Genomic DNA, 144,179 nt, shown 5'->3' with positions numbered 1-144,179 from the left:
AACTCAGTAGGAAGAAGGTTATTGGGAATTGGGCATGGCACATTCTAGACCCCTTGAAAGAGATGTTTCACATTCGCCAGGGCCCACAATTCATATGGCAACAGGATCCAGGTAGAGGTTAGAAGGAATGAGTAGTCAGGCAGGCAACAATAGGCAGTGCTTGGAATGGTGAAGCCCTGGAGTGTTCATATCCTGTTGAGAAGAGCCACTGAACCTGACTCCCTGGGTGTTGCCTTAAAGAAATGCAGACCATGCTTACCAGATATTCCCATATTTCACAGGGAAGATAGGAATCTAGACTTTTAGGTTGAAAAATCCCAACTTTTATAACTTGGCAACTAATTAAAAACATCACAATGGCACAGTGCAGAACAATCCAAATAGGCTGAGTGCCAGCATGCTAGCATTAGCACTCTGGTCCTAGTTGGCCAACTGAACCTTTGGTTTATGTCCTTGTTGCAATGACCACCCCCACCCCACCCCACCACACACAGTGACTGTTGAGATTCCAGGGACAGTCTATAGCTAGACACTCAAATAGGTAGGCACCTCTACCGTGAAATAAAATGTGACCAGTATTCACACAAAAATCAGTCAAGGGAAGTTTGTAAAATACTCTAAAACATTGCTACATGCAAAATATTTCTGGAGAAGTTCCCCAAAACACAGGCAACTGAAGGAAAATAGACAAATGCTACTGTAAAAAGACTTCTACACAGGAAAGGAAATAATCAAAGGAAATAATTAAGGTGAAGAGACAATCAATGGGATGAAAGAAAATATTTGCAAACCAGGTATCTGACAAAAGAATTAGTGTGCAGAATATACAAGGAACTCAAACAACTGAACATCAGAAAAACCGACAATCTGATTAATAAATAAGACAATGGCCTGGTGTGGTGGTGTGCTCTTGTAATCCCAATGACTTAGAAGGCAGAGACAGGAGGATAGATAGTTTGAAGCCAGCTTCAGCAACTTAGCTAGACTCTGTCTCAAAAATAAAGAAAAAAGAGGAGGAGGGGTGTCGTAGCTTAGTGGTAAAGCATCCTGAGTTCAATCCCCAGTACAAAACATAAACACACAGACTTACACGCACACAAAAAAACCCCCACATACAAATAGGCTAGTGGTCTAAATGACATATGGAAATTGCAGAATAGTCTATGAAAAAAATCTCAACTTCACTATTCTTCTGGAAAATGCAAAGCAAAATCATAATTACATACCATCGCACACCAGTTCAAATGGCTATCATCAAAAGACAAAAATTATCAGATGCTTGTGAGAATCTGGTGAAAAGGGAACTCTTGCCCACTACTGGTGGAAATCCAAGTTAGTGCAGTCACTATGGAGAATAATATGGTGGTTTCTCAAAAAATGAAAAATAAAACTTCCCTCTGATCAAGAAATCCCACCTCTGGGTATAAATTCAAGGCAAAGGGAATCAGCATGTCACAATGACATCTTTAGTCCCACCTTCATTGCAAGATTATTCACAAGGACCATAAAATGGAAACTCCTCAAGTGTCCATCACCTAATGATTGTATAAAGGTGTGGTGCATATGCACAGTGGAATACTAGTTAGCCATAAAATGCAATGAAATTCTGTCATTTGCAACAACATGGATGGAACTGGATGTTGTTATGTTATGTGGAGTATACCAGGCATAGAAAGATAAATATGTTCATGATCTCACTCCTGAGTGTTATCTAAAAAAGTTGATTTCACAGAAGGAAAGAGTAGGACAGAGTCCCCAGAGGCTGGGGAGAGTGGGATAGAGAGAGGTTGGATCACAGTTACCTAAATGTAGACAGGAGGAACATGTTCGATAGCACAGCAGGATGATCATAGTTAACCAAAATTTACCATATGTTTCAAAGTAGCTGGCAGAGAAGATTTTGAATGTTCCCCACAGAAAGTAGTGATAAAGTGCTTGAGGTTCTGGGAATGCCAATTACCCCGACTGATCATTACACTTTTTATACATGTCTGGAAAAATCTCACTGTACCCTTTAATACATGCAATTATTATGTCAATTAAAAACATAATAAAAAAACTCCAACAAACCCATTGAACTGTACAATGAATGCCTCTACAGGCCAAGGTTAGGGCCCAGTCTGCAGAGGGTTCAGAGCAGGCTGAGAAAACTTTGCTCTTGTGGAGGGCCTTTGTCAGTTGGCAGATTCAGTAGACACCCCAGTTTCCCAGCCTGAGGCAGTGAGGGGGCCAAGTCTCTGCAGCTTCTTGATAAGGAGTCTCTGCCTAACATCTCTCTATAAAATCTCAGGAAGAGAAAGGAACATGTCTGTAGGACAGATTGTGAGTAAATGACAGTAGAGGAGCAGAAACAGATACACAGAGATCTAGATTGTCTGCAAAGAGGTTTATTGCACAGCTCATAGGGTGCTTCAGCTCAGCAAAGCTTGAAAGGGGCTGGGGACTGGCTGCATGAGGACAGGAGCTGATATCCAGGGTGGACAGAGGGCTTGGGAGCTGGTAGATGAGCCATGCCACAAAGTGATGATCCAGGGGCTAATATATCCCATCCAAGTGAACCGGAACAAGTAGATACGGGGTACTGTCCTGTGGAGATTTCATTTCACAAGCAACTACATAGAACTTGGTTGCTGCTACATTTCGATATGTGCAGTTGTTATAATTCTTTGTTCTTTTGATGATATCACAGTTAACTAAAGGCACCTGAACTGAACTGTTATGACAATTTGTTCTGGTGACATTACGACAGGTTATATTTGGGGTTCCACAAACTTGAGCAACATCGGCAAAACTTGTATGTAGAAATGTATTTTTGGCTTTGCATCGTCCTGTGTATCCATTAACTACCCGCATTGCATCATCACATCGGGGGTGGGCCATAATTAAGTGCTGGATTTCAAACCACTGAGCCCAGGTTAAATGACCTGGTGGGGCCTGAGATGAGATAATTATTCCCATGAACCCCAGCAGCAGCAGGAGCCAAAGTCGGGAGCCCAGCAGCTTTGGAACCATGATCCTGTGAGCAAAGAAGAGAGATAACTAGTCCTGCATCCTGGCTCAGTTACCATATGCTTTTCCTGTTTCAACCAGCAGTCCCCTCTGCTATCACTATGGGGTCATATTTCCATTTGCTTTCTATCCCTAAAGTGTGCCAAGTCTCTTGGGCACTAACTTTCATTCGGCCCTCCCTCAGGTACTGTCCCACCACAGCCCCTTCTATCCCAGGTCTGGGGCTTAATGCCTTACCTAATCTCTGTGCTGTGGCTTCCGTGAGAACAGACCCAGCTGATTATCCCAGGATTCAGGAGTTGTGGGTGCCCCTATTTGGGTTTGTAGATATATATATATAGCAGCCCCTGTGGGTGGGGCTGCTAGAGTCAGGTGGGTCCTGATATCTTGACCATGCAGAAACCCACCGATTGGAACATGGCCCCCTTGTGCAAACAGCCTTCCTGTTTCATTACTTGGTAATGAAAGTAATGGGTACTCAACTGCTATTGTAGCTCTAATTGCTACTATTCCAACAGATCTAAGGTATCCGGTGCCAACCAGAGCTTTCCCTGTTGACATGGAAGAATATATCTGTTGAAGAATATATCATGGCTGCAGAATGACCGGAGATTTGATAACTCTGCTTAAAGGCAGGCCAAGAACTGAAACACAGAAGCCAGGAAAGGCTGTTTGCACAGTAAGGGCCCACGTTCCCCTTTCGTCTTTACCCTTCTTGGCAGTTTGTCGCACACATGTTCTCCATCCCTTCATCTTCCTCTGCAGTAAATTGGTTTTAAAAAAATTTATTTCTATTCAAAATTCTGTAAGGTAATTGAAATAATTTGTTACATATTTAGTATAATTTATAATACTATATATTATAATTATAGCATATAAATGTGTTACACATAAACTTATTAAAATTATTTGTTATATATATTCAAGTTCCTTCCCTGTATTCCTCTTTTGTGGAATTCATCTGTTCTGGTGTTAACTCTTGCCCTGAATATTATTTTCACTTTTTGAAAAGTTGCATCACCTTAAAGTAGAAGAAAGCCATTCTGTTCAATTTGCCCCAGAGTGAACACTGGGGGTGATAAAGGATTCCAATGTAGCACTTGGTATTCCTGCATTCTTTTCAGTCTGTGAAGTTTTCCACAAAATGTTGAGCCTTCGATTGTCGGTTACCTATTTCATTTTGTGATATTAGAAAGAAAATTCTTCATTTGTTAAAAAACAAAACAAAAAAAGCAAACCACAAACAAAACAAGCAAACCACAGACAGGGTCCTGTGTTCCTGAAAGGATAGATGTCATGGTACATAATTTTATATGTGAAACACAGTTTTTCTCGGTCCTCTGAGAAGCACTGGCGAATAAATTTATTGCAATGTGATAGAGGTGACAACCCTGGTCTGAGCATGGTTTTTGGGCACTGGGGATGAGGTCATCCCCTCATGAACAAGGAAAGGTGCCAGCAGAAAGTGCCACCCTTGAAGTACTGTAAAGGGTGGGTCGGGGTTTGCAGGGACTGTTGGGACTTTAGGAAGAAAGATGAGTGTTCTGGGGAGAGGAGGTGGTGTGGGAAATTGCTCAGGGGGCAGGGAGACCTGGGTGCTAAGAGAGTTAAATCTCTGCTCCAGCTTCCAGGTTAGAAAACTGGACTTAGACCCTTACATGGAATCAAACACTGTTCTAGCCAGATTAGTCCACCTAATGCTTTAGTGCCTTTCTACCTTCCTGTCATCTGGAAATGCAATCATTTTATTATTGATGTCCTTATGTAAATTGGGACACAATGGTGACCTGATAGGAGCTGTTACAGCCAAATTAAAATACACACCAGGCCTGAAAAATCCTTGAGCAGACAAAATGTATTTTCAAAGAGGCCTTAAAAATAGTCTTAGGGTTGTGGCTCAGCTGGGGTTGTGGCTCAGCTGGGGTTGTGGCTCAGCTGGGGTTGTGGCTCAGTGGTAGAGCAGTCACCTAGCACATGCGAGGCGCTGGATTTGATCCTCAGCACCACATATAAGTAAATAAAAATTTAAAAAGTTATTAAAAATAACCTTATCCTTGCTAAAACTGACAGCATAAATCTAACTCAACTTGGATCAATTCTGGTAAATATTGACTTTAGAAGTTAAGCAAAATTTGCCAATCCTAAGCACTCAGCTCTCATATTACTATGTGACAATGGACTTTTTAAATAAAAAATCTGTTTTTGTAACCAATCAAATAATTTATTTCACTTGCACATTTTCCCGTGTAATGTTTGTTTCTGAGGCTTTGTCATCAGAGCACTAACCTTTTTTGTTTGGTGTTTCCCAGTGTATAAATTACTTATTACTCAAATAGGCTGTTTAAAATTCTCTGGTGCCTCAGTTTACTTTTTAGCAATTTGGTGTCAAAAAAGTGGAATGTGGGTAGGTGTGGTGGGTGTGGGTCAGGAATCCCAGTTATTTAGGAAATTGAGGCAGAAGACAGAAAATTCAAGCTCAGCCTGGGTGGCTTTGTGAAATTCTGTCCCAAAATAAAAAAATCAAAGGGACTGGGGATATAGCTCTGTGTAGAGTGCCCCTGAATTCAATTCCCAGTGCTACCAAAAAAGAAAAAAAGAGTAGGTTCTAAAGGGGAACTCATGAGACCCCTGAAGCAACAAGTAACCAAGTATAGTCTGGGCAGTATGCTCACTGTTTTCTTGCTTTGTTTGACAGTCTCTCTGCAAGGTCCAGCTCTACAGCTTGAGTCCTGAACTGAGTTTATTTGATTAATTTTAGGATCTTTGAACTCTCTCTCCCTGTATTTCCCTGTTTCTCTTTTTCTGCTGAGCTCTCTCCCTGGTGTGTCCCTGACCAGCTGCTTCCCGTTCCATGTAGATTTCCTTCCCTGGGTTGGGTCTTTCCTGTTCATGTTCTGTGCTGTCATTTCCACAACACATTCAGAACCTCTACATTGTGCTGCTCTGCGTAATTTTCCTCCCAACACTTAACTCAACACTGTGTGTTTATTCTTGCTACAGTACCATGCAGTCTGTTTATTTTGCTCTGTCGCCCCCTAGAACTGGGTCAGGAGCATAGCATCTGATCAACAGATGTTTGTGGGATGATGGAATGTACTGATGAATGAATAAAAGATGAGGATGTTTCTTTTTTGGGCCTGTAGATATACAACAGCACCCATGGGTGGGCCTGCTAGAGCCAGGAGGGTTCTGATGTCTTGGTCGTGCAGAAACACACACATTGGTACATGGTTCACCTGTGCACCAGCCTTTTTGTTTGATGATTTCGTTTACTAATGGATAATCCAGGACAACATTGCTGCTGCTTCTGTTATGAGGAAACTAATTCTAAGTTGTTCTGTGAAGAACAGAGTTTGAAGGCAGGATATAGTCTCTGTGTTTGAAAACTACACTGCTTGTTGAATAACCACAGATTTTTGTCACTGTGTTTTAGTAGGGTACCAAAAGACCAAGTTCCATCAAGGCAGGGCTAGTACTCAACAAGTAGAGCTGGGAGGGCCCATTTCACAGGAGGAATTTGCATTCCTGTCTCATCTTAAAAACTCCCATAATGTTGGCTGGTGCAGGGAGTCTCCTCTACTGCAATGGGTCAGCTAGAGCTGGGCAGCAGCTGCCTGTGTTGAAAAGGGCACTAGGCTCAGGGGTCTTCCTGAGTCCACCTCTCCTTCCTGACTCTCCTTTTCTCTGTTCAGCCAATGATGTCACTTTCTGGTTCCTGGAGACATTTATGTTTTTGACAATGAGAATCGTTGTTACAGTTTTCTGAAAAATGACTCAGAGTATGCCTTCCCAGTTCACACCCACATTCTTTTAAATTTTATTCACAGCATATCTCATAAGATTTATTGGATTATTCCTTAGATAAATTTGCTCTGTACATTTTCAACTACCCTCATTTGCCTCCAGAACAATACAAATGATCTAGTTTCATATTGAAGACCTTCAGAAGAGAATCTCTGTATATAAGGCCTGAATAATTATAAGTGTATGTTAATCAAAACATACTGTAACTTCAATGTGTGCATGCATGTGCCCGCTTGGAATTGAAATCAGGGTCTTCTGAATGCTAGGCAAACACTCTACTATGGAGCTACATCCAATGTACACCAGACTCTATTCAATGTACACCATACTCTATTCAATGTACACCAGACTCTATTCTTTTTGGCTCTAAAAAAATAGAATCTGGTGTACAACCAGAGATATGAAAAATTGTGCTCTATATGTGTAACATGAATTGTAATGCATCTTGTTGTCATATATATAACAAATTAAAATTTAAAAAAAGAATAGAGTATCTTTTAATGGTCTCTTTGTTATTTTGTTAGCATAACCTCCATCACAGCCCAATTCAATTGGCACATTTTTCAGACAAGTTCATGCATCCATTGAGAAAAATAGCCAGAATTATACCTTACTAAGTTACTTTTTAAAAATTGACAAACATCATAGGATATTTTCTCAGAAAAAGACTTCTGTATTTTTAATAAGTATTTATAAAAAAACCTAACATCAGCTTACTATAGTGATACAGGAACATCAATGTTTATAGCAGCGCAATTCACAATAACCAAGTAAGGGAACCAGCCCAGGTGCCCATCAGAAGATGAATGGGTGAAGAAAATGTGGTACATATACACAATGGGGTTTCACTCAGCCATAAAGAAGAATGGAGATTATGACATTTAGTGGTAAATATACAGAACTAGAGCACATCAGAAAAGTGAAATAAACCAAACTAAGAGAGTCAAGGATTGAATGTTTTCTCTGATATGGGGAAGTTAGAGCATGATGAGGAAAAAAGGGTGTGTGTGTGTAGAGGGAACCTCATGAAAATCGAAGAGAGATCAGTGGAGTAGAGGAACAGTATTGAGGCAGAGGGAGGAAGGACAGGAAAAGAGAGGAATTGTGGAATAAAATTGATCAAATTATGCTATGTACATATATGAATGTACCACAGTGAATTCCACCTTTATGTATATCTATATAGCACCAGTTGAAAAGCAATAAATAAATACAAGGAAGAACAGTAGAGTAGAGGAAGGAGAACAGGGAGGAAGAATGGGAGGAAAAGAGGAAATACTGAGGATTGAAACGGAACAAATTATATTTCATGTATGATCATGTCAAAACCAACCCCATTATTATATATAACTATAATGCACTAATAAAAAAACATTTAAAAAACAATGTACTATTAAGTACATTGGTGTCAAAAGGTTGATCGATATTTCTTGTATAGATTCTTTGTTTGTATAGAATAGATGTTCAAACTTGCAATTTCTTTAGGCTCAAGATTGTCCTGCAATGTCTGCTCTTAACCTGTGATTGGGGAATGCCACCCATCAGTTCTTTCTTGTACGCAGCTTTCCTCAGCGCAGTAGCTGTCTATGGGAATGACAACAAACACTGTGTGCAGGATTGTTATTACAACCTGGTTGTTATAGTTTGGATCTTAGATGTCTCTCAAAGGCACATGAAATAGAAGCTTGGTCACCGGCTTGTGGTGCTATTTAGAAAACAGAGTTTAGTGGCAGGAAACTAGGTAATCGGAGGCATGCTCTTGAAGGGAATATTGGGACCTGGCCTTTTCCTTTCTTTCTTTGTTACCCTTCTGCTAAGAAGAGAGCAGCTTTTCTCTACCATGCATTCTTCTCCATGACCTTCTGTTTTGCCACAAGCCCCCAAACACTGGAATCATTGTGGGCTGAAATCTCTGAAACCAGGAGACAATTTACATTCTTCCCCCTTTTAAGTTGTTTGTCTCAGGTATGTGGTCACAGTGATGGAAATCTGACTCACACAATGATGCAGATTCATCAGTTACAGCAAGCAGAATGAGATCTAATTTCAAAAGTTCAAAAGATATTTGGTGCAATGGGCTCTCTCTGGTCTCTTGAACTCAACAAGGAGCCCTAGGCCTGTCTTTTTTTTTTTTTTAATGATTCCTCCTTTTAAAGGCATTGAACAAAAGCAGATTTCGAACCTTGTGATCAAATTTCTGGAATGATATAGCAAAGGACTGAATCCTTTTTTACTCAACTATAACAAATTCTTCCCCTCTCTTAAGAGGGGGAAAGTAGATTTCAGATGTAATTATGAGAAGGTGTGTCTTTGGAGGGATGAAATAGAGTGTTTCCCCCAATAAACTGAAAAAGAGGATTCATGTGTAATGGACCCATTTTATATTGAGCACGTAGAGGCATTTGCCGAGGTCCCAGGGCTCAAAGGAAATGCATTATTAATACATAGGATGGCACCTATGTAAATGAAATTATTGTATACATTTTGTGTCACAGTGATGTAGAATGTAGCTTTGATAGAGTCTTGCCCAGGTATTGGTCCTCATGCTAAATGAGACTCTTACTGTAAGAATTGGTCAGCTGTTCATCCTTTCTATGCCTCTGTTTCCTGATCTGTACAATAGTGACAACAGCAACACATACACAATAGGTTTTCAGGTGAAATGGTGTGAGTGTGTGTGAAACATGTAGCATAAAGCATTGCACAAGGCAAATATTGCTTTACTAAGGAGCGTCAGCCTTGTTCATCCAGGTGTTAGGCCAGTACTGCTCTGCCCCCTGTGATGTTTTACCAGGATCCAGAACATGCTTCTTTGTTTTCCTTATGCTAAAGGTGAAGGTATTAGATCTAGAACTCAGGGCTGCATCTCTCTCTGACCAAGACTTGTTTAGGTAGACCTCAATCCATTCTGATAGGTTGTCTATTTCTCAGGAACTTTTACCCAAACTGAGATAGAAGAAATCAACTTTAAGTATCTTACATTTACTCATGATATCAGAACAGAGAAATAGATGATCATAAGAATTATGATCAAGTTGATAGTAAATTTGAGGAATTTTCTTAGGAAATGACTAGAGAACACTTTCATAATGTTGAGACTACAATATACGCAGAGTGTAGTCTCTGTTTTATATAAAATTAAATGAATTTGGCCAAAATATTGACCTTGAATTTCATTTATTCTCTACCATCCGTGGTTATTCTGTTTTTCTTTGAAAGTATTTTTAAAGGTAGACTTTTTTAGGTTATAGCTCTAGACAAAGCTGAATACAATAATTATGAAATATGTACAACATATGGGAAATGAGATAATTGAGGTTAAAAAGTATACAGATATTTTAAAATATTAATTATGCATTTATTTAAATATGAGAGAATAATGAACACAACAGTCCATAATTTCATGTGTATTGTGCCTACGACCAAGATGTGCAAAAGCATGAATTGATAAAACTGATAATATTAATTAATAGAGAACAGGAGATTAGGGTCTGACGTCTGGGACCCTGACATAGAGTTGGGTTTGCTTAAGTTTAGATTCTACTTGCCTGAATTTGCAATTTGTGCTGGTCTATTTTTTTTTCTTAACAATAGTCATTACCATGGACATTTTAAAAATAAATAGTACCATTCTTCAAAGAGATTCCTGGCCTCTTACACTATCAAGGTACATTCTTTCTCCACAGTCAGGATAGTTTCCTGCATGGTGCACCATTTCTTACTCCATCAATTTCAGTCTCCTACTTGCCTCACATCCTTCCCTTAATAAGGACAAGCTTAGGCTGGGACATGGCTGTGTTAGAGAGCTTGCCTCACATGCATCAATCAGGCCTTGGGTTCAATCCAGCATCTGCCAAAATAGAAAAAAAAATGAAGGATGAATTTTGTTGTCTGTCTAAACCGCATGGACTTTTAAAAATGACAGATTGGAGTTTGACTTACATCTCTAATATCCACCCACTGTGCTTTTCTTTTCTCCTTTCTATCAGGAAAACATTAAAATTACTTATGCATACCCAGCAAAACATGTCTGATGGTGGATCACCTTGGATCATGACCACAGGTGAAGATCTGGAGTTGTGGAGGAGAGAGTCACCTACAGGACAGTGTTGTGAGGTTGGATGCCTATGTGGGGTTGGGTGCCTTCCAAAGCTCAAAAGAAAATGATAATGCTGAGATATTTCAGGCTATATAACTCCTGTCAAAAAAAGCTTCCCTTTGGGTGTAATGACTTTTGGCCAGATGTAGGTGAAGGGAAGGAATTTCATTAGAGATAACCATGGATAGGAACTACCATGCTATTATTTGTTGACTGAGAGGTATCTCCCAGGGTATTAACCAGTCCTATAATCCAGATGGTCTCCCTTGGAATTACCTCAAAGTCTTTTGTGCTGATCTTCTCTCTTGCTCAATTGAATTATAGCTCTGAACAACAGACCTTTGCATCTTCTCTCTAATAAAATGAATTAAAACATCTTTTGTATAGTCTTAAAATAATGATGCAATCTGTGTATAAGAATAATTTTATTTCATGTTTTTCTGATTAAATTTATAATGATTTAGGAAAATCAGCTTTACACAGACAATGCATAAATGTCAGCAAGTTTCCTATATATCTTTTCCGACACGTACACATATTGGTAAAGGTAGCGTAATTTATCAAACTCATTAAGGATGTTAATGATAGAATTGGGTATTGAAAAAAACATCTTCTTGACCAATAAAAAAGAAATCTTGCTCTGAGGATTCTATTATTGTTGTATGGCAATTTAAAAAGATGGATCTGGGGAGCTAATGTACAGCAATATATACAACACATTTACTAAGAGGGTAGATTTGAAATATCCCCAACAAACACTAAAAAAAAAAAAAAAAAAAAAAATGGAGGAGAAGGAAGAAGATGAAGGAGAAGGAGAAAAGATGCTGGGGATATAGCTCAGTAGTAGTGTGTGTAAGGCCCCATGTTCAATATCTAGCATTTAGAAACACACACATACTCAGTGTGAAAGAGATTCACATCACTTAAGGGCCAAGTCAGTGAAAATGGCTAAGGCATTAAGAAATGTGCTTCTCCATTCTCTTTTCTGTTTGCCAGCCAAATGAAACCAACTAGAGAACAGCAGACGCACCAGGTGGAAGCAGTCTGTGTCCTCAAATAACCACATGGAGCAAGGCTGCCTGCCAATGAGCAGACATTGGACTTTTATGTGAACAGATACTGTTTTGTATTTTATGTATACTCTGGTAGATAAAACTCTCTCACTTTTTTTTTTTTTTCTGAGAGTGTCTTGGCTATTCTTGTATTTTTGTATATCCTTTAGCATCAGCAGATTCCTTAAAGACAAAAAAATGGTTGGGATTTTATTTTTTCCCCCTTCAAGTCCCGCCCCTCTCCCCCTTTTTTCCCCTCAAGTTTTAAGACTCTTTCTCTCCTTTAAACTATGAACTCTACCTCATGGCAAGAATTTTAAAGACAAATTTATGTACAGAATTATTTTTAGCAGAAAGTAAGAAGCTGCGACTCATTGCAACATCGTGTTAAGACAAGCATGGAGACATCCTAGCTCCTCTTCTGGAACAGGAAAGTTGATCAGGAAAGGGAAGCAGCAGTGTAGAGAGGAGGTGTGAGTGCTCAGGACTGGTCTTCCCATTTCCTCACATTGTTCTAGTGGGAACACAGACACATGCCAGTTGTAGAAGTCAGGAGCTCTAGAAGTTGCTATGGTGTATCTGGGGGGGTGGGTCTTGAACAAATCTTGTACTGCTCAATCCCACACAAGGCACTTGACATTAGAAGTCTTGAGAGATGTACCAGAGTCTTGGGAAATGTTTGTGTAGGCAGCCTGAGCATAGCTCGCTCTCTTTTGCCTGATACATTCTTCCTTCATTGATCACAGCTTCAAGAATCAAGACAGCAATGGTTCCCACATGGGAAGGTGGGCTGAGGAAGTAGCTCCCATCTCAGTTTCAGGGGCTCAGGCAACCCCTCATGCTGCACATGGTGCACATATCTGTTTCTCCCCAGAAGACACTGCAACTACTGCTCATTTCTGGAAGGTTCCAGTCCCTGAAGGTCTGTTCTCCACAAACTCCATGCCCTGAATCTGATACCCCTCATTCCACTGCCAAGTCAATATGAGCTCCACAGGGTAGGAACTCAGGGCTCACCTCACCATCAGAAATGGGGCGATGGTCATTTTTACTTCCTTTATACTGAGATATAAAAAGAAAATTGATTTTATTTGGTTTTATATCAGCAAATGTTAATTTAAATAATTTATTTGCATACCCTTTAGGGTTTTAAAAACATGATTATTAAATCAAACCAAATTTGACCCAAAGGGATCCCTATACACAAGTCCTTAACTGGTGAATTACAACCCAACTTACTGTGTGAACTGACTGATAGAACACTAAAAATTGGGAGTATATGTTCAACAAATAAGTTCCAGCCAATCACAGTAGCCAAGCCTCAAACACAGGTGGTCAACTGTTTAAATTCCTCAAATAAGAGAAACATGAGAGTAACCAATTCAGTTTTCCTGTTCCTCACTTGTATTTTCTGTACATAAATGTTTTCAGATGGCATGGCAAGAGTGGAGTTCTTTGAACTTGCTCTTGTTCAGAGGGCTGCCCGATTCTAGAATCACAGATAAAAGTAAATTAAGATCCACAAAATTAGACTTGTTGTAGATTTGTTGTTTAACACAGTTACACTCACAAATGGTGACAATTTGTTCTTTTACAATTTCATACTTTTTATGTTATCAGAGAAGGATCTAATATTATTTTTTTTCCAAAAATGGATCACCAAATTCCTCAACTAATGAGTAATTCATCATTTCCTTCTCAGTTAGAACTGTCAGCATTATTAGATTTACTAAACTTCGAGTACACACTTAAAATTCTGGAGAGTCTTCTATTTTAATTATATTTTGTCTTCTGTGCTGTTAATACACTGTGATAATGGTGAGAATAAACTAGTTATCAAACTGCTTTGTAAGGGTCACAAATTAAAGAGAAGCAGGTGGTCTTGAGGGCTCTTTCATCAATGCCCTAGGAAAGCTGTGACCAGAAAGCCAAAGCCTGTCAAATACAAGGTCTCTCTCCTTTGAATTGTGTAGGACAAGAACTTTCAAATTGCTCTCTGAGCTTTACCTCTACCTTCATGATGACTCTCTGTCTTTCTGTAAATGTTCTTTCATGTTCAATCTATTAGAAAACTTTTTCAAGTAAGCAAGATGTTCATCTTAAACTAAATATCCTCATGTAAATATTTGTTGACTATGCTATATATTCTCCAGTAACTGCCAATAATCACAATTACTTATTATTTTTGGTTGTCTTTGATTAGTCTCTCACACTATAAAGGCAACTTTATCCTCAAAATGAAGACAAATTTCTTTTTCTGTAGAATACATTTCTAAATCTTTCTTTGTCCTGCTGTTTGCTACATATCTTCTTCAAAAAGTTAAGGTAACTTTTTGCTAATAAAGAGTTTATTTTGCTAATAAACCTTTTGCTAGTAAAGAGAGGTCTCCTGCCTCTCTTTCTCTTCTAAAGCAATCATAGAAACCAGAATTCCTCTTAGAAATGGGTCATAAAAACTAGAACTTTTCTTCCCAAAGCAAGCCAGAAAATGGAGATTTTTCTACAGCATCTCTTGAGTCGTTGGATCTTCATTTCTGAAGTTTCCTGTGTCATATGAAACTCTGATTACATGATTTGCTAGCTTCTTTTGTTAACCTGTCTTCTGTTATAAGAGTATCATCAGGAAAGGCATTATCTCCTGCCCCACCATAAGGCTGTGGACACATCAAACTGAGAAATCCGAAGGAGTGGTCATGATAAGACATACTTATCAGAATTGTTGCATAAATTAAACAGAAATTACAGCAAAGTAAAATTTTAAAAAGAAGTAGTTCTCTTTTTTCTTGGTTTCTTGGCCAATTACAAAGCAGATAGAAATTAAAGGATATTAAGATATAGGTATTAGGGCTGGGGCTGTAGCTTGATGGTAAAGTGCTTGCCTTGCATATATGAGGCACTGGGTTCAATCCTCGGCACCACCTAAAAATAAGTGAAGATATGGCGTGTCTATCTACAACTAAAAAAATATTTTAAAAAGAGATATAAGTATTAGATCTCAACCAAGTTTCTTGCCACGGATTTGTCAGCTTTTGCCCTCTGTCTAATTAGACAAAAAGCTTTTGAGGTCCATCTGCCCAGGCGACCTATCAAGATAAAAGCTATGATATTTACCATATTATACCTTTTTTGAGTGATTACTTATGTAATTCCTGCCATCTTCATTAGCAGTCTTCTTAACTTAGCTGGTTTTAGAATTCTGAGAAAATATATTTACAAATTTCTTTTTAAAAATTTTTTTCAGATGTTGATTAGCCTTTATTTTATTTATTTATATGAAGTGCCGAGAATCAAACCTAGTGCCTCACACATACCAGGGAAGCACTCTACCACTGAGCTACAATCCCAGCTATTTAGAAATTTCTTCCCTTTCCTTACTGAAATACAGACCCGAGGCCCAGGTAGCTTCTTTCATAAGGAAAGCATTTAAATTTTTTTGTTTGTTTTTAAAATTTGTTTTAATTAGTTATACATGACAGTAAAATGCACTTTGATACATCATATATAATGGAGTATAGTTTTTCATTCTTCTGGTTATACATGATGTAGACTTATATGGGTAGTATAGTTATAAATGTACATAAGGTAATAATGTCTGACTTATTTCACTCTTCTTTCTCCCCCCATACCCCTTCTCATCCCTTCACTCCCCTCTACTTAATCTAAAGTAACTGTATTCTTCCCCAGCTCCCCCACCCCATTATGAATTAGCTTCCACATATCAGAGAAAACATTCAGCTTTTGTTTTTTTGGGGTTGGCTTATTTTGCCTAGCATGATATTATCCAGCTCCATTCATTTACCGGCAAATGCCATAATTTCATTCTTCTTTAAGACTGAGTAATATTCTTTCATTATATATATGCCCAATGCAGATATATATATATATATATATATATTTCACATTTTTAAAATCCATTCATCTGTCGAAGGGCACCTAGGTTCTTTCCATAGTTTACAGTTATCTCATACTAGACAAAGACACCAAAAACATTCACTGGAGAAAAGATAGCCTATTCAATAAATAGTACTGGGAAAATTGACAATCCACATGTAACAAAATGAAATTAAACCCTTATATCTTACCCTGCACAAAACTCAACTCAAAGTGGATCAAAGACATAGGCACTAGACCAGAGACCCTACACCTAATAAAAGAAAAAGCAGCACTGAATCTTCACCATGTCAGCTTAGGATCTGACTCCTTAACAAGGCTCCTAGAGCACAAAAAGTAAAACCAATAATCAACATATGCAGCTGGGGTGGTGGCTCAGTGGTAGACTGCTTGCCTAGCATGGATGAGGCACTGGGTTCAATACTCAGCACCACATAAAAATAAACAAATAAAATAAAGATATTGTGTCCATCTACAACTAAAAAAAATCCATTAAAGAAACAAAAAGAATCAACATATATTTTTGACAACTTTGTCAAGGATCAGATAACTGTATCTTTGTGGTTCTGGCTCTGTGTCTTTTTTCCCATTGATTTTCATGCTTGTTTTTATCCAAATATCAAACTGCTTTTGTTACTTTATTTCTGCAATATAATTTGAGATCATGTATTTTGATGGCTCCAGCACCACTCTTTTGTGTGTGTGTGGGGGGGGTAGGGTGCAGGGGATTGAACTCAGGGGCACTCAACCACTGAGGCAATCCCCCGCCCTATTTTGTATTTTATTCGGAGACAGGGTCTCACTGAGTTGCTTAGCCCCTTGCTTTTGCTGAGGCTGACTTGAACTCATGATCTTCCTGCCTCAGCCTCCTGAGCTGCTGGGAACACTTAAATTTTGGATGGTGAAGGAAAAAAAATGTAATCTTTATATAAAAGTAATTATTATTTTTTTTTACCTAAATTCACTAACAATTGCTCTTAAAAAAAAAAAATCCAGACTTGATTGGATTAACAAATATCAAATGAAAGCCTCATTAGCGAACCAAATATTTCTTTCTATCTAAACATGTATGCACTAATTGCCACACACAAAATTGCATATGGGCTCAAACACACAGGTAAAGCATAAATAGGGGCTGCAAGACAGAGAATGACAGATATGAAAGATTGTTAGTCTATCCCCACACTTTAGAGATGAGGAGAAGAAGGATGAAATGATACGTCCAGCTCTGAAAGCAAACTTTTGAAAAACAGGCACTAAACCAGAGGTTTTTGCATGTTTGAATGATGTCATAGGCACTCTGTGTGATGCTGGTAAACATTTTGGGTGTGAAATAGTAAGCAAGAAATCAGACCTACTTGGCAATCTGTTTCAGATCAATGGCCTTTACCCAGAAGTCTGGGAAGAAAATATCCACAATGTCACTTCTACAGGATTAGAAGAAGGAGAGAGGCAATGATGTTTCCACTCTTTCCTAGGAATATCCACCTCTGAGAAGAACATATCATTTTCTGTGGATGTCACCTGTTCTGCAGAAAAGCCTTCCCTGGGACTCCCAGGTATTCAAAAAAGGAGACAGAATATTAGATCCAGAGACAGAAGGCTCACACACCCCATCACCCAGAAACCCTGAGTCCCAGAAATTGGGAAGTTTCCTGATGATGGATCCTATATAGGGAAGATTTGGGAGTCTTTATTCTGAGGCAGAAAAATATGTGGGGAAAATATAAACTCAACTCCCCTTAGAATTCAAATGCTTACATTTTAAAAACCAGTGTTTAAAACAGGCATATGTATTTAAGGACGCGGAAATAGTTCCCAAGATGCAGACATATGCTGTCAGTTTCCTTCTGGGTTAGGTCATTGCAGAAAGAGGTTGGCAATGATGCCTGCCTCACCGCATGGGGCTGTGTTGAGCAGCAGATGGGCTGCTAGATGCAAACACTTGAGAGATGAAAGTTTTTAGGTTAACGGTCTTCTTAGGTAAGGAGCAAGAGTTGCTTTAGGATTTGGAAATAACCTTGTATGGCAGGGACTCCTTTATGACGAATCACTCCACTTCTCACCTCTTACCCAGGGAAATGTAAGAGTATGAGATAGAAGTAGGATGTGGGAATATTTGTGGTGAGTGCATAGAAGGAAAGTGAAGATAGAAGCAGAAGAGGAAAATTGCCAACCTCAAATGTCTGGATCAAGATAGGCCAAAAGTTCTTAGAAACAGGAATTTTGGGGAAAGGAAAGTGGCTTGCTGCCTGACCCTGCTCTTTCTGTGACCTGCTTTCCCAGAAAACATGAATCTGAGGTGGATCCTCCTCCCTCTCCTCCTTCTCCTGGACCTAACTGTCTTCACTCCAGCCCTGTCCTTCTCAAAACGACACATAGACAATCCCAAGTCGTTGGTCCCAGGAGGAAACCGCCGATACTGTGATGTGATGATGAGGCGCCTCTGGATGATCCATAAGGGTAAATGCAAGCAGATCAACACTTTCATTCATGAGAATCTGGCCATTATCGAAGATTTCTGCAAAACTCCACCAGTGTCCTGTATGAACATCCCTTCCATGCACAACTGTCATGACAGTACTCATGATGTCAGGGTCACTGACTGCTTTGCCACCCCAGGAACCCGACCCCCTCATTGCCACTACCGCAAGATGGACTCCACCAGGCCCATCCGTGTGGGCTGTGAACAGGGGGTACCTGTTCACCTGGATGGCTAGGCTCCTCCCAAATCTGACGTGGGAACCAAGAGACTTGCTGCTTACACCTTTAAATCTTTGAGGCCCTGTCAGTCTTTCCTGTAAAGGCTTCTTCCCTTTGCACGTTGGATCCCTCAGTGCTCCCGCGCTCATGCGCGATTCTGCATTTCTCTCACAGTTGCTACTCCCCACCCCAGGTCCCCCATCCCTGACATTGTTAGGTTTTTGATGCAGGGTAAGATATGCATGAATGGAGGGTTGCGGGGACGCAGTCGGTATAACGGAGACCTACTCTGAGAAAGCTTTGCTCGCACCGAGCTGCTAAGCAATCCCGGGCTTGTGGTGGGCTATGTCCTTGAGCTGCTCTAATAAAGGCTCCAGATGGCTCCGCCCCTCCCGCTCCCCAGTCCCCCTCCCCCCTCCCCCCTCCCCACGCCCCCGGGGAGCTCAGAGGATCTATTGCTTCTCCCATGGGCTCCTGCGAAGAGGATTAGGGACGAGTCCTGGGAGGGAGACCAGTTTCCTCTATGGAAACAAACCCCAGTAGGAGCTACTCAGTAGAGAAGAGGGGTGACTAGAGTCCGCTAGGCGCGGTCGTCAGCTCCGGCGAGCTCGGGAGGCCCTCAACTGGCCGGCAGAGGGCGCCACGCCACCTGAATCCCGCTGCCTGCGTCTAGAACTTAGGATGGTGTGTGACAGGCTAGAAGTTATTGAGCTGGAGGATAGTAGGAGAATGAACAACAACATCAACAAAACAAAACAAAACAAAACAAAATCATCCAGCGTAAATGCAATCTAATTTTCAAAAAACAAATTTCTGAGTCTATCATAATATTCATGCACTTAGGCTCTTTAGTACTGAACTTGCCACCTTCAGATTTACACTAGAGCACAGAGGCATAAAGGAAAGAAAGTAGGATATGTACAGTGCATCTTACTTGTGTCATGAGCTTTACCGTTTGACTGCACTGAAAAGGAGCTTATTTCTTCCTCAGAATCCACTGTGGATAGAATCCATTCTGAAGGATGTTCTTGTATCCACAAGAGGGAGCAGTCATAGGTGACCATGTTTTCTATCCTGTGACTCCCCCCAAAACTGTGACAGGGCTTTGACTCACAAGTACCTCCTCACTCTAGGGCGACCATCCATGAACTGACTGGCCAGGCACCCACAGAGTAATCAGGTGTGAGAGTTTTCCCTCCTGGAATAATGGTAACAAAACCTAAAAATTTCATTTAACATCTCTCGCATCAAGAGCTGTTAACTTCAGTCATTGCTTTTGACATTCAGCAGTTAACCTACTGCTTGTTATAAAAGCGCCTTCCATAAATCTTTAATAAAACATCGTGGTAGGTCTAGTTGTTGTTAGATGCTCATTTCTAGATTAGGAGAATTCCTTCCTTCTACTTCTGGTTTCTTTTCTTGCAGGGATTGGGAATTTATTTATTTATTTTTTGATGGGATCAGGAATTTTATTGAATGATTTTTTTTTACATCTAATGATATGATCAAATAGTATCTATCTTTTAATCAGTTAAAGAGGTGAATAAGGTGAATAAGATTAATTGCGTTTGGAATATTTAAGCAATCTTGGTTTCCTTGGATAAACTCATTTTGTTTGTGCCTTTTATCTTTTTTTTACATAAGTGATTTTAGTTTTTTAATATTTTGTGAGTATTATTATTGCACGATTTTGGTATCCTGGTTATATGTTAGCTATCAGAAATGAGTGAGGGAGTATTCCTCCTTTTTGTATTTTCTGTGATTGAAATTATGTTATTTTCATTTTTTTAAGAGAGAGAGAGGAGAGAGAGAATTTTTTAATATTTATTTTTTAGTTTTCGGTGGACACAACGTCTTTATTTTATTTTTGTGTGGTGCTGAGGATCGAACCCAGCACCCCACACATGCCAGGCAAGCGTGTTACCACTTGAGCCACATCCCCAGCCCTTATTTTCATATTTGATAGAACTCACTTGTAAGACTCTCGGCCCTGACATTTTCTTTAAGACTATTTTTAACTTGCATTTCAGTTTTCTTAATGGTTACAGAGATGCTGACTTTTCCATTCCTTCATGAAAAAGCTTTAACAGATTGTGTTTATTCCTAAGAATTCATACATTTCACCAAAAGTTTAAAAAAATATTAGCACAGTTGGGCACGGTGCTGCACGCCTGTAATTCCAGGGACTCAGGAGGCTGAGATAGGAGAATTGCAAGTTCAAGGCCAGCCTCAGCAACTTAGCAAGACCCTGCCTCAAAATAAAAAATAAAAAGGACTGGTGATGTGGCTCAGTGGTTAAGTGCCCCTGGGTTCAATACATGGTATAAAAAAAAAAAATTAGCACAAAGTCATTCATAATCTGTTTAATATTTATAGTACCTGCTTTTTGTCCTTTCCCCCCCCCTTTTCTTTCTTTTTGTTTATTTTTATTTTGAGGATTTGGGAATCAGGCCTAAGGCCTTATGCATGCTAGGCATGTGCTCTTCACTGATCTACATCCATAGCCCTTTCTTTAATTTTTTTTTTTTTTTTTTTTTTTTTTGTGTGTGTGGCATTGGAAATTGAGCCCATAGGCACTCTACCACTGAGTTACTCTCCCAACCCTTTTCATTTTATTTTTGAGACAGAGTTTCACTTAGTTTTTCAGGCTGACCTTGAATTTGGGACTCTGTCTCAGCCTCTAAGTAGCTGGGATTACAGGCATGTACTACAATGCTTGGCTTTATATCTTATTTTTATTTTGACATTTTATTCGTATTATTTTGTTGATAAAACTTAAGAGGTATGTCTCTCTTTTTAGATTTACTAGACAAAGACTTTCTCAGTGTATAAAGTAACCACTTGTACAATCATGTAGAAACTTTGTTAGAACTGTGCCACAATCTGCGGCACCTCCTGAGCCACACAGATCTACTCCTGGAGCTTAAAAAAACAAAAACAAAAACAAAAGCCCCTAAACAACATCATCAACAACAACAACAACAACAATCCTTCAACCTTCTATGCACTGGTGTTCCCAAACAGAAACTTAGAAGAGGTAGAATAGTGGGTCAAACAAACTACAGCTGCTGATCTCCACACTGCAGCTGGCATCCATCCACTCCCCTTTTCTTATGAATTCCATTTGCCTTCGCCCTAATTTCTGAAAGGCTTATCTTGTGCGTGATCCAAACCTTCAATGAAAGGGGCCCAAACCTGTATCTTTCTTGGACTGAAGTGACTGCACATGAACATTCACAGCTACAACAGAGAATGGAAGTACCAGGAAGCACCCATATACATCATCTGGGCTCTACATGAATTCTTCTCTTCCTGCATTGCATAAAAGCAACCGTATCTCTTCCTGCTAATCAGGGTTATTTAGCTGTGACAACTTGGTGACTCCTCGTCTCATCTGCTGATCCTTAGACACCAGAAGTCCAAAGTGTTCTGATAGCAGATGTAGCTTGCAGTTCAGTGGGACCTTTGCCATATCACTTGGCAAGGGTACATCCTCTTTGGGGATCTCGACCTTTAACCCTGCTGAGCCCAGAGGTACAGAAATAAAAGCACAGTATTTCTCAGTGGGTCAATTGAGGTGATGGTAAGTGAAACCTCTCCTACTTCTACCCTTTGTTTGCTGGATCCATGTATCTTTCTAGAGTATAGTATCATTTAGAAGTCTCTTAATAAACACATTACATCTTGAAGTATGACACCCTGTACCTTCAGAGTGCTTCCTTTGAGCTGCTACTTCATTGTGCTTTTGAAAGCCATTTTCTCCCTTCCCTTCTCCTTCTCTCCCTCCTCTCTCTCTCTCTCTCTCTCTCTCTCTCTCTCTCTCTCAGCTGGAATGGTTTGTAATTCCTTTTTGTTCCAATATAAATGCATGAATGGACTCTTCCTAATGAGTTCTCTAGGTTTTTTTCTACAAATAGGTGATTAGTAAAAAAAAAATAACTTCAACAGAAATTAGGGAACTCTGAACTGTGATTAAATGAGATGTGATAGTTTTAGTAGTTCACCTAACTTTCCTTGGTTGTCATCTCATGATCTTGATTTTACTTATTAAGTTAGCAGAATAATTTGGTGATGTCCTGAATCACACTTTTATCTTATATTCACCTTTTGTCTTTTCCAGATTTAATGAAAGATTTGTCCTGATATAATCCATTGATGGAGTCCATATGAGAAGTTCCCTTCTCTTGGTGCCAAAAGGCAAGATTAGTCTTTCCCTTGCAGTATCCTGGATATCACAGGGTTGAGAGTAGGCTCTTACTGAGTGTACCTATCTGCTGCAATGGAGGAAGTATTTATCTTCTTGGTTGGACTGTATCCCTCTGTCCAGGCATGGTGGTACATGCTGTAACTGGTAACCTGGGATGCTGAGGCAGGAGGATCCCTAGTTCCAGGCCGGTAACAGCAACTTAGTGAGACCCTGTCTCAAAAAATAAAAAGGGATGGGATGTAGCTCAGTCATAAATCCCTGGGTTCAACCCCCAATATCAAAAAAAGAAGAGGAGGAGGAGGAGGAGGAAAAAGAGGAGGAGGAAGAGGAGAAAGAGGAGGAAGAAGAAGAAGAAGAGGAGGAGGAGGAGAAGGATGGGGGAGAGGAGGAGGAGGAGGAGGAGGAGGAGGAGGAGGAGAAAAAATACCACTCTGAGCTAGGAGTTAGTCTGAGCGAGGAGCTAGTTTAGGAAATATACACTCATTTCTTTGACCCATAGACACTGATATCACTGTTTATCATATGTGAAAAGTAGACAACATCCTTATTCAAGAATTCCTTCATAGGTTTAAGTTTAGTATTTGGCATGATCATGGTCCCAAAGCAAATGTTGTCCTTCAGGCTGGGAAAATTCTCTTTGAGTGACAGAACTTGCTAGATTGGCGACATTGACTAAGAATGTGTCACCATGTATCTCTCTTTTAGCTTTCAAGGACCTAGGCAGGTTATTCTGGCCAAGAACTGCAAGAGGAAAGAACATATATTCTTTTTAAAATTTTGAATAATAACTCAATGTTAAAACTCTTAGGTTCAGGATTTCAAAGTTCAGGCAATACTGAAAGAATACTTATGAATATACATTTGATTAATGCAACATTTGCATTTATTTCTGTCAATAAATTAAACAGGATGCAAGTCTGTAGGGCAGACAGGAGTAGGGCAGAGCAATAGGGACAGATATACACCACTCCAGCGTCAGGGGATCAGCATCTCAGTGTCATTGGCTGTTGCAGTGGTTGGCTGGTGCTTTATCGACTTCCATCTGCATTATTTTCTTCCTTATTTCTGCAGAAGGAATTTAAGTCACCTCCAAGATTGAAAGTCACAGTCTACAGAAAACAACTCAGCATTCCCCTTTAGAGATGCAGGGATATCAGCGCCCAGTGCTCACTATGCAGTAATTGTATGGGCTGCCTAGACTTCTCTGTTGAAATTCTCACTAGGAATTGAGGGTTATAGGAGTCTCAGCTTGAATCCTCATCCCTCTCTCAAAGGCAAACAATATGTTTATATTCTTTGTCTTTCACATGTAAACATGTTTTCCACTTAAAAAAAAAAAAAAAAAAAAGAAAGCTCTCTCAAAACGTTTCACTGGGTGCAGCGGTTCATACCATGCGGGAGGCTGAGGCAGGGAGATTGTAAGTGTGAGGTCAAACTGGGAAACACAAGCGAGACGCTGTCTCAAAATAAAATAAAAAAATAAATAAAAATAAAAATAAATAAATAAATAGGGCAGGGGATGTAGCTCATTGGTGGAGTGCCCCTGGGTTTCATCTCTAGTACTGCAAAAGCATAACACAATTTACATAAACATGATTGTAAAATGTCTAAGGAGTATGTTTTTTGAGAAACATTTGACAAAGTGGGTGAAAAGGCTCTGCCAAAACAAATTCATTTTCATGGGGAATGAGACATCCTTGACAAATACATAAACAAACCACAGTCAATGTGTCCAATTGATTTGCATTCCCCTGGTTTGTCTCCATGCGCCGTAGCACTATGTAAGCAGTTTCCTATCCTAATTCAAATTCCCCATCAGTCGAGGACCACAGCCTGGCGTGGAAGGGCTTGCAGCATCTCTGCACCAGAGGGCGCCACTTACTGTGGCAAGCTCTGCCAGCATCGCGGAAATCTGGAAGTGAAAGTAATGACATTTTAAATACAATGGGTAAAGGGAAATTCTGAAATGGTACAGCCATTTGGTTTTATGCTTACCCTGAGAATTATTTTAGAACAAAATCATAAATAGGTGAAGTCAAGCAAGGATACCTTATCCTGAGGCTGTTCCTGCCTCATCCTGCACCTTGACTTTCTCATCTATAAAATGTCGGTGGCTGTTCAGGCTGACTTAGGTATCTTTTAGTGAGTTAGTAATAAGGTTTGTTGGTTTAAAGAGCATGCGTTTTCCTTCTGTCAGCAGGCAAGTGTGTTTTTAAGGCTCTTGGAACATCGACATGTATTTTTTAACACTGAAAAGAGAATAAGAAATTTAAGGAGAGCAAGTTCCTGTCCTGGCATTCACACACACCCCAACCAGCTCACTGGAAGAGGCCACCAGCACCCAGGGTGAAAATTCCAACACAGCTCTCAGGCTATTGTGCTGAGTAGGGAAAATAACTGAAATACTTAGCAATAAGAAGTTTAAGAAGTGGAGGCACATCTCCCAAGCACCCTTTGGGAAAATGCTTTGCCCTTTGGATAACTGGAATTTCCTCTTAGGCATCTTTCAGAAGAAGACTGGTTGGTATTACACACTCTCCAGAAAGCCTATTTTTGATACATTTATTTTTCCCTCCTCGTCATCACTGACTTCTCCTTAATCTCCTGCCATTCCTTCATAAAGAAGCACAACTCCATGTTAGGAAGAAAGCATGAGCTTTGTATGAAAACAAATACTCGTATCCCTAATACTTTTAAACGGTGGGACCTCAAGCAAGGTGCTTATCCCCTCTGAGCCACCAGGGAGTAATTCAGGGAGCCTATACAGTATTAGGTACAGAAAGAGCCTTACAAGCTAAGGCCTTCAGTACTAGAAAAGGCGAAGGAACTTGTTCAGCTGCCCCTGAAGCAAGCACATGAAAGAACCAACCCAGGAAGTTTTGCCTCCCAAGTCCTATGACTAGACAAGAAATGAAGCGACAAATACAAAATTGCATTGTGTAATGGAGACAACATTATATCTGTGGAAAGTAAGCAAGACTCTAGTTTTGTCTTATTTTTTTTAGGCAGCAAGTTTAAGTTTATTGTCAGATTGGATGCATTTTCACTTTTTGATGCTTATAACAATATGAACTTTCTTTTCTACAGGTTTAGGGGACAAAGACATAACTACAGACTATTCTTATTATTCTTTGGAGAATATCCCAAGTCTGTTATGTCCAAGTCTCACTTTAATTTAATTAAGAGGTCATTAGAAGAAAGATCTGAGCATGTTTGTCCATGTTCTCCCTACCACCTGGTCTGTTTTTCTTAAAAAAAATTATTTATTTTAACTAGGTGTATATGACAACAGAATGTGTTTTGATTCATTGTACTCAACTGCAGCATAACTTTTTATTTCTCTGGTTGTACACGATGTAGCGTTGCACCATATGTGCAGTCATACATGTACCTAAGATAATGATGTCCATCACATTCTGCCATCTTTCTTGCTCCCATAGCCCCTCACCTGGTCTGTTTTTGCCACAAGGTGGGAAAGGGGCTGGATTAGCATTCCATAATAATCTGAATGGCTATTAGGTAAAAGTATGAAAATGTGTGGTTTCACTTGTTTTCATCTCCAGGATATTCAGGTCAGCAAACATTACTGAAGACAATAAAATGTGAAGTGTGTAATGAAATCGGCCAGGGGATACAGAATATTTGGAAGGAAGAAAAGAAGACAAGAAAATAAGAAGGGAGGGAGGAAGGATAGAGGGGATACAAATGTAAACTCCATGAGAAGATGAAGCTCAGTGTGGCAGACTCTTTCTTGCTCCCCTAATGCCTAGGATGGGGCAGTGCAAGGAGGCAGATGAGTGGTTGTATCCAGTGAGTCCACTGGATTAGAGGCTCCCTGGGTCCGGGGCATGTCCTTGTATCCTTAATAGATAGTGCTCTGCCTGGCAGAGTCCACGCTTGGCCAATGTTTGATGAATTGAGGGACATATAATATACCAAGTTTGCTGAAAGAAGACATTAAATGTATACATTGGAATATTCTACCAATTTCATATTACACCACCTCTGGTCTCTATCTTGGTGATCATTTGTTTAGGATTCTTGCCTTGAACTCCAGTTGTCTTTGGGACTAACACCACAACCAGAACCCTAGAAACTCAAATCTCTCCCTAGTGCTCTCTTGCACAGGGATGGGTACTGTTTCCCATGTCCTGTTGCTGCTGCTGCTGTGCTTCTCCAGTGGACTGTTCACTGGAATATTATCATGCCTCCCATGGACTTACAGCACCATCCAGGGATTGAAACTTCCTATGGTACCTATTCTGTCACTGGGTTGGTTCTTCTGGGATTCTGACATCAGCTGAATCAACTGGTCATTTTATCATATACTTCTGGCTACATTCCTTGGGAAAGAGCTCTTTAGCCAGTTTAGGAAAACATGTCAAGAACTGACTTCCTCTTTTGCTCAGAGGCCTATCTCAGGGGTTTCCATGCTACCAAAAGTCAAGTGAGTGGGGACATGACAGGCATGTTGTAAAGTGTCTGTGTGAGTGTCTTACACATTAGGATAAATCCCCTGGAAACTGGTGGTGTGGTGGAATGCTTGACTCTAATCTACATCTATCCACAGCTACTATGGAAAGAATTCAGAGGGCAATGTGAAAAGCCACAGGACCATCCAGGGAAGAGAAAGTGGAACCCTCTCTCTCATTTGGTTTGCATTTCTTTTCTTCTCCTAAATGGTAATGCTGATCCTGCCAGGTGCTCTAAAGGGAGAGAAAGAGGTCAGATAAGTTTACTGATTCACATTAGTAAACTTCTGTGGAAAACTGTATGAAGTTTTCTCAAAGAACTAAAAAATAGAACTAGTATATGATCCAGCTATGGTTACCGCCTTTAAAAAGGCTTTTAAAAAATATAATTATTCATACTTATTGTACAAATTAAGGAGGTTCACTATGATATTTTTATAATGCATATTTCATGCATTGATTGTATCCATCCCTCCTTCTTCTGTACTCTCCCTCCTCCCATTTCTTCTCTCACCCTTCTCATTCCCTTAGAGTTCCTCTTATACTTTCAGACCTTTTTTCCCCCACATATAAGAGAAAACATGTGATACGTGTTTTTCTGTGTTTGGCTTCATTCACTTAACATGATGACCTCCAGTTCCATACATTTGCCTGCAAATGACAGGATTTCATTCTTCTTTATGGATGAATAATACTCCATTGTGTATATGTATTATATTTTCTTTATTCATGTGTTGATGGGCATCTAGGCTGATTCCAAATATTGGCACACTATTATGAATAGTGCCTCAATAAACAAGAACATGCAAGTATCTCTTTTATGTGCTGAATTCATTTCCTTTGGATATATACCTGGGAGAAGGATAGCTGGATCATATACTAGTTCTATTTTTAGTTCTTTGAGAAAACTTCATACAGTTTTCCATAGAAGTTTACTAATTTATATTCCCATCAATAGTGTATATGGGTTCTTTTTCCTCTACTTCCTTATCAGCATTTGTTATTTTTTGTTTGTTTTTTGTTAACAGCCATTCTGGCTGAAGTGAGATGGAATCTCATTATAATTTTAATTTACATTTCCCTGATGACTAATGACATTCAGCATTTTTTCCTGTTGTATTTCTTCTTTTGAGAGGTGTCTGTTTAGATCACATGCCGATTTATTGATTGGGTTACTTGGTATTTTTTGATGATGATTTTTTGAGTTCTTAATATAATTAAGAAGACTTTAAAAAGACAATCAAAATACTGAGACCATTCAGAGAAGGTGAAAGTAAATAAAACCATCACTCCCTTTGACCCACCCTTCCTTCCTTCCTTCCTTCCTTCCTTCCTTCCTCTCTCTCTCTCTCTCTCTCTTTCTTTATTTCCTGATAGTGACTTTTCAGAGTCTCTAGTCCTCTGGTATCTTAGAGGATCGTGTGAATAAACACTATCTTACTGGATGCTCTGTTGAGGAGAAAGGATGGCTCTTGTGGGCCAGGTAAGTTTAGGAAATCCACTTATCATAGTTGGTTCTAAGACATTTACAATGCCCATTTGAACACAAAAGACTCTGTAACTAATTTTATTTAACTTTACTTCATTCTTTATTCCCAAATGTTTGGGCCCTGGAATTGCTTTTTCCCTAAATAATTCCTAATAAACTTGGGGAAATGCTCTTGAAACATTTTATGGTTTCCTTTTGGGAGCTGGAATTCTGTTCCTTCTCATATTTCCTCTTCAGTGTTAATGTAATCTTGAAGTCACACTAGGTAGTGAACCTGAACATTAGGAAGAACACACAGTTCTGAACAGAATTTATGATGCCAGCAGTTCACAAGAGCATTACCAGGTAGAAGCTTTCAAATGCCAACGGAGAGATGGTACCCATTACCTTCACAGAGTGAAGAGCCATAAAAATACCATGAACAAAACTTGTCTAGTTCTTTCCTCAGGGGAAACATGAAAACTTACTTCTTCTCTTCTCCTGATAAAGACCTCTGTGCTTTGTTTGGGATGGGGATGGTTGGCAAGATGGAAAGGGTCTGAATTGAGTCTGAATTCCTCCCATGGTTTATCAAGAACATTAGTCTGACCCCACAGACAGCACACTATCTATTCTCCTGTGTGTGGTCAATGGATGAAGATCCTTAAGCACATGACGGTTTGTTCTTAGGTTGGCTTAATTGAGTTCTATCAATCTCACAGGTGGTTCACTGGTCCCTGATTTATATCAAGGCTTACTTCTCTGTTGTCTGTCCTTGGCAAACCCTGACACAACCCCTGCCCCACTATAGCTCCCTCTATCTACAGCGATTCTCTAATCTCCTGAGGTCACCCATCACTACCCCTCTTTCATGCATATTGCAATGGTAGAGATGGGATGGCGTGAGGCATGGCTCTTTATGCAAAGACTTGCAAGCACAGATGGAGGATCTGCAGAGATTCTCTGTGCCTCTATGCTTTCTCCTTCAGATGTGCACCATATTAAGACCTTGCCAATATTTCCTTCTCTCATGAAATCTACTTTGGAAAAATTCCTATTGCTTACTTTATATACTTTGCATATTAAAAATTTTGTACTTATAGTTTGGCTGTCCACATAGAACTATAAGTCTCTTGGAGGCAGGGACCATATCCTATTATTTTTTTATATCGAGTACATAGTAAATGTCAAATAAATGATTAAAGTGAATATCATAAACAAGGTATATGAAGTAAAAGGAAGCCTAAAACAACATTCCCCTTATTAATTTGCTTTCCATTTAGGTTGAGGTTGTACATATTTATATATGGAAACAACATAGAATGCAATGCTATGGAGCATACAGTTAGCAGTCTGGAAACAAGTTTTGTGAGTTCTAAGAGAGACTACAGCCCTCAGGGCAGAAGTGCTTGGACAAGCTTTCTGAGTGGTCCTGGGGAATCCGAGGTGTTTAGGTGAGGCTTGGAGGTAGACAGAATTTAGATAGGAAAAGGTACCCTAGGCATCAGGAATGGAAAAAGTAATTCAAAAGAAAAATTCAGACAATGGTGAACAGACAAATTTGGCAGGAACCATTCGTTTACCACAGATGTGATACTTTTTTCGAATTTATTGGTTTTGGTCAAATTTGTCAATTGATCCCCAAATATTCTTGATAGTACATTTCCCCCTCTAGTACAGTTCAGGTCAAGTGTCAGGTATTACGTTTGGCTGCCATGTCTCTTCAGCCACCTTGAATCTGTTATATTTTCACAGCTTTTCAGTGTATTTTGTTCCTTGACATTTTTCAAGTAATCAAAAAAGGGGAGACATCCCCCATCTCTTTTAAATATGCCTGTTTTTTTTAATAGTAGTTTTAGATTCACAGCAAAACTCAGCATAAAGCCCAGAGAGTTCGTATATATACCTTGTCCCCATGTGCAACCTTGCCCATTAAAATCTCCCATGGGCCTGGTATGCTTGTTATGATTGATGGACATACAATGGCACATCATCATCACTCAAAGTCCATGCTTTACATCAGGGCTCACTTTTGGTGTTGTACATTCTATAGGTTTTGGCAAATGTATGATAACATGCAATCCACCATTATATATTATTTAGAGAATGCCTCCAGATGGGATCTGCCTGCCTGGTATTCCCTACATGTCCACTCCATTTGTGCTGCTCTATGAAGACAGAATTAGAGACCAGCCAGTGTATCCTTTAAATCCACTCTATGTATCATTTAGAGTAGTTTCACTGCTCTCTTCCTCTCCACCAACCACTGACAACCATGTCATCTATTTACTATCTCCTTAGTTTTGGCTTTTCCAGAATGTCCTATAGTTGGAATTATACAGTAGCTAGCCCTTTCAGGTTGGCTTTTTTTAACCCAGCAACATATTTTTAAGGCTTCTTTATGTGTCTTCTTGGCTTGGTAGCACATTTCCTTTTAGTGCTAATATTCTGTTGGCTGGCTGTGTTTTAGTTAATTTCTAAAGGCTCTTTTGGTTTCTTTCAAACTTTGATGGTTATAAATAAAGCTGCTGTAAACATCCGTGTGCAGGCCACTGTGGAGAGATCTCTCCCTTCTCTTCCCTTAGCTTGACCATTGGGCATGAAGGACAGATGATAAAGAAGTGTGTTCTCAGGAATTGGCAAGTAGTCAAAGTTCAACTCACAACACAGACCTCCCCTCAGTGGCAATATTCCCTTTACTCTCCACTCCCTATCCCATTTTAAATACTTTTCTCTGGAAGAGAGCATTTCTTTTGGAATTTGAGAAACCAGCAGCAGTTCAGAAATGTTAAACAAATACCCGACTGTTTGCTAAGAATTCCAGGCAACAATGGTTTTATTATTCAGGCGAATTGGAGCTGCAGTTCTAGTCATCTGAGCTGGCTGATTAGTTTCCAGCTTCGAAATGGCATTTGCAAAGCTCTGTTTTCTGAGGTCAGGGCACACAGGGAGATTTGCAGCTGCCCAGCAAGGCTCCCTCAGAGCCTGATGGGGACTAAAGGTTCTTGAGAGCGAGAGAGAAGAAGAGGGCACAGGGTGCTGCTGTCTCTCTGTTGGCTCCCTTCCTTCAGGGTCTGCACACACTTCTCCCTGACCCTCCCACACCAGGCTACTGAACTCGTGAGCTCCTTCCCCTCATTGCAAATTTGCCTTGTTGACTTTTTAATTTCTTACTTTCTCTTCAACTCACTGAAGTAACTATGTTCTGAAACTATTCTAGCAAATAATCAGGTGACCAATTTTCACATCTAGCCATCTAGTAAAACCTTTACTTAAGCACTTTTAAAACTCATCTCTGTCACACATACACATACATAGCAGAATGCCAAAACCATGCATGCACATAAAATTTAAATAATGTAAAAAAAATAATGGTAAGAGGCAAGCACCTTTCTAACTTCTGCCATTCAGAGATAGACCAATGCTAGCATTTCTAGAGCCCCCAACCATGTGCTTTTCCTTGACCACAGCCTCTTTTCCTCGAGGAAACCCCCCCCCTTTTTTTTTTCCTGGAGGAACAATTTCTTTTCTTTTTATAGTTGTACTATCTAGGTATGTATCTGTTTAATTTGGTCTGTTCTTGAATTTTATATAAAATTTCTATGTATTTTTTGTGACTAAACTCAACATTATTAAATCCATTCATACTTCTACAAATAGGCATATTTTGTTCATTTTTATGCTCTATAGGATTATAAAACATGGACATGCCATGATTTTGCCATATATCACTGTATACCTTTTCTAATAAAACTTTCATGAATTCTTATGTTTTTGAAGTTTTTTGGTAAACAGAGTTAGATTCCCCCAAATTCATCAATCTTGTCTTTTGACTGCACCATTTACATTTATTGTAAATCATCACCATCTTTCTCAGTGTATATCTATCATCTCAGTTTGTCTTTTTTATTTGTCTGATTTATTTATTTGGTATTTCCTTTCCTTTCCTGTTTTCCTTTCTTTGGGATTAGTTGTGTACTTGTATAGACCCTATAAAAGTTATGAAAATTAGTTAAAATGTTCAGTTTTCTTGTTCCAAACACCTAGAAGGATCCCAGTCTCTGTTCCTTGTACTTAGATGTGACCACATGACTTTTTCTGGTCAGTGAAGTGAGTAGAAGTGGCATATGTCCCTTCTGGCAGAGGGTAAAGAGGCAGTGTCTGGATTTCTATGTTCTTTTCTTTGCCTCTGTGACTGTGAAACTGTGTGTAAATATGCAGCTTGAGTCAGCTTTGTTCCCAAGTGACTTCAGTGGCAGAATTCTTTGTTTGACCAGCATGAACATGTAGCAAGAAATGAGCATCAAACTTTTAGCCACTGAAATTTTGAGAATTTTTTGTTGTAGCACAACCTAGCCTATCTTAAATGATCCATGTTTCATTTATTATCTCTTCTAGCTTGGAATTCATACACTGTGAACATATTCTTTTAATTGTTTATTCTAGAAATTTCAAATTGCTTACTAAAGTCTAAAAGTAATCAATACATTCAGCCATCTCTTGAACACTTGATTGATATATAAGACTCAAATTATATTAACAATGTTGTATAGTTATATTTTATAATTTCAATTTCATAAGCCATTAATGCTTTATAAAGCAAAAATTTTTAAATATTTGCTTATATATTTATTTTGCTTTTTGTTTTTCATTCCTTCCTGAATTTCCATTTTCATCTGGTGACTTTTCTCTTCATCCTGAAATTCATCCTTTGAAGTTTCCTTTAGTGAAGGGCCGCTAGTTATAAAACTCTATTAGAGTTTATTTTATTTTATTTTTTTGTCTGAAAATGTTTTATTTGACCACCTTCCTTTGGGAGTGCCGGAGAGCAAACACAGACATGTGCTAGGCAAGGGTTCTACCACGAAGCTACATTTTCAAGCCCTGGCCTTTTTTAAAAAAGAATTTTAACTGTTCTAATTTTTTAATATATTTTTGGTGCATTATAGTTGTGCATAATGGTGGGAACCATTACATATTTATCATTACATATTAATAATCATTACATATATGTACAGTTGGCCTTCATGTTTAAGTGACATTTTTAGTAATTCTAAGTTGACAGAGATTTTCTTTCAGTACTTTACCTATATAGTAGCCCCACTTTTTCCTGGCTTACAACATTTTTATTGAGACATCATTGTTATTTTATTTTGAAGGCAATCATAAAATTTTGCAGTCTATCTTTCTCATTATCCTGGATACTCTCCTGTTAAAAGTCTTTGTAAATAAGTCAAGTCAGCCATAATCCTGGTAGTCTTCATTGCCAAGGACTTCTACCCCTCCTTGGCTCGAAGAATTATAGTAGTAACAAAGGAAGATGTTGTATGTTGCTTTACTACCCCTATTATATGAACATCTATGCACAAAGACTTGACGTTCAGAAAATAGGATAGTTACATATCTTTAAACTGGAATTAATATCTTAAAAAGTATAATTGCTTGTTTATGCCTAATAGTTGATACTGAAAACAAGTGACCAGTCCATTGCATTTTAGTTTATATGTGTTGAATATCAAATACATTGTTTTCTATCCTGAACTCCGACAAGTGACTTAACTTCTCTGAATTTGCTCCTCTGTAGACATAATAATTGCGTCCACCTGTTAGTGTTATTGAAAGTGTCAAATGAAAAATTAATTGCTACATAGGATGATGCAATTCTCTGTTCTACTTCTCCCTTCTGTCACTGTCCTAAAGAAATCAAACACCATGTTCTGTAGATTTTTTCCCTCTCTCAGATCTACTGTCTACTGATTTTCATTCCCCTTGTTTATTTCAGGCCATCATTATTTCTGCTAGGTTATTTACTGCTCTTTGATAATCTCCTTGCTCCCAGGTTGGCCCCACTTTAATCCATTCTCTATGGCATTGCCTGACATTCTGTTTAAAAGTCGTCAATCCTCAAAGTGTTATGGCAAGACTGAAATAAAGCACTGAGTCCATCTTAAAGCCAGAGAGGGAACCTTTATTCACCAGCCAGAGGTCTGGATCCACCAGCTGGTGGGCCATGGGCCAAGGAGCAGGCTGCAAGTCTACACCTTTTATAGTCCAAAACCATATTAATCATAAGTGACTGTTGAGATGACTCAAGACCATAAACAAATGTCATGGGATCTAAAAATCAGAAGCAGAAAGGGAAGTGGGTCAAAAACAACCCTAGTCGAGTACAAGTTAAAGAATGATTACTAACATCTAAACAATCATTCTCTGACGGGGCACATCGTGCAAGAAAAATGGGAACCAAAGAGAGAACAATTTTACATTGTATAAGAATTGTCATTTTGTATTGCCAAGTATGCTATGCTAAACAATTGTGATGGGTACAGAGGGAGGGCTTTCCCATGGGAGAAGCATTTCTTACATGATGTGGAGTCTCAAGATAAAATGGGGAGTCTGTTTGGTCATTGTCCATATAGCCTGGTCCATAACACTGGTAAAGTTCAAGATCCTTTCTCTGACCAATCCTTCACCACCCCCTTTTCCTGCTCTTCTATCCCCTACTGCCGTCCCAAGGGCTCCCCAGGTATTCCACACATCATTGCCTTGCTACTCCATTTGCTTGGAAAGCTCTTTCCCTCAACATCACTTAACACCAACTCATTTTGGGTCCCCACTGGGTTGTGACTCACTCTAGGAAAAGTTCCCTAATCCCACCAGAGTTGAGTGGTACTGGTGGTCTTTGCCGTGTAACATAATTTCCGGTTTACTTGTTCTTATCCCTCACTAGACGGCAAAGGCGTTGAAGGAAGGAACTCTCTCATTTCTCTTGAATTCCCAGTGCCTAATGTAGACCCATATGGGTAAGCTCTCAACATTGAGTGAGTAAAATTTCCGCCAATAAGCTCCTTATTATCACCCAGCACCAGTCCTATACATGTGCAACTGGTTTTCTGTTCCAAGGACAAAAAAAAAAAAAAATTATACTTATGTAATTTTATCTTTTTTTCTTGATGGATGTAATTTATTGCTTCAGTGAGGTAAGACATTTTTGGATCTCTATCATCCATGTTATTTGCTATTTTTATATATTATGTCATCTATTTTGGTGGTTTCATATCTCTCTCCATTTGGAACAAGACAAATCTGTGGAGACAGCTCTGTGGCATATCCAGCATCACAAGACCTAACTAGTTTAACCAGTTAGGAGGGTAGCCACTATATTGAGAGATTTTATCAAATTCTTTGCTGAAGCAAAACAAAATATCCCCACATTTTCTAATTCTGCCTTGTCAAGGAAGGATGCAGGATTGTCTAACATGATTTCCATGAGTCTGTGCTGATCTTTATTATCTCTTCCATTTAAAGTCCAAATAGTCCATCATAGTCTCAATAAACTCACCTGAGTGTTTCCTGGGATCTGTGTATTATTTTTGGCTCCATCTACTTCTCTTTTGTTTTTACTTTGTCTGGTCCTTTGAGAGGCCAGAGCACCCAGGTATCTTTCCAGCCTGTCTTTATAAGTATCTTAGGGGATCACTCAAGAACATTCATGTCCTTTTGTCCCAGACTTTCTTGTGCTCAATCTCATGTCTCTAGTTTTGAATATTCTGCAACAAGCTTGCATTTGAAGATTTACAACTGGTCTTCAGATTTAGAAGTTCATCACCTGCATTTCCCCCTAAGATACTTTAAATATATAATTTCCTTTTTATTTTGAAATAACATTTCAAGTTTACTTATATATTGCGAGTAGAATTTTACCTCAACTGTTTTCTTTTTCTTGAAGCAGTCGAGATGTAAACCAAATTGCAGACTTGTTATCCTCTCCCTACCTCAATGCACTCCATCTATTTCATACAAACAAGAGTATTCTCCTACTTGAGCATAACCAAACATCAGGAAACAGCCATCAAAAATCAGGAAACAAGCCAGGTGAAATAGTGCACACCTGTAATTCCAGCGGTTCCGTAGGCTGAGGCAGAAGGATTACAAGTTCAAAGCCAGACTCAACAACATAGTGAGGCCCTAAGTAATTCAGGGAGACTCTGTCTCTAAATAACGTTTAAAAAGGACTGGGGATGTGGCTCAGTGGTTAAGAGCACCTGGGTTCAATCCTGGATACAAAAAAAAAAAAAAAAAACCAAAGAGGAAATGACCATTGATGTGTTACTACTCCTTAGGTCCCATTCAAGTTTTGCTATTGTGTCTTATATAGCACAAGATTCCAGTTTAGAATCACATGTTGCTTTTAGTTGCACATCTCCTCATTTTCCTTTAGTCTGGAGTGATTGCTTAGTTTTTGTTTGTTTGTTATGATTTTTTTTTTTTTTTTTTTGCTTTTGCAGTACTAGTGATGAAGCCCAGGGCCTTGCGCTTGCTCAGTACCTTAACATTGAACTGTAGCCTCCGCCTTTCTTAGTCTTTTCTTGACTTTCGTTTCTTGATACTTTTGAATATTATAGGTCAATTTTTTTTTTTTGTAAATTATCCTTCAATTTAGGGTTTTATGCTTCTTCATGATTAAGTTCAAGTGGGACATCTTTGATTGGAATATCAGAGAAATGCCTCCTGTGGGAAACTAGAATATGCCACCCCAAAATACATTTCCTTAGTGTAAGGTTCATTTTTGTTGAAAATGTTAAGAAACAGCAAATATAGGGAAATTCTCCTTCTATTTGAGTAAAATCGGGACATGAACTTAGAAAGACACAAGGTATTTCTCCGCTCCTCTCTATCAGAGAGGAAACAAAGATTAATATAGAAAACATCTTATGTGACCTGGAGATGGTACCATAAGAAATTACATTAGTAAGTGTTACTAATGTAAACCGTTTTTAGCTGTCATTTATTTGTTTTTCTACAATTTGGCTAGAGACTCAATTTTTTTTCTTTGTCATATCACTTCTTTAAAAATATATATTGTTGGGGCTGGAGATGTGGCTCAAGCGGTAGCGCGCTCGCCTGGCATGCGTGCGGCCTGGGTTTGATCCTCAGCACCACATACAAACAAAGATGTTGTGTCCGCCAAATATTAAAAAATAAATAAATAAAGTCAATTGTTTAAAAAAAAAAAAGCTAATATATATATATATATATATTGTTCTTTGTTTAAAATGCTATGTAACCTGGAATTCAAAGCTACCTCTGAAAAATACTTATTCTCTGGGTATTTCCCATATACATATGTAATGTACTTGTTAATACATTTATTTTCATTTTTCTCTTTTTAATCTGTCTTTTGTTACAATGGTCTGTTCTGAGTATGAATTTATGAGGGATGAAGAAAAATTATTTTTCTCTTCTATAGCACACTGTCTAAATTTTAGTCTTAATGTTTTTTTTTACATAAATGAAAAATGTGTGAATCAAATGGCTTGGATAGTCAGGAATGATGTGATAGTCAAGCCAAAGTGACTCCATTGTGTTTCATAACTCCATTTTGTAAAACAATCATGCCAAATAGAAAGGTCATGACTGGGGCAAGTTGTTCTTTTCCTTTTTGCTGTAGAAACCCTTAAGAACATGGAACTACCTAATGGGGCATTGTTTCTATAATTAGGGTAACGGGGCTGTGTTTCTGTAATTGGGGTGACTGGGCTAATTGTGATTGGTTAAGTTTCCTGCCGCCTGACTGCAATCTCTCGCTTCTGTAACTCGGCTTGCTTGCATTGGCTAAACCCCCAAATGTCCCTTTTGTGGTGTTCAGGCTTAAAAGGGGCACCCTTACTATTGTTCAGGGCTGATCAGGAAACAGACTTTATGTTCCCAGTCAGTCACCACCAGTGTGCTTCAATAAAGGCTTGATTCGATTATACGTGAATGGTCTGGAAGTCAATTTATGAAACCCCGGAACGTTGCTTTAACGATGATGCTGGGAGCCATTAGCCAAGTAGGTATGACAATTTCCTTGCCAGCGTACCCCATGTTGCTTAGTGGAAGGACTCGTGGAAATAGGACATTTTGCAGTGACATTGCATGTAAGGTGACCTTGCTCTAGGACCAGGGCGGATCCGGGTTTAAGGCGTTCCCGGTTTAGGAAGGTTAGTCCTGCTGGGAATAGGGCGTATCCTGCTGCCTGAGTTCCTCTTGAGTTCTCACGGGATTCAGACAGTATTTTTGGGAGACAGAAGCCCAGTGGAGGTGTGGATTTGGGCAGAGAATGTGGATTTCCCCAAACGTGTTTGTAGAAGGCCAGTGTGAGACCGGGAATAAAGAATTGCTGTTTGAATCTACAAAGCTGTGAGTGGCTCGTGATTTGTGCCCAGCCAGACTGCGAACCATGAAAACAAGGAACCCAAGAAGCAGAATTTGCTGGGGGTCCACTGAACATTGCGTCTTGACACACAGTTTCACCTGTCAGAGTTCCATTATTGCCTGATGATGGCAGACATTTCAATGTTTCGATGGTCACCCTTCTCTCTAACTCTATCTTCCCTAGCAACCTTCTAATTATGATTTGGCTTGTTAGGTTGCATTGGTCATGATGACATTTGCATATCAGGAAATGTGACTTTAAAATATCCTTTACATGTTATAATTATATTATATTGGGTGATCTATGAATTTGATTAAAGTTGCATTCTATTTTTCTAAAAACAAAATAATACTTTGAACTAACCAACATGGGGACCATGATGTGATGAATTCACTGAGGTATGGCTGTGCTATATAATCATCAGGCATTTTTGATGGCTGTGTGTACCTTGTCTGCTTGCAAAAATCAACAATTTCCAAATAAAATGTTAGTTTTATAATATAGGTCACATTTATTTTATGTGTATATGTGTGTGTTCATTTTTTTATCCCTAGGTGATATACAACTTCTTCAAATATAGAACTATTTTAAGAAGACAATAATACACACACTTCTATCAAGCCATTTTAAAACACTTGCTGTGATTCCAGAAGTTTTGAATTGATCCATATTCTAGAAGTTTTGAATTGATCCATGTTTTCTTCTTTTCCCTACTTTATCACTTACATGCAACACTATAATATTTTCTTCCGGGGCTGGGGATGTGGCTCAAGCGGTAGTGCGCTTGCCTGGCATGCGTGTGGCCTGGATTCAATCCTCAGCACCACATACAAACAAAGATGTTGTGCCGCCAAATACTAAAAAATAAATATTAAAAAAAAATCCTCTCTCTCTCTCTCTCTCTCTCTCTCTCTCCCTCTCTCTCAAAAAAAATTTTTTTTCTTCCTTTTCAAATTCTCTAACCATCATTTCCTTTTACATATTATTAATTTGACCAGGATTTCCAAAACAATATTATATAATAATAATCATTGCTGGTATCATTTTCTTGCTTCTATCTTCAAGAGGATATGTCTAGACAGATCAATGTTAAGTAGGCCAGGTGTGGTGATGCCTGTAATTACAGCTACTCCGGAGACTGGGGGTATGGCTCAGCAGCAGAACACCCCTGGGTTCAATTCCAAGTACTGCAAAAGAGAGAGGGGTGGGGGAGAGAGAGAAGAGAGAGAGAGAGAGAGAGAGAGAGAGAGAGAGAGAGAGAGAGAGAGAGAGAGAGAGAAAACAACACTTCCTTCTACTATACATTTTGAGAAGGCAGATTTTTAGACAAATCAGAACCAAATGTAGTACTTTAAGATGCGTTTGTCTTTTCTGAGGATGCTGAGCTCCTGGGACTTCCTAATCTCTTTAAAGAACTGGTAAATAAAATCAGTTAATCAAGGGCTACCTGTAGTTTGCTTATCAAAGGTAGGGTCTCAGAGAATGTAGCTCACATAGAGCATCATGAACACAACACAGCCCTAACCAGAATACAATTTCAGAAACCATACTAAACTATTGTCCCAAAGGACAAAGACAAAGAAAATCTAGATTGGTCTGAACTACAGCTATTGCCATGTTTAATTGTCTGATTCATAATTTATCTTGATTTCTAATCCATACTGTTGCACTTACAGGCAAACTTCAATTTAATTTGAAAAAAGTATGTTACCCACTTGGTTTCTTTTAAAGATTCTGCCATTGAGCTACATCCCCAGCACCACCCACTCTGTTTCTACAGCTATATTTGACCTATGTGGGAAGCACATAGTTTGATACAAGATTCAATTATCACAATCAATAGCAGTGTTTTCAGTTATATGTCAATTGAAGAGAAAAGTTTATTTTCAATAAATCATATCTATTAAGAGGCTTGAAGCAATACAAATACATTTGTAAACATTTATATTTGTCTATTCTCACCAGGCCATGAATCAATCATTATGAAACATCTCTGTGTTTCTAAAACCTGTTTTCATTTCTTTTCTTCCTCAAAGCATTATGGGTTTTATTTCTAGTTTCACAGGGTCTTGTGTGGTTCTGGGAAGAATTTTAGAATCCTGCTCTGCTGTGATAGGCCACACTCTAGAAATGAGCTCACTGTTCCTTCAATAGAGGGAGGAATCGGGAGATGTAACCTAAATCAGATGGTCTCCCCAAGCCAGCTCTCAGCCAGCTCATGGATCTGGGGATTTGCTTTCTTCTTACTTATGTTAAAAGAATTAGGAACAAAGGAATTTTAAGAGAATTTAGAGTTGATCAAACTAACATCCTCACTTTATAAATTCCTTTATTTCCTCTTTCAATTTTCGTATGAGGATATTGAGAGTTAATATACATTAGTGAAGAGATTTTTTTTTTCAATTTGAACAATTTGAATTACCAGGAGAGATTTAAAAATAACGATTAGCAGATCTACCCCACACTACTACCTCAGAAATCTCTGGAGGTAGAATTAAAAAAAAAAAAAAAAAAACAGTTTCCAAAGGGGTTTTTTGAAAAACTTCAGAGAATTTTAAGTGGCAGAACTGGGGGAAATCCTCACTTTTCCCCTGACCTTTTATGTTACCTAATCTGTATCTACTTCACCACTTCTCTGCATCTGATAATCTACATCCCTTCAACAGTAGTAACCACTACCTCTTTTATTACCTCTTTATTGGAGAAGTGGGCTTTTAATTTGTTCTTTTTCAGATCATATTGTGAATATCATGACACCTTTCTCCTCCTTAAAACACAGCTCATTTCTTGCAGTCACCTTTTGATTCTGCACCAGATGGATGACTCTCATATGGTATTAACTCTGCTTCTAGCCAGTCTCTCCCATGACTCCATAGCCTTCTATGAAAAGGCATTAATTCTTTAAACATGCATTTACTGGAGATTTACTGTGGACCTAGCATGAAATCAGGAGACATAAATGTGCAGAAGACATGGTCTCTGTTCTTAAAAGCACATAGTATAATGGAAGAGACTAAGAAGAAAGAATTCTGATTGCAAGTGGAATGTGGTATAATAGAGTATAGGTAAGATGCTGCAAAATCACAGATAAAGGATTAGGCAGAGATTTATAGTGTGTATTACATACTGCCATTTAGCTGAGGAACCATGGTCTCCTGATCTATTAAAATTAAAGTATTGATAACCTAGGTAGAGGACAATTGATTCAAATCATTGTTGAAATTCCATGTTCTCTGAACACATTCAGAAGTATATGCCAAGGAAGTGACAGGACAAGGTGTGGTGGATGCTGTGGTATATGGTCTGAGGACCAAGGTACGCATTCCCCAGTGGGAGAACTCTCAAGAGATATCCAGAACTAGAACAGGTTGGTTTCACCATGAGGAATGCAGCCCTTTGGGTGCACCTTCCACAAGTAGTTCCCCACCCATGGAATACCAGGCAGGTGGCAAAAGCACTGCACCCAGGAAAGTTGAGGTCCCTGGTTTCTGCTTCTGCGGACAAGGCACTATCTGACCTTGAGCTTCTTTGGCCCTTAGTTGCCTTGTGTGTAGAGTGAGATGAGTGGAGGAAGTTGCCTTCCATTGCTTAAGTTCAGAGACAAATGTCTATATCTTTTATATGTTGAAGTTCAAATTCTTTTGCATGACATTCAAGACACTTCTCCTTTGGCCTCAATTCTCTCTCTCTCTCTCTCTCTCTCTCTCTCTCTCTCTCTCTGTGTGTGTGTGTGTGTGTGTGTGTGTGTGTATGTGTATGTATCTACACTGCCTCATCCTAGTTACATGGAGAAACTTACTATTTTCCAAGCACATAGTTGTCTACCCAGTGTCTCTGCTTCTCTTTTTAGTCTTCTGTTTGAATTGCCCTTCCCATAAAAATGTATGCATGGAAGTCCTCCTCCAGGTGATATCCTTGCTCTCAAGTCTTCCTGATTTCCCCCAACCCCACCCCTTTCCACATATTGCTTCCTAATAACTCTGTCCTCACCTCTATTGTACCTCTTACCACAGTCTGGTTTGTGTTATAATTTTATGGGTTGCTGCTGTTGCCTAGAATTCTCAGCACTTAGTCTTACACAGAATCCTGGATTTAATTAGGTCTGGAGAGAAAGGCAAGGTGGTCCAGGCTCCCAGGTCCCTCAGCTGTCCTACCTTCTCTTGACAGCTGCTTTCCTTCACATAGGAGTCCTGGTCAATATTTATACCTGAGTGATAAGCTGTCAGGGAGCGAGGGCAAGTGAGCTGCCCCATCGGTAAGGGATGAAAGGCACCCATGCCTGTATTGGAGAGAAACGGGAGGGGACAAACAGGGATGGTTCTCCTAAAATGGAAGAAATTAAGAGACTGCTGAACTACCAGGCTGTAAGATATCTAGGTCTAGGTCCTTCTATAATCAGGAACCAGAGACAACCAAGTCTCTATCTTTCCTTGGAGCCCATGGCATTATTTGCTTTCCATTTAAGAAGACCTTGGGCAGGTACAGAGGTGGGAAAGGACACACAGAGAATGAGTCCTATTCTTGGAACTGAGGAAAACTGATAGTGTCAGAAGCCTGGTGTGGCGATGCCAGGGTGGGTGCCGTCCCCTCTGTGTGTTCTGGAGCTCGGTTGTTGACTTCACCTGCTGGGCTCACAGGCTGGTCAGGGCCACCCTTTGGGAAAGTAAAGCCTGTGCCTGACTGATCTCAACTGGGGGCTGTGTTGTCAAGCCTTTTTCTTTTCCTTCTTGCTGTGGGAAGTCTTGCAGGAATAATCAAGAGGATTGTGATAACCTGCACAGCCTTGGACTTCTTGCTCTTTGTAGTTGGTCACCTTCTGGAAACCACGGGACTCCACCTCCTTGTTTCTCACCTGCCTGCAACTGGGTGTCCCCCCTCACCCCTTCCAGTCACACTCAGACTCGTCCACAGTCTCCTTAGAGAGATTTCAGGGAGACAGGAAACACTTCCCTCTCTTCCATTAAAAAACAGTGCCTCCTCCCTGGGTGAGATAACCAGAAATGAAACATTTTGTTCTACCTTTGGAAATAAGTCTTATAATATATATTCAATTTGACTGGGTTCTAGGTGGTTCTGGATTCTGAAGAAGAAGAAGAGGAAAAGGAGTATGAGGAGGAGGAGGAAGAAGAAGCAGAAGAAGAGGAGGAAGAAGAGAGAGCCTGAGCACACACACTAGTGGGCTGGAAAGAGTGTGAGCTTGGACACAGGGATGAGGAGAGGAAGAAACTCAGGAAGGAGAGACTTAAAGCACAGCTCTGCTGAAGTGGCTTCTTTGCTCTGCACATGTCTCCAAATGCCCTCAGACTCAGAAGTACCTTTTCACACATGCCTGAAAATCAGGGAGGAAAGAGGAAGAGTCACATTCCAGACTCACCTCCCACTCCTGTAGCCTATTGCCCACATTTGCTCCTTGTTGCTGATCAGCATTAGCCTGGGGGTAGCCCAAGTGCAGAAGAGTCAGGAAAGAGGATGCTGCAGGCCATGGCTGAGCTTTCTGCAGAGGAGGAAGAGTCAGAGGTGGAGGAAAAAGTAATGTTCATCTTCCATCATCACTTGCATTTGACAGATACTCAAAGGCAGGCTGGGGGGTGGGAGAGCTCTATAGTATAAAAAGGGAAGGTTCTAGATGTTCTCTGACTGGAGACTGTTAGCATAGGGAAGCTGTAGGCAGGCTAATGAGAAGCCGTGTATCCTATGTGATTGATTACAGGTTCGAATTTGGCCTTTCTCTTTGTTGGTAGTTAGGATATAGCTCGGTTGATCGAGAGCTTGTCTCACATGCACAAGGCCCTGGGTTCAATCCCCAGCACCACAAAAAATAAACAAAACAAAAAAACCATACCTGAGTACCTTTACATTGCATAAAGTCCCACACCTAGTGAACAACTGACAGCTTGAACCAAGCACTTTTAACACGAATGGCTGAACCACTTTTCAATTCCTCTTTCACTTGTTAGTCCTTTCAGATATGTCTCAAAGTTACCTTACATTCTGCTTTGAAAACCATATATATGGGCCAAAAGGGATGATTAAAGCAGTGCCACAAACAGTATTTTTTATTGAAGAGACAACTATGTTTAAGTAACTAAATCTTGTAAGTATTCCTTATTGCTTCTGTGAAATTATATGCCAAATATAGCAATGTATACATATCAACATTAATCATTAGTAGCATATGGAGGGTATCAAGTAAAATATTAAAGATATTTTTCTTTCTATATAAATATGAAAAAAGATTAAAATAATAACATCCTTATGATAAAACTACCATAAAAAGCAAATTTAATTTGCAATTTTTTTAGTTTCTTAATATAGAGGTTTTATTTTAGTATATATATTTTAAATTTGTTCTAATTAGTTATATATGACAGTAGAATGCATTTTGACACGTCATACATAAAATGGAGTACAACTTCTCACTCTTCTAGTTGTACACAATGTAGAATCACACCGGTCTTGTAATCATATATGCACATAGGGTAACAAAGTCCAATTCATTCTATTATCCTTCCTACCTCCATATTCCCTCCCCTCCTTCATTCTCTTCTGTCTGACCTAAAGTACATCTATTCTTTCCTAGCACCCACCCTCTATAGTGAATTAGCATCCGCATATCAGAGAAAACATTTACTTAATATGACTTATTTTGCTTAGCATGATATTCTTTAGCTCCATCCATTTATCTGAAAATACCATAATTTCACTCTTTTTTTAAGGCTGAGTAGTATTCCACTGTGTATATATACCACATTTTCTTTATTTATTCATCTGTTGAAGGGCATCTAGGTTGATTCCATAGTTTGGCTATTGTAAAATGAGCTGCAATTAACATCGATGTGGCCGTGTCACTGTATGCTGATTTTAAGTCCTTTGGGTTTAAATCAAGGAGTGGGATAGCTGGGTCAAATGGTGGTTCCATTTCAAGTTTTCTGAGGAATTTCCATACTGCTTTCCACAAGGTTGCAACAATTTGCATTCTTACCTGCAATATATGAGTGCAACTTGTCCCCCACATCCTTGCCAACCTTTATTATTGTTTGTATTTTTGATAATTGCTATTCTGACTGGACTGAGATAAAATCTTGGAGTAGTTTTGATTTGCATTTCTCTAATTGCTAGAGATGGTGAACATTTTTTCATGTATTTATTGATCAACTGAATGCTTTCTTCAGTGAAATGTCTGTTCATTTTCTTAGCCCATTTATTGATTGTTTTCTTGGTGTTAAGTTTTTTGAGCTCTTTATATATCCTAGAGATTAATGCTTTATCAGAGGTGCATGTGGTAACATTTTCTCTCATTCTGTTGACTCTCTTCACATTACTGATTGTTTTCTTTGCTGAGAAGAAGCTTTTTAGTTTGAATCTATCTCATTATTGATTCTTGATTTTATTCTTGTGGTTTAGCTGTGTTGTTAAGGAAGTCAGTTCCTAAGCCAAAACGGTAAAGATTTGGGCCTACTTTTTATTCTATTAGCCTTAGGTTCTCTATTATAGTGCCTAAGTCTTTGGTCCATTTTAAGTTGAGTTTTGTTCAGGGTGAGAGAGAGAGATTTGATTTCATATTGCTATCTATGGATTTCCAATTTTCCCAATACCATTTGTTGAAGAGGCTATCTTTTGGTGTCTTTGTCTAGTATAAAGTAATTGTATTTATGTGGGTTTGTCTCTGTGTATTCTATTCTGTACCATTGGTCTAGGTGTCTGTTTTGGTGCCAATACCATGCCATCTTTGTTATTATAGCTTTGGAGACTCTTAGCAATGGAGAAATGAAAAAGGCAACCAGCTTGAGTTTGCACAACAGACCTTACTAAACAACCATCTACCATACATTTCCTAGTCACCTTCCCACACCCCATCCTCACCAGCTCAAAGCCCTTTTTTCTGTGTCTTCTCACTTCCACCCAGTTTTCTTTGTTAACGTGTATATAATCTCCCCAGGTTAACTGCTTCTTTGGGTTTTCATTTCTTAAGAGGCTTTTCATGTTTATATAAAATATTAATAAATAAAATTTGTTTGCCTATTCTCCTGTTAAATCTGTCTTTTGTTAGTATAACTGTCAGGGTACCAGTCCTAGAATATGGGAGGGTAGAGGAAGAAGATATTTTCTTCTCCCTGAAATAAACTTAAGTTTTAATTTTGAAGTCCAATCCATCAACAAATAATATTAGGTCCGGGTTCTCATCAGAGTCACTAACAGATCTGATTAAGATACAGGATGTTCCCTAACTGAGGTAAGACAATCATGAGGTTCCCCTTTTTCTGGTAGGGGCAGGAGAGTGGCAGATTCAGGCCATGGAAACTGTAAATAGTAATGTGAGAAGGAGAAATTAACAGGCTTTTCTTTTTCTTTTTTTCTTTTTCCAGGGCTGGGGATTGAACCCTCCTCACACATGCTATACCCCAGCCTCTTAACAACAAGGTATCTGAAACCTCCTTCACATCCTTAAAAAAAAATTCATACAATGCCGGATCCCTTTTGATGCCATTTTTGGGGCACTTATTCTGAGCAACTAGAATTCTTGTTTTCTTCCTGAGGGCTATCCTCATTTGGGATCAAATAAACTCTCACAACTTGCCTTTTAGGTTGATAGTGGTTTTTGATGGTCCCTCCTGAAGTTGAATTAAAACTTTGAGGGCTTGTTAGATTGTCATGCAGAGATAGATTAAATGGTTTTTTGTAGTTTAGGGACACCTAGGAAGGAGGCTGTTAAAGACATTTATAGGTGTTGCAGGAGGGTCTATTTATATCTCTGGTTCTGAGATCTTGCTGGGCCAACTCCCAAAAATTATCTTGGCAATGGGAAGGTGCCAAAAGAATGGCCCCTTTAGTGCAACTATGCCCAGTGTCTTGGTGCAATTAAAATCAGTTAAGGCCTGAATACATGGAACATAAATTCCTTGAATGATGAAGTGCTTAAATTGTTGTTCAGGAACCGGCTTTTTAAGAATGGACATATGCAGCAGAAACCAGCTCATCTGATCAATGACCTTTGGATGTCACAAGCTCAAAATCCTCCCTAGAACACAATTAACGCCCCTAGAAAGAAACACATGGAAGAAATATGTGATTGTGAAGAGGCACAATGATTGCACAGTAAAGTTTTTTCTTTTTGCAAAAAAACAGTGCTAGAGCATTGGCTTCTACATGCACCAGGCTCGTCGTTGCTCCATATCAGGGTCCATCTGACTAATCATACCATATGGCACCCTTTGGCAAGACCTATGCCTTGTTTATCTCTGAGCCCACTGTTTAGGAATGAATGAACGAATTCTAATTTGACTCAATTTTCACCTACAGGATCAGTGGTCCTTGTGGTTACAGACTGCCAACTACCATCAGTGCCCCAGAGCAGGGTGGAGAGTGGTGGGTAGTTGCCAGAACTGGGTGAGCTTACATAAAGGATTTCTCTCTGTTTAGGAACTCTCCCCCTTTCTTCCTTGGATATAGAATCTGTGTAGCTGAGAGCAGATAGCTGACTCTGTCTCCCTTTCCTACTCAGGAGAGATACTGTTGGGAGATGTGGAATTCTGTCCAAGTAGCTTCAGGACTCTGGAGAGAGAGGGCTTCCCTCTTCCACGATCACCTTATGTGCCCTTTGTTATCTCCAACTGCTGGGGATTGAACCTAGGGCCTCATACATGCTAGGCAAATGCTCTACCACTGAGCTATACCCTCAGCCCTGTATCAACAGATTATTAACAAAAGGGCTATTTGATAAAATGTCAGGCAAGGAAGTCACAAGAACTTTGTTGGGGTGTGCAAGGTTTGAGTTCCAGCACTATAGTGGCTGTCTGTTGCTCCTTGTGAATAAGCAGACAAATGAAGTTCACATAGTAGAAAGAGTCCTATGGTGAAGTTTCACTCCACAGCAACCCTGGAAAGGGGTTGGTCTGGGTGGTTCCCTAGCCTCTTTCCTCACAATGTCCTTGTTTTTATCTGAATAGAGCCCAAGATGCTCCTCCCACTTTTCTTGGAAGCCAAACCCTTTTGCAATCTATATAAGGTTGATCACGCAGGGTTTGAGTGATTGCAGAAACTGGCCTTCCACTCTGTCAGGGAACCCAACTTGGAGATCAGGTAGGTGGCCTAAGAGGTGGTCTCAGGAGATGCTTCTGCTTGAGGGTCAGAGAGATGGGAGCCAAGATGGGTGATGCTTGTGCTGACACTAGAAATCAAAAAACTTGAGCCAGGCAAATATTAGCTGGGGCAGAGGGACCAGGTGGAGCTTGGGGAGGGGCTGTGGGAGCAGGCAGGTGCAAAGAACACATGGGGCTGGAAAAGAAGGGACCCCCAAGTTGCAGGAGGTAAGCATCTCTCTTTGGAATACAATGAAATCCCTTTATGAGGCCAGTGTCAGGCACAGGACTGAGTTTCCCTTGTGTTATAAGACAACAAGGCTCTGTCAGTCATGGTCCTGGATGTCATGTGATAATGCAGGAATATAATTTGACTCACAGTTTGTTCAAAAATGATTTTCTGAAACAAAAATGATTTTTTGAAGAGCTACTTGAGCTCTGGGTGCAAATGTATTTTATTTTTCAAATGTATTTTAGATGAAAGAAACTCTGATAGTCAAACAGTAGTGGCAAAATTTGGGGTGGTATCATAGATCACCACCTAGAGGGGAGGATGGCCCCTCTCTAGTGAGTGGGAGTAAAACACACTTGGAAAGTGTGTGTGTGTGTGTGTGTGTGTGTGTGTGTGTGTGTAAGAGAGAGAGAGACAGACAGACAGACAGACTGACTGACTTACTGTGTGGAAAATCTCTCAAGAAAAGGGATGTCTTACTGTCTGACCTGAAAGGGAGACTGGGCACCAAGGGAGCAGCAGGGGGCAGCTGGAGGTCCCTTTCTGAGGTCGTCATCTTCTTTCTCCTTTCCCCAGTTAGGATCTCTCAGGCAGTGAGGCCACCATGGCTCTGGAGAAGTCCCTCATCCTGTTCCCACTGTTAATCTTGGTGCTGCTGGTGCTGGAGTGGGTCCCTCCCACCCTGGGCAAGGAATCCGCGGCCAAGAAGTTCCAGCGGCAGCACATGGACTCCAGCGGTTCCTTCAGCCCCAGCCCCACCTACTGCAATGAGATGATGAGGCGCCGGAACATGACAAAGGGCCACTGCAAGCCTGTGAACACCTTTGTGCATGAGTCTCTGGAAGATGTTCAAGCTGTCTGCACCCAGGAAAATGTCACATGCAAGAACGGGCAGACCAACTGCTTCCAGAGCAGATCCAACATGCACATCACAGACTGCCGCCTGACCGGGGGCTCCAAGTACCCCAACTGTTCATACAAGACCAGCCAGAAAGAAAGGCAAATCATCGTGGCCTGTGAGGGAAACCCGTATGTGCCTGTCCACTTCGATGCTTCTGTAGAGGGGTCCGCTTAAGTCCAGAGCAGGGGGATGCCATCCTCCCCATGACCTATCCTTGGGACGCTTGCCTCTCCCTTTTTCCTTCCTTGCTCTAAAAGAAATAGCTCCAGTTAGGGCTTCCATCCAACACACAGATGAGTCTTATTCCTGCACAACTTTGGGGGTGAGGAGTGGTTTGTGGCCCCATGTTAATTCCTTACCATTTCTTCCAATAAAACATAGTTGCAAATCACCTGATTTCTGAAGTGTCTTATCCAGGTACTGTTTCTGTGGTTACTTTTCAGCTAGAGCTAAGAACTAAATCTGACTAGTCATTGGTGAGAAGCAAATGAAGTAATTAAATACCTTCCCTTCTGACTCTTGGATTTCAATGGCCAGAGAAAATCCCTTTCCTTGTAGATTCCTTGATGCCAAGTGCAAAACTGCTAAGTGTTTTAAGTAAAAAGGAGCTACAGACTGGGACACTCTCATGCTGGGTGAACAGACAGAGGGTCAAGCTCAAATGCTGTAATTCTACGGCATAGAAGGAAGGACAGTGTGATGGCAGGAAGACTCTGCTTAGCCTCAGGGTATAGAGGAGGAGAGGAGTTTATGAAATTACCATCTCAAAAGTTTTCATTTGTCTTTTTGTTGAGAGAGCTATTACTAAGACAGAAAAATGGCTCTCTCTTACCTGAAAAGTCAGAACCTTAAACAGTAGAAGTGGAAGGGTCTTTGGAGGTCATGGAGTTGAAGGATAACAAGTATTTCAGCCTGTGAACCAACCCTGGTGGAGGTACCTGCCTAGAATGCTGTAGAAAAATATTCTAAACAGGACCGTAGTTGAACCACAGTCTCTACTGGAGGCACCAGAGAAGTTGTCATGGATGTACTGCACACTGACTATCCCTGACATAATGTGACCTTCACCTTTTAAGGTATTTGTTCGTGACCCACAAGTTAGTGGCCCAGCTGGGATTGGAACCCAGGTTTCTGGCCTCCCTGGCATTATTCTTTCTGCTGCTGGAGACTAACTCAGGAAGAAACAGACATTAATTTTGATAAATGCTATGGAGTGGTGGCTTTTCTACATGTTTCCAGTATTCTTGGCCCTCACAGTTCTTGGCAATGGTCCCTTAGAGCCATTCAAAGGACTAGAGTAAGCTTCTGTCTTCTCTTAATCATTACTTTTAATTCTCTATTTAATGTTGCATCTGGTTTAGACAGGGTCATAGAACTAAAGGTCCTACTTGCCACTGGTGGGACCAGTTGTGTCATTGCCATTATAGACTATACTTGTAGATGTTGGAAGTGATTGTGGTTTTCTTACATAGAGCGAACTCTTAGCCCTGAGGTCTCTGAAGGAGGAAGAAGACCTGCAGGTATAAAGGGGCAGTGGTAGTGAGGTAGTGGAGAATCTCAATATTATGAATGAGAATTGGGGAGGAAAGAGGAAATTTCAAGTTTCTAAATATGTTTCCTTTAATCAACTTTTTTCTTAAGCTCATATCACTCTTGTTTCCAGCTCCAGTTTTCCTTCCCTTTAGTCCTAAGAGAATACTTCTGTGGAGCTTTTAAGAACACTTGGGTTTTTGCTGCATACATACCTCCACCTTCACTAACTGGCTTCCAGGCTCCCCATACCTTCCTGGCTAGAGGAAAGCTGGGGTTCCCATTTGGGGAATGAAATGATAGGTGAAGATGGTGGTCCAGGTGCAGAATGTGCAGCCAGGAAACCTCACGAGGAGGGAAAATTCCTGGACAGGAGGACACAGGGAGGAGAGGCTGCACCTTATCATGTGGAGGGTCAGGCACAACCACATAGAGAAACAGCTTAGTTGTCCAGGAAAAAATCAGGCATCACTGTTGAGTGGGAGACAATTGCCCCTCTGTGAACAGAGGAGCACCAGCTCTTTCCAGGAGATTCACCAATGTAGACTGATTTTAAAGTTGAGGAACTAACATGTTAAGATGGTATCTGCTTGAAGGCAGAAGAGCCATGTCCAGGGAGTCTTCTGAGGACAGTGTGACTGTTTCTCCAAACCAAATGAACTTTTGTAATTGTATATTTTCAGTGAACAGGAGCTATTTGAATGTGCCCCCCAAAGTACATATGTTGAAAACTGAATTCCCAGTGTTGAAAGAGGTAAATAGGTCATGAGGGTTCTGCCCTGATGAATGGATTAATGTCATATCGTGGAGTGCATTCATTATAGAAAGGAGTTCAACCCTCTCTTGCTCTCTGGTGCTGTTTTGCTCTCTACCTTCTGCTGTGGGGTGATATGGCAAGAAGGCCCTCACCGGCTGGGGCCCTTCAGTCTCGGACTTCCCGTCTCCAGAACTGTGAGCCAAATAAATTTCTGTTCATTTTAAGTTCCTCAGTCTCAGGTGTTGTGTTATAGCAGCACGAACTAGACCAAGACAAGAGGTAAACACATCTCCTCCCTACTCCTGGCAACTTTAAGAATATTGACAAAATTCTAGAATTTTCTGCCTCTTCTGATTGGCTGATCATCCCTCTTAAGACTCCTGCTTCTTTCTATGGTAAATTCTTCCTTTAATTCCAGCAGCCAGTAGCTCCCCAGATCCACACTCCCCCACATCAAAACAGATCCATCCTCTATATGTGAAATGAGTCCTTCACTCAGAAGAGTAAATGATCCTTGCCTCTGGTGCTTTCTTTCCACCTGCCACCTCCATCATCAGTATCTGCACCCTGAGATTTCTCCCTGTGAAAGGAGAGGCTGCTCCCAGTCCCCACATTTGCTTCTTTAGGCTGATTCAGATCTCATGGAGCAAGTGGGAATGTTTAGGGGGCTCTGAATTGAAGTATCCATGGTGGAAAGGTGACTTCAGTATTGCTTTGGGGAATTGATCATGAAGATGACAAAGCTCTTGTCACATGCATGACTCATGATGGGGGTCCTAAATAGAAAGTACATAATGAGGGTGTGCCTCCCTAAGACTAAGACTAGCCAGGGGCACACTTCCATTGTGCCTCTGCAAATCATTCAGTATGTATTGGTATATTTGGGATTTCTTTGTGGCTTTCAGGAAGTGTAGGTCTTTCCCCTTCGGGTTTAGCTTCCTTCCCATTCCCTTGTTATAAACAAAACACACTTTATTTTTTAGAGCAGTATTAGATTCCCATGCTGATCAGGCCATGATTGCCTTCATAATCAACAGTAAATGAGTAGTTAATTTGAATGGATAGAGTTTGTTATACCAGTAAGCATAGGGGTTATATTTTAAAGCTCATAGCACCCATATGCTATTATTCTCTAGTTTCTCCTTGCTACAAGTTTAGGAAGGGCCTCTACCCAGGGTCTGTTTCCTTTTCTTTCCACCTTCTGAGTCTGCATGTTGTAGATAATTGGGCCAGGGTCCCTGGCTTAATTCTACCTCCACTATCAGCTCCCTGTGCTCCTGAGCCAAGGCCATGTAGCTCCCTAGTCTATAGCTCCTAATCCAGGGGTTGAGGCTTGATAATCTCAAAGTCCCCTTATACTTATGATTAGTGGCACGTAGTTATATATGATCACTCATTTCTAATAAAGTCGCCTCATCGAGATCTGGTTTAGTTCCGAGTGCTCTTCTCACCACAAAGCCACTTTAGAGGACTTGATCATCCTAGCAGATTTCAAATACCCTGTCAGAGCAGATTTTCCTCAGTCCACTTTAGACAGCCTCTGCGTCAGTTATGGCGACTAACCTCCCCAGGGCCCATAGTCCTTCCCAGTCCCCCAGAACCCACAGGGAGTTTGGTTTGGCTCAGAGCTCTCAGGGAGAGGCTGATGTAGAGGTGAGATCAGGGAAGCAATGAGAAAGTACAGGTGTGGGGTCAGAAATTCCCTTGGCTTTATTGAGGACATGTCTAAAGAAGGTGCTGGGCCTTGCTTCAGATCAGCATGGCAGCCTTTCATCTTCACCTCCCCTTCCTCTCCCACAGACACCACCAAATGACTATTTTAGGGTAGACCTGGGGTTGTGTAATACAGGGACATAATCTGTATGGGAATGTGTGTGGGCACACTACTGGATATGCCTGAGATCATGTCTGTAGACTTGTGGAATCAAGGAACATCCTTCTGGGAATGGCCTTTTGTGATCTGACTAAAACATCTCCATCTTAAAGAAAGGTAAAGCAGTTCCTAGGTATGGTGGTGCATTCCTGTGACCCCAGGGACTTGGGACGCTGAGGCAGGAGAATCACAAGTTTGAGGACAGCCAGAAACTTATTGAGAGCTTTTCTCAAAATAAAAAATAAATTAAAAAATTAAAAAGGCTGAGAATGTAGCTTAGTAGTAAAGTATCCCTGGGTTCCATGCCCAGTACCAACAACAACAACAACAAAAAAAAAAGTAAAACCAATAATGGAAGAAAGAAAACCAAAACCAGGTCTGTTGATTCTGAGAATGTGTATTTTTATGACTTCTCCAAATTCTCTCTCTTCCTTTTTTTTTTTTAATTTAAAAAAATTATCTTATAGTAAAACTGAGTGTTTAGTATATAAGTATGTGATTTTTAACCACTTCCACAATCAGAAAGAGAACAATCTCCTCACCTCAAAAATCTCCTTTGCTGTGTCTTTGTAGTCATTCTCTCCTTCCCCTTCTGTTGCCTAGTAACCACTGATGTGTTTTCCTTCACTGTATTTTTTTCTTTTTGAAATGTCAGGCAGATAGAATTGCACAGTATAAACCTTTTCATAATTCCTTCAAAATCCATCCAAGATGTTGAAAGTATGAATAGTTTGTTTTTCTTTATATTCCAGGATGCTGCACAACTTGATTATCCTTTTACCAATTAAAAGACATTGCATCTCTTTCCACTCTGTGTGATTATGGAGAGAATGGCTGTAAACATTTCTCCTCTTTTCCTTCCTTTTTTCCATCTTCCTTTTTGGTCCTGGGAATTGAATGCAGGGCTGCTTTATCTTTAAGCTACACCTCAAGTCTTTTTTATTTTTTGAGACAGGGTCTTGCTAAATTGCTGAGGCTACCCCCAAACTTGTGATCCTCTTGCCTCAGCCTCCCAAATCACTGGGATTACAGGCACCAACAAGGTAATCTTTTCAACAAATGGTGTTGGAGCAAATGAACACTCCTCCCTACCAGACTTCCAGCCCTTGAATCTTCCTTCTCCTGCCCACTCTTCCCACAGAGGCTGCTCTCTATCTCTGGAGAGACCTATGAGAATGAGGCCAGGACCACCTCCACTGTGGTCTTAGCTTCCTCAGAACGAAGCACCTTGATGCAGCTGAGGAAGAACAGTTTGAATCTACTCTTGAGGCAGAAGATGAAACAACTGTTGAGTCAGAGTGGTGTGGGGACAGGGACCCGGGCAAATCCTTATGGGAGACAGGAGATAGGAGAGAGCTGTGTTAAAGCTCTCTCCTATCCTATATCCTATCCTATAAAGAAAATCATTAACCTTTGTAAACTGACACTGTTCATTGTTTATTTTTACCCTTATGCAATGTCATCAAGACACGGACATACACTGTACTCCATTTCCCTTTGAAGTTATAAAATCATAGCATTAAATATCTGTATATCAATTTTTGGTGACCCATCAGAGATACAACAGAGAACAGTTGGGAACCACTACAAAATGAACTTGGAGCCAGGTGTGGTGGTGCCTGCCTCCAACCCCAGCAACTCAGGAGGTTGAGGCATAAGGATCACAAGTTGGAAACTTAGCAAGAACTTGTCTCAATAAAAAATAAAAAGGGCTAGGATGTAGCTCAGTGGTAAAATACCCCTGGGTCCAATCCATAGTACTTTCACTTTATTGCTTGGAAGCTATTTAATATTTATAAAATGAAGATAATAACACTCATAAAAATTTGTGTATAAATTAAATAAAACAGGTCATATAACCACTTTGAATAGAGCTCAGCAAAGAGTAGACATTTATTGATTGCTACACTCCAATATTTCTTGAAAAGCTACTAGTGCCAAGCATTATGGTAGGAACTAAAGCTCTAACCATGCAGTTAATATACGTTTTATGACACTCAGATACGATACAGTAAGGATAGCTTGTCTTTGCTCCAGTGACTGAGGCTGTGGCTAGATGAGTCAAAGTCTGGGAGCCTGAAATACTCGAAGGTTCTTTCATCCACATGCTAAGTGGCTGATGCTGGCTGAGACTGGTGCAGGACCTGTTGACTAGAATATCTATGCAAGACCTTACTAGAGGGCGTAGGTTTCCTCAAAATGGGAGGATTGGTCCAAGAGTATGTGTCCCAAGATTGAGAGGGAGAGAGCTGCAGCCCTATCACCTTCTACGACCTAGCCATAGAAGTCTGGCAGTGTCACTTTCAATGCATTCTGTTCATTAAAGTGAGTTTCTAAGGCTAAACCACACTCAGAGAAAGGAAGCATAGACCTATCTTTTGATAGAATGGCAACATCACACCATAAAAATAAGAGAATGGGGCTGGGGATATAGCTCAGTTGGTAGAGTGCATGTCTTGCATGCACAAGGCCCTGGGTTCGATCCCCAGTACCACACACACACACAAAAAAAAAAAAAAAAAAAAAAGAGAGAGAGAGAGAGAATGGAATATGTTGGTGTGGACATGGAAGGTACAATGTTTTATGCTTAGTGTGAAGAAAACATCGCAGTGTTTGGTGAAACTGAAAATGTGTATGGCTTGGAAATTCCACCTCTAGATATATACCTTAGTGAAAAATTTCCACATGTGCATATAGAAAAATGTGCAAAAGTTTTTGCTGCCACATTGGTTGTTTCAGTTGACTTTGGTTGAGTGAGAATTTGGAAATTCTCCAATTAATAAATAAATGATGGTAAAGAAACAAAAAATATTTTAATATTGACGAACCTTAAAAAATGAGTGAAAAAAGCAAGTTAAGGAATGATTTCTATCATATGATACTACTTGTACAAATGTATTTGTGTGCTGGGAATTTAACCCTGGGCCTAACATATCCAAGGCAAGTGATGTACCACTGAACTACATCCCCAGTACAAAAATTTACTTTTAAAGTACACACTGAAACACTTTATTTTGTTTATGAAAGTGTTGAACATGAAGTAAAATTATAAAAACAGGACTGGATGCACTCCTAACGTATGATTTCGTGTAAGAAAATGAAGAGCAAATTTACTCATCTTTTTAAAATGAAAATTTTAATATTATTATTTAGAATGCTATCTATGGCTTTGTATTTCTCAATATTAATTTTTGAAAAATAATCACATTTTTAAAAATATAATGAGCCCAGGAGATGAGGAAAGGTAAAAGACTTCATAAAACCCATTGAGAAGTTTCAAGAGCTCTAGAAGAATTCCTGTTCCTCTGAGCTGCTGCCTCTTACCTATGAGGTTCTTGAGCCCTGCTGCCTTCCCATACCTGCAGTTTCTTGGCAACACTTCCAATATGGACAAACAGTGCTTTGTGTTTATTAGCACTATCTAGATAGGATGGTATCTTTTTTTCAAATAATTTTTAGTTATAGGTGGACCCAATATCTTTATTTTTATGTGGTGCTGAGGATCAAACCCAGTGCCTCATGCGTGCTAGGCATGCGCTCTACCTCTGAGCCTCAACCCCAGCCCTAGGATGGCATCTTTTAAAAGAACTTTACAGATTAAGAAGATGACTTAAAGAAACACCAATCACAATATCAAGAAAATAGAATTAGTTTTAGATTTTAAAATTCAGACAAAACTAATTGAAATATTCGTCTAACACGGGAAGGAAAAATGAAAGAGTATCAATCCTCTTTTACTGCCCCACAATGTCTAATTCAATATAAAGCCTCCTCTATTCTTTGAGATACAATGTTAACTGATCTGATGTTCAAACTCTGTTTCTACAGCTTGTGTAGGGAAATGTATTGAATTGTGTGCTTAGTCCTTAGTCCTTTTCTCTGGGAATTGTGACTTCTATAACCATGGCTAACCTTCCAGGAAACCAGGTCTCTCCCCAGGAAAATATGCAGGAGTTGAGTGCCTCATGTGCTGGGGGCGGGGGGAGGAGAAAACCTGAAGGGGAGAAGCAGGATGGGAGCCCACCAGAGTTTTAGGGCAAGCACTGCCAGACCAGGCTGAATGTAAGGGGTGCAAAAAAAAAATAACTTGTTTTTTACACTTGCCTAGGCATTTCTCTGGTGTTCAATCTTCACATTTGGGGAAATGAAACTCAGCCCTTATTGAATCTCATTACCGGGTGCATCAACTGTGGCCATTGCAGGGAAACAGCAAATGTTGAGAAAGATATTCCAAGTAGCAAGGGTTTCTGAAGAGTGGACCAGGGTAAAGAGCCCACTTGCCAAGTTGAAAGGGCAGTTCTCTCTAGCCCTCTCTTCTGCAGGGTCCACAAGAAAACTTCCTGGAAGCTATTTTGTGCAATGGGACTCTGAGTGGTCATCATGATTTGATTTAGGTGGCCAATCAGAATTTTTCCACATATATATGTAAAAGATAATTAGCAAGTGAAATGGAGAAGGATGACCATCTATTTCCATGTGAAACAGAAAAGAGGAAATGGTATGCTGTAAAAAAAAAAAAAAAAAAAACTGAGAAAATGTACAAAAAGGAACATTAATGAGAGACAGCTGAAGGTCAAATATTTTCCAATCTTTATACCTGTGCTTTCCAGAAGTCTTTGTCCAAAATTTTAGGCCTGCTAGATCTCTTCTAGCCACCTGCCTTAGCCACAGCCGGAGTGCAAGATCCATGGAACAGCCTAGTAGACCAAGAGTCTGTAAACCTTTTCTGTAAGTGGCCAGAAAGTCAATATTTTACTTTTGTAAGACGAATAGGGCCTTTTACTCCCTCACCCCTCCTTCTCCTCCTTATAAAACTATGAAAACCATTCTGCTCCAGACGGTGCAGATGTGGCTAGATGTCCGTAGACTGTTGTTTGCCTATGCTGGGTCTAAAGTGGTTCCCAATTCTGGCTGCTTATTACAATTACAAGGGAATTTTAAAAAAGAAAAAGTAAGAAAGAAAGAAAGAAAGAAAGAAAGAAAGAAAGAAAGAAAGAAAGAAAGAAAGGGAGGGAGGGAAAATCTAGTAGTGACCAGGTCCCATCCCCAGAAATTCATTGAATTGTCCATTAAATGTTCATCCAATTGATTTAATAGGATTCATGTATTGCTATTTGTTTTTGTCAGCTTTTTCATTGCTGTGACCAAAGCACCCAATGAAAACAACTTAAAGGAGGAAAAGTTTATTTGGGGCTCGCAGCATCAGAGGTCGCAGTCCATAGGTGGCCAATTCCATTGCTCTGGGACCAAGATAAGGCAGCATATCACAGGGAAAGAGCTCAGCAGAGGTGGAATCAGGAGAGAGAGAGAGAGAGAAAGAGAGAGAGAGAGAGAGAGAGAGAGAGAGAGAGAGAGAGAGAGAGAGAGAGGAGTCATGTGAAGAATATCCCTCCCAGGTTATACCCTGAGTGACCAACCTCCTCTAGCCACATCTCACCTGCCTACAGTTTCCACCCTGTCAGTCCATTCAAACGAGGATGGACTGATTAGGTTACCGTTCTTACTGTCTAATTGCTTTGCCTCTAAACATTGTTTCATTAATACAGGAGCTTTAGGGGGACATCTCATATTCAATCCATAATGTTATTTTTCTAAAATCTCCCGGGTGAATATAAAGTGAAGCCAGAATTAAGAAGTGCTGGAACATTTGCTGAAATGTAGGCTTTGCCTACTTTGAGATCATCTCAAGGACTGGTGATTTAAGTGAATCTAGGGACACAGCTAAATGAACTTCTGTGTAGCCAATCATCTTTACTCTTCTACAATATATAAATCTATATAGGAAATAAGCAAATCTAAAGAGTTCCATCTTAGTTTATTTTGTATTTTAGAACTAACACCTTCTAAGAGTTTGGGCATAATAGATTGTTCAAAAGTTAATTTTGTTTTTGCCCCCTCCTTGATAAGAGACCCAAAGTTACAACGGTTGTTGGTGGGGATGGGAGGCTGGGAAAGATTAGATATTGTTGGCTGTAAATCTCTAAAAGAAGGTACTTGTGGTTTTTTTTAATATTTATTTTTTAGTTGTAGTTGGACACAATACCTTCATTCTATTTATTTATTTTTATGTGGTGCTGAGGATCGAACCCAAGGCCTCGAATGCGCTAGGCGAGTGCTCTACCGCTGAACCACAACCCCAGCCCCTTGTGTTTTATTTTTAATCTATTGTTGGAACATATTTGCAGTATTTTTGTTGTCACAGAAAAAAAAAATCCAATGTAGACCTCAAAATTTATTTCACTAATTTTAACTAACATTTCATGTTCCCTAACATTTCTGAAAGCCCCAAAACTTGAGCAGAATATATGTATCCAAGCCATGAAGTGTTTTTAATGTATAAACAATAGTGTGAGCACGGTGGGTGTGGAGGCACATGCCTATAATCCCAGCAGCATGGGAGGCTGAGGCAGGAGGATCACAGGTTCAAAGCCAACCTTAACTTAGTCAGGTTATAAGCAATTCAGTGAGACCCTGTCTCAAAATAAAATGTAAAAAGGGCTGGGAATGTGACTCAATGGTAAAGCTCTGCTGGGTTCAAAAAAACAAAATTTTTTTTGTACAAAAAAACAAAAACAAATAATAGTGTGAGCAATTAGGTGTTTGATACTGGGAAGTTCAATTTTTTAGTAGGTTTATTTTCTTCAAGAATCTCTAGAAAGTTCCAGGTAATGCTGATATGGCACATAAATCCATTCTGATTACTGCTCAGACCAACACATATCATCTGAATATCTTTTCTTATAAATGATTCTTCTTTTCCTATACTGGTTAACATGAGCACAGAACCTTCCCTCCACTCCCTCATAGACTTTACTGGGAGACTATAAAATTTATATAGTCAAGACAGTTTAAAGCTGAATACTACTAAAATGCACTGTGTTAGAGGACTTGGGTCCCTCTGTGGGTTTCCCCTACTGGGTACCCAGCTTCTTTAGTGCTGTGTTGCCCTGGCCCGATAATCTCTTCACAATTGGGGGGGGGGCCCTCCTTGTACATCCATCATCCAAGAAATTCAGGTTCCTGAAACCTGAAACCTCTTACTCCATTCTTTGTTCCTAAACCACAATTTTACACACGGCCTAAAGGAAAGTGAGCTCACTTAACACATCTATTAAAGTAACTGTGTGGTTGGAAAGAATCATCCTATACCAAAAGTAATTCTTACACTTTTAACTACTTCTGTAGGTGATTTTTCCAATCTGCATGGTCTTGGCTGCTACTAAAACACTGATGACTCTACAAAGCATTTTTAACATACCTGGCTCCCTAGTCCAGTACCTTACTCTGGAGGTTGTTGAGGAACTGAAGGTCCCTTTTTGTATGTGACCTAAGACCTTAATTCTTAATCTGAACAAATTTCTAAAACCAATCCTTCAGTTTCCAAATTCAGATTCAATTCTCAAACCCAATTTTCCATGATATTTTGGTATTTAGGTAAGCCTAGAAGGGTTTTTATATTCCAGTGCCTTTTTATCTTAATCTATGCTTTCTTTTTGCCTAGTCCAAAAGATACTACTGATACCTTATATTTAAAATATTGCCCAATTAAATGTAAAAACAAATAGAAAATATCAAAGAAACCCTCAGTCACCAATGTTAAAATCTATGTGCAAATCATCACCTCTCTCTGAGGGATCAGTACCACCTCCTAATAAGCATAGACAGTGATTTCAAGGGAATATATGAAATCATGAGCAGTTTGAAGGGATGGAGGATTTTTGCTCTCAAGTCCCAAAGACACAGGAGCAAGGGAAGTGGTAGAGGCCCCAAGGAGGCTTCATAGGTGGCCTGGGACCTAAGACCCAAATAGTTCTTCTTTGAATCCTGGCAGGCAGTGATTTGAAAGGGTATAAAAACACCTTCACACTCATCAGAATGCAGCAAGAGTGGTTTTATTGCTGTGAATGTAGTTTTATAAAGTTTGGCAAAAGTCCCAAGGTTAAAAATCTGTAGGCCTGGATGCTTCTCTGCCCTCTTCCCTATTTGCCTTCTCTCAAAACAGACAGAACTCCAAAGCAGAAAAAAGTCCTATTTCTTTTTGTCCCAACTCTAGTCTGGTATCCTAGATACTCAAATTCTTCCAACACTTTCCTTCTCTTCCATGGATACAAGAAAATCAACAAAAGAAGAGAAAAAGCAGAAGAAACTTTAAGAGAATCTGTGTCCAATGAGAGGAAAGTGAGCAAAATCTTAGATGAGCTTATCCAAGTGTACAGGAACCAACTGATAGGGAGGGTCACTCTTCTGAGGGGGGTCACAGGCAACAATGAAGAATCTGTATTGGGCAGTATCCCTGTAATGACAGTGAGGATACTTCCCTGCAGTGAGTTTGCATTTGGTCATGTTAACAGGCTTTGCACTCTGGTGGCAATTGTTCTGGCCGTTCTTGCAGATGACGTGGGGCATATTGCAGGCAACAGCTACATTCTGAAAAGAGTCATGCAGGAAGGTGTTTTCAGGCTTACAATGCTGAGTGTAATTGTTGACACCACCCATTGCCCTGTTGCATTGGAGAAGACCTGGCTGTATGTGCTGGATTTCAAACCAATGAGCCTTGGTGAGCCTCTCAGGCAAAGCACAAAGTGGGCACACTGTGCTCCATAGTCCCAGCAGCATTAGGAGGAGAGGAAAGCATCCCAGATTTAGTATCATATTTCCTGTGTAAGAAGAGTGAAGATCATGGTAATAGAAGAAGCAATAAGAGCATAGTTATTAATAACTATTAATCATTCTTATTTAGATTTTTGTTTTGCCTTTTAAGATTTCATAGCTTTTTTTTTTTTTTTTTTTTTTTATCTTTCACATAGGGTCTCACGATTCTATGAAGACTCTGAAGCCCAGAGAGGTGAGCAGCCCTTTCTTAGATTGGCTTTTCTCACTCTTCTCTATGACTTGCATTTATGCATTCAACAACTCGCATGTCAGACATTTGATTTTTTACATCTTCCCTTCTGGGATGTTTACCTTTCATCTATAGCTACTTCCTCCCAGCCATGTTCACAGCCCTGTTCACCTCAGCCCTGAGTTTCCTCCTCTTACCAGGTGTTCGAGCTGAAGTTTCTGCTGAGAACAGAGGCAGTGGTTAATCTCAGGCTCACAGGGTCTTGTCTGCTTCTCTTCTCTCAAGCCTGCCAGAGCTGCATATGTGAGGCAGAAGAAGAAATGGTCTGACCCACAGGAAAGAGAAACCTAAAACTCCTGCACAGTGAAGATGAGACTAGAGACTTCCAAATCTGTCTTTAAAATAGTGTCTTATTACTGTTTATAGAGGAAGCAAGCCCACTTTTAGAAACAAGATGATTCAAAACTAAGTTTGAGGAACTGATTCCTTTCTGATATGGGTTTAGTACTTCCTTCTTGATTGGAGGTTTCAATTTTTTGAAGCTCTTTGCTTTCAGTCTTTTAAGAGAAGATATACCATGTAAATCTGATATAATAGCTGCCACATACTTGGTAACATTGTGAATTCCAACAACAGATGTGAATAAAATTATTTGTTTATGCATACGTTTACTGGGCCATATGTCAGGCCTCTCAGATTCAGGGGTTCATGATCTAATAAAAGAGACAGGTGAGGGCTGGGGATGTGGCTCAAGTGGTAGCGCACTCCTCTTGCATATGTGAGGCACTGGATTCGATCCTCAGCACAACCTAAAAATAAATAAATGAAATAAAGGCATGCTGTCCATCTACAACTAAAAGATAAATATTTTGTTTTAAAAAAGAGACAGGTGAATAGTCAAGTATAGTACAAGTTGATAAGTATAAATAAACATTTACAGTGTGATGGGGGACATTACAGGGGATGTGGGGAGAGAGTAGAAGGAAAAGCATCTGAATTGAATTTTGAGGAATAATTAGAAGTCAGGCAAAGAGAGTAGCAAGGGAGAAGACTGTGAAAAGAAAAAAAAATACCCATAAGCATGAAAAATGACAAATTGAGGATATTTGCCTTTAAATCTGTTCTTTTCTTTCCACTGGTGCTATATAATACCCTTATTCTGAAGCTCATTATCTCATGAAAGGCTTGTATAAACTTCCCACATGGACTGACTGTAGTGGCACATGCCTGTAATCCCAGCAACTCAGGAGCCTGAGGCAGGAGGATTCCAAGTTCAAGGCAGCTTGGGCAACTTAGAGAGACTCTGCCTCAAAATAAAAAATTTCAAACCAGGAAATGTAGCTCACTAGTAAAGTGCCTGTTATGATTTAGATTAGGCCATGTATAAAATAATGCAAGGACATTTAGAGGTGAAACGATTGGTGTTGGGGTCTGATCTCCTGAAGTCATGGAGAGTGCACCCTGAAGAATCTGAACATGGAGTTTCTTTTTATTAGCTGAAGCCTCCTAGCAGGACAGCAATAACTCCTCACGATTGGCTAATTCTTGTGGGACATGATGACCCTTCTGATTAAGGAGAAAAATAAGGCACTAACTGTTCTACCTGCTATGTACTTGAGGTCTGTTTCCTGGCATTTTATGCGAACATATCCTGTTTTGTCACTGGGAAAAATGTTTCCTTAGTACTAGCAAACAAGTTAGTTGTTTTCAATAATGTTATGCCATAGTTAAGATTTAACCTCACACTACCCTATAAAAGACGTACTGTGTAAGAACAAAGCAGTCCACAGCTTTGCAGGCTCCCAGCTTTCCCTAGTAAACAAATTGTCGATTTTAGGACTCAAGAGATTTCGTGAATAATTGCAGGACCTAATACTCAGCAGTAGTTCATTTGCAGCGGATTAGGTTATGAGAGTCTTAACCTAATCAGTGCATTACTCTTCTGATAGGGATTAACTGAGTGGTGATTGTAGGCAGGTAGGGTGGGTCGTTGACGATAGCCTTTGGGGTATATATTTAGTTAGCTGAGCTTGGTCTCTGTTTCTTGGTGCCGTGTTTCCAGCAGCTTTCCTCAGCCACACACTCTGCCATGCTGTTCTACTCATCTCATGCCAGAGCTATGGAGTTGGCCATTTATGCCCTGAGACTTTTGAAACCATGTGTCCCAAAAGAAATTTTTCCACCTTTAATTGTTCTTGTCAGGCTTGACGGTCACGGAAGTGAAACAGCTGACTCAAATAGTGCTCCTGGGTGTAAGGTCAGGCACTGGTGACCAAAGGAGGCAGATTAAAAGCTGCTGAAGAGGATTTATTGAGATTCTCTCCCAGGCGAGACCCTACAGGCCAACAGAGCAGTCCAGAGAATCACCCATGGGCCCAGCTGGACTGGAATTTTCATTGAGCTTAAGGCAGGAAGGGAGGAAAGGGCTTGAGACAGGAAGGGAGGAAAGAAAGGGCTTGGGACAGGAAAGGGAGGTTTTTAGAGTCCCTTGTCCTACTGGAGTTGGTCGGAGGAGCTTGCTGAGATCCAGGATTGGTCAGGAGACCCTCCTGATTGACAGGTGGTTCTGTCAGCACCTGATTGGTGGTTCTGACGCGTGGGTTGCCTGGTGCTTTGTTCCTTAGCCACCTCAAACTGACCCAGCACTGGTTCAATCCCTAGGATCAAATCAAATAAAAATCTTCCTAGGGCTGGGGTTGTGGCTCAGTGGTAGAGTGCTAACCTAGTACTTGCAAGGCCCTGAGTTCGATTCTCAGCACCACATAAAAATAAATAAAATAAATAAAATAAAGGTATTGTGTCCAACTACAAATAAAAAATAAATATTGGACTCCCAGCTTCGAGACTTGTTTCCTTCTAATCCACTGTACACATTGCCTCTAGATTAGTCCTCTTTGAGGATAGTTATAGTAATACAACACTCTTGTCCAATGCTTTTCCTGTAGAAAAATATTTATCTACAGGAAAATAAGACTGTTTATGGTTTACCTACAGTGAAGACACAAGGTTACAAGGTTGCAGGACACAAGGTTAATATATAAAAGTTAATTGTTTTATTAAGCACCGGCAATGAACAATTTGAAATTGAAAACACATACCATTTACATTGCAAAAAAAAAAAAAAAAAGGGATATACTTAGGTATACTTAGTTTTAAGTATAACAAAATAAAAAGATTGATATGAGAAAAAATATAAAAATCTGATGAAAAAAATCAAAAGAAATAAATAAACTTGTAGGCATCCCATATTCATGGATAGGAAGAGTCAATATTCTTATGATGGCTGGGTATGGTGGTGCATGCCTGTAATTGCAGCAGCTTGGGAGGTTGAGGCAGGAAGATCACGAGTTCAAAGCCAGCCTCAGCAAAAAACGAGGCGCTAAGCAACTGAGACTCTGTCTCTAAATAAAATACAAAATAGGGCTGGATGTGGCTCAATGGTCGAGTGCCCCTGAGTTCAATCCCTGGTACTTACAAGGAAAAAAAAAATTCTCATGATGTCACTTCCTCTCAACTCAATCCATACATTAAGCATAATCCCAGTCAGTATCTCAGAAAGTTATCTTGTGGATAATATCAAAGTTATTCTGGAGTTTATCTGAAAAGGCAAAGATCCAGAATGTCAACACAATGCTGGAAAAGAAGCAAAAAGAAGATTAACAGCACCCAACTTCAAAATACTACACACCTAGAGTAATTAGTAATTAGTCAGCTGTTACTGTAAAAGCAAAGCAAAACAAGACCAAACCCTGAAATAATCAACTTAGAAAGAGGCCAGTTTTATTTAGGCCCACAGATGCAGAGGTTCTAGTTCATAGTCAGTTGGCCCTCTTGCTTTGACCCTGTGGCAAGGTAGTAAATTATGGTGGAGTGTATGTGTTGGTTAGGAAGCAAAGAGAAAGAAAGAGGAGAACCTGGGCCCCAATATCTCCTTCAAGGGCATGATCCTACTGACATAACTTCCTTCCACTGTTCTCACCTCCTAAGGTTTCACCTCCTAAGTGTCACAGGTGAGGGACCAGGTCTTCAACACATGGGCCTTTGGTGGGTATTCAAGATCCAGATTATAGCAGGCAGTATGGTATTAGTGAAAGAATAAACAAATAGGGCCATAGACTAGAACAGAGTGGCCAGAAATGGATCACACAGTGAACAGATCTTTGACAGTTCAACTAATGATAGTAGGACAACTAGACATCCACGTGCAAAAATAAAAGAAAGAAAAAAAAATCTTATAGCTCTAGATCTTATACATCTTATAGGTCTACATTTTAAAACTTTCACAAAAATGAACACAAAATAGTCCATAAACCTAAATATATTACCTAGAAGATAACATATGAGAAAATCTACAGTTTGGTGATGATTTTTTTTAGATGTAATACCAAGAATACAATCCATGAAAGAAACAATTGTCAAGCTGGACTTCACAATTTAGTGAAAAAAAATCTGTTCTGTAACAGACACTGTTAAAATAATAGGAAGACAAATTAGAAAAAGGTAGAGAATATTTGCATAAAATATATCTGATAAATGAATGTTACACAATGTGTATAAAGAATTATTAAACCCTAACAATAGGAAATTTAATAACAATTTAAAAATGGGCAAACAAAAAGAACAAAATGAAAAGGACAGACTTAGGGCTTTTGGGTGATAATGTGAATCTGATTTCCTTTTAAGGAGGTTTATATAAGATGTGCTCTTCTGAACACAAAGGGTCACTCTTCTTTAAAACAGGAAAATTCCTGTATGATGTGCATGCCTGTATTCCCAGCAACTTGGGAGGCTAAGGCAGAAGAAATGTAAGTTTAAGGTCAGCCTCAGCTATTTAGTAAGACTGTCTCAAAATAAAAAGTAGGAAGGTCTGGGAATGTGGCTCAGTGATAGAGTACCCCTGGATCCAATCTCTAGTACCTAAATAAATAAATTTGGAAAATTCCTAGGAGAATTAATGTCAGCTGAATTTATAGGAAGATTAAGTTTGGATAATCTTTATTTGTGTATCTGCTGTCCAGATGTTTTCAATTTAAACTAGTTTTTATTCCATCTGGTAGATGCTAATTTCTTCAATATATCATTAGAGAACTGCAAATTGAAACAACAATGAGATATTACCACACACCTATTAGTATGGCTAAAATTTTAAAAAAACTGGACAACATTCAATGTTGATGAAGATGAAGAGAAGCAGGAACGTTCATTTACTGCGGGTGCGAATCTAGTTTCAGGGTCATATTTTGGGGTGTATATTCTGGTATCCTACAAGAGGGAATCCAGTTAGCCTGCTTGAATCTCATGACCTTTGCTTTGGTTCAGTAGAGGAAACTGGAAATCTTGATGGATAGTTCTAGCAATATTACACACAAAAGAGGAAGAATAGTTTCCTAAGGAAAATAAATATGCAGTCATCCAAAAGAGGGTAGATGCTGGGAAATCCAAAGTCATAGTACCAAGCTATTATACTAATTATTCTTTTTTTTTTTAAGTTGACATGTTCCATATTTATTACACAAGTGCCATTGGGCTGTGTGGCCGTGAGCACTCAGCTGTGAGTGGGCTGAGTGCTAGAGGAAGGTCCCTGAACACTGTGTGAACCTCACATGCCTACGGTCTTCTTGAGGACACACTGCTGGGGTCAAGTGTCACCCTTGGGCACACCCAGTGAGGGCCAGATTGCCAAGCCCCTGGAGGACCATGTCCCCAGCTTAGGGAGCTCCCCCTCCTCTCCCTCTCCAAGCATAGGGTTCCATCCGCAGCCCAGCTGGATGTTCAGGCAGTCACTTCCCAAGTGTGCAGAGGCCTGTGGCTGCTGTAGCCATATCTTTCCCCAAAAAACAGTGGCTTGGTGGTGGCTTCAACAACCTGCATTTGCCTTGTTTATTCACAATGCCTTCCCTTCCCCAGTCCAGGAACTTTGCTAATGACCCTGAAGCAGAGACCACTACCTGCCAGCATTACCACAGCCCAAGGGCTGCCACCTGCCAAGGAGAAACTGCAGCTTCAACCCCCTCAGTGACTTGTCATGTTATCTCAAGCCAGGGGTGGCAATATACTAATTATTGTTGACTCCATTCTCCTTCTACACTGTTTGAATCACCATCTATCTGCTAATCCTTTAATCAAAACATTTATAGAGGGGTTGGAGATGTAACTCAGTAGTAGAGCACTCATCTAGCAGGCATGAGGTCCTGGGTTAATCCCCACTACCACAAAACCAAAAATATTTATAGAGTTTCTTTCTTCTTCTTCCTCCTGTCCTCCCCATGCCTTCCCCCGCCTTCTTTTTTTATTTTTTGGTCCTAGAGATTGAACCCAGGGCCTCCTGCAAGCACTCCACCAGTGAACTACATCCTCACCCATTTTTATTTTTTGAGACAGTTCTTCCTAAACTGTTTAGGGCCTCTGTAAATTGCCCAGGAGCTTGCCATTCTGGGATTATAGTCGTGTGTGTGCCACCAAACCCAGCTGAACTGATTTCTTTTTCAAAAACAACAAACACAGGAGAATCTCTCAAAGCATAAATAAATTACCCTTTTGTAAGGGAAATTTACACTTAACAAAGAAAATCTCCACTTCTACTGGTGTCTTCCTCTCTGTACCAGAAAGAGAAGGATATCTGTGGACCACAACAAGCTCTTCTCAACGGAAAGCAGCATAGCAGGTCTTCCCTCATTTACCATTTACCATTCTTTTCTAGCATATCTTGCCTCTTCACCACCTTCTTTCTTTGTCTTAGGTGAAAAGGAAATAGAAGGTGTTAGGAAGTGAGTCAGCTAGGAGCTGGGAGCAGGGAAAGGACTAGGAAGGGCAACTGAAACCCACAGGGAGCCTCATCGCCTTAGAAAGCCCTGACAGGCTCTTGTCACTCTTCTCTCTGAGAGAACCTATTCTCGCCCTCAAGGATGTCCCTCTTTACTTTCTTCCATCTCCCTCCCCGTCTAACAAACATTGCTCTTCTTTTACTAAGTCTCAGGTCTTGAGCAAGAACACAGGAATCCAGGTTGGGGGTCTCTGTGACTGCTGCTGCCTGGGGCTCTGCTGTGCTGGCTGGTCTCCTCTGCAGCAGTAGACATTAAGGGGATCTCCCCTCTGCCCTCTGGGTTTCCACAATTGAATCTGCTGAAATAAACTGATAATAGATTCATGATAAAGGAGAAGTTTATTTGTATGAGGTGCATGGGAACCATACAAAACAGTGATAACAGGAAGAACTTTACTGCTCTCAGTATTCAACTAAAGCTCAGAAGGCAGATTAGCAGGGGAAACGAGTTTTACTTTGCTGATAATGGAGGATAACAATTTCTTTCTCAAATCTCCAATTTCAGGAGTTGAGGGGTACAGAAAGTTATAAGAGAGGATTCATCTCAGGGATGCAAAGATGCTTCCACATATGGAAATCAATAAATGTAATTCATCACATAAATAGACTTAAAGACAAGAACCATATATTTATCTCAATAGATGCAGAAAAAGTATTTGACAAAATTCAGCATCCATCTGTGTTTAAAATACTAGAAAAAAATAGGAATAGAAAGTACACTATGAGCCAGGGGTGGTGGTACACACCTGTAACCCCAGCCGCTCGGGAGGCTAAGGCAAGAGGATAGTGAGTTCAAAGCCAGCTTCAGCAATGCAAAGCACTAAGCAACTCAGTGAGACCCTGACTTTAAAATAAAAATACAAAAATAGGGCTGGGGATGTGGCTCAGTGGATGAGTGCCCCTGAATTCAATCCCTGTTACCACCCCACCCCGGCCTCGCCAAAAAAACAAAGAACATTGTGAAAGCTGTATTTGACAAACACAAGGCCAACATCATTCTAAACAGAGAAAAACTGAAAGCTTTCCTTCTGAAAACAGGGATAAGACACAAATGCCCACTTTCACCTTTTCACTTTCTATTCAGCATAATCCTTGAAACTCCAGCCAGAGCCATTAGGCAAAAGAAAGAAATTAAAGGGATATGAACAGGAAAAGAAGAGCTTAAACTATCTCTGTTGTTTTTTGTGGTGCTAAGGATTGAACCCCAGGGCCTTATGCATGCAAGGCAAGCACTCTACCACCTGAGGTATATCCCCAGCACCTCAAACTATCTCTGTTTGCCAATAACATGATCCTATATTTAGAAGACCCCCAAAAACTCCACCATAAAACTTCTAGAACTCATAAATGAATTCAGCAAAATAGCAGGATACAAAATTAACACACATCAATCAATTGTGTTCTTATACTCTGATGATGAATCAGCTGAAAAGAAATTAGGACAATCATCCCACTCATAATAGCCTCAAAAACAAAACAAAACAAAACAAACAAACAAAAAAACCCCACACCCCCCCACACACAAAAACTTGGGAATCAATCTAACAAAAGAGGCAATTAACCTCTACAATGAAAACTACAGAACACTAAAGAAATAAATTGAACTTAGAAGATTAAAAGACCTCCCATGTTCTTGGATAAACAGAATTAGTATTGCCAAAATTACTACCAAAAGCACTATATAGAATCAGTGCAATTTCCATTAAAATTCCAATGACATTCTTCATAGAAATAGAAAAAACAATCATGAAATTCATTAGGAAAAATAAGAGGCCCAGAATACCAAAGCAATCCTTAGTGAGAAAAGTGAAGCAGGAGGCATCACAATACAGAACTTAAATTATACTACAGAGCTATAGTAACAAAATCAGCATTGTATTGGCACCAAACAGGCATGAAGACCAATGGAATAGAAGAGAAGTCACAGAGACAAACCCACATAAGTACAATTATCTCATACTAGACAAAGATGCCAAAAACATACATTGGAGGAAAAATAGCCTCCTCAACAAATGGTGCTGGGAAAACTGGAAATCCATATGCAGTAGAATAATATTAGACCCCTATCTCTCATCCTGCACAAAACTGTACTCAAAGTGGATCAAGGACCTAGGAATTAAACCAGAGATGCTGCGCCTACTTGAAGAAAATGTAGGCCTAACACTCCGTCATGTCAGTTTAGGAACTGACTTCTTCAAAAAGACTCCTAAAGCACAAGATGTAAAATTTTAAAAATCAATAAATGGGATGGCATCAAACTAAAAAGCTTCTTCACAGCAAAAGAAACAATCAAGAGTGTGAAGAGAGAGCCTACAGAATGGGACAAAATCTTTGCCACCTGCACCTCAGATAGGGCATTAATTTCCCGGATATACAAAGAACTGAAAAAACTTAATACTCAAAACAAACAAACAGCCCAATTAATAAATAAGCAAAGAAACTAAACAGACACTTCTCAAAAGAAGAAATACCAATGGTCAACAAATATATGAAAAGATGTTCAACATCTCTAACAATTAGAGAAATGCTAATTAAAACTACACTGAGATTTCATCTCACTCCAGTCAGAATAGCAATTATCAAGAATACAAAAAAAAAAAAAAAAAAAAAAAACAAAACAACCAATAAATGTTGGTGAGGATGTGGGGAAAAGGGCACACTCATACATTGTTGGTGGGACTGCAAATTGGTGCAACCACTCTGGAGAGAAGTATGGAGATTCCTCAAAAAACTAGGAATGGGACCACCATTTGACCCAGTTTTCCTATTCCTTGATAGATATCCAAAGGGGTTAAAATCAGTATACTACAGTGATGCAGCCACATAAATGTTTATAGCAGTAAATTTCACAATAGCTAAGCTATGGAGACATCCTAGGTGTCCTTCAACAAATAAATGGATAAAGAAAATGTGGTAAGTAAACACAATGGTGTATTACTCAACCATAAAGAAAAATGACTTCATGACACTTGCCATATGACACTTGGATCTGGAAACTATCATGCTAAGTGAAATAAGCCAATCCCCCAAAACCAAAGGTCACATGTTTTCTCTGATATGTAGAAGCTAATCCACAATAAGGGAAGGGGGAGGAGTGGAAGAATAGAAGTTCAGTGGATTAGACAAAGGGGAATGAAGGGAAGGTAGGGGGTAAGAAAAGGAAAGTCAGTGGAATGAATCTGACATAACTTTCCTGTGTACATATATGAATATACAACAGTAAACTTCACTTTCATGTATATCCACAAGAATGGGGCCCTAATTAGCAAAAGAATATTCTACGCTTGTATAATTATATCAAAATGGAATCTACTGTCATGTATAACTGAAAAGAACCAATAAAAAAAAATAAGAATAAAGGAGGCACAGTGGGACTAAAGTTAGGAAATGTGGATTTAGCTCGACTAAGAAACAAGTCACATTCTCTGTTTCCCAGGCATCCACTAGGGTCAGGGGGCTGCCCCTCAACCTCCATTCTCACTATAAAGAAGTTCAGGAGCTAAAATAATTTGGAGGCTTTAACTTCAGAGGGGTTCTGTTTCAACATGAGACTCAAAGAAGGTCCAGATGTTTGAAGTGTAAAAAGCATTTCGGTCTACAGGAGGGAATAAAGGCTTCGGATTCTGGGTGGTAGGGGGGAATGATGATAGTTTACAAAGAGAATTAAAGGAAATAAATGCATGGCAAATAGGAGAGTTTGCTCTGTGCATGAAGTCTCTCAGGTAACAGGCTTCAGAAGAATAGATGATTGCTTGCAACAAAGTCTTTCTGGATGAGATTTCAGATCTTCAGTCTTATTTTCCAAAAATAAAAATTTTTTGTTTAATGAGATTGCAGAGAAGGAGTTCATGATAATTGCATTCAGGAGGAACTTCCAATTCAGACAAGGGAACTTTAGCCACCTCTGAGTTATTCATCCCTGATCCCACCTCCATGTGTATAGGAGATGCACATGTTAATAAACTTTCATTTGTTTTTCTGTTGTTAATATGATTTCTGTTATATGGACCTCCAGCAAGAACCTAGAAGGAAAATATTTTTTTCGTCTTCTATAATATATTAAGAAGAGCATTTACCATGTGGGGAAAAAAACAAATAAACTAATATTCCCCATAGGTAAATTGATCTTGAGGGACTCTGGTTTAAAACTAATCTCTTGTGATTTTGGTTAATATAGATTATCATTCACCAGGTATCAGCTCATCCCCAGATTCACTGAAAAATTTCAAGACTCAGGAATTGCCCTACGAACATGATGACCCATCTAGATATACTGGTCGCTGACTGACACCAGAGTTATAGGAAGGTGTGTAGTCACCTAATTAAAAAGATTGATACCTTGGTCTTTTCTCTGATTGTTTCAGAAGCAGAATCATGTAACATTGCAGGAGACTAGAGAACTTAAGGTATTTGAATGCTTAGTATTTATCCTGCCCATACCCCTCCTATATGAAGAGAACATTCTTCTTACTCTGTATCTCTCTCCCTAATTTACAAATAGAATTCTTATACACTCTACCTGCTTGCACCCCCAACATTTTCTTCTATTTATTTCCTTATAACAACATTTAAGTCTAAAATCTCATTCTTAATTGAAAAACTTGACATTTTGAAGTCTTCAAACTTCCACTTAATTTATTTCCCCGCTGAATGAAAATGTTTATTATCAGGCAAACTCACTTATGCTATTATCTTCTACTTAGTGTGCAATGTTATGAGGAAATGAAATGCCTTAACCCATCTAAAATGAATTGGCCTTCTTAGGAATGTTCTTAATAAATAAGTCCAGTGGGGGTGTCTCAGTCTGGTTGATGGAGGAGGGGTACTTTTTGATCTGAGGTTCAAAGCTTCTGCTGTGTTCACAGCCTACTATGCTTTGCATATTAGAAATCCCCCTCTTCTAGTCAGGGAGAGCAGATGACTAAAGTCTCATGTTTTATCCAAAGAATGAGGAAAGAAAAAGTCAATTTTCCTTGGAGTACCTACTGTGAGCCAGTACCTACTGTACTGGCTCACAGTACCTACTTGTACTTGGAGTACCTACTGTGGCACAGCTCTGCCTGTGCCACTCATTTGGGTGGATCTAAGGATGCTACCACAACAATGCTTAGGTCATGGCTTGCCTTCAGCTTAGCACATACAAACACGTTTATATACCCAGATACATAAACATATTCCATACATTTAGGCACACACAGACCTATGTACAATACAATCACATCTACCCATACACCGTAGTAAGTGCAGCCACACTGCTCATACTAGTGATATAATACAAACTGCATGCATAAATAGGCTCATCGTACACATTGGAATAACATACTTTATTTATAGAAGGAAAGGTCATTCAGCTTGGGTAGGTTTAAAGATGTCTATGTCAGGAAAAGTCCTGAATTAGTCAAGAAGAGATGTCACATGAGCTGAACCTTGAAAGAACACTTAGGAGTAACTTAGGTAAGTGAGGACAGACTATTATTACAGGCAGAGAACAACAAAATCAAAATTGTAGTATCATGAGACTGTGATACATAACTCTGGTTGGAAAACATTGACATGAAAATGCAAACTGGGGAGTGGCAGTGGCTGTTGATGTATGCAGGGCCATCACCTGAAAAATCACGAAATGTTCTCCCCAACCCGAGGTCCCAGACAGACTGTCTAGTTGAAGAGAGGATTTATGAGCTTCACATCTTCTATATTATCAACATACCCATCCATGCTACAATGGAATTGAATATGGCTATAGCTCCTGGTCTCTCTGTAGTTATTTAATTTCTCCCAGTGACAAGTGAGTGTTTTGATGGGACGCTGGGCCCATATGTATGTATTTCTGTAACGGTCATTCCATTTGCTACTAACGCATATATGCTCAATTTTGTACCATGAGATATAAATGAACATGTGAGAGAGCTTGTGGCTCAGATTTCCTTTTTTCATGAGATTGTTACATTTGTAGGAAGCAAAATCTTGGCTTGGACTTAGGTGATGTTCTTCCATAAATTTCCTCCTGGAAATGTTCTCACTGTGCAAAAGTAAACTGCATTGGAGACACAGCAGGGCCAAGAGAGTGACCCAGACCTTTAGAGAGGATGCCATCTCAGTGACCAGGACCACCTGTGTACGCACAGGGAAGAGAGAGGAAAATATTAAGGCATGCCTGGAGGGTTGCGCTGCACTTCAAAATTCCTGTTCCTGCCAATGAGGGCACTTGGGCCTAATTTCACTATTTGATTCCTATACTAGAAGATGATAACTCTTTTTTTGGGCAGAGGGGTTCTGGGAATTGAACCCAGAGATGCTTTACCACTGAACTACTTCATCCCTTTTATTTTTTATTTTAAGAAAAGTCTCACTAAGTTGCTTAGGGCCTTGCTAAGTTGTCCAGGTTGGCCTTGAATTTAAGTGATTCTCCTGCTTTTAGCCTCCCGAGTTGCTGGAATTATAAGCATGTACCACTGTGCCCAACTTAGATGACAACTCTTTTTAGATAATAATATTTATAGAAAATAAAAAGGTGTTGCAGACTGAGTGTACCAAGAACAAAATTTGGAAAAAGTAGACAACGTTTAAGAATTCTTTCTATTGCCCTCCCCTCTATAAGACCCATGGAACCCAAAGGACTATAGCTATCTCTAGTAAGCTCCTTTCCCCCAATTGACTTGCAGGAAATCATGTGTCCTAAAGAATATGGCATTTTAAAACCTATGTCTGCAAAGTAGAAATGGTTGTCACCTTTTATGGGCATGTAGAAGATAAATAACTCCTTGGGAGATATTTTCTAGGTGAAAGGCTTTGGTTCCCTGAAATCATAGCCCAGGCTGCAATTATGCTGACTTTGCATGATGATGCTTCTCTAACCTTAACTTCCTTATAACAGCTACCCAAAGCCTGGGTTTACACATCCCTTCTCAGGGGCCATTTCCCCAACCCTCGTTACAAATGATCTCAATTTGACAGAGCTGCTTGTTGTGAATGTTGTGGTAAAGGAACTCGAGTTTTGAAATATTGCTCTAATCAAGTAAGTACTAAGACCAAAACTGCCTTCACAGGAGTAACTCTGACCTAGAAGAGGGAGTTATTTGAAAACTCTCCTCCTTAAAATAGGACTCTGCCCTCATTTGCATGAAGAATGTACTTAGCCCTACTGAATCTCTATCCTGATTTGCAACTCTGAATACCAGTGTCCTTCAATGGACCCAATAATATTTCCTTCAAGACAGACCTGAGAGAGTGTATATGTGTATATGCTTTGGAAGATCAGGGTTTGGAGGAATAGGTGGGGGAAAGGCTATATTAGCGGGAGTTGAATTGAAGCCTCCTTTTTCTGTAATTTCTATCTTTTCTATCTAAAAAGTCGATCAAGCTCCTTCCAGTGTTTCTGGGCCCTTCACCCAAGCTTCCTATGCATAGTTTTCTAACTCACCTTATTCAGATTCTGCGATCCTGTCACTGTTTGCGCTTGGTATCAGTCTATGGAAGGGAAGAGCAGAGTCTGCGTCTTTCTTCTCTTAGTGCCCAAGGAGTATTCAGTAGTGGACAAAGGAATGACAGTGGGAGGCACAGCACTCCTGATGATTTGTGCTGCTGGTGGAGTGGAGGGCAGGGTCAAGGATATCTTTTTGTGTGAACCTGATCCTACACCTTCTCATGTAGAACACTTGAGTTCACTCTGAGAATAGCCTGGAGCAAAGGCTGCAAACATCAAAGAATGACTCCTGGGTACAAAGGAATTGCAGGGCAACGAAGAGTGACCCTAGAGAGGGTTATCTATAGTTTTCAGAAGTCAACTAGAGATCTGACTTCTAAACTCACTGCCAGACTAACTTCTGGGCTTTAAATTGCTAGGCTATGTTCTATGGGAACTCCAGGGGAAAAAACCACCTCTGGAGGTATGAACTGTGGGAACTTTGCTGAAAGGAGAAAGAATATTTAGTCCAAGGTGCAGTGTATAGATAGACTGAGACACTGAAATATGCTTTCTATCAACATCTTCAAGGATGGCTTATAGCTAAGCTACCATCATGGAATTTCTCACTGAGCCACATTATTATTAGAATATCAGAATGTACAGCTTACATCCAGAATTTACCTTCAGACTCTAACTCATATTAAGCATTCTTGGAATAATATGGAATCATGTGCCAGTAGACTGGCTGGGAGGTTGACTCAAAGCACATTCTTTATATCCTTCTATACCCTAGTTCTTTAGGTGACCAAGGGGGAATTCTGAGCATCTGAGTTTGGATACCTTAGAGATGATTCCAAGGACAAATAAGGTCACAATCACGTGCACATATGTCTTTCTTTCCCTGTCTCCTTCCTCTTTCTTTCCCGAGGAATGAATCCAGGGATGCTCTACCACTGAACTATATCCCCAGCCCTTTTTATGTTTTATTTTGAGATGGGAATCTCATTATGTTACTCAGGCTTGCCTTGAACTTGTAATCCTCTTCCCTCAGCCTTCTGAGTGGCTGGGATTACAAGTATATACTACCATGCCTGGCTTGTCTACAGCCCTTTCTAACAAGTTTGTGTTACCTACTGAAGATTAAAATTCAAGTAGTGCTTCAATAAATATAGAGAAGATGGGGGACCAATATTTGAAAAAACAAGAAAAAGATCCATAGTCTTTCAAAGCATCATATTTTATGGGATATTATAGAATATCAGCAAGCAATTTTGAGACTTGTAAGAAGAATGCATGTGAAAGTAGTTCTTGAATAATAAATTGTTATGCTGGCATCTATTGTTGATAATATTATTACATGTAGGATTATTCTATCCTAGACATTTCTAGTGTCAACTAGTTAATCCAGTGTGTTCAAATAAGTGATATTCTACTTTAAATATAGAAAAAAATTACTGTGAACTCCAGGCACCTATCAGGAATCCTACAATACCCTAAGCCCAAAGTCCTAAGTCCTCTTGGATATAAAGCAAATTATATAGGAAGCAACCAGAACTAAATTGTGGGGAGCAGTATCCCTTTATATTACCTTTGTAGCAGAAGCTTCTTAGTTAGTGACTTCTGATTTGAGTTATTAGAGTGATATTATCCTTTGAATATAAATTTTCAGTTATTTATTAATCATTTTCTTTCTTTAAACATTTTCTTTAACTCTTTTTTCTATTAGTTCTTTGATATTTCCTTTGTTGACCACTATTCAATTCTTTAAATTTTTTGTTACACCTGTTTTCAGAACCATAATAGAGACTTAAGTTTCTTGATGCAGATGACAAGAATGTCTCAAGGAAGCTTCATGTGGGCTGCACTTGCTGCCAAGGGTTGCCAGCTCGATGGGTTCCTGTGCAATCTATCAGAGAATCAGATAAAGGCCCTGGGGGAAGGGAACAAGTCTATTGGGACTTCTTGTTCCAGCAGAAGGGAGACCCAGCAGTGACAGAGTCAAGCTGGCTCTCAGGACAAAGGAGCTAGTTTTATTCATGTGAAAGGGGGAGGGGGTGGACCAGAGTTTAGCACTATTAATTGGCTTTAGATGCATTTTAAAAGGTGTTTTTCTCTGGGCAAACTTTTCAATCTTGAGGGAGGGGTAGTTAGCTGGCCGTCTTGGTGTAAAATGTTAGTTTTTTATTATCTTGTTGCATCTGGTATAAATGGTTCTGCCCTGGGATAAGGATGAGGTGCTGTAGCTGTTAAGAGAACACAGATGGGAAATGGGAGCGAACACAAATCAGGGCAGAAACAAGTTAAGGGCCCTGGCAATTTTCTGTGTTGGTGACTCCTCAACAGTTTTATCCTTTTTGTTTCTTGGGGAGGTATCCTAGTTTTAATCATATATCTGTTTCTGAGGCTAGTGACAGAGTTAGTGAGTGAGGGTACAGGAAAGGCACACATTATGCTCTTTATAGCTCAAAAGCCATGAGTTAAAACAGAGTGCAAGGGAAAGCACATACCACGCTTTTAATAACTATCAAGCTGGCCGTTGAGGTCTCTGAACTTTGTAGGAGAGGTCTGACTGTCTCACAAGGGCTCCAAAGATGGAATTCCCAGGGTCCAGGAACTGATGTGTTGGGGAAAAAAAAGTTTTGTTTTCATTATGCCACAACTGGATTTAGCAATTCCTTCATTTATGAATGTAGGGAAAAAAATAGAAATCATAGATTTTTATATCCGTTTACATTGCTACAATTATCTCAAAATCATTTACATTGATTAGAAGTTCAAGATTATAGTCATAATTATGTTCATATTTACACCTTATTACTAAAAACATTAATACATGTATTATTATGTATTACTAGGTCACAAACTTTAAATATTTGATACTTAATTTCCTTTATAATCCAAAGGATTATACTTGATGATATTTGTTCTCTTGTTTTCAATTATTATGTTTGCTCTTAATTGTTCTTTAGCTTCACCACAATGCCAAAGGCCTGCATGCCACAAAAACAAAACAAAACAAAACAAAAACAATTTAACCCCCTTTCCCAAGGGATGGTAGAGTAACCCAATGAAAGAATTTTTTTTCCATCAGTAACTATTTATTATAAAAGTATTATAGTTTTATCTCAAAGGATTCAAAAATAGTGATGCTCTGCTATCACCATATGTTTAATATAAAAGCCCTTTTCAAAGTACCAAATTCACATCATATTTGATTACCAGCTATTCATATATACATCCAATTTTTAAAAATTTATATATTTACTCTAATTTGTTATACATGATAGCAGAATGCATTTCAATTCCTAGTACACATATAGGGCACAATTTTTCATGTCTCTGGTTGCTCATAGAGTCACACCATTCATGTCTTCATACATGTACTTAGGTTAATGATATCTATCTTATTCCACCATTTTATTCTAATTTAATGCTGAATAATATTCCATTTTGTATATATACCACAGTTTCTTTATCCATTCATCAACTGAAGGGCATCTGGGTTGGTTCCACAATTTAGCTATTGTGAATTGTGCTACAATAAACATCGATGTGGCAATGTTCCTGTAGTATGCTATTTAAGTCCTTTAGGTATAGACCAAGGAGTGGAATAGCTGGGTCAAATGGTGTTTCCATTCCAAGTTTTTCAAAGAATCTCCATACTGTTTTCCATATTGGCTTCACTAATTTGCAGTCCCACCAAAAAGCGTGCCTTTTCCCCCACATCCTCGCCAACACTTATTGTTGTTGGTGTTCTTAATAGCTGCCATTCTGATTGGAGTGAGATGAAATCTTAAAGTAATTTTGATTTGCATTTCTCTAATTGCTAAAGATGTTGAACATTTTTTCATATATTTGTTGATCGATTGTATATCATCTTTCGAGAAGTGTCTGTTCAGTTCTTTGGCCCAATTACTGATTGGGTTGTTTGGTTTTTGATGTTAAGTTTTCTGAGTTCTTTATATATTCTAAAGATTTGTGCTCTCTCTGATGTGCATGGTAAAAATTTGCTACCATTCTGTAGGCTCTCTATTCACCTCTTTGATTGTTTCTTTTGCTGAGAAGAAGCTTTTCAGTTTGAATCCAACCCATTTATTGATTCTTGATTTTATTTCTTGTGCTATAGGAGTCTTATTAAGGAATGAAAGGAATCTTGATCCCTGAATAACTTTCATCATTTACCTAAGAATTCTCAAGAAATAAAATTCTTTGTACTTAAAATACTGTGTTGTTTTCAAAACCTACTTTTACCCTAGCTAACCCCCTTTTGATTACTTTTAGAGTTTTGATAAATGTGGTATTATTTTATTATTAATAAGGTTATGATGCAGGCTGAGGATAAAGTTCAGTGGTAGAATACTTGCTTTAAAAATACTTGGATTATACCCCCAGTACTGAAAAAAAAAAAGTTATGATACAACTATACCTTATTAACATTTGTGTGTGTGTGTGTGTGTGTGTGTGTGTGTGTGTGGTGGTGGTGGTGCTATATCAAACCAAGGGCCTTGCTCATGCTAAGCCTGTACTCTACCATTGAGCTACATCATCAGTTCTCCCTTAACTATTTTAAATAAAGAGAACTAGGATATAAACATTGCAAAAATAAGTAAGTAAATAAATAAAAAGCTTTAAAAAGGTAATGCTGCAGTTGTTGCTATTAGGTTTTGGGTAAATATATGAAGTCCTAGGTCAGCCACATTCTGGCAGAAATACATTGTGCCCTCACACTTGTTTAACTCCAAAGGTTAGCTCTATTGTCCCCTGGCCCCAGGTCAACTGGGAGGAAGTTGAGGAAAGGACATCACCAGAGACTTCCTCTTTAAGTTGGATATTGAGAGAGTGCCAAGAATGTTCGTGCACAATCAAAATACCACCTGCTTATGGATTATAATAAGGAAATTCTGAGTGTGAAAGCATCAGTTATGCCATGTGCATTATGGTAAGAATGAGGGAAGATGAAGCTCATTGAATAGATCAGGTACACTCTTAGTATTAGTCAGCATCATATTACTACAACAAAGCCTGGAGGCAATTAACTTATAAAATGAGAATGGATTTATTTAGCTAATGATCCTAGAGGTTCCAGTCCAAAATCAGTAGAACAGAGGCAGAGGTATAAAGACAGAAATAGGAGATAAATTCCACCCCAGTGAAACAATCACTTAAGGAAAACACACTCTGTTTCTCTCCACTCTCTCACAACATTTCTGATACCACATGTATGTTTTTTTTTTCACCCACACAATTCTATAAGTCTCCAAATGCAGGCTGGTTGTCTTACAGTTAAATTTAATTTTGAATGTACCCTGAAGTTAGCCTCAGATCCCACAAGTTAACATCTCAATCCCAAAAAACAGTACCTATTTCAGATGTACATGTCAAGTCCCAGCCTCTAGTATTTTTGACCCACCAGCTATAAATCAGCATTCTACCCACTCCTTCATCAGGTTCCATATTTGCTAAAATAATTTGCACACAGAAGTCAGGCTAACATTTGATTTGTTTATCAGTTTACAAGTTACAAGCAAAAAGCCAGGCCTTGTGGGAATTCATGCATAAGAGCTCCATTTTGGCCCTCTCGGTCTCCATTTTGGTTGAGGGTTTGATATGTGACCCTATTTAAACCCCACTTTCACCTCTCCCCCCCCCTTTTTTTTGGTTCTGGGGATTGAACTCACAGCCTTATGCATGCAAGGCAGGTACTCTATCAACTGAGCTATATCCCCAGCCCTCCCATTTTTCTCTTTTGACAAAGATCTTTCTCTGGAGGCATCACTCATCAACCCTTCAATCAGGGCTCATTGTCCCTCACCACTGGGAAGGACCTGTTCTTCTTGGTCTGATTCCTTGTTAGAAAATCCTTAGGAATTGTGAATCTGTGTCAGAAACAAGACAATCCTTTCAACCACATCTGAGCAACAAGGAGGGCCACATTGAGAAGCTATTGAGCTAAGAGTGCATGGAGTTTATTGTTAAATTCAGCTTTTCTATATCATGAGCATTGGCGATCATCTCAAAGCACTGAGCCTGCATTACTGGGTTAGCATTCTGTGGAAATTCAACAAGCAACAGGTACAAAATTTAAGAAGTAGAACTCATAGTAAAAATAACAGCAATATTATATTTCCAGTTTACAAAATGGTTTTGAGCCATGAGCCTAGGCTTGAAGATAACCAATCAAATAACCATGGAGAATTTGGTGAGACCTTCTGTAGCTAAGTGGCCCGTTCTCTTCCTTTAATTGGGTCTCAAATTCTCCAGAGGGATTTATCCAGGTACAACATGTAGTATTACTGATGATGCAGACACTTCTTTGTTCAGCTAGTAAATGATTAAGAGCAATTCTGTTATTTCAGAACATTCCAGCAACAGAATATAGTGAATGCTTCTGAGTGGCAGTAGGTTTTGCAGTGGAATCTGCAAAGACAAGTAATAGATACATTTCTTTTTTTCTTTTTAATATTTTTTTAGTTGTAGATGGACACAATATCTTTATTTATTTTTATGTGGTACTGAGGATCAAACCCAGTGCCTCACCTGTCAAAACTACACTGAGATTTTATCTCAGCAGTCAGAATGGCAGTCATCAAGAATACAAGAAAAATAAATAGCGGAGAAAAATGCACACTTTTACACTGTTGGTGGGACTGTAAATTAGTACAATCACTATGGAAATCAGCATGTGCGGCAGTCTGGCTGCAGCAAACTAATTGGGGGGTGATGAACAACTTGTGTAGATTGATACAGCAGGAATGGAAGCCGTTTATTGTAGGACTGGAGCGATATTTATACATTCCACACAGCTTATCTTAATTAACATAAAATAGATACATCAGTCAACCAATAAGGAATCTCCACACTTAATGGCTTGCTTTTGTTACTTCACAAACCACTTCCTCTGGCATTTTGTCAGGAGCCATCCAGACTTGTTTACAGACTCTAACATTTCTCTGGCAAAATGCCAGCCGCCATCCTGACTTGTTTACAGTAACAAGCATGGAGGCTTCTCAAAAGACTAGGCAAGGAATTACCATATGATCCAGCTATACCACATCTCAATATTTATCCTGAAGAATTAAAGGCATCATACTACAGTGATATATGCATACCCATGTTTATAGCAGCATAATTCACATTGGCCAAACTTTGAAACCAGCCTAGGTCCATCAATGGATGACTGGATAAAGAAAATGATGTATGTATACACAATAGAGTTTTATTCAGTCATAAGGAGAAATAAAGTTATGGCATTTGCAGGAAAACGTATGGAACTAGAGACCATCATGTTAAGTGAAATAAGTCAAATTCAGAAGGTTAAGAGTTGAATGTTCTCTCTCATTTGCAGAAGCTAGAGAGGAAAAACTGAAGAGAAAGTTGGGGGCAAATCTCATGAAAATCAAAGGGAGATCAGTAGAAGAAAGGGACCAAGGGGTGGGAGGTGGGGAGTGATATTGGCCAAATTACATTGTTATATTGTATGCATGTACAAATAAGTATAAATTCCATCTGTGGGTACAACTATTATGCACCAATAAGAAAGTGGAAAAATCTTTATATCTTTATATCAGGGAGTATGATGCATAGTTTCTTATGGGACTTGTGCATTGTTGTAAACCAAAAGAGAAGCATTGGGGGTTTTGATAATAGACCCAATAGTCAATAAAATTTCTGCATTTGGCAAGAGATTGGGAAATACAGATAAGGGTATTGTCCCTCCATGAAAAAGAAGAAGAGAGTAAAGACTATGGAGTGGGGATAAGGGGATTTGATTGTAGCTCAGTGATAGAGCACTCGCCTAGCATGCGTAAGGCCCTGAGTTTGATCTTCAACACCAAATGATTAAATAAATAAATAAATAAATATACAGAGAGATAAAGACTTTAAACAGGTCTGGTCTGGTCACCTTTGGAAAGCTGTCCATATCAGATGACATCTGTTTCATTTCCTAAAAATTATTAGTGTTAAGTCCCGGAGAGGAGTCCAAGTACAACAAGAGGTTGGTGCCTTCTGTAAATGAGATATATGTATCCAGAAATCAGCTCCTTGGAGCTTGGCAGCATAAATGTTGGTTAAAAGGGGCTGCTATTGGCCTGTCCAACAAGGTTGGAGGCAGACCTGGAAATGTCTTCCAATACACAAAAGTTCTAATGTTTCAAGTCTTTATTTACCAGAGTATAATTTGTATATGCTACCAGAATATAATGTTTATTCATAGTTTTGATTATACCTTTATATAATTTTTTTATCCATGGTGTTAAAATTATATATTTATAACACAAAAGTATGTACCTTTTTTAAAATGATGGTCAAAAGAACAGCAAGAGCCAAATGCCTGGGGCAGCCCATGACTATTTCAAGGGTTGAGAGTTTATGCAATCCAAAGAGGGGAAAGTAGCTTGTAAATTCAAAATTATTGTACATAGAGTTTATGTATAATAACTTACATAGGATTTCTGGTCAGGAAAATTGCTAAGTTTTCATAAAATTTTGTGGATTGATTTTTAGGAGTATCACTCAACCAGTACAGTTAATTGGGGATGATAACACAAAGAAAATATTGTAAGATGGGACAGAGAGCACATAGCCATGTTGTAATTTATCCAGTGAAGTGTGTTCTTAATTTACAATGGAGGTTTACTAGGTAGGGAATATTTTTAATCTTATTTTGTGGTACTAGGGATTGAACCCGGAGGGTGCTCTACCTCTGAGCTACATCCTCAGCACTTTTTATTGTGAGACAGGGTTTCACTATGTTGCCAATTTGTGGTCTTGAATTTGTGATCCTCCTACCTCAGCCTTCCAAGTCACTGGGATTACAAGTGTACACTACTGCACCTGAATGGAATATTTTAAAAATATAATTAATATTTCAGCTTAAAAGGAGAACATACAAACAAGTAGCCATCATCTCCTTATTTTTATTTTTTGGCTTCTGGTGCCAAAATTGTGATTCTTCAGTAATTGTTCTAAGATCATGATTCAGAAATTTTTCTATCTGGGATATGACAAGAAATTTTACCAGTAAGATATAGGAGTAGTAATCCCCTAGTTTTCACAGAGCCTAATTGAGAATGGCCTGAAGTCTTAATATTGGCCTACATACTAGGTCAATATTAAATCTAACGAATTTTTTCCATATGGCCCATTCTTATATTTTGTCTCCGCTAGAAGTGAGGCAACTTATCAGCTTCCATAATATTCCTAAATCATGACCATTTCTAGTGCATACCCACTGTCTACATAAGTGTCAGCAGCTTTTCCTTTAGCAAGAAAGCATGCTCAACTAGGGCAAACATTTCCATCTGGTGGGCAAAAAAAAAAAAAAAAAAAGCAACTAAAAGTTAAGGGGTTGTTTCCTTAATTTCAAAGGACTAATATTAATGACCTGCATAATATTTACCAGTATTGCCTTTTAAGTATGAGGCATCTGTGAACCAGGACATCTCAGCATTGTTCAAGGAAGTGTCCTGTAAATCCTTTGAAGAGTCAAATGGAGTGGTTAATAGGATTTCATGTTAGTTGAGAAAACTAAAGTAAGATGTTAAGTTTGAAGACACTTTCAAAGAGATTCCACAGCATAGGAACAAAAATGGCCAACAGAGCTCCAGAGATAATTTCTTTGGTGGATTTGACCAATAGTGCTATAGCAGGGACAGCCCACAGACAAGGCGAGGAACCATGGGCATCTGACCTCAGTTTCTAATTCTTCTACCCCATGGATCAGTAATGACTGACATGCCTAGCATGTGTAAAGTCTTGGTTGTATTCCTGCCACTGAGGGGAAAAATTGCAGGGCATTTCTTTCCTTTTCATACACAGAACAGAAGAAAGAGAGTTGAGGGGCTGGGGCTATGGGTCAGAGGTAAAGTGCTCACCTAGCATGCGTAAGGCACTGGGTTCTATCCTCAGCACTATATAAATATAAAATAAAGATATTGTATCCACCTATAATTTAAAAATAAATATTTAAAAAAAGAAGAAGGAGAGTTGATAGTTAGCCAAGCCATGTCTTCAAGGTCTCTCCAAACAAAGAGATCAGGTTTAGTGGTTTTAAGTAAAGCATATAAGGGTTGGGTCAGAAGTTTGGGATACTGTTGCAGCCATAACTGGCAAATCCAAGAAACCATGGAGTGACAATGAACTTGAAGTTAAGAAATTTTAAGATGCCTTGTACCAGTTCTGAATCTAATTTGTAGTCTACTTCCTGAAATTAGGTGACCTAAATATTTTACTTGAATTTTTACCAGTTGCAATATTTCTTATGAATCCTATGACCTGTAGCATCTTAGAGTTTTAACAAGTGTAGACTATCTTTCTTGCACACTGATTGTGAGGGAGGTACACAAGAAGAGTCATGCACAGGTGGCTGTAAGGTACATCACTGAGGGAAAATAGTCATCCTTTAGGATTTGAGAAATGAGGGACTTTCACTGAAACCTCAGGCCTTTACTTTCCCAATATATTGCTGGCTGGCTCAAGAGAAGGCTAAAAGGTATTAGATGGCTTACATACTGGTTTGCTGCTGTTCATGATCAAGGTCAGCAAGGTATGTGGGTTTGGGGCAACTGTGTGGTGAGGTATAACAATATTACAAGAACTGGAATATAGGATAATAATGAGATTTTTGTTTTTTATTCTTTTATAATAGTTTTATGTCCAAAAGAGCTTCTTTGTTTAAAGAATACTGGTTAATTCTAGGTCAAGTTTTCAATGGGTTGATCTGAATCTTAATAGTGAGTACACTAAGGAGCCTATTTGACCTACTGACAATATCATTCATTAATATATGTTCTAACAAAAAAGAGCAGGTTAGTTTTTGTTTACCATAGAAACAAAGAGTAGCTTAGCAAATGAGAGAAGTAGGAGAACTCAGAAGACCTGGAGTTGGTCTTAGTTTATCTGGTTTGCCAAATTCTAAAAGTATCACCCTTTTCAGAGGAAAAAAAATTCCTGCATGTTTTTTTTTTTTTTTTCAAAATATGTGTCAAGAATGCGAACTGGAACACAGCTATTAAGGAAAAGGGAGTGTTTATGGAAGACCAAGATGTAAAGAGATAAAGACATGAAAACATTTTGGGGCTTGTTAGAGAATGCACAATTTGGATTGTCTTATTGCTCCAGTGTAGGGGTGTTTAAAGCCAGTGAGGTTAAATGCTCAGAGGGTTGTCCTAGTGTCTATAAGGATAATCAGAACTTCATTCCCAATATGAAGAGACTTCTCTCCACCCCCAAGGTATTAAGGGTAAAGACTGGGAAAAGCCCTTGTCTTCCTCAGAGACCTGTCACGGGATGGTTCTGGAAGGAGGTCTTTTTTGGATTTTGTTGTTGTTGTTGTTGGTTGTTGTTTTGCCTTGTAGCAGTCTCTTTTCCAGGATTTCTGTAATAATAGCATAAGCCAGGAGGATTTCATCTAGAATTTTGTTTGGGGACTTGTATCTGAGAGACTTTTAGCAATTTTCTTTTTATTGGAATCCTCTAAAATAGAAGCTAACTGATTAGCCAAATTTGCAAGATCTGGAGTGGGCATTGTTTCCTATTCCATGTGGGTTCTTTTACAAAAGTGGGAGAGCTTTGAAGTTGGCCACTCACAAACACAGAAGGGAAGTATACTCAAGTAGAGTCGACAGTCACAGGAAGGTCAGAGTTTTCCTTAAAAATGAATTAAAGTCAGTTGTAGTAATTGTAAACAGATTCTTTAGGTTCCCCATTACAAGCCTAAATTTTATTCCAGTCTAAAACCTTAGGAAATGCTTCAAGGATGGCTTTGAGGAGATTTCTGGACATCTTTCACATCTGATCCCAATGTTGGGACATTTCTCTACCTCAGAAGGAGTCTAGAGAGCTTCAGCCATCCATTGTTGGGCCTGGCCTTCCTGATGTCATGTGAAACAAATGTTATAGACCAGAAAAACCCAACTGATAGGCCTGAATTACTGTGTTAAATTCTGAGCAAATTGATGAGGTCTTCAGTGACATTTGGAATTCCTAGGAATGATTCTAAGATAAGCCTTAGTCCAAGAAACTTGGAAGCTTGGAGTTTATCTGGGCTCATCAGTGGGCTTTATATTAAAGGGGCAGGTTTTAATGGAATAAATTTAGGGAGTGGTGGAGGCTGAGGAGTCTGGAAAGAAAGGGAGCTCTGCAGGAGAAAACTAAAGAGGAGGAGGAAGAGGGGCTTTCAGAGGAGGAGGAGAAGGCTCAGGAGCACAAGGTCTCTTAGTTGCTAAAGTTTTTTATCCTCTTAATATTTTCATTGCCTCAGTTTTGAGACTGTTGTCTGTAGTGAAGCAAATTATGTGGACTTTTTGTTTTGTTTTATTTTCTACTTTTATGGTTATGTTTTTATTGACATATAGTAATTATATATACTCACGGGGTGCTGTGTGATATTTTGACACCTATATACACTGTGCAATGTTCAAATCCGGGTAATTAGTATATTGAACACCTCAAACATTTATCATTTCTTTGTGTTGGAAACATTCATAATCCTACATTCTAGGTTTTTTGAAATATACAGTAAATTTTTGTTAATTATACTGAACCTATTGTGTTATAGAGTACGAGGAAGGCAGAAAATAAAACAAAACAAAAAGTCCCATAATTCTCCTATGTAGCTGAATTTTTGAATACCTTAATGAACACTTTTCTAATCTCTACTCATTTATAGCCTCTTGAAACTATTATTCTGTATTTAACTTCTAAGAAATTAGCTTTTTTTTTTCTTGGTTCCATTTATGAGTGAGATCATATGGTATTTTTCTTTCTGTGCCTGGTTTATTTCACTTAGCAAAATGTCCTTCAGGTTTGTCCATGTTGCTGCAAAAGACAGGATTTCATTTTTTTCTTATGAATAAATAATATTCTACTGTGCATATATGTGTATGTATGAATATATATATATACACAATGAAATATTATTTATTCATAAAAAAATGAACTCCTGCCCCCCCCCTCTCTCTCTCTCTCTCTCTCTCTCTCTATATATATATATATATATATATATATATATACACATACACACACACACACACAACATTTTCTGTATTAAATCAATCAGTCAAATCATTCATTGATGGATACCTAGATTGATTCCACATCTTGGCTATTATGAATATTGCTATAGTGCTGCAATAAACATGGGTGTGCTGATGTTTCAGTGATATACAAACTTCCTTTTCACTGAATATATAATGAGTAGTAGGATTGTTGGATCATATGATAGTCTTATTTTTAGTTTTTTAAGAAACCTCATACCATTTTCCATATGGTTGTACAAATTTACATTCCCACCAACAATATATGAGAAAAGGTTTCTCTTTCTCCACATTCTCACCAGACTTTTTTTGTCTTTTCTTTTTCTTTCTTTCTTAGTTTTTAAAAAAATATTTATTTATTTTTGGTACATGGGATTGACTCCATGGGTGCTTTACCACTGAGCCCCATCCCTAGGCCCTTTTATTTTTTATTTTGAGACAGGGTCTCACTAAGTTGCTGAGGCTGGTCTCAAGCTTGAAATCCTCTGCCTCAGTCTCTTGAGTCATGGGATTATAGGAGAGCATACGTGCTTGGCTTCAATGATAGCATCCTTACTAAAGTGAGATAAAAAAAGAAGATGTGACAAAAAAAAAAAAAAAAAGACTGAACCCAGGACCTAGAGCATGTTGGGTAAGTGCTCTACCACTAAGCTACATCCCCAGCCCTTCATTGTTTATTTATTTATTTATTAACTGATTTTATTCAGTCTCCTTAGAGACTATATAGCAAATCATTATGGTGAGATATTGGGAAAAGTTTTCAATTAGCAGTAGTTGTGCCTCAGATAAACATCATTTATATGATACTGCCACTGCGCAAAGTTCCAGCCCTTTAAGTCTTTTATTTTTAAAATATTTTTAGCTGTAGATGAACACAGTATCTTTATTTATTTATTTTGTGGTGCTGAGAATTGAACCCAGTGCCTCACACATGCTAGCTAGGCAAACGCTCTACCATTGACCCACAACCTCAGCCCCCAAGTTTTTTTTTTTGAGACAGAGTCTCTCTAAGTTGCCCAGGCTGACCTTGTGTGTACAATCCTCTTGCTTCAGCTTCCTGAGGAGATGGAATTACAGGTGTGGTGATTAGTGATAGCCAGTTTGATTTCTATTTCTCTAATGACTAATAATATTGAAAAAAATTTTCATATACTCTTTGGCACTTTGTGTGTCTTCCTTTGAGATATGTCTATTCAGATAATTTGCCTTTATTTTTGGTACCAAAGATTGAACTCAGGGGTGCTTTTTTTTTTTTTAGACACAGGGTCTTGCTGAGTTGCTTAGGGCCTAGTTAAGTTGCTAAGGTTGGCTTTGAACTCATGATCTTCCTGCCTCAGACTCCTGAGTTGCTGGAATTAAATTATAGGCGTGTGGCACTGAGCCCAGCTCATTTGCCATTTTAAATTTCCTTTTTAATATATATATTTTTAGTTTTTGATAGACCTTTATATTTTATTTAGTTATACACAGTGCTGAAAATTGAACTAATTCCTCACACATGCCAGGCATGTGCACTACTGCTGAGCCCCAGCCCCAGCCACCATTTGCCATTTTTAATCAAATTATTTTGTTTTATTTTTTGGCTGTTGACTTATTTGAATTCCTTATATGTTATTCTGGATATTAATCATATATATATATATATATATTCTCTCTCTTTCTCTCTCTCCAGAGTGATATTTTACAAATATTTCCTTTCATTTTGAACTTTGTATCTTCACTGTTGATTGTTTTTTCTTCGGAAGCTTTTTAATTGATTAATAGTCTGTTTTGCTTATTTTTGCTTCTGCTGCCTGTGTTTTGGGGATCTTATCCAAATAAATCTTTGCCTATACCAATGTCCCAAAGTGTTTCTTCTGTGTTTTATTCTATGAGCTTTATAATTTTGGGTCTTCTAATTAAGACCAGATAAGCCAAGATAGTTGCCTAACAATTTGTTTATATATAATTCATTTTGAGTTAATTTTTGTACAAGGTAAGAGATACGGGTTTCCTTTCACTTTTCTGTGTATGGTGATCCAGTTTTCTTTCTTTTTTTTTTTTTTTTTGATTGGTTCTTTTTGGTTATACATAACAGTAGAATCCATTATGATATAAACATATAAGCATGGAATATATCTTATTTTAATTAGGACCTCATTCTTGTGGGGGTGATCTAGTTTTCTAAGCACCATTTGCTGAAGAGATTGTCTTTCTTTAATGTATGTTCTTGTTACTTTTACCAAAAACCAGTTTGCTGTTAATACATGGACTTATTTCTGGGTTTAGTTCCATTCATCTCTGTGTTGTTTATATACCTTTTGCTAGTACCTTTGCTGTTTTGGTTATGATAGCTTTCCTTCATATTGTGAAGTCAGGGATGTTAATGCCTTCAGCTTTGTTCTTTTTGCTCAGGATTGTTTTGGTTATTCAGGATCTCTTGGGATTCCAGATGGGTTTTATTATTATTTTTTTATTTCTGTGAGGAATTTCATCGAAATTTTGACAGGAACGCTTTGTAACAGTTTATGGCAGTCATATATTCCTAAGGTGTTTTATTCTTTCTATACCTGTGAAGTGCAAACAGATAGATTAGTCTGGTTTATGTGCTTGGGCAAGTCTGCTATACAGGATACTCTACTAACAAAGATTGTACAGTGGCCTATATATTGCTTTGTGGAGTTGAGTTTTTCATTATTGGTGCCTATTAAACATTTTTCAATCTCCACAGGTTAGCAACAAGTAACCTCTTCCTGGACTGGGCAACAGAAGTTACACAGCATGCCAATCAGACTGACCACAGCACATGCATTCCCCCTGAGTAGTCCAACCTTCAGATGAGACAGAATGGACTTGACTGAAATGGAACTGGAGTAAAGACACCTTCATGTCTCAACCCAAATGTCTAAAAAATTAGTGCTATGGATGTCCTTTTGATTGATCCACCATTCTTTAGATGGTTAATGTCCCTTCCTTTAACATGATGCAATATTATCCATGCTTGATGATAGGTTCTTGCTCTTTGTACTGCTATTGTGGAATATGAATGCAAGGTGCCTCTGGAGCCTGTTCTGATGACTTTGTGGAAGATATGGGCAGGCATAAGAATGTTAGAGTCATTAAAGGGTCTTTGAGCCACTGAAGGTGTGGAGTGTTGTGGGTTTAATGCAAGTTAGTACCTAGGAAGTCTTTTGTCCCTGGCAGTGAGTTAAGAAGCATTTAAAAAAATGTTATAGAGGGTAAGGGGGAAAGAATCTGGCCAATTCTCGAATGTCTGATCTTTAGCTGAATGAAATTAGCTAAATTAAAGCAGAATGAACTTGGTTCTGAAGTAAAGGAATCCATCTATAAAGTAGGAACACTATCTGTCCTATATATATTCTGACTGCTTGTAGGCATGGTGTGGCCCCCATACTGTCCTGGCCTGCCACCACCAAGGAGTATCCAAGTAATAAAATGTCCAAACTCACTCTGTTGAGTCCAAATTCTTTCTCTTGGATCAGTAAACAGTACACTGGGTCTTTGCATCCCTATTATTGAAGAGGTTCCTTGATGGATACTACACTTGATTTCCATGGGTCACCTCTTTTTCCAGGGTGATTTTCCTTTGGATGTGACTTCTCTGACAACAGTTTATGCTAACCTAAAAAAAAAAAAAAAGAGAGAGAGAGAAAGAAAGAAAGAAAGAAAGGCAGGAAGAAGAAATATAGAACCTCTGGAACAAAAAATTTTATTTACTATTAGTAAAGTTTTTCAACTTTTGGTATACAGACTAAGAAAATCCAATTACACAAGAAATTGGAACAAAGAAGGAGTTTTTAAAGACAAAGAAATCAGGTAAACAGCTTCAAAACTTAGGTAATTGGTCTCAGGAATTCATTGTTGAAGTTGGCATTATTGTTTTGGGAGAAATAGCCATTGCTAGGCAACAATCTTGGCTTATCTGAAATACTATGGCTAGAGGAAATTCCTGAGATAAGCTGGTTACAAGGTATCGAGGTAATTTATAAATGCACTCAAGAGAGCTTTATGGGTATTCCCAACTCCTTTGGGTTAGAACTTTGACATAAATTACTCCATTTTGTATTGTTAACCTCCATTAGCCAGGTAGAAGAGATGAATAGGCAAGGGATGGAGATCTAGAAGTTCCATGCCTTCTTAGGATGTGCCTCCCTCCCAGTACCTAGCCACTTGGGAGCTGTTCAAATTGCATTGTCTGTGAGTTTTTATGGAGACTGTTTTCCTTGCCTGCCAACCATTATTGGAGGTCAATAGTTGAAGCTGAAAGTTCTACTCCATAATCACTTGTTCTTTCTGGTCACCAGCCCCATCTAGAGGCTATCTAGGGAACTTAATCTAAGTCACATCAATAGCAAAAACTCAGATGATAAGGGGCCCATTATAATAACAAAATATTCCTAATTCAGAAATTCCGAAAGGTTTTTAAAATGAAGTTTGCTATGAAGGACATTACAAAGGATACATATTAAAAGCTTCATAAGGTAAGGTATAGGGGAAGAGGCACAGAGCTTCCTTCCATGCCCTCTCCAGGCCTCCAGGAACCTGTACAGGTCCAGCAATCTGGGAGTTCCCAAACCTTGTCCTTTTGAGCTTTTATGGAGACCCCATCACATATTTAATGCTAATAGACTGGATGGGGAAACCCAGCAAGTCCTGTCTGCTCAGTTTGCTCCCAGTTTCCCTGTACAGCATTCCTTCCTCCTGGACATGTAACCGGACCTTTCCCAAAGGGGGGTCTTATAATATACTATCAGACAAAGTAGATTTCATGAGTTCTGTGACAGAAATCAGGACAAAGACAAAACATATTTCATTTTGCTCCACAGTTACCAACTCCCATGACAACATGGACGGTGCCAAGGGCAGAATTCTCTGTCCTCACTCTTTTTTTTTTTTTGTACTGGGGATTAACCCCAGGGGTGCTTTACCACTGACCTACATCCCTAATCCTTTTTAATTTTTGAAACGGGGTCTTAAACTTGGCAATTCTCCTGCTTCAACTTCCTAAATTACTGGGATTATAGATGTGTGCCACTGTGCCTGGCTGTCCTTATTCATATATGGACAAACTGTTGGAGGAAAACCTTGCCCTCCATCTACCAACGTTCTATGGTCAAGGACCTATGAACTGTCAACAGTAGACAGATCAATAGGAGGAAAGGAAACTGGTTCTATTCATAACTTGTGGGAGGGCTAGGATGAAGGGATAAGTTAGATTATTTTTTTTTCTTCTTCCTTCTTCTCCTCCTTCCCCTCCTCCTTACCCTCTACCCCTTCTTCTTCTTTTTAAGTTTCCTACTGAAACCTTTTATTGTTTTGTTCTTGTTGAAGCTTAAAGAAAGTAGCTTTGCCCATAATTCCTGAGACGTGGACTTAATGACACCAACTTGAATTTGAGTCAATTAGGAACAAGACCAAACTGCATTTCTAGGTCTATTTAGTTGATACGTGGAACTTCACCAATGACTTTTTTCATATAACCTTCAACAAGAACTCGTAAGTGGCATTGATTATGCGCCAAGAGATAAGGGACCCATGGTCATTCAGGTGGACACCTTTGAAAAGATTTGTCTGTCTCCTGTCCTATTCTACCCTGATTTGTTTTTAAAACCTTGAAGAAAGATTGAAATTTTTCACCAATCTGAGATTGTATAAGAATTTTTACAACATTAATTGAGGGGAAAAAATATCCCCAAACCAAGAATCCCACTATGGCACCCAACAGACCTCCACAGATAAGGTCATTGACTAAAAGAGCATCATGAATCACTGCAGTAGGCAGATGCTCCTTAATGGAACTTTGAAGTCCAAAGAAAAGGACTTTGCTGAATCCATTATGGAAATGAATAGGCACCAAACTTCAATAGTACTCTCCAATTCCATGGCATTTCAGTGACTGGAAAGTCTGATAAGTGTTTGTGAATTTGTCATGATGCTTGTGATCTTGAAGCAATGTCTGAACTCTGCAATGGAGTGAAATGGCTTCTGTTGCCACACCACCAAGCCCCTCCACAGGTTTCAAACACTGGGGCACTGACGTGCTTTTAGAGAGAGGAAGTGCTCTCTGGGAAAGCAAATGGACTTTTAGAGAGTATAAATGAAAGGTTCAGGTAAGGTTTATTTGTCCAATTGTCTTGGAATACCTTCTGCCTGGAGATTCCCATGGAGGGAAGTTAATGCTGGCTGTATTTTCAGGAAGCTGTGCATTAATCAGATAAGGGGAGTTCGAATAAAATTTCTTTCTGTATCTTCTGTTATTTAAATATTTTCAATTTATTCTCCCCTCCCTACACACTTCCCTCCTTGCAGGTAGCATCTTCATATATCTCTGCTCTCCAATTTATTTCTGAATCTCCAAAGGGTGAGGGAATGGGTGTGAGACTTGTTTTTGAGATGAATTACTTCTTCTGAAATAAACAAGATAAAGGTTTCTGTGCTGTGGTCATGGATCTGATGTACATTCTCGCCAGAATGTATGAGGATATTCAGGTATATATACGGAAGACCAGAACTTAGAGTATAGGAGAAAAATTAATAAATAAAAATAATAAGTAAAAATAAAAAAATCCCTTTAGATACTTGCAGATTAAGTCTTTTATTACAATTACAAGGGAAACATGAAAAATCTTTTAAACAGGAAGTCTTTTTTTTTTTTTTTCAGTTCTGAGAATTGAACCCGGGAGTGCTCTACCACTGAGCTACATCCCCAGCCCTTTTGAGTTTTTATTTTGAGATGGGGGTCTCACTAAGTTATCCAGGCTGGCCTTCAACTTGTGATCTTCCTGCCTCAGGCTCCTAGGTAGGTAGGATTACAGGCCTGTTCCACTATGCCTGACTTTAAGAGTAAGTTAATCTTAATGATCTAGTACATTTTTAATGCCCTAACATCTTAGGATGAATCAAAAGTTTGGGAAGAAAAAGAGAAATTTTCTAATGCCATTCCTTGATATAATCAGACACAAACATAACAATGTCAAATCACACAGAGCTCTAATTTTACCAGTATGTTATTTCTAAACATTTAATGACTCCCCAAACAGCTGACTTTTGGGAATAATAAAAAGCAGACACTTTCAAAACACTCCTTGTAATGAACAGAAAAAGCCCCGAATGAGGAGCCAATTCAACTGAAATTTTGTCTCAGATCTTCCACTAACTTAATGGTCTTCAGTAAATTCCCTTAACAGCATTGTCAGTATCAAAGAGGTACAAGGGGTATGAAAATGAGATAACTGAGAAGAAAGTACTTTAAAATGCTTGAAATGTGATATAAATACACATAATGACTCAATTCCAGAGTATAGGATCTGAAACGGCTAAGTTGACTTGTCTTTTATAAAGAAGCTTATAATAGAAAAGCCTGGACTCACCATAGTTTGTCTCCATTTCTCTTAGATACTTAATAAAATGGGTTACATAGAGGGAAAGTGTAAGTAATGAGCAGAGGAGACAGAGTCCAAAACAATTTAAATGCATTACTCATTGCTATTCTTGGAGTAAATCAGAGGCCAATCACTGGCTATATAGCACCCAAGGATGGCATTTATCTGTCAAAGTGCACAGGCACCTCTGGGTCACCTTCACAAGCAACTACCACCCGCCTAGTGCTTGCCTTAGCCCGATATCTGCAGTTGGAGGTCCTGGAACTTCCTGTCTCCTTGCAGTCTGTGACCTTCACTACACCCTCATGACAGTTCATCTTGCCGTTCTTGCACTGGATATTTTCAGTGCTACAGATGCTGCGAATACTCCAGATGTCTTCATGGATGAAGGTGTTGAAGCTCTTGCACCGATGTAAAGTCATCTTCCGTCTTTGCATCATCAAGTTGCAGTAGTTATCATTGCCACCTGTCTCCTGAGGGTCCACATGTTGCCGCAGAAACCGCTGGTACATGCGATCCTGGCCATAGGAAGGCTGCACCAGCTGTAGCCCTAGCAGGGTGAGCAGCAAGAGCAGAAGCAATGAATGGGTCCTCTGCAGAGCCATCACCGCCTTAGTGGTGCCTAGAGAAAGCAAGAGGCAGGAGAAGGGACAGTGAGAACTGGGTTCTGGAGAGAGGGGTTGAGAATGACACGTTGACATTTCCTTGACGCCACAGTCTCGTCTTTCCCCTTCTTTTATGTACCATCTCCCCACTCTTTTCTGCTCCCAACTTTTCCCACCCTCATTTTCCCACGAGTGAACAATTTTCCAACATGGCACTTCTCTAAATGCAAAACTCTCTTTTCCAGAAAGAAGCTGGCGTAGCCAGTACAGTGAATCAGAACAGGACTTGCTGGGTGGCTGTCCAAGCCTGTGTGGTCCAGGTACAAAAAGAGGAAATGCAAATCTACACAGAACTGGAATTGTCTGTCTTGTGATATAATTACCTGGTATGGGGAATGTTTGATTTACTGGAAGCTCCAACAGTTTAGACAAACTCAGGTCAAAGAAAGTTTATGCACCAATTTGAATAGCTTACATCTAGGAATTGAGGGAGGTAGAGAAAAGAGAATAGAGTAAAACTTCAGACTAGCCTTTGCTCTCATATGACTATTCTCCAAGTGGAATAAAATCAGGTCCTTTGGAAATCATATGTGTATATACATACATACATATGATTTCATACATGTATGTATACGTGTGTGTGTGTGTGTGTGTGTGTGTGTGTGTGTGTGTGTTTTAAATTAGGATATTAAAGCCATGCTCAGAATTGCTTCTCTCCCTTGAGCTTTCAGGGATGGAGGTGTAAATCACTTGACAACTCTGACTAGACCAATACTGCCATCTGGCAGTCGCTCCTAGAATTGACTTGAACTGTGACGCTGGTCTGAGTTGATTCTATTGGTGGCCATGGGGATGTTGGGGAGGAATCAGCTCTGATTTGAAAGGAAGTGAGCAATCTGAAGCAGCAAAGATAGTTTTTTGAGAGTCAAACAGATGCATCTCTACCTGTGTAGTTCAAGGTCTGGCCCCAGCTGAACTCCTTGTTTGACATATATGGATACCTGTCCCTTTTTTTGGGCAGTGCTGGGGATGGAACCCTGGGATTTGCACAAATAGGCTTAGATGAGTGCTCTACCACTGAGCTATATCCCCAGCCTTACTATTGTTCTTTCTTTTCAGAGATCCTGCTTCTTGAGGGCAGAGCCCACCATGTGAGTGACTGCAATGGCTTATGAGGGACTACTTCATTCCACCACTACTCCATCCTTTGATTTGGTGATAGGGGCCACTACCAAACATAACTATTGTTCTTTTAAATGTCACCTCCTATTTCATAGTCACCTTTTGCCTTTGTACAGAATGACACAAACCTCTATATTCTATTCCTTTGATTACAGCTGAAGATACAAGATAATTGTGTTGGAAAGAGAGGAAGTAAAGTGGTTCTGGGAAGAAGAGTGGCAGGAAGAGCCGACGCTTGATATACAAGCTTCTGAAGGTTCACTTGGTACTTGGGTTCTAACTTCAGCAGAACAGAGCCTCTTCCCATAACCATGTGATTTCCTGGAAAAGAGCCATTTGTGTGTGTGTGTGTGTGTGTGTGTGTGTGAGAGAGAGAGAGAGAGAGAGAGAGAGGAAAAGGAAAGAGATAGAAAGCATAATTAATAATTGGTGTATTGGTAGTTGGTTTTAAACTTTCTTCCCAAGGTCTCATAATTGTGAAAGTAATGTTGGCTCATTACTTAAAAGAAAAAAAAATTTAATCTCTTGAAAATTCTTCTTATAACTGTAAGCCCTAGAGTTTTCCCAGCTCTCTCTATAGATGAGCTTATCAACTTTACCCTCCCACAAAGGTAAAGTATACCTCCCCATTGACTGATGGGGAACTGGTGATAAAGAAAAAGATGTTTCTACTCCATTCTCTCCTCTTTGGAAGCAGTTGAGTGATTCTTACTGGTTTCAGAGACATTTTTATTTATTAAACGTAGGTTGTAAAACACAAAAGATGCAGATGGCTTATTTTCTGGGCGCCTGGAAGTGAATACTGCTGTCACTGTTCTGAAGTATAGAGGGGAAGCTCAAGGAAAGGAAAGCAAAACCAGCTCAGGGCCAGTGGCCAGCAGTGGCCTGCTGGTTATAGACGGAAAAAGGACTCATCAAAGTGGACAGGTAAGCCATTTTCACAGGCAATAACAATGTGTCTGAACCCTGCTGTAGCCCGGTACCGGCATGGAGGCCGAGGGGACCCTCCTGCATGCTTGCAAGTGGTGACTTGGAAAGGAGACTTGCTTATTCTTAAGTTTTCTCCGTGAGGGTTTCCATTTCTATTTCCACAGATGGCCTTGATGTTGCCCTTGTTGCCATGAATAAAGGTGTTGGTGTCTTTGCAAGGTGAGGTCAGCTCTCGTCTCTCCATCATGCTTTCACAGTATCTGTCATTCCGTCCCTTTGGTTTGGCATCATAGTGCTGGGTCAGGAAGTGTTTGTACCTGGAGTTATCCTGAGCCAGGGTCGGTGGGGTCACAACCAGACCCAGCATGAAGACCAACAATAAAGGGCCTAGGCCCAGCACCATCGCTTCCAACAGAGGTTCCTGCCAAGGGCAAAAGGAGGAGTGGTAGGGGCACATATCTTCATTCCAAATTAGGCTAAAAGGACAGGTACTTTTCTCTGTGACAGGGCATCATGTCTCAGGCATCCTCAGTCACCTAATTACAGCTTTTCTTTAGTCTTCCTCACTAAATTTACTACCTAGGGTTAATCCATTTCTTTGGAAAGTCTATTTAATAGTTTTCCTAATACAACTTCCAACCCCAGCCATTCTTCCTTATCTATTAGGATCACTGAGTATTTGCCTTTCTATCAGTCATAGTGTTACAAAATCCGTTCACACTCTTAATTTATTCATTTAATACCAAACATTATATAAGTCTCTACTGGGTGTGGGCACTGTGCAAGACCTTAGGACATTAAAGACCATTAAGATGAAGATCACTTGAGCCCAGGAGCTCCAGGTCAGCCTGGGAAAGTTATAAGACCTTGCCTAAAACAGAGAAAGAAAAGAAAAGAGAAGACACACCAAATGCCAACCTAAATAGGAATGTGGCATCCATGGGAAAGATACGACAGCTCCAATTTGCTGAGATGAGACCACAATACTCGTGTGAGAGCTATGAAAGATGACTTTTAAGGGATCTTGAGCCCAGAAAAAGGTCAACCTGAGTACTGCTTTAGATGGGTTCCTGGACATACATTTTAATCAATCATCTCTCTATGAGGAGAGCAGTGGAGAGTGGTGTCACCTAGAGGTGAAAAGAGGCAGTTCCACTTCTCTAAGAAGTCTGTGGTTCATGGCCTAAGGCAGAATTGTTTTATACTCTAAAGAATAGGGAGAAGCATGGAAGAAGCCATGCTATGCTTGGAAGTGAGTCTGAGGTTAATTCCCACAGAGCAGAAAAGGCAATTCAAGTTTATTCTGAGGGGCTTCTCACACTGGGGGAATTTGAATTATTCTAGAGAATATTTTCTAGTTCTCTCTGCATATATACATAAATTGTCCCACAATTGGCAAATGATGTTACCATGTGGTAAAAAACGAAACTAAACTAAACTAAAATTCCTAAGATCTTTTCATAAGGTCAAAGGACTTGCAATTGGCTATAATGTTTTCTCAACATCATTCTGAAAAGAAAAAGAGGGGAAGATCCCTGCCACCATCTGCAAGAGCTATCAGCCTTGAACTGTAGAATTCACACACCATTGTATATGTGGGTGTGTGTGTGGGTACGTGTGTGACTCAAACACAGCTACAGAGTAAACTTCCTCCTGGAGCATGACTTTAATTCAATGACAGATCATTGAAAACAGAATTAAATGTGGATTATAACAAAATAGAAAACAGAGACAAACTTCTGAGATTTTATTTCTTACAAAATTTGAAATTTTGAGAATTAAAAGGTTTTTGGCATTTGTAAAAGGTATTTTTTCTGATGTTGTTATTTTGTTATGCTTTTTGAGATGGGGTCTTACTCTGTTGCCCAGATTGGTCTCAAATTTTTGGGCTCCGTGATTCTCCCACCTCAGCCTCCTAAGTAGCTAGGACCAGAGGTGTGTGTCATTATGCCCAGCGTGCAGCAAATGGTTTCTGACAGTAACCTTAGTTCTTGGAAGAAAGTGTGGTGGTGCATGCCTGTAATCCCAGTAGCTCTGGAGACTGAGGCAGGAGGATTGTAAGTTCAAAATCAGCCTCAGCAACTTAGCAAGGCCCTAAGCAACTTAGTGAGACCCTGTCTCAAAATAAAAGAAAAAAGAACTGTGTATGCAGCTCAGTGGTTAAGCACATACCCCTGGGTTTAATCTCTGGTACCAAAAAAAAAAAAAAAAAACCACAAAACCCAAACCATTCCAAGCCTTTTAAAAAAACCACAGATCTATACCATCTCATATCAAATATCTATAAATGCTGCTATTTTTATTATTAGTTTTGGATAAATAAATAAAAAATGGCTTTTCACTGTAAAATTTTAACTGAGTTTTATAACTTTTATTTTTAAGTAATTTGTCTACCAATAACTCATTTAATTTATGACTGAAAGCAAGCTGTCTTTCTAATAAGCATTGATCCTCCTTGTCTGTTTCATGGTAACTGTAAAGAATGCCAAGTTAGACACCAAGGAATCTTTTAATCATTTCACAGTACGGAAATAAATTGCAGTTTAAAAAGTTTCCATTAAGCAAGAGACTACAATTTGTAAGAGAATCAAGTAAAAGTGTGTTCTGGAATTTACCAAGAATATGGCAATGATTGCAAAAGTGACAGCCACCCCTAAAATAATAACAAGTATTCACACATGGCTGGGGTACCTTGCTACCTGTGTGACAAGTTCTTCACATTTATACTGTGCTTTTCAGTCTCCTGGGTGTGTTTTCTCTTTCTGTTTTTTTTTTTTCAATCTTATCCCTTTCACTGATTTGTAATCAATTAAATATATTGCCGTATATTGGACAAATATTGACTTCAAACATCACAGGCAACTGTAAAATTTCAAGTTCTCAAGATTGGAGAAGAACATAGAGGTCATATAGTCAACATCCCTCTAGTGCCAGAATCCCTGAGTTCAAAAATTAGGAAACAGAACAAGGGCAGATAGTACTCAAAAGAGCCATTAGGTGGTAGTGGTGGCTAGGGATGTTAGTAATGTCTTCCCTCAAGTACAACGACAGTTGGTCCTTAGAGGTGCCAATATACAGGTTATGGGTATATTAATGTTCACAGAAGGGAGTCTGAGTTGGCAGCCCTGTTGAGTTTCTGTCCAAACTTTCTATGCTTTAGATATTAAGACCAAGAAGACCTTTAGCCATTCAGAAGAATGACATTATTTGCTAGTAAATGGATGGAACTGTAGAATATTATGCTAAGTGAAATAAGCCAGTGTCTCAAAGACAGAATGTTCTCTAATATGTGGCTGCTAACCCACAACAAGGGTCATGGGGAGGGGAAGAATAAAAGTCCATTGGATGAGACAAAGGGGAACGAAGGGAAGGGAATACGAAGTATGGTAGAATGAATTAGACATAAATTTCCTTGAATTTGAACTCAGGACCAAGGTAACTCTGCATCATGTACAACCTCAAGAATAGAATCCTAATTAGAATGTTATACTTCATGATGTATAATATACCAAAACACATTCTATTCTCATGTACATAGAAAAATGAAGAAGAAGGAGGAGGAGGAGGAGATGAAGAAGAAGGAGGGGGAGGAGAAGGAGGAGGAGGAGGAGGAAGAGGAAGAAGAAAATGATAATCTGACCATAAGGGTATCACAAAATAGATTTACCTGTTGTCAGGTTTTATGGGTGCTCTTTCCAAGCATGCTATTACTCATGTGATCTTGAACAAACATTAGACTATTTACTTGTCAGTGTTTCCTACTGGTGTATAATCTACAGGAGGGCAGGGTCCACATTATTTACCTTGAATCCTGTGCTTGCCTCAAATAGAGACTCAATATTGTCTAAATGACTGATTTCATTTTCCTCTTCAGGCATAGGTTTTTTTCATTTATGAAATAAGAGTTGCTAACTCTAAAGTCAGAAAGTCCATGGTTCTAGGTATAACAGAGTCTTTACCTGTATCAGTAGCATAAGTCCAATGGCAATGGAATTGTAGAGACAGATTTATGTAAGTTTGGTTGGTGGCATAAGGCACGAGCTAGCAGAGGAGGAGGAGGAGGAAGAGGAAGAAGAAAATGATAATCTGACCATAAGGGTATCAGAAACTGGTAATAGGGTGATCTGTAGTCCTGTCTTACTGAGATGCATCATCTCTTAAGGCTAGATGTGTAAGTCAAGTCCACATATCATTTTTAGTTAAGACATTAGACTGATACTAAAGGAGGGCTTTACCTCCTAAAGCACAGGTTACTCTTTGGAGTTTGAAAGCCCTCAGGTCTTAATATGGCAAGGGGGAGGGGCAATGTTGTTTCCAATTTGCAGAATTTGTAAACTCATTTTGTAATTCGGACTGTTCAGTTTTATTGTAAGCTTGACTCCCTAAAACACATAGAAACCAAACCCTAATCAGCACACACCACAACCAGTGATATTTACAATCTGCCTCCTCACATATTCAACCTCATCATTTACATATTCAACCCCAAATTTCCCAAGACCAGGCAAAATGGAATTGGGAGAAAACAAGTAAGAGCCAGATTATTTGTGAGGTAGAAATGAATCCGCCTAGGCCAAGGATCTGAATGTATTTTGGTGTATTATACATACAGAGCTTTACTCAGATACGCATCTATACCCAAACATGGAACTGTCAGTTACTTTTTAACAGTGGAATATGTCCTAATGTTCTTCAGACTCCTTTATCTTTTATCTCAAACTAATCCCTAAGTCTTCATAACAATTAATATCGCCATCCTTTTCTCAAAGGTAATGTTTTATATCCAAGGAATGTACCAACCTTTAGGTACTAGCGAGTTTACATGACAGTTTATGATGAGTAATTATGGTTATCATTTTCATAAATGTAGTCTGGCCCTTTTATACATTCTAGGGCAATATCTTCCTGAGGGAAACAACAACACTAAATGCATATTCCTCCCATTATCTCTCTTGTTTCTTCCCTTCAACTGGCCAGTGTACCTTCTTTTGATCCCAAACAAAGTGTTCCACTTTGTTTTTAAAGAGCTTCCAAAACTTTTCTAAGTAAAGAAATCTGTCGGGATGTTAGAAGGAAACAGTGCTGAAAGCATACTTTCTGTATCTCTCCTTAAACCACATATAATGATTATAATGGGGGCAGGAGCAAAGGTATTTCAGATGCCCTTTAGCAAATGGCTTTCCAGATCTCTGGGGATTTTATTACAATTTAGGAATGGCCCTAAACCTCCACTTGCTCCCAATCCCACTAATTTCCTATTATACACATACAGGTTATCCCAAAAGAAAACTGTTTACATTTTAAATTTGAGAGTCTTTTTTTTCTTTTTATCTCATCAACTTGGTCCCAGAGATCTTAAAAAGGGATAAAGCATTTCATTGAAATGGATGAATGACTAGAAATAGTATATAGATATAAAGAACAATAGATTACCCAGGAGGAAGAATCTTACAAAAATCTGGCAGTTTCCCTCCAACTAGAGATGGATCTGGCTGTTCTTCCTGGAGATAGGTTCCAGCTGTGTGAACGTAGAGGTCCCTCCTGGTTCTGATTATATAGTGTTCACATGAAGGGGTGGGAGAACTGACCTAAGGTCCCAAATCCTCACAGAGACAAGCAAACCAAGGACCCTGCTCTTAGACAAACGAGGAGAGTCATTCACCTTTTCCCAGGGCATGACTGGATCAAATATTAACCCACCAGAATGGACTGGAAATCTGTCCTGGGGGAAAAGTTTGATAAACATGGCCTTTCATCCCAAAGCCGCCTCTTTCTGATGTCCATGATTCTTATTCTTGCCCATAACAGAACTGAGGTTTCATTGTTCACACACAGTTATCTGAATCTTTAAGACATTATATTTGACCTGATGAGCCAACTCCAAGAACTGCCTTGGAAGAAGTCTATAAGTAAGTTATGGTCTTCCTGTGGTTGCTTTTCTACTGTACTTTCTGTGTATCTATTGAATTTGGTTTCATGAAAGGATGCTAAGAAGGTTATACCAGAAATTTCATGGAACCAGAAAAACACTTTTAGTGAAGCTATTAATACCCTGCCTCCTACCTCAGCCTCCCAGATACTACCCCGAGAAATAACCTTGCTGCGTTTCTTAGACTTCTCTTTCCTTTAAATTTTTTTTTAATAATTTGTTCTAATTAGTTATATATGACAGCAGAATGCATTTACACACTTGATATATCATACATAAATGGTAAAGGCTTCGCCTTCCTTTTATCTTTACCTGTGCAAAGAGACTAACTCTGAGCTTTCCATCTTCTGTTCCTTGACAAAAACAGTTGCAAAATTGCTTATCTCACCACTGACACAACTTTGCTCTTTCAGACACTCACAAAGTAGCGTCACTGCTTATATAGGAACATGGGCCTCAGTCACCAGTATCACTTTCTACATCCTATAGGTTCAAATATTAAGCAAAAGTGAGATGCCCAAAATTTCCAAACTCCCAGTACTCACCTAAATTTGTGCTGCATCTAGAACACTGTAATCCTGTTTTAAATCCTCAACACTTTGTTGTCATCCCCAAACCAGGTGTTCAATCTGTCCATGTTTGAGAAAGTGACAACTCAAGACAGGCTGGCTGCCAGTAAAGCAACTGCACTTGAAATCATTACAGTAATTATAATAATCAGTGTTACCCTTTATTTTGTGAAGCTCTCATATACATGACTACATTTAACCCTCTGGTCTGTGTGAGGAAGGTATTACATAAGTCTCTTTTGCTTATTAGAAACTCCAAGATCAAACAGCAGATGAATGGTGGAGTCAGACATCAAGCCCTTAAACTGCAGAGAGAAAATCTACTTGTTTTTCCAGACTCAGATCAGCAATGCCTCCTCTGAGTCCCAGCTAGTTCTTCTCAATCCCCATCCAATCCCCTGAGGAGCTGCCCACTTCTTTCTTTGTGGAATCATGGCATCCAGTACATACTTACAACCAGGCCAGCATTTAGCAGAGGTCCCAAGATGACAGCACTGAGTTAACCTCAGATATGTGCTGGTCTGTCTGAAAAGCAGGTGAGTCAGCCTGAAGGAAGTCTGTTTGTGTAAGGACCTGTAATGCCTCAAGAAAGGATTCATCCTAACAGAAGAACATGATGAGGGGTAGAAGAAAGATACACAGGCCATACAGCAGTGTGGGGAGTACACTGTGTGTCATTTACATTCCCTTCTGACTCAGTTTCCTGAGTCCTAGGGAGAAGACCCTGCAATAGAAATTTGAATAAAGGAGTGGGGAGGGTTGTTGTTTAGTAGTAGAATGCTCACCTAGCATTCTACTACAACCTCCATACCACACACATACAACTTAAATAAAAATAAGTTTTGTTTCATAAAATCTATCTTTCTCTCTTTGGTACTGGGAATTGAACCACACCTAGCTATTTCATGAAATCTCTCTAAAACTCAGAGAGTCAATAGCAAAGCAATGTAATTAAGTCCACAATCCCAGTGATTCAGGAAGCTCAGGCAAGAAGATCACAAGTTGGGGCCAGCCTCAGCAATTTAGCAGGACCATAAGCAACTTAACAAGGCTCATTCTCAAAATAAAACATAAGAAGGGCTGGGGATGTAGTTCAGTGGCAAAGCACCCCTTGATTCAATCCCCACTCTCAAAAAAAAAAAAAAAAAAAGGAAGAAATTCACTGTGATTGTTGTATGCTTACCTTGTAATCTTGTATCTAGGGAGAAACATATATTCACTTCAACTGATTGTCAATTTATACATTTTGTTCCATCTTTCTATGTAGATAATCATATATAGATAACTAAAGCTGTACTTCTTCTCTTTTGGGGATTCACTACAGGAGTGGAGTAGGGGGCAGGAGCAAGGGCAAACTACCTTCCCCCATATGGGAATCATGTTGAAACACTTTTGAGGCAAGTCTGGACCCAAGAACTGGAGCATCGGTTCATACCATTTGCTCTACCAGAAAGGAAGAGGACACTGTGTATTGTCACCTTTAGTCACTCTCAGAAGCACGGGTCACTTTGTATGGCAGGAATAGACCTCTCGGAGGAAGCTAAACAGGACAGGTAAAAACTCAGCCTTACTGTGTAGGTTAAAAGCTAATTTGCAGGCTGGGAACTTCAGAAAAAAAGGTGCACTGATTTGGAGTACTTATAATTGGATGGGATCAACCTGGTTTTACTTCAGGATAGGGTAACCAGGAAAATAGTCTGCTAACCATCACTCCTTTCTCCTGAAGGCTTACAAATGAGAATGGCATGGTAGCAGTCAATAACTTAGGCAGTCCTGATTTCCAGACAGAGAAGGAAGGCTTTCAAGGGTCTCAGGAAGGCTCTGCTTCTAGCTTATTGCTCATTCCTGAAATCCCACTGAGTTCCCTTCATTTCTGAGGTATTGGTCCTGGCTCCAATGAAAAAAAAAATCTCTAGGAGGGTAAAGTCTTTACATATCTGACAGTAATTTACACAACCTTAGGAATGTGCTTCAGATCCTTTGTTAAGAACAGTTTCTGGTAACTGGGGGAGCTTGATGATTTAAGGCAGAAGTAAAGTGGGTGGCAAGGCTCAGTCTCAAAATAAAACATAAAAAGGGCTGGGGATGTAGTTCAGTGGCAAAGTACCCCTTGTATGGAAAAGGACCAGTTTTTCAGTTTTGTTGGAGCACAGACCTGCCTGAGCTTCACTGTTGTCCTTGTCCCAGCTCCCCAGTCAAACCCTGAGCTAAATGGAAAAGAGGTTGGGGGTAATGAGAAGAGGACTAAAGCAAACTGCCACATACTGCTTGCCCATAGGACCTGATGCCTCAGAGGTCCTGGAGTCCTTGGAAAGGGAGAGGCTGGCATGCCTCTGACGTACCATCAAACACCAAAAGCCAAAGTTTGTCCTGCCAAGTGTCAAAGTTTAAAGCATTTCAGGAGCAAAGAGAAATAATAGGACATGGGGGCCCACAAGATGGGCCTTCAACTGGCATCCAACAGAGTGCCCAAATGCTGGGTTCCTTTTGTGGGCAAACACCATTTGTAAATGGTACCTATTTTAAATTAATCACACAGTACCATTTAAAAGGACACTGGAGAGCTAAGTTCTAAAAAGTTATGGATCACTTGTTTGTTAGGGAGGAGAGATGCCAGACTGATTGCAACACCCCGATTGCTTCAGCAGTCATCAGTAGAAGCAGCAGCCAACTCCCACAGCTGGAAACTTGATTAATATGTCCCTTCTCTGATAAATAGCCCAAGAACTAAGATAAGGTGCTCTACCCTAACTCACAATTTGCACACACACCCATGGATACACACACACACATACACACACACACACACACACACCCGTACATGCCTCTGGCCTTGAAACACCAATTCAAGCACCATCTCACCAGAACAGAGTTGCCTCTACTTTTAGTCATGGGGTAGTGGGAAGGAGTAGCCTCAGGCCTCTGAATACAGTCAGGTCCCTTCTCTGCCTGACAACCCTGGAGGATTCACAACCTGCTCACATAGTTGATAATGCAAAAAGCCATTTCTTTACTTTTCAACTAGGCAGAAGGAAGTTACCTTGAAAGAGAAAATAGGGTTGTTTGTTTTTAAAAACAAACACATCAGCCAGGCATGGTGGGGCATACCTGTAATCCCAGTGACTCTGGAGCCCGAGGCAGGAGGATGGCAAGTTCAAAGCCAGTCTCAGAAACTTAGCAAGGCCCTAAGTAACTTAGCAAAACCCTGTCTCAAAATAAAAAAATAAAAAGGGATGAGGATTGGTTCAGTGGTAAAGTACCCTGGTACAAAAAAGGAAGTTTTGCTATTTCATTAAAATACATCTAGTACTTACTCATGTGTGTTTCAAAATACAAGAAAGTATAGTCTATGATTAACAAACATTATATCTTTGTCAGTAATTTTAATACATGCAAAGCATTGCTGATTTAAAAAAAATACTCATAAAAAAAAAGTTCTGTGGAGTATGGTGGTATATGCCTATAATACTAGTATCTCAGGAGGCTAAGGCAGGAAGATCACAGTTTTGCCTGGGCAATTCAGCGAGACACTCAGCAACTTAACTACTTGGGGATGTAGCTCAGTGGTAAAGTGTCCCTGGGTTCACATCCCAGAACCACATAAATATATAAAATTTATATATAATAAATATATAAAATAAGTAAATTTAAAAATGAAAAATGTTCTGACAACTTGAACTTAAAAGTCATTCTCTTTTTCTGGATTTTTTTCCTATGTCTCTCTCCCCAGCCAGTTGTATCCTCACATGTAGACACAAGAAGCATGAAATTTTCCTTCCAAAGATTCTAATGTTTATGTACTTTCCTCCTTTATACAGAGTATACATGTGTGATTCTGTCCTTTAGGAGTAATTACAAAATTAGGTGATGGAAGGAATGAATTACATGTACTCTAAATTCTGTTTTAACAGTAACATTTATAGCAATAAACACAACACTTATTCAGTAACAGAGGTAATAGTTAAAGGAGGAAACACATGAAAAGAAGGGTCATGGCTTCAGGAAACAGGGACACTGTTGACTGAAGGTGAATGGGAACAAAGTCCTGAGGACATATCTATATCTCAAAAGACAAAAATTAAACATTCACTTTTCAACAAACTTTGGGCTTTGTGCCTGCCTATTCCCTCTTTCCCAGGCATTCTTCTGAACAGCTGTTTACAGAGACTTTTCTTGGCTCAAATACAGATTAAACTAAAAATACTAAAACAGGTTTTACCCATGTGCATTGGTCCTCTTATTAATCCACCTACTTTAATTTGAGTCACAGGCAAATGCTTCCAATGATAACTCAAGAAACCTCTTACTCTTATCTGCTTATAACCTGCCATTTGCTTTCTAACTAGAGCCAAGGCCATTCCTCTTTTCCTTGAATAATTTCCCCCCTAATTCATCTCCATTTTATTAAGTACCTTCTTTTATCTAAGAGTTATACTACTATGCATCACTACCCCAAACAGTGGGGGAATAAGAGAGGGAGGGACCCTGAGGAACTAAAGAGGATTTTATTTCTCATTGGTTTCTTCCTCCCTAGTAAGATGCATTTTACTGATGATGAAACAGAATCAGATGGAGATTTTAGTTGCCCAAGAACTTATGATGCTCCTGGGAATAGAAGCTCTCCAATGTACCACATAACTTTTAGATGCCATTTGAGTAATTTCTGAAAAATCAAAGTTTTTGAACTTGTGATCCTTGTGCTTCATCCTCTTGAGTCCCTGGGATTACATGTTTAAAATCCCTGGGATGTGCTTTTAAATTTCGATGGAGATCAACCCACCAGGCCCAGCTAATCAAAGTTAATTTTAAAGGTGATACTGAGTGAGTCTTTTAAAGGAAGCCTATATTGAATATTTCCATATGTTTCCAAAATACTTATTCCCCATTTTATCTGCAAAAGAATTGCTGGAATTAAAGTCGCTGTGACAAAATTACCCTTCAGCATTAACGACCTAGCTGTGTGGTTAAGCAGATTTTTGAATACTGGAGCCTGCTTCTGAAAAGTTGGCTGTGGGCTTGGCTCCTTCGAAATTTCCCAGCTCTGGGCATGTTACTGAAATGGCTTTTTACTGCCCTTTCTAAAAGAAAGATGTTCTGAGTTACCAATGTTATGTTCCCATTTGATGTGCTGTCTCAGAGAAGGAGAACTAGAAACCAGTAAGAAAGCTTAGAGAAGAGGCTGTTGGCAAAGGTCTCCAAGAATTTCATAACACTGGCTAAGGGTGTGGTAAGGGTGGGAGACAGAAAACAGAAAACGGAAACACCCGTCTCCAAAAGTCAGTATGTGGGCAAAAATTGGACAAGGCCTGCTTCACAACTCTGATGATCACCCTGGGCACCTGGCAAAGTTTTGCTAGTTTTGATCAACCGTAGACTTCCCCCCAGGCCTCTCCTCGGTTTGCAAATTCTGTGGTCCCTCCTGAGCCTGGATTCAGGACATCGGGGCATTCGCGCTGGCATCTCTGCCTAGCTGAGTAAAGTAAAAATCGGGGAGGGAACAAAATTCTGCTTACTCCTGCAAAAAAAATAAAAATAAAAAAAATAAAAATAAAAATAATAAAAAAAAACCCTTTAGTTTCCTTCCCCGCTCCTCAGTTCCTCAGTCCGGTCCTCAACGCCTCTCTGATGAGTCCCACACGGCCTCTGCCGAGAAGGGATTCCCACGGCCAAATCGCTCCTGGCAACGCTACCCAGAAGCGGGAAGAGGAGCCGGAGTGCGAACCCAACCTCCGCCGCGGAACTAGGCGGCAGAAACGTCAGAACAGTGGAAAGAAGATTTTGTTTCTCACCCGCTCCTTCCTCCCTAGTGAGATGATGGAGAGCTGGTAGAAAACGTAGGGATGTGCTTTTAAATTTCGACGGAGATCTGCGGCGTGAGCGCGCGCCTGCCTGTGCGCACCGGTCGGGATGGGGTGCGGAGAAGAGGGTCCGCGCTCTAGTTTCGACGTGGCTGGGGACCCGGCGGGATTTCGCAGAGGAGGCGCCTCCCGCCTGTATCCGCCTTCAGACGCCACAACCTCCGCCCCTGGGCAACTAGCCAATCCCCACCGGACAGAAAGCAAGCCGGGGGGGTCCCCGCCCCTCCGCTAGGTAGAACTTGCTGGGCAGCAGCAGGGAGGACACAGCCTCAGGGAAGATCAGACCAGAGCAGAACTTCCTCCCAAGAACGAGGCCTCCCAGGGAACCCAGGGAATTTTGTCCAGTCACCAGTCACTAGCCGCATTTGCCACGTTCATTCAGAGATGTCCTCCTTAACAGGGTGACTCAAGTGTGATTAGTTTATACTGAATTTAGCTTTTTCCAGCGGTTGTCAAAAGGTGTAAAATGAAGAAAAACCTCCACCTGGGCTCGTCCGGGATTTGAACCCGGGACCTCTCGCACCCAAAGCGAGAATCATACCCCTAGACCAACGAGCCACGGCGCTGCTGCTTTTCCCATGCTCCTTCTGAACTACACTTTTGTGCTAGCCATTGGCCGCCAGGGTGCTCTTGCGTTCTGAGTTTTAGTTTTCTTTCTTTCTTTTGGTAACATTTTCTTTCCATCTTGCTTAGTTCTTTCTCCCATCTTTACCAACTTCCACATTTGACACTGGACCCGTCCCCGCTTATTCTCCTTCCCTCCCACGTCCTGTAAACCTCCGGACACAGGAGATCAGGGAGATCAGAGAGGCAGCTTCTCAGAATTCAGGGCACACGCTTGAGTTCCACTGAGCCAGGTGCGGGAGGGTCTAACTTCAAGCTCGAGCATGAAGCGAACGAGGTTGGAGCTCCAGGACCGGAGCGGACCTCGGTCGCAGGACAGTAGAGTCCTGAGGCCAGGACAGGCGCACCGGGAGTTTTGGACTGGCCTGCTTCTACCCTCGCGTTGGCTTAAGATCCTAGAAACAGGACTGGGAGACATCAAAAAACCGGGAGCTAGAGTAGGCTGCGGGTGAACAAGTAGGTTGGAAGTGAATCACTTTGTTGCGTTTCCTGATATTGTAGAGCCCCAACAGTCTCCCTGAATATGCACCACGTCCTCCACCTCCCCAACTTTGCTTCAGCTGTTTCATCTTTCTGGAATTCATGCTCCCACTTTCATCCCAACTCATGTCAGATTCTATTTCTCTTTTCTGTCCTGCCTCAGATGAAAATGTTTTTGGTAGAACTATATAAATAAATAATACTTAAGTATCTTAAAACTTCCTTTTCCTCAAAGGACGTGTGTGTGTGTGTGTGTGTGTGTGTGTGTGTAGAGTAGGGCAATCACTCGGGCTGAAAGTCACAGGAGGGTTCTTCTGCAAATCAGAATTCTGCAGGACGCGGAGTACATACACAAACATGCATATCAACAACGTTCTTCTGTACCATCTAGTAGTCTTTCACTTTTGGACTTCAGGCAAACCAGGATACACACAAGTCAAAAGTAGGCCGGCAAGAAGGGTATATCTCTTGCCTTTAGGTAGACTCGCACATTTCTGCACTTCAGAATCGGAGCAAATGGGTTCTATTTTATTAGTGTTAGGTAGACTCGCACATTTCTGCACTTCAGAATCGGAGCAAATGGGTTCTATTTTATTAGTGTTAGGTCTCCTCAAACGTTGGAAAGACTTCAGATCAGAGTACGGGTACAAAGGACTTAATTTAGTAGTGTGAATCCAAAAACAGCGCTATTCCTTCGAGCCGGAATCGAACCAGCGACCTAAGGATGACTACACCGGAACGCACTACAGTCCTCCGCTCTACCAGCTGAGCTATCGAAGGAAGCACAGATACACACCTCAAGAATTCCCTGTTCAAGGCATAAACAACCCGAAGCGGGCGCAAGACGATTTTAGAGCATGACCACGGCGAAAGCACAGTTTGTGAGAAAGTCATGCGTCTGTGGTTATAGGGACAGCTCTTTTGGAGCTGAATTCTCCTGCTTCACTAAAGGGGCTTGCTGTCCTCCAGGACATGTGCCTTTGTGTGTGGCGAACAGGACCGGCATTCCGTCATCGAAGATCTGAGGACCTAGACATTGCCAGCCCGCCCAGCCGCCAGCTCCGACCCGCCTTCCCAGTGCCTCACTTCCGGCGCTTGCAGGGTGCGGCGCGTCGGCTCTGGAGGGCCGTCTCTCCCTGCAGCCGCCACGTCCTCACGCTTGGGGGTGGGGCAGCGTGCGGAAAAGAATAGAGAAGCGTAAATCTAGTGTTTCTGTGATGATTCGCGTCTGAAGAAAATACATTAAGTTTTTCAAATAGGAAACCACAATTTATTTTTGTCATTATCAAGTTTAGAGACCTAAGCCTCGCACCCAAATTTACGGGCACTTAGTTCTCCCGGATGAGACAGCGAAGGGTCCAAGATCCAGTGATCATGAACCCTGGCCGGATGGCGCACGCCTTCTGGACGACTGTCGCCGGTTTTCTCCCTTTAGGGAAAGATCTTGTTCTCGACTCGAAATCTGCCCAGTGTTTGAGGGCTCGGTTTGTTCTCCCTGGGCCCCCCTTCTTCCTTGCTCCAGCGCTGCAGGCGCGGGGTACCAGTCGAAGGGTCCACAATGCTGGGGTGTCCGCGGAGGCTGACCGCGCGGCCGGCAGCTTGTAATGGACTCCGCCACACTCCAGTCAGCAGAGCAGGACATGCGCATTCATACATGAACCTAAAAGGAAGAGATTTCCGCTCAGTTGGTGTTCATTCGGGAGCACCAGCAAGTTGGAATTAGCCCATTTTCTTCGTAATATGGAAGGGTAATTAATTAAGGAAAAAAAAAAAACACACCCATGAGGCCCCAGCGAGATTTGAACTCGCGACCCCTGGTTTACAAGACCAGTGCTCTAACCCCTGAGCTATAGGGCCTCGCGAGGGCAGCCGTTCCTTGTTTCATGGAAAAGGAACATATTGCTTTTCCACTAGACCATGTGAGAACAGAACGCAAAACTTGGATTTCTTTTCACTCTGTTTCCCAGTTAATGGTACTGAAATTCAGCCTGCGGGTTGTGGGATTACTGGAAATGGTGCAGTACGGAAGCCAGTGACAGAAACCACCACTATCTTAAGACTGGAGATATGTGCCCTACCCGACACAAACTGACACAATAAAAGACACACACACACACACACACACACACACACCCCTTCAGATTGTAAAAATTAAGAAGGGAAACCCGGCAAAGAGAAATCTGCCACGGTCTCTCCTGAAACTGCAGCTTGCACCCTTAGTTTTTTTCCTGGACTCGGGATTTACAGGAACCTGCAACAGTCTCACTTCCAAGTGCCTTAAAAGTATGAAACTGTCTCACAGCTCCAAGTCAGCGCCAGAGCAAGCAGTCACTAACTCGCTATTTAATTCATCCTTAAGGCAACAAACACCGAATTCCAATACTGTGCTAGGTTCTACACTAGGAACTAGAGATGCAGAGATGACTTTTATCCTGAAGTCACTGTCATAATTTTGTGGAATAGAAAAACTATAGTTTTCAAGAAACACAGCAATGAAAAGTAGCTCTGTCAGATGTATAGGGGTGGAGGCTGTTTTCCAAGGTGCAGAAACTTGCAAAGTGAGCCATCCTTCCTGTGGGATGTTTAACTGCTGGCTGCATTCTGAGGAGAGGTTGAGATTTACACAAGTTAGGGGCCCGGCAATCCACTAAGAAGAAAATTAGGAGCACAGTCGGAGACAAAGACTGAGGTATTTTAAGGGTCTATGATAAACCACTCTCTGGAGCAGATGCACACCCCCACCCTCCTTGAAATGAGAGTAGGGGAGAAGACAGTTTAATAGAATGAAGTTAGACCCTTTTCAAGAATAGAAGATGGAAACTCTCCAAGCATGGATTGTGGAATAAATTGAAGGGAGGAGGAACCAGAGTCGGCAACACCAAAGGATCAAACCTAAAGAGGCCAAAGGTTAATAGTTATGAGATGGGAAAGGAAGGAAAGAATGAGAGATACAGGGAAGGAAGATTCTGCTGAACTTAAATACAAATTACAACAAAGAGGAAAGAGAAAGGACTTTCAGTTTTACCTTGGAGAAGCAAGATGATCTTTGTAGGGAGAAAAGAAAGCCTACTCCTTCAGGGTATGTGGAGAGGACAGAAGGGAAGAGGAAGTGCTAGGATTTAGGTAGACTGAATTTGAGGTGAGGATGGAGCAATTTGTGGTAATTGTACAACAGAATACTCTTGAGTCTAGAATTTAATAGTCAAGGATAGATCAAATCATATAAGTCATCCATTGAGTTAGGGCCTCCGAGAGCTATGAGTTCTTCTTTTTTTAATTTTATTTATTTATTTATTTATTTATTTATTTATTTGTTGTTGTTGTAGATGGACACAATATCTTTTTTTTTTTTTTTTAATGTGGTGTTGAGGATTGAACCCAGTGCCTCACACCTTTGAGGAAGGCATACTACCACTGAGCCCCAGCCCCAGCCCCAAGCAATGAGTTCTTAAAGGAAGAAAATAAAAGGAGAAAACAGCAGAGGTCTGAACATGAGCCTTACGAACAGCCCTGTTGTAGGTATTTATCATATTAGTGTTGTCCAACATCGTTTAAACATTCTCTTTACACTTGGTAATTTCACATATTATAAGTAAGTGTTTGGGAGAAAATTTGCTTTCCCACTTTGCAGCTGGAAGTGAGCATGTTATCGAGGTTCAACCAGTCAGATAAAGCCAGGGAAGATTTCAGTTTAGAAGTAGAAAACAGAAGTTAATAATCCCACAGGGAAAACCTACGATTTTCCAAATATGGAATAGGTTTATATTTTAGGGGTCTGAATTTTCTTAAATCTGTAGACTGTTGTTTTTCTTTACTTACGGAAAATTCTCAGCTGTTGTATTAGTTTGGTAGAGATACCATAACAAAATATCATAGACTGGGTAGCCGAAACAGCTGAAATTTATTTTCCTCATGATTCTGGAGGTCAGAAATCAAAGATCAAGATGTTGGTGTATTTTATTTCTTCTTATAAGGATACAATCAGATTGAATTAAGGCCCATTCTAATGGCCTCATTTTAACTTAATCATCTCTTTAAAGATGATTTAAAGCCTATTAGAGGCCTCAACTCTTTTTAATTCTTATTTCCGAATTCAGCTACATTATAAGGTATTGGCAATTAAGACTTCATATGATTTTGGGGTGTGGAGACATATTTTAACACATTATAACCATTTTCTTTTTCATATACTGTGTTCTATATTCTTCTCTCTTCTTGAAATTGAAGTTAAATCTATATTAGAGCTTCGCTTCTGTCTTTCATTTCTTTTAACCTCTCTCCATATATGTTTGTCTCTCTATACTGCATTCTGGATAACACATTTTTACCTATAATACTGCTCATTAACTCTCCTTACAGTTATGTTTAATCAACTGTTAAATATGCCTGCCACACCAGGCAGAGTGGAACATTCCTGTAATCCCAGTGGCTCAGAAGGCTGAAGCAGGAGGACAGGAAGTTCAAAGCCAGCCTCAGCAACATAATGAGGCCCTAAGTAACTCAGTGAGATCCTGTATCTAAATAAACTATAAAAAAGGGTTGGGGATGTGGCTCAGGGTTCAATCCCTAGTACAAAAAAAAAAAAAGTATGCCTATTATATCACTTATTTTGGTTTAAATTGTAATTTCCAATTCTAGAAGTTCTAGTTGATTCTTCTTCAAAATTGCTGGACCAAATTTTGTGTTTTCTGTTCCTTATGGATATTTTTCAGCTTGTTATAAAAAAATCATTAGAGTGTTTTGATATCTATAACTGATCATCCTAATTTAATTTTATGCTATTGTTTTTGTTGATTCTCACTCATGTTCTTTTTTTTTTCCTTGTGTAATTGGTCATCTTTCAATGTATACTGCTCAATGTCTTTGCAAAATTACATGCAGTGATTTTTTTTTTTTTTTTTTATACTGAGGATTGAACCCAGAGTGTCTTGCCAAATTGCTGAGGCTGACTTTAAATTTGCAATCCTCCTGCTTCAGGTTTCCAAACTGCTGGAATTACAGGCCTGCTCCATGAGGTCCAGCTGTCTTCCTTTAAAATGAAACAAATCAAACATTCCTTTTGTTTCTCACAGGCGCCTAAAATGCTATCAACCTAAACAAAGTTCTTGGTTAGGCATTGGTGAGGGGGGCCACCATATGTTAATACAAGCTGCATATCAGAGAGAATGCTGACCTTTGTCGGAGCTTCTTAGGAAATGACCTTACTCTTTCTGTTTTCCCTTGCTAAACTCAACTGATTTCTGCTGAGCTCCACAATGATTTCAAGAAATGGGAAAATAAATATAGGTTTACTTCTTATTCCTCTTTACCTTATGAATAGCTCTTTAGAGTCCCAACTTAATATTAGGAATCTGATCCTCATGTTTCTCCCACCCAAACAGGCTACCAAAATGAAGCCCAACTTTGTAGCAATTAGCAAAACTCAATGTCCAAATACTTCTCTTAACTCTCTAGATTCTATTAGTCATTTAACTGGCCTATTAGTCACTTAACTACCATATCAACACTTTGATACTTTTACAGAGATTTGGTAAATCATATCCAGTATTTTAAAATCATTTTTGTTTAAGGGAATAGTTTAAATTAATTATTCTACCATTACTAGAAGTGAGATTGAAATTGTAGGAGCTATTACATCATTCATATTCTACTATATGACTACTATTCTACTATATGACTGAGAGGCAGACAAAGCATATCTATATTACATAAGAGAGAGAGGCCAAAGCACAAAAAGGAGGACTGGTGATAGCTAGAAGGAAGCCTGCATACCCTCCAAACCCCTAGTTCCAATTCAGGGACCTGGCTGAATCCTATATTCCTAGATTCGATGACACTTCCTGAAATAAAACTATTCTCAATTTAAAGACTAAGACTAGATTTACTCTCAGTGCTAGTTGACAATCTACATTACTTACTACCTTTATTTTCTAATATTCAGTTCAACATTTATCAAATTACAGTGATATATTGGCAACAGGTTGCCCTGTAGAGATCTTTGTTCTAATCAAATTGATCTACATATAGTTTCCCAAATCTAATTCACATCTTTTCAATTATGATCACTTGCTTATTATTTCTTAAACCAGAATGATTTCCTGTCTCTCCATGTCTATCAAAATTACTTGTCCTATAAAGGCCAATTCAGTGTTCTTATTTATAATGCCTTGACTGCTCACCCAGATGCACTTCCTCCTTTCTCTAGGTCCATAACACCTTTTTATCTTTGCTATCCTCTCTTTACTCCCTCTCTAAAGATATTAAACGGGACACATGCAATGGAGGTGGCCCATGGCACCTAAAAGTAAACAGCCAGACTGACATTATGGATTCAACATCATGCTTTATGTGCATATATTCTGTCAATTATGAAATCTTCAAATTGTCCTGTCCTCCTTGCCATACTTCATCCCATGTGAAAGATAAAGCATATTTCAATTTTACTTTTATAATTTTCCAGAACTACTTCTGAACTGTGGTATCATATCTATTCCCATGTCCATCTTTATGAAAATGCTACAAAAGATAACAAAGAAATAACTTAATGAGAAGACAAAGAAGGGAAGGAAACTCTGTTACACACCCAATCCATTTGAATTGAAGGGATTTTTAATTCCCTCCTTTTGCTGATGAGACTTAATCCATGGTTGGCTGACTACATTGCTCTGGGCCTGAGATGAAGCAAAAATTCATGGTGGAAGGGTCTGGGGAAAGAAAACTATTTAGCTTATGGATGCTGTGGAGCAAAGAGAGAAAGGAGCCAGGTACAATGTAAAATCCCCAAGGGCATGCCGGTGACCTACATTCTGTAGTCACATCCTACCTGCCTACAGTTACCATCCAGTACCCATTAAATCTGTGTACTGATTAGGTTACAGCTCTCACAGTCTAATCATTTCACCTGTGAAAATTTCTGCATTAATACATGAGCTTTTGGGGGGATACCTCATATCCTAACCATAATGACCGATTTCTAACAAAGGTGCAAAAACAATTTAGTAAAATGTGAAAATAAACATTTCCCTAAGAAGCTATATGGCAATAGAACTCTTCAAGCATGTTCCAGAGGACAACTTCTTTCTCCCAAAAGGAGATAAAATGGGCCTGCCTGCATGCATGAAAGGGACTGGGAGGCTGGAGAGAAAAGCTACTCCAAGTCCTTTGGAAAACAGAACATTACTTTCTCTCTTTTATTTGAACTTACATACTCATGACTATTAAGTAGAAGAACTGATCACTGACTTTACCAGTCTTCTTGCTAAGAACACAGTGAAATGCTGTCTTAGTCCAAAGGTCAGATTTCCCCAATTTTATCTTAAACTGTCTATGTAACCCACCCCCATCAATGTATTTAGAGAATGTATTGGTTTATGACTTTCCTTGTTCTGTGCCTATAAAAGTTCATGTAACCCCTTTCGTGTCATTTGAGGTAACTTGAATCCAACTTCCTGGGCCAGGGTCACTTACTTTGGCTCAGTATAAATAATTTTCTTATTTTCCTTTAAAGCTGAGTCCTTATTTTGTAGCAAAAAAAAAAAAAGAATGATATTTTCAACAAATGAATCTTGAACAATTGGATATCCACATGCAAAACAATAAACTTGGATTCATCTCTGACATCATATATGATCACTGATCCAAAACTATAAAACTTCTAAAAAAAGATCAGAAAAAAATATTTGTGAACTGGAATGAGGTAAAGATTGTTTAGATATTATTGTAGTTTGGGTCTTAAATGTTGCCCCAAAACTCATGTGTTAAAGGCTTCGTCCCCAGTTGATGTTATTGAGAGGAGGTAGACATTTTTGGAACTTAGGGTCTAGTTGGAGGAAGTAGGTCATTGGAGTGTCCCTGTGAAGGTTTTGGGGGCCCCAGTCCCTTTTTCTTTCTCCCTTTGCTTCTCTGATGCAATGAGATATTTTCTTTTCCACATGCTTCCTCTATGACAAACTGACTCACCTCAGACCAAAAGGCAATAAGGACATGTGATCATGAATTGAAACCTTTGAAACCATGAGCCAAAATAAACCTTTCTTCCTTTAAGTTGATTTTTCCCAGGTATTTTCACCGACAGAAAGCTGACTAACAGAAGTAATATCAAAAGCTTAATTCACAGCCATGCACAGTGGCACATGCCTGTAATCCCAGTAACTAAGGAGGCTGAGGCAGGAGGATTTCAAGTTCATAGCCAGCCTCATTAGATTAGTGAGGCACTTAGCAACTCAGCAAGAGCTTGTCTCTAAATAAAACATAAAAAAGGAGCTGAGGATATGGCTCAGTGGTTAATCACCCCTGGGTTCAATCCCTGGTACTAAAACAAACAAACAAACAAAAAAAACAGAGTATAATTCATAGAAAAAAACCCGGATAAATTAGATCCCATTAAAACTAAAATCTTCCACTCTTCTAGACATATTGAAAAGAATGAAAAAAGAAAGCAGACTTAAAGAAAATATTTGTAAATCACACATATGAAAAAAGATTTATACCCATCATATATAAATATTATATAATATATATATGCTAGTATATATGGTATGTGTATGTGCCCACCATATATATATATATATATATATATATATATATATATATATATATATAATGTGTGTGTGTGTGTGTGTTTTGCAAAACTGTAAGAAAACAAAAAGTGGGTAAAATATTTGAACAGATATTTCACACACAAACAGTATAGGAATAGAAAATCAGTACATGAGAAGATGCTCAACATTGTTAATCACTAGGGAAATAAAAATCATAACCACAATGTGATATTACTTTGGCCAAAACTTAAGAGTTACCATACCAAAAGTCATGCATATCTGATGAAAGTGTAAAATGTGCAAAACATGGATGAGTACCAAAATAAGTGTGCCAATTCTCAGAAATGCCTAGGAATGACAGGGAAGAATGGAAAGGAGAAAATACACAAGAGTAAAAGGAGACTTGCAAATAATTATCTTGATTTTGGTGATGGTTTCTTATCAAAGCTTATGAAATTGTACCCTTTAAATCTGTTCACCTTATTGTTTGCCAATTACTGTTGATAAGGCTGTTTTTGAAAAAGGAAAGCTCATCTGGGATTTGAATTGGAGTTGCAATACGGGGAATCTATCTTTACCTTACGAAATTATCAAAGGGCTAAGCACTAGTTAGATCTTAGTTGTTTAAAAGACGTGCATTTTGGGACTGCGGATATAGCTCAGTGATAGAGCACTTGCCTAACGTGTAAAGTCCTCAGTTTTATCTCCAGCACCACAAATATAATGATAGTAATAACAAATGATGTGCATTTCAACTCTCTTTTTTTTTTTTGAGAGAGAGAATTTTTTAATATTTATTTTTTAGTTATTGGCGGACATAACATCTTTGTTTGTATGTGGTGCTGAGGTTCAAACGCAGGCAGCAGGCATGCCAGGAAAGCGCGCTACCGCTTGAGCCACATCCCCAGCCCCATTTCCACTCTTAACACCATGAAATTTATCTGAAAAGTCTTTGGTATTTGTTTCTCCACTTTTTATTTGTTCTTCTTCCAATATTATTCAAACTTGTTTTTTTCCACACTCAATATTAAAATCTAATATCTCTTTCCCTTGGATATGTAAATTTAACCTCTAAGGATGGGAAACAATCACAGCCAGAACTTGAACAAATGGAGCCCTATAGAAGCTGAGATCCGGGCTGGGGATGTGGCTCAAGCGGTGGCCCACTCGCCTGGCATGCGTGCGGCCCGGGTTCGATCCTCAGCACCACATACAAACAAAGATGTTGTGTCCCTTGAAAACTAAAAAATAAATCTCTCTCTCTTAAAAACAAAAACAAACAAACAAAAAAAAACCCAAAACTGAGGTCCTCCCTTTGCCTCCCCTCAGAAGTCACTCAACTTTTGTGGTTCAAGAGCCAATAGAGTTGGGATGATAATCATACCCAAGTCAGCCCTGGATTTTGGCCAACAAAAAGCTAACAGGGATGAGAGGTGGGAGGGAAAGGGAGAGAGAAGGGAAATTGCATGGAAATGGAAGGAGACCCTCAGGGGTATACAAAATTACATACAAGAGGAAGTGAGGGGAAAGGGAAAAAAATACAAGGGGGAGAAATGAATTACAGTAGAGGGGGTAGAGAGAGAAGAGGGGAGGGGAGGGGAGGGGGGGAGGGGAGGGGGGGAGGGGAGGGGAGGAGGGAGGGGAGGGGGGAGGGGGGATAGTAGAGGATAGGAAAGGCAGCAGAATACAACAGACACTAGTATGGCAATATGTAAATCAATGGATGTGTAACCGATGTGATTCTGCAATCACATGTGAAAATGGGAGTTCATAACCCACTTGAATCAAAATGTGAAATATGATATATCAAGATCTATGTGATGTTTTGAACAACCAACAATAAAAATTTTAAAAAATAATAAATTAAAAAAATAAAAATAAGATAATACATTCTAAAAAAAAAAAAAGCTAACTGGAAGAGAAAAATCAATCACTCATCATAGGGTGGGGCTTCTCTGTGCAAAGTACATCTTTTGGAGGCTTTGTTATCATGCATTGTCTTGAGAAAGGAAATGCAGCATTTCTCAAAAAATCCTGGCCTAATAAGACGGAATATATATGTTAAACTGTTTCTAGAAGATGTTTTGTTAAAGAACATTGACTTCAAGATAGGTACCCTCAATATATAGCCAATTAATTTCCTATTTTTCTGTAAAGTGTGTATGTGTGTGTGTTGGGGGGAGAGAATGTACATTCATTGGGAAACACACACACACACACACACACACAGAACTAGCACCTGAATGCAGATTTCTTTCTGTAATTCATACTCATACAATATCAGAGGTAGAGGGAGGTTAGAGATGATTCATAAATTCAAAAAAAAAAATGAAGAATTCCATAGTATTCCATATCCCCATGGGCAATAATTTCCTTTCCACTCCACATAGTCACAATTTTTTTTTTGTTCCTCCTGTCAAGATTTAAATATTTTGGAGAAATAGAAATATAAATCATATAACTGTCATAAGTAAGCTGAAGACATGGTTGATACTAGGCAAATGTACATGAATCTAAGAACAAAATAAATGAATCCAGACTTGAGTGCTTTCTCTTTTCCTATTAATTCAGTACTTTGTTTATATCTTTGCAAAGTTTTGAAGAAAATTGATATTAAGATAGACAGGGAGCCACAATTCAGAAGTAAGTAAGACTTGAATGCTTAAAAAATCATATATGTATTTTCTGACCTCTTACCATATGTGGTAAAGATATATAGTATGGGGTGATGCTTTGGTTTGGATATGGTTTGAGTATTCCTGTATTTGTTAGAGAAATAGAACCAAAATTATACATATATAAAAGGGGATTTATTAGACTTATTAGATTAGTTTACACAATGTGTTAGTCAGCTTTTCATTGCTTTGATCAGTAACTGACAAGAGTAGCTTAAAGGAAAAACGTTTATTTGGGGCTCATGGTTCTAGAGGTTCAGTCCATAATTGGCTAACTCCATTGCTCTAGGCCTGAGATGAGACAGAATATCACGGAGGAAAAGGATGGAGGAGAAAAACTTCTCAACGTGTGGCAGCTGGGAAGGAGAGGGGTGGGGGTGGTAACTGTCTGCGGTTACCACCCAGTGGTCCATTCAAATTATTAATTCATCAAATGGACTGATTCACTGATCTACTGGTGATATTATAGCCTTCATCATGGCCTAAAAGCCCCACTAAGCCTTCCTGCACTGGAGATCATGCTTTCAAAACATGACTTTTCAGGGGACATTTATAGATTTCAAACATAACAGGTAATCAGAGGCTGAATAGTCCCACAATGGCTATCTCCGGAGAGCCTGGGGAAAGCAGAAGCTACTCAATCTCAGAAGCTGGAAGCCTTGGAACAAGAGGGGATCAAAGCCCCAGTTGAAGGCTGAAGGCCTACATTAATTATTTCCTTACTTCTTTTAAGTTTTACCACCTATATCTTCACTTCTAAGTATATTGCTTTATCTGTTTTTAAATGTATATAAGTAGAAGCATACTATTATTTTGTTTCTTTCTCCTTTCTTCTAATTTTATGTTTTTAACATTCATTCACATCTTTGCATGTAACTCTATTTTATTTGTTCTCACTGCTGAACTGTATTTATTATATGAATATTTTACCAAAATGTACTTACTTATTATACTATTGATGGGCATTTGGGTTCCCCTTAGTGTAGAGCCATAACTGTTTGTATTTTATCCCTCAATTCCATCATTTCTGGGAGGAGACTTTGGATTATACCTTATTGTATCAAGTATTTCCTCACAGTTCCATGGTGACCAGGATGTCACATTTAATAAATTTGATAATCATAGAGAAGTTGGTTATGAGCTAAACTATGGACTTTAGACTTACTTTTGAAGGTAATAGAAAGCCATTTAATCAAATGGAAACAATAAAAGAAGTTTTTTTAGGTGTTATTAAGGCACTTTGTAGTTTAGACTACTTTTCAATGAAAGGAAGATAGCAATTCTGACTTATAAGTTGCAGGGTTTGAATCCAGGCTTTTCTACTTATTTCATAGGCTTATTGTGAAAATTAAAATAAACATGTGTAGGGGCTGGGGTTATAGCTCAGTGGCAGAGCACTCACCTAGCATGTGTGAGGCCCTGGGTTCAATCCTCAGCACCACATAAAAATAAATAAATAAAGGTATCGTGTCCAACTACAACTAAAAAATAAATATTTTAAAAAACCCACATATGTAACTTGTCCAACACAATGCCTGGAATTTATTAATACCCAATTTAATAAGGACTCAGAAAATGTATTGTTGTTGTTGTTGTTGTTATTGCTACTACCGTTGCCATCATCAGCATTATCTTCCAATTTTCCTTATATTTAGTGTAAGACAGTTTGCAGAACACCACGATTTTCATTATTGTTCCCACATATTCCTTTCTAAGAATATCATAAAAATTCTTGCCCTGAATATTTTTATACTTTCCTTAAGATCCTCCTTATGATCCATCACCTCCTCCAAGGTAAATCTCAGCTCATAATAACTACTCCTTAAAGCCATTACAAAGCTCTGAATAGTTCTTCGGGTTTTTCTTTAGTGATTTATTTTTGCACATTGAGTGCAATGATTATTTGTCTCTTTCTTACCTGGCTCCTGGAGCCTGTGTATCAATGCAGATTATTTGAAACTTGAATTCACTCTATCTAGTTTACTTTGAATAGTATCTATTATTGGGTATTGAGTAGCTTACAGATTTTCTAGGGTGCTAGAGTACCAACTATAGATGCCCCACACCAGAAACAAGTACATCATTGGATGATTCTAGACCATCTCCAATGTGTAGAATAGAAACCATACTACATATTTAAAGCAGAGACCATTTTAATGAGAGAAATTGGTAACACGAATGTTGGAAAAACTGGAGATGCAAAAGAGAACAGAAACCTGGGACAGAAACCTGCTATCACTTCTGAGCTAGAGCTGAAAAGCCATATTGCCCTTGAGTTGTTTAAAGCATCAGTGCTACCCAAACAGAAAGTGCCCCCTGCCAATAGGACTCCTCAAGCTTGTGTGGCCTGCAGATACCTGACCCATCATTGCTGCTACCTCTACCAGAGCCAAAAGTAGAATGGCTTCATTGTAGATGCCATTTGCTAACCTCTTGTCAATAAATCCAATTGATAAAGCATAAGCTGAAACCAACTGGCAAGGGAGTCTGGAAAAGAGAGTTTTCAAACTTCCAGTGTTCTGTATGCAGACGATAGAAAGGACAGGAAAAGTACTACATAACAAAAGAAAATATCTGGCAAGCCATTGGTGCTTCATGCAATTTTGCATCTTTAATGCTGAGGACCAGCTATGTGGTTATTTTAGAAATAAAAAAATCCTTCATGCTGCTAAGTTATGATTCTCATTCCTCCTTATTAGCTTCCTTTAAGCATCAAGCCTACGTCACAATAGGATCTTAGTTGTGATGTTTGGGGAATACAGTTTTTAGCTTTCCAGACACTCTAGTAGAAGAAGTCAGCTCATATGGGTGTTGTAATGAGTGCTGAGAAAGCTACTCTCAAGACTGCTGAGATCCTAGTATACATCCTGATACCCTCTGAGTATTTATTAAATGCTTTGTATTAAATCTGTGACACGTTTTCTTTTCCTTCTATTCTTCATTTTTTTCCCTGCCAAATTCTTCGTTTTGAATCCTCTCAGTCACTCATGTCCTTGTTCTGAGTAATTCTGGAGTCTCTTTAAGGAAATTTCCCCTTAGTGTGATTTCAGTATAAAGCTTAATGCAGTGTGCGCGCTTTCATCATACCCATTCCCAGGGACAGTCCGGAACCTCACATTAGAGATGATTCTCCAAGAAGAAAGGGGATGAAAGTTGTGGAGTTAGACTTATGGGACCTCGGGGCTACCACAAGAAGGATCATTGGTGATTCAACTCACTCTGAATCACAGAAAGCCAGCAATCTACAAGACACCTGAGGAGTTACAATCTAGTGAGAAACATGCCACGAAAGACTGATGCCTTGCATGGCTTTTACCACTTTGTCCAGGGTTTTCCCTTCACATTAGTTTTGCAGACCTTTTCGGCAGTGATACTCAAACAGCACTTTAGGATTGGATCCTGAAAAGGAAGAGAGTGGGGAGTTTAAGCACAAACTTGAAAGGGTAACCACAATTTCTATGTTCTTCATTTCATCTTCAGCTCCCTCTATACATTGAGTTTTCTTTCCCTGGAGCATTCCCAGTCCCTAGTCTTTTGAGTTACCACCACTTAATACCCAATTTAGTTGGGCAAAGTGGCTCACACCTGTAATCCCAGTGGCTCAGGAGACTGAGGCAGGAAGATTGTGAGTTCAAAGTTAGCCTCAGCAATTTAGCGAGGCCCTAAGCAACTCAGTGAGACCCTGTCTCTAAATAAAATACAAAAAGGGCCAGGGATTTGGCTCAGTGGTTAAACACCTCTGGGTTCCATCTTTGGTCCCCAAAACAAACCAACAAGCAAAAACCCCCTAATATAGAAGAAATATAAATGCAGAAGCTCTGAGAAGGACATTTGTTGTTCGATCAGAGTTTACAAATCCAGTGTTTTTTCTTAGGGCTACTAGGATTGTGGGTCAACTCTCATCTTTATTGGTTAGAAAATCAAGTTCTTAGCATAGTCAGAATTTTAGAAGACACTTCACATTCAAATTCACCTCATTTTAATTAGATTAACCCTGTGAAATGTTATTTCCAAATAAGGTCCTCAGCATTAAATATGCATTTTGAAGTACTGGGGGTTAGCACTTCAACATTATCTTTCTTGGAGAGACGCAATTCAACCCATAACAAAGACCATAGAAGTTTATGGGAGACTAATGGGAAAATCCCCTATATATGTCCTGAGAATATCTCCCCACCACCTCCCTGCCATGCAGTGAGAATAGTTTTACCTTCTCTTGGAAAACACAAGTGATTTATAGGTAGTGACCATAGTTTAAGGAAGTATGCCAGATATGGGTGCTTTTTCTCCAACGTAGACAATATGTTTGCAAGAGAGAAAAAACAAACAAACAAACAACAACAACAACAAAAAAACCAAAAAAAAAAAAAAAAAAAAAAACAGAACATGAACACATACAATTTCCTGGTTCACAGCTCTTTGTGGATAGAGTCCCCCCACCATAAACCAAATTTTTAAAAATGTGATTGAGTGTTACCAGAGAACCCCATTTTCTCCCCTTGGAAGGTACAAAATTTGCCAAAACATTCTCTAATCCATCCCCTGCATTTTTCTGGGACAATCACTGTAAGCCTAGACAACAGTGAAGGAATAACAAAGGACAGGCAGCTAGTATAGACAGATATTCCAGTCAAATTGGGAAGATGGAGGCTAATACTTTCAGGACACTTCCCCCTCCTTCCCACCTATTGCCAAGGTTACATACATCCAGGGAATTGTTCCTCCCAATGAGGAATGGTTAAGAAAATACCTCTTGGGTGGCTGCCTTTCTGCAGGTATGGAGAAGCACCCCTGGAAGTTTTGTTCCATTCTCACCTTTTATTCACTTAGGCAATATAAGAGGAGAAGGGGGCATGAGAAGAAAGGATAAAAAGGGCAGGACACCTCCACTCCTTCAAGCACCAGCTTTGGATCCCCCTCCTCTATGGAGGAATCTCTCCTCTCTTTCATTCTCTCTCTCTCCCTTCTGTCCTTTAAGTAAAACTTTTTTCTCTGGCCTTGGCATTTCTCAGGTGTTCATCTTTAGCACCAGGGGAACAGGGACTGGATTCTTATTTTCAGCAATGGTATCATCTATGCTCTTAACAATACTGAGTTAAAGTCTCTGCTACTGCCACACATCAACCAAAGGGGCATATCAGCATCTTGGCATTCTGTAATTTCCACTTTTAAGTGTTGCTGAAAGCTCGGTCCTTGTCCCTGGTGCCAATCCAATAACGAGGACATGGTTTTGAGAAAAAAGAAAAAGAAGGTGTATTGCTTTGCTAGCAAAGGAGAAACACAGGGAACTCCTGTCCCAGAGGCTGTCATTCTGCCCATCAGGGGGAATGAGGGCTTTTAAAGAGGTGATCCAAAGGCTGCATTCCATGTGTTCTCTGTTGGTGTTGAAATTTACTTGTTAATTTGTGAGACAGTCATTTCTGAGATCTTTTGGTACATCCCCAAAGTCTGGATTACTTCTTTTCTAAGGTGGGTATGTACTCAAAGATAGATAACTCTGTCTAGGATGGGGAAGAAAAGTAATCCTGTTTACGCTGAGATTAGGGAGGAGCAGGGAGAGAGGAAGAGTAAGAAACATGTCCATTCTAAAAATAAGTGGCAGTGGCAGTGCAGGGACCGTTACATTAAAAAACATAAAATGGATCACTTTATATAAGCAACAGGAGGGAACTCCATTTCATACAGGGAGCACCCTATGTCAGAAACTCTAACCTGCGGTATGGCCACTTTTTCTAGCAATGTAATTTAAGTCTCTGTGTTGGGTAGGTGAGGTTCAAATGGAGTGAAGGAAGGAGGGAAGTAAAAAGCAGGTTCTTCCGGGGAACTTCTCCCCTAGCCCTTCGGTGATACCTGGAATTAATGGTTCCAAGTCAGAGGTCCGGAATACAGTGCTGGGAAAAAGTACAGAATGATGCAGCTAGGAAGAGTAGACAGAGGCACTGTTGCTAGTTGGTCCTGTGGCTGGGTGGACTAAGGCCCTGGATTTAGGCTCCAGTCTCTCGGGGTGGGGTGGTGGGTTTGAATCTCATCACAGCCAAGTTTTGATTCTGTAATTATCGTTAAATGTTCCCAGTGTCTTGGTTTGACCACTGGCAAGAAGCTTTCATATGAACTCCATGAACACCTACTACTAGATTGTGGGGGGGAGGGGGGGCAGTGTGCTGTGGTTATTACTGCCTACCAGGCAAGGTGCTTCCAATTCAGTCCCACACAATCCCCTAAAAGATTCTCCTTTTCATCCTCATCTTCCCTTTGGAAAGCAGCCAGTAAGGCCTTAAGGAGTGACATTGCTATTGGAACCTTGAAATAATCTTCCAAGCATAAAATGTGGTCTGTGAGGGCTGGGGATGTGGCTCAAGCGGAAGCGCGCTCGCCTGGCATGCGTGCGGCCCGGGTTCGATCCTCAGCACCACATACAAGCAAAGATGTTGTATCTGCCGATAACTAAAAAATAAATATTAAAAATTCTCTCTCTCTCTCTCTCTCTCTCTCTCCTCTCTCACTCTTTAAAAAAAAAAAAAAAAATGTGGTCTGTGAAAGAGTAGGAGTGCTGAGCATCAAGTGAAGTGAACCTTGGTCTCCTTTACTCCTAAGTTAGACTGAAGGAATTTAGGTAGTTGCCCAGAGCTGAAAGTGTCTTTGTGTCCCCTACTATTGACTGCCTCTAGAACTCCCATTGATTTGCTACAAAATATTGTCTTTCTAAAGACAATGTATTGTTCTTTATAAAGTTGTTTTGTGCATACTGTGTCTGAATTTTCATATAAATTTTGGAATTGGCCTGTCAATTTTCTTCTTAAGAAACCCTGTTGAGATTTTTATTGAGATTGAATTGAATTTATAAATCATTTTAGGGATAGTTGATATCCTAACAACATTGAGTCTTTGCATTCACTAATATAAAAACTTGCTCCATGTATTTAAGTGGTATTTCATTTTGCTTGTCTTTTTTTTATAGAGTATATGCCTTGGACATATTTTATTCTTAAGTATTTCAGTTTTAATGATTCCACTATAAAATTCGAATTTTTGCTGGTTGCGGTGGCCCATGCCTGTAATCTCAGAACCTCAGGGTTGGTGGGGAGCTGAGGCAGGAGGATTGCGAGTTCAAAGCCAGCACAGGCAAAAGCGAGGCATTCTGTCTCTAAATACAATTCAAAATAAAGCTCCAGATGTGGCTCAATGGTCGAGTGCCCCTGAGTTCAATCCCTGGTACCTCCCAAAAAACAAAACAAAAAAAATTTGAATTGCTTTTTAAAATTTCAACTTCTGATTATTCATTGTTTCATATAAAATTATATATATATGTAATATAGAAAATAATATGTACTATTAATTTAAATATTAATTTTGTATCCTTCAACTTTGCTCTTTTTTTTTTTTTTGCCACTGCACCTGGCTCTATTTTTAATTATTGTCTTGGTCCTTCCTGCTGCTATAACAAAAATACTTAGAGCAATTTGTAAACAACAGAAATTTGTTTCTCATAGTTCTGCAAGCTGGATGTCCAAGATCAAGACACTAGTAGTTTTGATGTCTGTTGAAGGCACAGTTTCTACCTTCAAGATTGTGTGTCCTATATTCTCCCAAGGCAGAAGGGACAGAAGCAAAAGGGGCTGAGCTAGCTTTAGGTTTATTCATAAAGTCCCTAATTCAATTCATGAGAACTCTACCTCAAGACTTAGCTCCAAAAGAGTTTTAGTTCTTCATTTAAACGTGGATGGCTTCTTTTGTCTTCCACCCACCAGGCAGTTTCCCCTGCCCCAGCCCCCGCCCCAAAGTGCTGGGGATTGAATTCTGGGCTTTGCACAAGCTAGACCAGTGTTCTCCCACTGAGAAACATCCCCAGGCCTGATGCTTTCCATTTTAATTTATTCTTCATTGAATAGGCAAAAATCCCTAGTACAAAGTTGCTAAAAGTGGGAAAACAAATGTCTTTGTCCCTAATCTTATAAGAAAAACATTCAGGCTTTCACCAGTATGATGTTAGATGAAAAGTTGTTTTTCTTTTTTTTCATATTTATTTTTTAGTTGTAGTTGGACATAATATCTCTATTTTATTTATTTATTTTCATGTGGTGCTGAAGATCTAATCCAGGGTCTCACACGTGCTAGGCAAGAGCTCTACTGCTGAGTACAATCCCAGCCCCTGAAAAGTTTTTTATAGGTGCTTTTTATCAGGTTGAGGAAGCTTTCTTCTATTCCTATTTTGTTGAGTTTAAATCAGAAATGAATGTGAAACTTGTCAAAATATTTTGCCTGTATCCTTTTATAAGATCATATGATTGTTTAAATTTTATTAACATAAATTACATTAAATGATTTTGCATATTATATCAACTTAGCTTTTCTGGGATAAATCTTACTTGATCCTAGTATATTATTGTTTTATATATGCTGTTGGATTCAACATGCTAAGATTTGTTAAGATTGGGCTATAGGTTTCTTATAGTGTTTTTTCTGCTTTTAATATCAGAATATTCTATCCTCATAGAAAGTAGAAAGTTATTACTGTAATGCCAGATTCGTGGGACCTCAGTAGACCTCCAGGAGCCGAATCCGATGCAATCACATAAGAGTCTTTATTGCAAGCTCGAGCCTGGACTCAAAACCATTTCCGAGGCAGCAGTCCTAGGGAGTGAGTCCCAGTCTTTTGTTCAGTGAGATTATAGGTTTTTGGGGATACTCTATGTGTCACAACATCACACAGCAAATCATTTCATACCGTGGGAAAATCAACAACTCTTAACATTGATTAGCACATTCACAGGCAGGAACAAGTTGGGTAGGGGGGTGATTGGTTAGTACAAGAGGGGGATTAGTTTGAACTGATTGGTTTAATCTGTGAGGGGTGTACCTGCTAAACTACATGGTTTCCTAACATGTTATCAATCATTAAGACTACTGAGGGGGTCTTCTGGCATACCAGGTATTTTCCCTGTCTCATGCTGATGGGTGGTTGCTAGGGGATTGCCATGGGTCCCCTAACTGAGTCAGGGACACCTGGAGCCTCAGATCTCTCCAGTTATTTGCAGATAAACAACTCAGCAGGGTGGCTATGTTCCTAAGAGTGCTCTGTGGGTTTTTCCAAGGACAAGGGTCACGCCCCCTCCCTCTGGACAGGCCTTGAGGTAGAAGCTATTTTCAAAAATGGAGTCATATCAGTTTCTCATTACCTCCTCTGCAGTTTTTCTGGAAGAAGTTGTGTAGACCTGGCATAATTACTGAAGTATTTGCTAAAGTTCACCAGTGAAGTTATCTGAGGTTGGTAAATAAATCCCAGAGTATAAAAACTGCCATAACTGGAGCCCGAAGGGTGCTAGAACTCACCTTAGTTACCTCTTGGTGCACGAACTCTTGAGACACAGTACTGTGTTATTTGCTCTTCTGGGAGACATCTTCATTTTGTTGTTCCACAACTAACAAAATTGACAGAGAATAAAAAAAGAGCAGATACTTATCTTTAGGCTCAAGTAATTGCAACTTACTCTCCGAGGCCATGATACCAGAAGCTAAGGCCGCAGATCAAACAAGGATCATGATCTGTGTAAATGTCTCCTGGGGGAAGCCCCTGCTCTCTACCCACTTCTGATTTTTTCTGTTTGACACTGGGGGAAATATGGGCCCACTATGATGACCACTTTGCCTCTCCTGACCTGGGAAAATCTCTAACGTGTAAGGGGCAGACTCCTCTGAGACTGATACCAGACCTCGTCAAAGCTTCTGGCTTCCAAACATCTTCCAAGTCTCTCAGCAGAAGTTGTGGGAAGAGGGCACTTGGTGCTTGGAGGAGGATTTCTGTCCCATCTCTTCTATAAGCCCTACCACAGAAAAACCAATACTTTTAGAATACTGGGTATATCTCAGGTCAGCTTCCTAGGTTTGAAAATGAATGACCTGGGATCTATGCGACAGTGAATAGGAAAACCTATTCTCCATTCTCAGGTGTCATTGTGAACACATTTTTTCCAAGAGCTGAGGCAGCAAATCTGGACTTTGCCTGGCACATGTGGTAGGGATCATGAGAGCCTGAGAAAGTCTCATGTCTTTGGAGAATGGGACTGAAAAGCAAACAGACGAACTCCGAGGGACAAGAGAAGAGCCTTTCCTACATGTTTCCACGATGTGGTTGATGGGGTTCAGGACATACTACCCCAAAACATGACTTAGTCAATCCAAAACATGCCTCTTTGCCACAAGGATCTATTGAGCTAGTCATTTTCAGAAACCGTGGACACAGGAGAAGCCAAAAGTTACCCTTGTGTAATAGACTTCCATCTATAGAGGAAGTCTTCATTTGAAAGGGTGACTCCTCTGTATCAAAACGAAAGGGATGGGCTGGGGTTGTAGTTCAATGGTAGAGTGCTTGAGGCACTGGGTTTGACCCTCAGCACCACATAAAAATAAATAAAATAAAGATATTGTGTCGGGGGGGGGGGGGGGGGGGCTGGGGTTGTGGCTCAGTGGTAGAGTGATTGCCTAGCATGTGTGAGGTACTGGGTTTGATCCTCAGCACTACATAAAAATAAAATAAAGGTATTGTGTCCACCTACAACTAAAAAATAATTATTATAAAAAGATATCGTGTCCATCTACAACTAAAAAAATTTTTTTAAACTTAAAAAGAAAATGATGATTAATAACTAGAAACTCTAAATCCACAGAGAATGCATTATTTAAATCTGCACAGCAGATTTACTTTTGTATATGGTCTTTTTCTGGTTATCTCCTGTTAATCAAGCATTTTCCTACATTCTTCTTTCTTTTTATAGGGGAGGCTGGTTATTTAAGGCAGGTTTCTAAAACGCTCTTGAGATCTACTCTAAAGATTTACTGGAACCAGGGATGTCAGTGGTAGAGTGCATGTGTGCAAGGTTCAGTCTCCAGTACCACCACCAAAAGAAAAGAGAAATTACTGTGACTGAATTCAATGGGTTTGCCTCATCGTGAGTGCAAAGCCAATAAATACAACCAGGAGAGAAAGGAATGGAGAGGGATTTATTACTTGCAATGCATAAGCAGAGCCCTGGATTTAATTTTGTAAAACAGTGTTCTCTTTGAACAAAAAAAGCAAGGGACTTTTACTCAGGAGACATATATTCATATAAGAAGACTCACCATCACATGTAGGCACCAGGCAGAGTAGTTTGGCAGCTGCCACTCAAGCATTGAAACTGGTACTCACCTTTCTGGGCAGTGTCTGGAGAAACAGCAACTGGCCCAAAGGGGTTTTGACATGACAGGAAGGACAAGGGACATGTCCATAAAAGGAATAGAATGGCTTGTTAGAGTAAATTCAGGCACTGGTTCTACAATGTTTACATGAAACAACAACTCTACTTTAAAGGAAATAAGAAAATTGTTTAATTCTGAGCCAAATAAGAGTGCCCATGGTCCAAGAACATGGATTCAAGTTAGGTTAAATGATGTGTTACAAAGTGAAGAAAGTACATGAAGTTTTGTAACCAAATAAAGTTATAAATCCACATATTCAACAAAAACATTGGTGGGGGCATCAGGTAAGTAGGCTACAGCAAATTGAGGAAGTCTTTCCAATAAGTGTCAGATGGCAACTTTTTTTTTTTTTTTTTGCATTATTAGCTTTAAGATTGGTGGTAGCTAGAGATCCACTAAATTTAACAGTACATTCTGAGAGGTTTACCTAATTGTCCAGAGAATGTGAGGTCAGATATAAAGGTTAAAAGGAAATGGCTGTTTTTCTAAAAGGCCTAAGATAGTCCAAGATAAATCTGATTCTCACCCTGCAAAATTTCTAGCTTTCCACAGTCACTTTGTTCTATTCTGCCAAGGTCAGTCTGCAGAATCTTTAATATGTGGCTTCTTCAGAGATCTTCAGCTTCACACTGGGTTGGCTGCGCTCTGGATACTTAACTACTGATGCTTCCATACCACCCATAGAGATTCTGATGTAATTGGTCTGTGGAGTGGTCTTGATATTGGAATTTTTAAAGTGCCACACACATGATTTTAATGAGTAGTCAATGTTACTCCAGAGATATAATCATTTTGGGATGTGAAGTGCTAGGTTCAAATTGAAGAAGAATAAATGCCCTTTTGAAAAACAGCAACAACCTTATTCATCAAATGAGAGTGTTGTATAAAAGAGATCATAGTATTCTGTGATAGTAAAACTACCTGCTGGGAAGAAGAGGGCTGCTGAGACAAGAAACCTCAATGAGATAACAGGCCCTGTTCACTTCTCTCCCAAGTTTTTTCTCAGAAAAATGCCCTCTATGTCCTTGAACTCGATCAGGTTTATAGGAGAGGAAGGCCTGGAGGTATTCCCAAGGTCTGGGCTTAATTGTTCTGGGTGTGTCACTGGGCCAGCCAGTGAAGGGGCAGCTTTTGTTGGCAAGCAACTGGAGCTCTTTGCTCTGCTTGCCAAAACAAGTTCTGGAGCCACAAGAGCTGGTTCAGAAGGTCGATTTGCAAGGTTGAAATGCCATCAGTTCAACAGACCTGGGTGACTATTACAGTCATTCTCCATCATATTGGCAGAGCAAGGACTTCCTCAATAGGAAGAGCTCAGGAAAATAAAATCATGAAATTCAAATGGCATAAGCATCTATTCTGTCTCTGGGAACAGAACAGAGACATCCCCAGATGACTTGGAAGAGTGTAAAAGCTTGAGAAAGGCTCGCCTTCCCAGAGGAAAGAACACAGCCACACAGTGTTCTTATACATATACTTATACATAGCACAGCTACATATACATATGACCCTGTGATATCTTAGCTGGTTGAAGAACAGGGCTATCCAGTTGGTTAGATTGGAGCTTTAAGTAGACCCTTGGTCATTTGCAAATGCTCTACGTTGTATTTCCCTGGAGCCAGAATTTTGTGGTCTTAACTACCTTCAAACCTGGTTTATCCTCCTAAGAAATTTGTGATTAAATACAATCTACAATTGCAAACGGCTTATAGCCTATGGTGTGGTATAGATTTCACTTGCTCATTACTCATATTCATCTACTCATTCAGTAAAACCATCCTTTCCCTTTAAGTCCCTAGTGGAACAGGAACATTGTTCTAGAGTCAACAATGAGAGGAAGTTTTTGCTGAGGGACTATCTGTTCCCTAAATCTATCCTCCACAGACTCAAAGGTGATTGCCTGAAATTAGGGCACCTACAACACAATCTAGAAAACCGCTGAAAAGTAAAGGAACATAGTTACCATTGAAAAGATAGGCAGAAAGCTGGGTACCAGATGGTAGTGTGGCCAAGTGGCCTAAGGCACTGGATTGAAGCTTCAGTCTCTTTGGAGGTGTGGGTTCAAGTCCCACCACTGCAGAAGTTGGGCTATTGATAGTAACAATAACAATAATGAAATATACCACTGTGGCTGGAGCAGTAGAGTATTTTCCTAGCATGCTTGAGGCCCTGCACTGACCTTTTCCCAAGGAGATGAGTGACTGTGAGGTTTGAGCCCCTGGTTTGGGTTTAGGTGCAGCAGTCCTACTTTTACCAATTAGTAACATTCCAATAAGTCTTAAAAGAAGAAGTTCATCTGTATGGTGGAGAGGTGTATTGCAACTCCTAGAAGAAAACGTGGGGTCAACTCTCCAACATATTGGCAGAGGCAAGGATTTCCTCAATAGGAAGAGTTCGGGAAAATAAAATAAAAAATTAATAAATGGGATGGCATACAATTAAAAAAAACACTTCTGCACAGCAAACAAAAATGTGAAGAAAGAACCTACAGAGTGGGAGGAAATCTTTGCTAGCTACTCTTCTGACAGATTAATGACTAGAACATATAAAGAACTGAAAAACAAATTAGCACAAAAAAACCCCACAAAAATCAAAACAAACAAAAACAAATAACCCAATCAATTAACGGACAACTGAACTAAACAGACACTTCTCAAAAGAAGAAATACAAATTTGTGCAAAAAGAAAAAAAAAAAAAAAACATTCCGAACATCCCTAGCAATTAGGGAGCTGCAAATCAAAACTATACTGAGATTTCCATCTCACACCAGTTAATATCTACCATCAAGAATACAAACAATAATAAATTCTGGCAAGGATCAACCAAGTATAGAAATCAGTATAAAGTTTTCTCAGAACACTAGGAATGCAACCACCAAAGCCCTAGCTATACCAGTCCTCAGTGTCTCTCCTAAAGAATTAAAATCATCATACTATAGCAATACATGCATATTCATGTTTATAACACCAAAATCCACAATAGCCAAATTATGGAACCAGCCAAGGTGTCCATTAGTGGAAGAATGGATAAAGAAAACATGGTACACAATGAGGTACACAAAGCAGTTTTATTCAGCCATAAAGAAGAATGAAATTATGTCATTTGCAAGAAACAGGTGGAATTTGAAAGCATTATGTTAAACAAATTAAGCCAAACAAGAAGTCAAGAATCATATGTTTTCTCTCAGATGTGCAAGTTAGGAAGGGAAAAAGAAATGTGGAGGGGGAGTGGAATCTCATGAAAATTGAAAGGAGATCAGTAAAGAAAAGGGACCAGGGAGAGAAAGGAGGGAAGGAAAGGGGGAAATACTGGGAATGATAATGGCCAAATATATTGCTATATCATGTGCATATATAAATATGTAGCAATGAACCCCACTATTATGTTTAATTATAATGCATCAATAAAAATATGGGGGAAAAAGAAGCAGCTATCTGTTCATGTGGCAGAAGAACTGGTGTAAGGACTGAGTAGAGACAGGAAGTGGTGTGTGTTTTATTTCTTTCACATAAATAGACAGTCTGTGAGTCAGGAAGTAACCTCCTCTGCCGCAGCCCTGCTGGCTGGGCAAAATAGCGGGGTGGGGGTGGGGGGAGTGGGGTGGGGGGTGACAAGCAACTTGTGTAGATTGATACAGCAAGAGTAGGAGCCATTTATCGTAGGGCAGGAGTGGTCTTTATACATTCCACACAGCTTATCATAATTAGCATAAAATAGATACAGCAGTCAACCAATAAGAAATCTCCACACTTAATTGCTTGCCTGCGTTACTTCACAAACCACTCCCTCTGACATTTTGCCAGGCGCCATCCAGACTTGTTTACAGACTCTAACATTTCCCCCTTTTGTTTAATTTAAATAACGACCATAGTGGTTTTTACACAAACACCATAAATAATCTGCTACAAGCAGAAGGGGAGGATACAAAATGCCACAATACCAAGCTAATTGATGGTTCCTTTCAAGAAGCCCTTGGAAAAATTATACCAGCAATGACACAGTTAGCAAAGATATCTACAATTTGTTGTAGATTACAGTTTGTTGTCTCAGTCCAGGTAAAGCAGTCTCTCAATAGATTAACTCACAGTCCAGGTAAGTTCTGCAGGCAGCTAACTTAAATCACAGTCCAGGTAAGCTCTGCAGACAGCTAGCTTGATCCGAAGGCTCGTCAATTTTTCAGCTGAAGTTTCGTCCAGTTCTCAGCAACATTGGAAATCTCTCCACCCTCGTTCTCACTGGCACTGGGATGAAGGCAGGAACTCCAGCAATGATGCTGAAGAAAATCCTGTGGTATTCCAACAGGCACTAAGAAAACAACCTTCTGAACAATTGAGTACATTATCTCAAGGTTTTTTACATTTGAAACAAGCCTTAATAGTGTTCATTACTCATTAGCTTCCAGGTGTGGGAGAACCATTGTAGTTACTGGCCTTGGAAATGATCAAACTTCAGGGTCCCGGGCTGTCTTCGGCCTGCAGCATCCTGGGCAGCCCCAGATGGGCCCCTGGGGAGAGTCCGGGGAGTGTTTCGGACTCAAACTGCCACTGGGCACAGGGAGCAAGAGCCTGCGAGACTGTGCCTCCGGGTCAGGTTTGGATTTGGGCTCCCGGCAGTGCAAGAGCCGACTGCCGCTGGAAATTCCTTACTGCGCCATGACTGGCTTGCGCACCCTCCAGGTAACGAAAAGTATTCAGTAATAGCCTTTTGCTGCAACATTTTTCCTGATAATCCTTCTTCTTCTGAACTTTCTTTTTCTTTCTGACTAGAGTTCCTGGGCTTCCATCAACACATGCCCTAACTATTCTTGGTTCCACTGGGGTGCCTCTTTCCCTTATCAATTTACTTAACACCCCTTCCATATTTTCATCACAAAGACAATACAACATTTCAAGACAAAACAAGACACAAACATACTGTATCAATCTTTTCCATTTTCTCAAAATGGCCATTTTTCCTCTCGCCCTATCTAGGGACGAGCAGATTGCTCCCGTCGGCAGATTTTTTTCTTTTTTTTTTTCTGTCACTTAACCCCCGAGTGTCCCGGAGCTCCCCGTAATGGGCCACCATCTGCAGCAGCCCGGCTGGCTGGGCAAAATAGCCGGGGGTGATGAGCAACTTGTGTAAATTGATACAGCAGGAGTGGGAGTGTTTATTGTAGGACAGGAGAGGTATTTATACATTCCACACAGCTTATCTTAATTAACATAAACTAGATACAGCAGCCAACCAATAAGGAATCTCCACACTTAATGGCTCCTGGCTTTACTTCACAAACCACTCCCTCTGGCAAAATGCCAGGTGCCATCCTGACTTGTTTACAGACTCTAACAGGGGTGGGTACTGGAGAGTGAATGGATGGAATTTGGCTTCCATAGCACCCCAGACTGAATCCAGCCAAATTGTATTTTTTTTCTCATTGTGTCTGAGGGGAGATAGAAAAGGATAAAACACCTAAACAGGAGGATACTCACTTAAGGAGGTGATGAAAGAAAGGAGATGACCCATTCCCCAATAAGAGGCAATAAGAAAAATTTCAAGTTCCTGGTTGAAGCCTTGGTCTAGAGATATGAGTATGGTTGACCCTCTTATACTTAGGCTTATCCATTTAGCAAAATTGCAATCCTTACCTAAATATAGAATTCTGCCCGCATACTCACCTAGATAAACTAGACCAGAGAAAAACACAGTGATGTTAAACTGATCTTACTTAAATTCATCACTGTTATCTCAAGTGTGTCTGAAAAACAATCTTTATTTATTATAGTTTATTTTGTGGTACTGATGATTGAAACGGGGTGGGGTTGTACCACTGAGCTACATCCTGCTGGGAGCCATCAGCCAAGTAGGTATGACAATCTCCTTGCCAGCTTACTTCCATGCTGTCTGTGGAAGGACTTCTGAAAGGTGACCTTGCTCAAGGACCAGGGCGATTTAGCACAATAGGAGAGTAGGGTGTTCCCCCTTTAGAATAGGGCGGTTTAGCATAATAGGAGATTAGGGTGTTCCCCCTTTAGAATAGGGCGTATCCTGCTGCTGAGTTCCTCTTGAGTGCTTAGGGTCAGACAGTATATTTTGGGAGACAGAAGCCCATGTGGAGTGGATTTGGGCAGAGAGTGGATTTGGGACAGAATGGATTTGGGCAGAGAAAGTGGATTCCCCCAGAACGTGTTTGTAGACGGCCGGTGTGAGTTCGGGAATAAAGAATTGCTGTTTGAATCTACAAGCTGTGTGGAGACTCGTGATTTGTGCCCAGCCAGAGACTGCGGCACATCCTCATCCCTTTTTATTCTGAGAAGGGGTCTCACTAAATTCTCCCAGGCTTGGCCTCAAACTTGTGATCTTCCTGTCTCAATCTCCCAAAGTTACATGGTTTAACAGACATGTGCCACTGGGCCCATGTACAATCATCATTTTTTTCAATCTCTTCACCATCCTATTCTAAGATATATGCACATGATACAATATATATGCACATGATAAAATCTAAGATTTTATCCCTTATCTTGTTTATTAAAGAGCCCACACCCTCTCAGGCACTCTTACTTTAAGATTTCTATTTCACTGAAAAGCAGATACAGTTATAGAACTACTAAAAGGCCCATCTATCTGCACTTTTCCCCACCTGTTTCTATGGAGGACCTGTGTAAGATCTTAGCTCAGGTCATCCCTGAAATCTGTGTACATCCAACTGATTACTCAAAGACTTTCTTTCCTTCAGGTATGCTGGATTGTACCCAACAGCCAACCTGCACATGGCAATTTTGATTTTATTCTAAAAAATTGTGATATCCAGGAGCAAAAAGGGGAGCAACTACGAGACTTGGCTAATGTTAATGGTCACTCCAAGATACATATAGCTCTTTATAGGTCTCTAAGTAACTAGATTAGAGCTAAAGTTTTAGTGCATGGCTGACATGTAAAAGCAATGTTTTTTATTTTTTTACTCTCTTACTTCCTCCTCTTCAGCACTAATAGGAGATTGTATCAAGATATAAAATACATTCAACAAATCAATGAGGACAAGATATTTGTTGGGAGCTGAGCTCCCCTTAACAGAACAGGACCTTAGCTCCAAAAGTTAACTTTCTAGAAAAGAAGGAACTTCTTATCTTCAAGTGAATAGTGATGCTCAAACCTTCCATCTAATCAACAAAATTTGGGAGAAGAACTTGCAGTGTCCTACCTTGGTAGATAATGTAGCCAAATGGTATAAGATTCATGATTTAAGCTCTGGTGACTTGGAAGAGTTCGAACGACTGCCAATGAGTCTAAATCATTTTGAATCAATGATACAAATAAACATAGCAAATTTTTGCTTATAATTTATGTTAAATATGAAGATACTGAGGACACAAAGAGAGCATGCAGGAGGCAATGGGCTGGGCTTTGGAGACTCAGGAGGGGATGGGTGCAGGCTGCCAGAGAAACATCCCAGAGTGTCCCTTGATCTCAGCCTTTCCCAAGAAGTGATATCCAGAGCTTGATGTGCAGAGAAATCCAGTCACAGAATGGACAGTCACTGGAACCTGCATGGGAGGGCAGCTCAATGCAGCCTAGAAATGGAAAGGAAAGGGGACAGCATTAGACCTGCATTGCCCTGGGCGCTTGAATGCTTTCATGGAGTGCAGGTATTTGTGTATGTCTCTGTGTGTGTATGTGTGTGTGTTTGTGTGTGTGTGTGTGTGTGTGAGAGAGAGAGAGAGAGAGAGAGAGAGAGAGAGAGACAGAGAGAGACAGAGAGAGAGATAGAGAGGGAGGGAGGGAGGGAGGGAGGGATAGAGAGAGAG

The 144,179-nt window shown here is 39.6% G+C and overlaps 6 protein-coding genes, 3 non-coding genes and 3 pseudogenes across 9 annotated transcripts; 2 read left to right on the top strand and 10 right to left on the bottom strand.

The window, feature by feature from the left end:
- Positions 1-2,535: 2,535 nt before the first annotated feature.
- LOC143393712 (non-secretory ribonuclease-like) lies at positions 2,536-3,027 on the bottom strand. Its single transcript, XM_076848133.1, has one exon. It carries the CDS (start codon positions 3,010-3,012, stop codon positions 2,536-2,538), a length of 477 nt encoding a protein of 158 aa, XP_076704248.1. The 5' UTR covers positions 3,013-3,027.
- A 15,119-nt stretch (positions 3,028-18,146) lies between these two features.
- LOC143394581 (ribonuclease pancreatic pseudogene) lies at positions 18,147-18,575 on the top strand (annotated as a pseudogene).
- A 30,342-nt stretch (positions 18,576-48,917) lies between these two features.
- LOC143393711 (ribonuclease pancreatic-like) lies at positions 48,918-50,430 on the top strand. The gene is made up of 2 exons (XM_076848132.2): positions 48,918-48,983; positions 49,791-50,430. The coding sequence occupies exon 2, from the start codon at positions 49,819-49,821 to the stop codon at positions 50,287-50,289; it is 471 nt and encodes a 156-aa protein (XP_076704247.1). The 5' UTR covers positions 48,918-48,983; positions 49,791-49,818; the 3' UTR covers positions 50,290-50,430.
- An 11,993-nt stretch (positions 50,431-62,423) lies between these two features.
- Positions 62,424-63,481, bottom strand: Rnase6 (ribonuclease A family member 6). The gene is made up of 2 exons (XM_076848131.1): positions 63,315-63,481; positions 62,424-62,932 (listed from the first exon to the last, which is right to left on the bottom strand). The coding sequence occupies exon 2, from the start codon at positions 62,925-62,927 to the stop codon at positions 62,466-62,468; it is 462 nt and encodes a 153-aa protein (XP_076704246.1). The 5' UTR covers positions 62,928-62,932; positions 63,315-63,481; the 3' UTR covers positions 62,424-62,465.
- A 12,117-nt stretch (positions 63,482-75,598) lies between these two features.
- Eddm3b (epididymal protein 3B) lies at positions 75,599-76,048 on the bottom strand. Its single transcript, XM_076848129.1, has one exon. The coding sequence runs from the start codon at positions 76,034-76,036 to the stop codon at positions 75,599-75,601; it is 438 nt and encodes a 145-aa protein (XP_076704244.1). The 5' UTR covers positions 76,037-76,048.
- Positions 76,049-91,092: 15,044 nt separating this feature from the next.
- On the bottom strand, positions 91,093-91,209 carry LOC143396236 (U4 spliceosomal RNA; annotated as a pseudogene).
- Positions 91,210-95,772: 4,563 nt separating this feature from the next.
- On the bottom strand, positions 95,773-96,549 carry LOC143394580 (mitochondrial nicotinamide adenine dinucleotide transporter SLC25A51-like; annotated as a pseudogene).
- A 1,173-nt stretch (positions 96,550-97,722) lies between these two features.
- On the bottom strand, positions 97,723-112,968 carry LOC143395101 (ribonuclease 4). The gene is made up of 2 exons (XM_076849936.2): positions 112,772-112,968; positions 97,723-98,389 (listed from the first exon to the last, which is right to left on the bottom strand). The coding sequence occupies exon 2, from the start codon at positions 98,370-98,372 to the stop codon at positions 97,929-97,931; it is 444 nt and encodes a 147-aa protein (XP_076706051.1). The 5' UTR covers positions 98,373-98,389; positions 112,772-112,968; the 3' UTR covers positions 97,723-97,928.
- Ang (angiogenin) lies at positions 100,331-101,329 on the bottom strand. The gene has a single exon (XM_076848128.2). The coding sequence runs from the start codon at positions 100,939-100,941 to the stop codon at positions 100,447-100,449; it is 495 nt and encodes a 164-aa protein (XP_076704243.1). The 5' UTR covers positions 100,942-101,329; the 3' UTR covers positions 100,331-100,446.
- A 358-nt stretch (positions 112,969-113,326) lies between the features above and the next one.
- On the bottom strand, positions 113,327-113,398 carry Trnap-ugg (transfer RNA proline (anticodon UGG)). Its single transcript has one exon. It is a non-coding gene; the product is annotated as a tRNA-Pro (tRNA).
- A 1,236-nt stretch (positions 113,399-114,634) lies between these two features.
- Positions 114,635-114,724, bottom strand: Trnay-gua (transfer RNA tyrosine (anticodon GUA)). The gene is given in 2 exon segments: positions 114,635-114,670; positions 114,688-114,724. It is a non-coding gene; the product is annotated as a tRNA-Tyr (tRNA).
- A 1,004-nt stretch (positions 114,725-115,728) lies between these two features.
- Positions 115,729-115,801, bottom strand: Trnat-ugu (transfer RNA threonine (anticodon UGU)). Its single transcript has one exon. It is a non-coding gene; the product is annotated as a tRNA-Thr (tRNA).
- Between the last annotated feature and the right edge of the window lie 28,378 nt (positions 115,802-144,179).

This window comes from Callospermophilus lateralis, chromosome 3 (assembly GCF_048772815.1).
Source record: "Callospermophilus lateralis isolate mCalLat2 chromosome 3, mCalLat2.hap1, whole genome shotgun sequence".
NCBI classification, from domain to species: domain Eukaryota; kingdom Metazoa; phylum Chordata; class Mammalia; order Rodentia; family Sciuridae; genus Callospermophilus; species Callospermophilus lateralis.
The sequence above is the reverse complement of the archived record's forward strand: the minus strand, read 5'-3'. Positions and strand labels throughout refer to the sequence as shown.

Excerpts from the sequence above, each read along its gene's own strand:
- LOC143393712 (XM_076848133.1), bottom strand. The coding sequence starts at position 3,012 with ATGGTTCCAAAGCTGCTGGGCTCCCGACTTTGGCTCCTGCTGCTGCTG.
- LOC143393711 (XM_076848132.2), top strand. The coding sequence starts at position 49,819 with ATGGCTCTGGAGAAGTCCCTCATCCTGTTCCCACTGTTAATCTTGGTG.
- Rnase6 (XM_076848131.1), bottom strand. The coding sequence starts at position 62,927 with ATGATACTAAATCTGGGATGCTTTCCTCTCCTCCTAATGCTGCTGGGA.
- Eddm3b (XM_076848129.1), bottom strand. The coding sequence starts at position 76,036 with ATGGCATCCTCTCTAAAGGTCTGGGTCACTCTCTTGGCCCTGCTGTGT.
- LOC143395101 (XM_076849936.2), bottom strand. The coding sequence starts at position 98,372 with ATGGCTCTGCAGAGGACCCATTCATTGCTTCTGCTCTTGCTGCTCACC.
- Ang (XM_076848128.2), bottom strand. The coding sequence starts at position 100,941 with ATGTGCCCCTACCACTCCTCCTTTTGCCCTTGGCAGGAACCTCTGTTG.